Source organism: Macaca thibetana, chromosome 2, assembly GCF_024542745.1.
Source record: "Macaca thibetana thibetana isolate TM-01 chromosome 2, ASM2454274v1, whole genome shotgun sequence".
NCBI lineage: Eukaryota > Metazoa > Chordata > Mammalia > Primates > Cercopithecidae > Macaca > Macaca thibetana.
This window is the reverse complement of record NC_065579.1, coordinates 98,485,100-98,629,278: the sequence shown is the minus strand read 5'-3', so window position 1 is coordinate 98,629,278 and position 144,179 is coordinate 98,485,100. Positions and strand designations below refer to the sequence as shown.

The following is a 144,179-nucleotide window of genomic DNA, read 5'->3' as shown; positions in this document are numbered from 1 at the left end:
GGACAAGTTCCCCTGGGTCAGAGCTCCATGCAATGCAGTTGCAGAGTTTGTGTGCGTGGCTCTGAGGGCTGAGGTGGGGCACAGGAGGAGCCACTGGGTCCTGAGGCATGGGGAGGGCATTCTGGAGGGCAGGAACAGCTTGAGCAAAGCTATGGAGGCCAGAAGCTGAAATGGAGCAGGTCAGGGTGCTGGCTGGCCGAGCAGGTCCAGCTGCAGATATGGGCAGGAAGAGGTGAGGTGGGAGTGGGAGGTTTTTAAGAGACCCATTGAGGAGCTGCAACTGTTTCTTCCATCCTGGGGAGCCACACAGTGTGTTTGAGCAGGGTGTGCTGAAAGTGTGAAGGGTGGGCAGGGGAGCGCTCACGGGCTGAGATGGTGTAGATATCTGCAGGGACAGGCCATCTGCACAGGTAGATAGAGTGGGGGAGAGAGGGTGGGAAGCTGGGGCAGAGCCTGGAGTGATGGGCAGGGAGCAGGATGGAGAGGGGTGGGGACAGTCTCCTTGGCTTCTGTCGCTACACTCTTCTTGAACAGGCCCTCCAGCAGCTCCTTTGACACCGAGGCTCTGGTGGAGGAAAATATTGGTGTGGCTGGAACCTGATCTGGTCCTTGTCCTCCAAACACCTGTGGCCTATGGTGGGCAGACCTCAGAGTGTTCTTTGCTGTGGGTGAGGGCTTTGCTGGGAAGCTGGTGTTCAGGTGCCTGGTGGTGGCCAGGGAGGGGCACCGGGACAGTGGGCCAGGAGCCCCTAAGGGGCTAACCCTAAGGACTATCAGCACCCTCAGCATGGAACTGGGTCTTGCCCCCCGAAAATGAACTCAGCAAGGCAGGGACACTCACTTCCGGGCTCTCTGCTAGAAATTGAAGGTGCCCGTGACCCTCCCATGACCATTCCCCAGTGAGGCTTCCAATGCCTGCTGGGCCAAGCCAAGAGAAGACATTCAGAGGGTCCTCAACAAAGGATGTTAAGGCCCTCCAGAGGGCATGACTCCCCTTTGATCCCCAGGGCCCCTGTTCCTACCCTGTGCCAGGTCCCTGTGGGCTGGAGTTGGCTTCAGTGATGGCCTGACGCTGAGCCATGCTCCCTGGACCTGCATGTCCCCATCGGTGACCTATATGGATGGGGGGTTGAGGGGTGGGGAGGGGGGACCCATGAACTCGGGTCACTTGGATACCAACCTCAGGGACAAGGGCAAGTGGCCCTCGGGAGCCTGTCACAGCCATCAGGCACACTGATTGTGTGAACCTGTCTCACATGTTTACTGACAACCTACTACGTGTTGGAGAAATAAGGCCAGAGACATCCACATGTGTCCAGCTGGGTGGCCATCAAGGCCCTGAGATGCTCTATGGTGACTGATTTGCCTCCCAAGTGATGGGATTACCACATTCTGACTCTGATGAGGCCTCTGGTAGCCAGAAAATTCTTCTTTCTGTCTTACCACTGCCTTGCCTGCTTGGGCTTAAGCCAACATTAGGGAAGCTGGTCAACCATTCAGGATGAAAGACATTCTAACCTCAGGCTGTTGGGGGAAGATGGCTTCATGAACATCCAAGTTCTCTGCTGTCCCACTGCTGAGCTCACCTTTCCCCAAGGAAGTGGTTCTGGTCAGACCAGAGAGTTCCAGCCATCCCAGGTGATGGCCTGGGACAGAGGCCCCCAGTGAGCCCCAGGCCCGGATGGGCTGGCCCTACAGATCAGCCAATGGGGAGGGCCCTGGGTTGGGACACATTAGATGGCCCTGGCTGGCTCCCCTTGCAGTGATCCCTGGCCCTGGGTTTGAGGGATGTGGGAAGTCCAGCCCAGTCCCTGTCATACGTGCGATGTCGCCTTGCCGGTCTGGTACACGGGGCCCTCTGCGTGGTTTCCTTGAACATGTGGCCTCCATCCTGTGGTGACCTCTCTGCCTGGGGCCATGCTGGGTGTACAGTCATTAGTGAGCAGAGCATCGAGTTCTGGAGCCAGTAGGCCTTGATTTGGGGCCCGGCTTCTTCACTTCCTGGCCAGCTAAGCTGAAGATGGGGATGGGTGGGTGGTCCCTGCTCTGTGCCCACCCTGGAGGCTGCAGCAACGACTCCATGGAATGAGGTGTACAAAAGGGGAGCCCAGCCCTGGCTGAGGAGGGAAACAGATTCCTAGAGCTGGGGGCTTGCTGTATGCAGCCCTGCGGTGCTGAGGCCACCTGCCCAAGAGGGCCATTGCTCCTCCCTCCCTCTGCTGCTGAGAGTCTCTCTGGGCTCAGCATGGGGAGGCAAGATGTCTGGAGCCCAGCCCTCAAAGACTCCTGCCTGGCCCTCTGGCTAAGAGACATCTGGAGAGAGTGAGTGGGTCTTGCCCTGACCCTCATAAATGGGGGGCTACCTGCTGCTCTGACCCAAGGAGACTACTCTGTGGGGGCAGCTCCTCCCTGTGCCCAGTGCCTGTGCCATCTCCTGTTCCAGGCCCACATGGGGGATGCGCTAGGACACCTCCCTGGACTCACTTTGGACTTTGGCTGGTGGGAGACAAGGGGGCCTGGTGAGGCAGTCTTGGGATGGGACATGGGCCCTGCCCTGAGGTTGCACAATGGGAGAGGAGGGGTTAGCCAGATAAGCTGTACCTCGAACCATGTGGAGCCAGACGTCACCCCGTGGGCTGGAGAATGTGACTGTGCATTGTTTCTGACTGAGAAGGGACTGGGAGACATACCCAGAACAGAGCACTCGACGGTCACTCTAGGGACTGTGGACCACTGGAGTGAGAATGGCAGGGCCCAGTTAATAACGGCTGCTGGCTCCATTCCACACGTATGCCCATCACCTCCCTCGACTTCACGGCAGAGCTCACACGCCACAGACACCCTCCTTTCAGCAGCCAGGCCATAAGTGTTTCCCACCTGCCAGTTTATAGCTGGGCTGGACACAGTGAGGCCCCAGCCATCCACACCACACGACTGTACAACTCTTCCTTCTGGAACACATTGGGGTTACCCCGACTGGGGAGAAACATCAGCTGCAGAGCCTGTGCACCTTACTTTGAGGAAGAGGTGGGCTGCTAAGGCCAAGGTCATGAGGAGCAAGGCTGCTATCTCTCAGCACCGAGGATGACAGTAGTCACTACATTTTGCATTTTAAATGATCAAGCAACATGCGAGCAGGAATTCAAAGGCTGAGGGCACATAGGCCTCTAGCTGGGGAGTGCCCAGGAAGGAGCCAAGCCTGGCCTCCCACTCATGGCAGGGGGCATTGCTGAACCAGTGTATCAGTCTGGGTCCAATCAGAAAACAGAAACACACAGTGATTTATTTATTTATTTATTTTTGGGGGGCACGGACTTTCACTCTTGTTGCCCAGGCTGGAGTGTACTGGTGCGATCTCGGCTCACCACAACCTCCATCTCCCAGGTTCAAGCAATTATCCTGCCTCAGCCTCCTGAGTAGCTGGGATTACAGGCGTGTGCCACCATGCCCGACTAATTTTTGTATTTTTAGTAGAGACGGGGTTTCTCCATGTTGGTCAGGCTGGTCTCAAACTCCTGACCTCAGGTGATTCACCCGCCTTGGCCTCTCAAAGTGCTGGGATTACAGGCGTGAGCCAACATGCCCGGCCAACACACAGTGATTTAAACAGAAGTTTAAGGCCGGGCATGGTGGTTTATGCCTGTAATCCCAGTACTTTGGGAGGCTGAGGTGTGTGGATCGCTTGATTCCAGGAATTTGAGACCAGCGTGGGCAACATGGTGAAACTCCATCCCCACAAAAAATACAAAAATTAGCCGGGCGTAGTGGCGTGCACCTGTAGTCCCAGCTACTTGGGAGGCTGAGGTGAGCGGATGGCATGAGGCCAGGAGGTCAAGGCTGCAGTGAGTTGTGACGGTGCCACCACACTCCTGCTTGAGTGACAGAGTCAGAACCTGTCTCAAAAAATTAAAAAAATACAAACATGAGAAGTCTAATATAAATATTGTTAAATTATGTTAAATAATTGTTAAAGGATGTAGACAATCTCAATATTGCACACAGGGCTGCTGGAGAGCCCCCAGGAAAGGAAGGTAAGGCCAGACATGTGGCTCACGCCTGCAATCCCAGCACTTTGAGAGGCCGAGGCAGGTGGATCACCTGAGGTCGGGAGTTCGAAACCAGACTGGCCAACATGGTGAAACCTGTCTCTACTAAAAATACAAAAATTAGCCAGGTGTGGTGGCATGTGCCTGTAATCCCAGCTACTCGGGAGGCTGAGGCAGGAGAATCGCTTGAACCCAGGAGGTGGAAGTTGCAGTGAGCGGAGATTGTACCACTGCACTCCTGCCTGGATGACAGAGCAAGACTTTGCCTCAAAAAAAAAAAAAAAAAAAAAAAAAAAAGGAAGGTTAGAAGGGAGTCCCCTCTCCAGGGCCCCTCTTGAGGCCAAGCCACCAAGTGTAGAGGGTTGAGAGTGGTGGCTCTCAAAATCATCCATTCATTTGCTAACCCCCAGAACCTTGATATCACCTCATGTGGCAAAGTATATGATCCAGTTAAGACTCTTGGGAGTTAAGCTCCAGTGAAGCTTGTCATGGGTGATCTGGTGGGCCACAGGCAGCCACACGTGTTCTCATAAGAACCGGCAGAGACACAGGGAGGACACTGGGAAGAGGAGGTGGCTATGTCACCAGAGACAGAGCTGGGGGAAATGCAGCTGCAAGTAAGGGAGTGCCAACAGCTACTAGGAACTGGTGGCAACAAGCAAAGGAAGGGATCTCACCCAGAGCCCGAGGAGGGTCAGCAGCCCCACTGACACCTTGAGGTCAGATGCGTGGCCCCCAGAGCTGTGAGGGAATCCATTTCTATTGTGTTAAACCACCGAGTTGATAACTTAAGTCAGCCACAGGAAACCAGTGCACTGAGGGAACCCTGCATGACAGTCAGCGTCTGCGGCTGTTATGTCACTGTGTATTGCTTGTTACCTGAATTCCACGCTAGGCTGGGATCAAGGGTTGAATCTTTCACAATTTGCTCCATAACCTGTGAGCTTCTTTTCCCACACCAAACTAAGCTTTTTTCTAGAGTTCTACAATTTACAGTTAGTAGACAAGAGTGGTTCTCAAAAATGTAGTCTCTGGACTAGCAGCATCAGCAGAACCTGAGAACTTTTTATAAGTGCAAATTCTCAGGCCCCACCCTGGACCTGGTGAATCAGAAATTCTGGATTAGGGCTCAGCAATCTGTGCTGCAGTAATCCCTCCAGATGTTCAAGAACCTCTGGCATACAGTAGGTAGAAAAATGTGTTTCCTTCTGTAGGTCCAAAGCCAGGGATACCATATGTTCTGTCTTGATATGAAACCATGACATGCAATTAAAACACATAAGTCTCCTTCCTACTCCCACCCTCCATCCGAAGTGTTCTATTTTTATGAGTTAATAAGAAAACAAGTGGCAATCAGAGATTCACTCTAAAAAGTATATTTACAAGTGTCAGTGCTCATCCAGCTTGATCTCATACAATACCATTTATACCCTCTTACCTATCACGTTTTAAAAACTTATCTTCACAATGTAAGTCTCAGGCACACTAGCAGTTCTACAATAAAACGCCAAGTAGATTGGAATGTCCAAACTTACTCAGAAGAAAAGGGGAATGATTGGCTGTATTTTCAAATTGCATTCAACCAGAAATGTAAGTTTTGAATTCTTTTCACCTTCACACTTCCAAGTTAATAGAATTAAATCAAAATACTCCATTCTTTCAAAGCCTGTAAGCCAGGCAAAGTTTGACTGTATTACTTCTTGCTTTCAATGGATAGAAAGCAGAATCCTGGTAGGCACGTTTTGTATGCCTGCAAAGATACAGAACTACACACTTCCATCTGTTCACTATTAAAAACAAAAGTCCTGTAAACCTCAGATGGTGAGCGTAATACTTCAGCACTAGCACCAAAGCCTCAAACATAAAAGATACCAAGAACTCCACTAGCAAACAAAATGAGCTCTCGGCCGGGAGCAGTAGTTCACGCCTGTAATCCCAGCACGTTGGCAAACCAAGGTGGGAGGATCACTTTATGTCAGGAGTTCAAGACCAGCCTGGGCAGCACAGTGAATTCACATCTCTACAAAAATTTTTAAGAATTAGCTGGGCATCGTGGCACACACCTGTAGTCCTAGCTACTTGGGAGGATGAGGTAGGAAAATTGCTTCAGCTCAATAGTACAAGGCTGTGGTAGCTATGATCATGCCATTGCACTCCAGTCTGGGTGACAGAGCAAGATCTACATAATTACAGTCTGTCCTGCTCCTGTTTATGTTAAAATGCTTTCAATCAGCAGGATAAAATTTAAGTGAAATGTGACTTTGGAGGTTGGCCAGAAAATAGGCAATGGAGAAACAGGCACTTCCCATAAGGAAAAAAATGACCAATAAGCATATAAAAAAGATTCAAGGCTGGGTCCCATGGCTCACGCTTGTAATCCCAGCACTTTAGGAGGCCAAGGCGGGTGGAACACCTGAGGTCAGGAGTTCGAGACCGGCCTGATCAACATGGTGAAACCCCATCTCTACTAAAAAATACAAAAATTAGCCAGGTATGGTGGTGGGTACCTATAATCCCAGCTGCTTGGGAAGCTGAGGCAGAAGAATGGCTTGAACCCAGGAGACAGAGGTTGCAGTGAGCCGAGATTGCACTGTTGCATTCCAGCCTGGGTGATAGAGCAAGACTCCATCTAAAAAAAAAAAAAAAAAAAAAAAAAGTTCCAAAGCACTAGACACCAAAGAAATGTAATGAAAACAATGAGATCTTCTCCTTAAATACCAGTAAAGTGGACAAATGAAAGGGGGACACTGGAGCTCTGCCACTTTGGGAGTATAAACTCTGAACCAATTTTTCTGCAGGATAATTTGAAAATTTCTATGAAAAATCTTAAAAGTGTTTTATGTGATTTTCCTCCAGAAATTCTACTTCTATGAATTCAGCCCAAAAATGCTTGCTTGCATCCATTAAAATATATATATATATAAGAAAATTTACTTCTGGGGTGGCAATGATTAACTTAATATACATCAAGCTTTTAAAAAGGATGATGCCAAGGATATATTTACTGCCATAGAAATATGCCCAAAACATAGTGACAAAAGACTATATATTATGATTCTACTTTTTAAAATGTTCAAATGCATAAAGGAGTATAAAAAACAACAAACCAGAATGTTTTGAGTGGCAACATTAAAGACTTTTCTTCATATTTTGTCTTCCAAATTATTACAAAAAGAATGTGATTTTCTTTATAATCAGGGAGAAGTATTATTTTCATTTATTTACATTTAAATTTCTTTCCTTATTTTTTCTCATGTATGTATCACATGTACTCTAGAGTGCTTGAATCCCTACCTCTTGAGGTAAAACAGACCATTTTGGTCTCCATCCACTTGCCTTTTCTGGACATTTCAAATCAATGGAATTATACAATATGTGTTCTCCTGTCTGGTTTTTCTTTACTTTGCTAATGTTTTTGAGGTTGGTCCATGACATATGACAGGTTTTGGTAGTTTGTTCCTTTCATTACTGAGTAGAAGTCCACCAATGGATATAGCACATTTGGTCAGCAGAGAACCTTTTAAACTTCGATTTCAACTTCCTGTGGTCTAAATGAAACCCCCAGAACACAGGACTTCTAGGGAAAGCTGCTGTGCATGTCAAAATAACTACTTAGCAGAACCAGCTTTGTCATCAGGAGCCTGAACTGCAGACATTTTTATAATTTTGCAACTTCTTTTTTCACAAGCAAATTTTGTTCTACTACTACACATCAGGACTTTTGAAGCATCTGATACATCCACTGAATAAGTATGAGCATGTGTCTGAGTGGACAAGTGAAACCATCTATGCTACACTGCGTATTTTTTCCTCCCCTAGACTGGACCCGGAAATCTCTCAGCTTTCCAGAGTACGCTTTCCCCACTGACAAAGCCGAACAGTATTAAAGACCCTGCTGCCTTCCTTAGGCAGATTTGGAGGGGAGGCCCAGCAGCAAGGGTGGAGAGGAAAAAGAGAGGGGAGCTTGTGGAACAAGAAGCCCCCGGGGTCCGTGCATGGCTCCCCACCATTGAGGATGTTGTGGATGGGGAAGTGCTGAGGGTGTCCTGAGGCGGCCTAGCACCTCCACTGGGCCCAGAAGGTCTTGACTTTGGAAGCTTACCCACGTTCCAGAAGTGTTTGAAAGCTGTTTTTGCTTTTGTTCTTTTCCTAAATAATCATTAGTTGGTAGTTACTTATTAGTCTTCCTTTGGGAGAGGGATGGAGCTTTAAAACTGAAGAACATAATTTTCATTAAAATATCAAAAATGGAAAAAAGTTATTTTGTAAACAATTTGCTCTACAAACCAAATGGTAGCTGTTGAGAATCTCAATAAAAGGTTAAATGCATTTGCTGCTGTTAGAAGAAATAAAGAAAAAAAATTAGAATAAAGAAAAAGTGCATTTGCTGGCAGTGGTACCATTAGCCTCAGGTTGGGTCACTGTGTCATCATACTGTGGTGGGGGGTATGTGTGGTGTGTATGTGTGAAACTTTTCATCTCAGGATGGATCATAATCTTAGCTGCAGTTTTCCTTCCAAACAGGGTTAAAAAGTAGGAAAACATGGGCTTGGAAGTGACAGACCTGAGTGAACCAGCCCAGCTTAAAGAAAAATCCAATAAAACTAACTTTTAATAATCCTGAGGTTGGTTTTTGAAACAATAGATACAATGATTTACTTTAAGCATCTGGTTATGATTTTGAATTAGTAATACATACTGTCTCAACCCCCTTTTTTTCTTATGGAAACAGAGGTTTCACCCAGAAAACCACAAAACACTGATTTTTTTTTTTTTTAAAACAGGGTGTCACTCTGTCATGCAAGCTGCAGTGGAGTGGTGGATCTCAGCTCACTGCAGCCTCAACCTCCCACCTTAGCCTCCCAAGTAGCTGGGACCACAGGCGCCACTGTGCCTGGCTAATTTATTTTATTTTGTGTACAGATGGAGTTTTGCCATGTTGCCCAGGGTGGTCTCAAACTTCTAGGCTCAAGTGGTTCACCCACTTCAGCCTCCCAAAGTGCTCTGTCTACAGGCATCAGCCACTGTGCTCAACCTGCAGTGACTTTTTAAAACATAAGTTCAAGCATCTGGTCTTAACTCCTTTCATTGGAGGTATCTCTTCTCTGATTTTTCTCATCTTTGGTGTTCCCCCAGAGTTCACTGCTGACTGGATGTACAACATATATTTCAAAGTCAAGGCTGGACTGGGTGCAGTGACTCATGCCTATAATCGCAGGACTTTGGGAGTCCAAGGCAGGCAGATCGCTTGGGTCCAGGAGTCCTACACCAGCCTGACCAACAGGGAGAAACCCTGTCTCTATAAAAAATATAAAAATTAGCCAGGTGTAGTGGTGCATGCCTGTAATCTCAACTACTCAGGAGGCTAAGGCAGGAGAATCGCTTGAATCCAGGAGGTAGAGGTTGCGGTGAGTCGAGATCATGCCATCGCACTCCAGCCTGGGCAACAGGAGTGAAACTCCATCTCAGAAACGAAACCAAACACAAAAACTAGAACAACTTTCTTCTGGAGTAGTCTATGTGTGCCACCTACCTAACCAACTGAATGAAACCCAGATCCTTTCCTATTTCTCCCAGTTACAAGGCACTGTTACAAGGTTCAGACTATCTAGAAATAAAAGGCCGGGAAATAGCAAATGCTATGCATTTGTGGAGTTTAAGTCTGAGGATTTTGCCAAGATAGGTGCTGAAAAAATGAACAACTACCTGTTTGGTGAAAGATTCTTGGAGAGTCATTTTATGCCACCTGAAAAAGTGTAGAAAGAACTCTTTCAAGACTGGAATATTCCATTTAAGCAGCCATCATATCCATCAGTGAAATGTATAATTAGAATCAGCACTTACACAAAAGCTATGGAAGGAGGAGCGATTTAAAAAGAAAGAAGGATTACTCAGGAAGAAATTAGCTTAAAAAGGAATTGATTATGATTTTCCTTCTTTGATTTTACAGAAAATGGAAAGTATTTCAAAAATGAATTGTCAGATGTCTACAATAGCCCAGGTTTTATGTAAGAAGAAGAAAAAGGTTTTAGGCACTTCTGACACTCCTGAGAAGACAGTGGATATCTACGGCCCCACATTGGTTTGTACATCAATATTTTTAAGAAACGAAAATCTGAAGTGGCTGAAATGAATGAGGATGATGAAGATAATGAAATAGTTTTCAAACAGCCCATATCCTGTGTAATAGAAGAAATACAAGAGACTCAAACACCTACACATTCACAGAAGACAAAGAAAAAGCAGTCAGTGATATTCAATGTATATAGATTTCTTCTGAAAAATATTTTCATGAGAAAAATACAAAAAATTAACTGGGCAAGTTGGCTCACACCTGTAGTCCCAGCTACTCGGGAGACAGAAGTGGATCACCTGAGCCCAGGAAGTTGAGGCTACAGTGAGCCGTGATCACACCACTGCACTCCAGCCAAGTCAAGTCATTACATTTATCTTGACCTATTCTAGGCTGGCTTAAGTGGGATTTGTATTAAGAATACAACAGGCAACCTCACAGACATCTAAGTACAAAACTCTAAATATGACCACACCATGGAAGGCCTGCCTGGGCTGGGAGGTGGTTTTCCTCTCCTGCATGCCTTCACTCTGGACTTCTGCTCCATGCTTGTGCTCTGCTCTGCAGATGAACATTCGGCACGTGCTCCAGGCTCCTCCAGCCTCTGAGGCTTTGGCTTGCCCTGACAGTACCCCTGGTCCCAGTGTTACTGGACCTTTCCATACAGATGCTCCTCTGCAAAAAATCTATTGAAAACTCTCTGTGTCATTTCCAATGAGCAGGAGAGAGAATCTGATCTGCCTAGCAGTGAGGGTGGGAGTTCCCTAGTTGTCCCTGGATTTGTAGTGCTGCCCTTTCCAGAGACTCGAGGAGGGGCCAGATATTCAAAAAGAGGGTGCGGGTGGGGAATCAGTAATACAGTCTACTTCAACAAGAAAGTAGAAAGTAGAGGTGGTGGCTCATGTCTATAATCCCAGCACTTTAGGAGGCTGAAGCAGGCAGATCACTTGAGCTCAGGAGTTTGAGACCAGACTGGGCAACAGGGCAAAACCCCATCTCTACTAAAAATACAAAAAGTTAGCTGGGCATGGTGGCACATACCTGTAGTCCCAGGTACTTAGGAGGCCGGGATGGGAGCATTGCTTGAGCCCAGGAAGTAGAGGCCGCAGTGAGCTGAGATCATGATGCCACTGTACTCCAGCCTGGTCGACAGAGTGAAACCCTGTCTCAAAAGTAATCAAACAAACAAAAAGGATAAAGTGGAAGCATTTGTATGCAAGACTGAAGTCATGCTTTCCATCTATTTTTTTTCACCTTTCCTTTTTTCTAAAACACTGTATCTTAAGCTTTTCCCGATGTTATCAAGTACTCATGAGCATTATTTGAATGGTTGTATCAGAATCCATTATCTGGACTCATTGTCATTTATCCATCTGCAGTTGCTGGACATACTGCCCTTTCTGCCACACTCAGTCACCCTTCTGACTTTACACTGTGTCCAGTTATCTACTAATACACATACTGGTCATTTAGGACTTAAAGTTAAGAATAGTTATTATGGTTTCTAACACTTCAAAAAGAATGTATCTTCCTAAAAATGGTTTGGTGGTTATACTTTTAAAGCAAAATAGACAAATTGATGTTGAAATTAATGTTTTGCTTTCTTCTTGTATCTATTTTCACTTCTCTGTCATTTTGATGGAGAAAGTTTCATGTGGAAGGATTTTTATTTTAAAACAGAAATAGCATATGACATGAGAATGGGAACACTGAAAGGTTCAACTTTCTAGTTTACTAAGTTTGTCACAAAAGCTACTGACAGTTAATCATGATTGACCTGTATTGAAAGTGAATTAACATCATGTACAACTTAAGCACTATACTTTCTATCGGATATAGAAAAATAGGTGACGTGTTTGTAAAAGTATCGGGCTAGGAGTCAGGAAGCATGACTGTTAGTCCCAATTGTGCTTCTTCAACTGAGCACCCCTAGGCAATAATTCCGCAGCTATTTCTTAAATACCGAATGAATTTCAGGCTTTGTAGTTGGGCTGGGAATATAGACATAGATACTGCATTCATGATTCTCCAAGGCTCCCTTCCTCACCCAGCTCACAGTGAGCTTTCTTATGCATTGTGTAAATCTGTCTCCTAACAGGCCCCTACTCTGTCTCCAACCTGCTTCCCAGAGCAGTTGTGAGGATCAAGTGAGGGAGAATATGTGTGAAAGCAAATTCTAAATGATTTTAAAATGTAATAAAACTATGATCCATGGAAAATTATTTAAAGATCCTTAGAATTTTAAATAAACAGTACATTAGGCCAGGCTCTGTGGCTCACACCTGTAATCCCAGCACTTTGGGAGGCTGAGGCGGGCAGATCAGGAGGTCAGGAGATCGAGACCATCCTGGCAAGTACGGTGAAACCCGTCTCTACTAAACATACAAATTATTCACTGGGGTTGGTGGCATGTGCCTGTAATTCCAGCTACTCAGCAGGCTGAAGCAGGAGAATCACTTGAACTAAGGATTCAGAGGTTGCGGTGAGCCGAGATCAAGCCACTGCACTTCAGCCTGGTGACAGAGCGAGACTCTGTCTCAAAGAACAACAACAACAAGAAGTACATTAACCTGAATTCTCTCTGGTTTTGATTTTAAATAGATATGAAAATTTTTCAATGGACCACTGAGATGGTTGAAAATCTTGGCTTGATTATTCTCCAAGAGAATGATACAGTGGTTTGCATGATTAATTTTCTAAAACTGCTAGGAAAAGAAATCAAAACCTTTTTTGAGTTGCTGTATAATGGAGAAACGTTTTATGTGTTCACTAACAGCTTGCCTTTGTTTGATTCCAGCTGCAGCATATCGTGAGTGATGAGATCTGTGTGGAGGTGACTGACCTTTACCTGGCAGAAAATAATAATGGGGCCACCGGAGGCCAGCTGAACACACAGAACTCAAGGAGTCTCCTGGATTCAACGTATCAGCGGAAAGCTGAGCAGTTAATGTCAGGTAAGAATTGATTTAAGGTGAGATTTGCTCAGGTAGTCAAAGAACTTGCTGGTGACAATGTAAGTTGTTAGGATTCTCTGAACCAGAAGTTAAAGCCGGGGTACTCTGACCCCGTGATTCTACTCCTACTTTTTTGGTTCCTAATGAGTTCACCAGAGAAATACAAAGTGGAAGTAACTATCTTCCTGGACAATCTACTTTGTTTCTTTCTTCCTTTAAAAAAAAAAAAAACAAACTAGTTATATATGAGTTTTACAATTTTATATTCTTTTTCTCTGAATATTTTTCATAGTATGCTTTGTAAATATTATTGTTAGAAAAATATTGGCACATGAAATCCATGCTCATGGTCATTATAGAAAATAGGCCTGGCACACACGGCTCACACTTGTAACCCCAGCACTCTGGGAGGCTGAGGTGGGTGAATCACTTAAGACCAGCTTGAGCAACATGGCAAAACCCCATCTCTGCAAAAAGTACAAGAATCCAAAAACTAGCCAGGTGTGGTGGCATGTGCCTGTAATCCCAGCTACTCAGGAGACTGAGGTGGGAGGATGGCTTAAGCCTGTGAGGTCAAGGCTACAGTGATCCCTGATCGGGTCACTGCACTCCAGCCTGGGTGACAGAGTAAGACCCTGTGTCCAAAAAATACAAGAAAAAAAAATTGCAGATAACCAAAACAAGTCACCTTAGAATTCTTTCCTGAAATTACCATTGGTGACATTTCTAGACTTCTCTATGTTTGAGTATATATTTTGAAAAATGTTATATTGGACAAATGGGTTTTAACTTTATTTTTGAGACAGGGTCACGCTCTGTTGCACAGGCTGGAGTGCCGTGGTGAGATCATGGCTCATGCAAACTCTGCCTCCTGGGTTCAAGTAATTACTGTGCCTCAGCCTCCCTAGTAGCTGGAATTACAGGCCTGTGCCACTGCACCAGCTAATTTCTGTGTTTTTAGTAGGGCTGTGATCCCTGTGTGTCTCTGGGCCATCAGGCTCTTCCCCTCCCTAAACCTCGGTGTTCCCCTTCTAGAGAATGGGCAGAATTTTCTTCAGACAATACTTGCTCATGTGTTGGGGCCACAGAGAGGAACGGGGCATAGAGTTTCAGCAAGGAGCTGGACACAGGCGAGAAGCAGTCAAGATCAGAGAGACAAGAGGGTCCCGTCACCTCCCCGATTGCCCAGGACCTCACTGAGTCCTCACATGCATGACAAGATCTGTCCCACCAAGTCACAGGCAAAACCCCTCAGCTCTGCCCCAGTGCAGGGCTGCAAGTAACCCATATCTCCTCTTGAGGCCTCCTGATAGGATGACTTCTGCAAGCTCATGCCATCCTAACACGGAGAGCTGTTCCACACCCCGGTTGGGAGAGCGCTGGGTGAAATCAGTCCCCTCCACGTACGCACAGCCCGGAGCTGCTCTCCAAGGACCCCTCAGCCACAGAAGGCACTGGTCCTCCTACAGTGCTGCCCCACCCCCACCACCGCAGCCTCCTGGGAGTGTGGTTGGGGTGCCCTCCTTCAGGCTCTGCCCTCGCACCCACTCCTACACAGCTACTGTCCCTGCCAGCCGCCCCAGACACCAGATTGGTTTGGGCCTCTGCCTCCACAGGCCCAAACTACCATCTCTTCTGCTCCCCAGAAAGCCGGTTCCCAGCAGACAGGCCATGTTCCCTCTTCATTCATCAACACAGAGGGCCCATCACAACACCCTCAGCAGATGGTAGAGCTCCCCACGCATCCTCTTAAAGAGGCTTCACCATTGATGGCCACAAGCCCCACCATGACCTCCTCCCAGGGGGTGAATTTTCTTACATGTCTCCCACCACAGCAGTGACAAAATAAATCATAAAAGCAGCATCTGTTAAATTGTCAGCAACATTTCCTACTAGGATCAACTCTCGGAGTCTGCAGCGTTAGTCCATTAGATGGATCAGTGTAGGGGTTAGCAAGCGTTTTCTGTAAAGGGCCAGATGGAAACTCTTTAAGGCTCTGCAGGCCACTGAGTCTCCATCACCACATACTCAAACCCTCCCCTGTAGCAAGAAAGCAGCCCTAGACAACATGTCAGCAAATGAGCATGGCCACGTTCCCAGAAACCTTTCTTTATGGATGTGGAAGTTTGCATGTCATGTACTTCTCATGTGTCACAAGATAAGATTCTACTTTCCATGTTTTCAACCATTTAAACATGTAAAAGCCATTCTTAGCTCATGGGTCACACAAAAACAGGCAGCAAGAAATCTCGTTTTTAGACCAGCAGCAGCTGACCCCTGGATGGAGCATTAGAGCTTGGGTGCGCGTCCCACCCCACGGCTTCCAGGAGAGGGAGTGCAGGCTGATGCCACCTCTATCCCCATCTCTCTAGGGGAGAAGGCGGAGCTGGTGCTGTATGAAGTTTGGCTGCAGATCCCGGGCCAGCACTACAACACGGCCTTGGAGGACAAAACCAGCCCTGACTTCTGGGCACTTCAGGGGCAGCTGACGAGATGGGTGAAGTGGCAGGATGAAGTGGGGGGTCAGGCAAGAGGCCTCGGGAAGATGGGGGATGACTGGACAAGACTTTGTTAGAGTTGTGACCCTCTTCATCCTCTCCTGATCCCCCAGCTGACCCTTGTCCTCAGACCTCTACAAAACTTTGACCAAGAGGTGGTGGAGGAATTCTGGTGGGTCCAGGGTAGCCCTGGGTGGCCCAGGGCTCAGACCTGGGGTCTGGGGTTGAGGGCAGAAGTCTGGGAGGCAGAGCCCCCGCCTGGCCATAGCCTTCTTGGTCTGCTCTAGGCACTCCTAGCCCCGAAGCTGGTATTTTAAAAAGTGATTTCTGGATATTTAGAAAGTCATCTGGTGTGAGAAGCTGGGAGGGTCCAAGGATAGAACCCACAAGAGGAGGAAGATTGAAAAGGGGTCAGAGTGGGAGTGGGAGCTGCTGAGGGCAAGGCCCACCCCCAACCCTGACCCTCAAACCCAGCCACAATGCCAGTCAGCCTCAGGCCAGAGGGTGTGAGCAACGGGGGCCCTGGCTGCTCTACAGTGGATCAGAGCCACTGGGTGTGGGGGGTCTTCCAGGGGAGGTGTGGGGATGCCCGGGCAAGGTAAGGCAGGCTCCCAGGGCAGAGACTGAGGCTGACCCCTGCAGCCCCCCTACTGCAGGGGGGGAATGCTGGGATAGGCAAGGGTCTTAACCTAGAAAGCCCCAGCAGCTCCTGTGCCCATCAGGACACCGTTGAGGCTTGGTGGTGGTGGAACCCAGGAATGGTCTTTGAACCCACAACCTGCAAGGGAAAGCCAAGGACAGTCCTGGCCTGTAGGCTCCCCTACCTGCAGTCAGTGGACAGGCCCAGTGAGGGGACCCCAGGAGCACAGACCATGAGCTTACCTGGCCAAAGACAGCAGCCAGCACAAAGACATCAAAGAGGGTGGGTAGAAAGGTCATCACATCAGGGTTGACTGCAGCCAGCACCAGGTTCCTCTGTACTTCTGGAACACACAGGCCTCTCCTTCCTATCCCTGAAGTGCCCCTGCCCCCACCCCAGCACCCTGAAGACCAGCCTAGTAGATGCATTTGTCCTGGATCAGCCCAGCTGTCCAAGCAACTACAATTTCTGACTAGAGAGCCAGGGCGGGGCAGGGTGTAGGAGGGGTCCCTGGAAGATGCTCCCCGGAATGCCCTGATGCCTAAAACGTTCCCCATTGGGCCTTCTCAGGGAGGGAGGGTTATGGCAGCCTGTTCTCTCCAGCCACCTCCATCACCACAGGAGCACTTACAGATGTTACGGGAGAGAATTGACCCACTGAAGCCAGAAACAGCATGGATGCAGCACTGAGGCTGAGGCTAAGTGGACTCTGGGAGACCGTCACTCTGTCTTCAAGCTTTGGTCTCCTGGCCCTCTACAAGCCAGGCTGTTTCAGGCTTTCCATGAGGCCTTGCACAGAGACAGAGTTCAAATACAGCTGGTGAACACAGTGGGCTTTAGGGAGGGGGCACATACCTAGTGGTGGGGGCTGGGTGCCAGGGAAAGGAGGCCCTGTGGCTAGCGTGGCCTGTCTGCAGGTGACAAAATGACACATGAACCATGTGAGGAGAGAGGGTCCACCTGGAAGTGTGGACCAGCCAGATGGCCACCAAGCTGGATGGCCACTGCCAGAGCCTGCAGGACAGCAGAGGGGCCTGGGAAGGGACAGAGGACAGCTGAGGGGTGGGGAACCTGGTTTCCTTCATACAGACACATCAGTCTTCCCGAAGTGGTTCTTCCTCAAGGGGGTGAGGGGAGATTCAAGACACACCTCTAGTCCACCTCAAACCATCTCAGGAGGCCACCACCAACGCACACAGGCCAGCTGCATTGTCACAGTGACCCCAGAACAGCACAGCCCTATCCTTCAGATGAATAAACAGAGGGAGAGACACATCTCACAGCCAGGAGCTGGGACTCAGACCAGGTCCAGCTACAGTGCTGCCTCGATGGCTCCGCCTGCACCTCCTCCAGGACTCAGTTCCTGCTAACAAGTGAGCACCTGAGTACGGGTGAAATAGGTGCTATTATCCCTGTCCAGCTGCTGGGGAAAGGGAAGCAAGGCACAGGTGACTTGCCCAAGGCCAACATGACAGGGCTGGTTCAACCCCATCTGTCTCGGCCAGCACATCCCCATGGCAGAGGCTTTACTGTGATCCAAACCTGGAAGGTGGAACTCCTTCCAATGTCCCACCCAGGGCGCAGAGCATGCACCCCCGTGTTTGGGGGGGTGACAGTGTGGGAAACAATCTGGCTAGGCCATGGACTCTTGGAGCCCAGGGTTTCCTAGGGCCAGGAGAGCTCTGGAGCCCACTCCAACACCTACTGTAAACCTGGAATCTGCACCTGCAGGAGATCAGGAGAGGGGTTCAGCCTCTGCTGCACCTACAGCAAGGTGAGACAGGCACAGGTGGGCGCCCTGCTTCCAACCAGTCTCAGGTGGGCAGGAAGCAGATCTCCTGCTTGACCTTCCTCTCCTGCCTCCCCAAAGCAGATGAGAAGGGGCAGCCGCCCATCAGGCCATTGCCCAGATTGAAGCCGCTGAAGCTAGGTCCCAACCGGCGAGTGTGACCCCTGACTATCATAGGCCCGGCCCAAGGCAGTCCAGTCTCTGGTGAGGACCTGGTAGACAGGAGATGTGATGTCCCCAAGTGGCTCTATAAACCTCTGATTGAGGATAATCAAGGAAATGGACAAGACCATCATGCTCAGCCAAGAACCTGGCAGGCAGAAGGGGAACCAGGGGCAGGCAAAAGTCAGTTTGGCCCCAGGCCTAGCCCCTGGAAGGATGGTGGATGAGGGGCCAGCCACAGTGAAGGGGAATGGATGGCCACGGGCTGCGTGGCCTAGGCTCTCAGCTCCTGCAGCCCCTGCAGAACATCTGCCCAGGCCTGGCTCTGCACTCAGACTTCTGCCTGGAGCCACAGGTGCCTGGACACCGGCCTGCAGTAGGGATGGTGGTAGGAAAGGCACTGTGGCCACATGTGGGCGCCTAAGCATGGGACAGAGGAGTATCTTGCCCCCAAAGAAACCACAGACGCCAAGAGCTTAAGCAGATGTGACACTGTCAATAAACACCCTTGTCCTGGGTCACATCAATTAAGTGAGCACCTACCCTGACCCTGAAGCTGCAGCTCAGTCTGGCTGAGACTCACAAAGAGATGTTAGTGCTGGGCAGGGGGCCTGGCCCAGCCTGCGATGTCCAGCAAAGCTGTGGGCTGAACAAGAATCTCTGAAGATTAGTCCAGGACAAGGAGAGCTGTGCCTGTGCAGGGAGTGGGGGCAATGCCCAAGGTGCAGGAGGCCTAAGGACATTTAACTAAGTAGGGTGCCAGGTTAGGATGTGCAGAAGAGAAGGTGGCATGGCGGCATCCTGCCCGAGGCCGGGCTATAAACCTAGGGGCCGCCTTGTCGAGCCTAAACCATGCTCCCACCCAGATGCCATCCTTCAAATGTGAGGCAGGGCTGGGAGAGCCCCCAGAACCCTCATCCCTCCCACCCCAAGCTGGTTTCCATCCCTCACCAGAAGGAAAGGGAACTCTTCTATGGGGCACAGCCTGCCAGGTCCTCTATCACCTGGGGGAAGGGGCCAGGGGGAGGGGGAGCTGCGGCTGGATGAGAAAGAACCCAGATCCCTCTCTGTCCCTACCTGACAGGTGACCTCGGGCAAGCTGCTTTCATTGCCTGGGGCCAAGGAGAGTCACAGGGAAGGGAGCAGGTTAAAAGAGCTCCACCCTGGAGCCCAGAGCTACCCACAGAGAAAACCCCCCATCCTCCTGATTCTGCTCCCAGCTTTCGCTGCTGGGATAACATCCTCACCATCAGAGAGGCTGTGGGAGGCAGAGGCTGACCCTGCTCCTTCAGGCACCACAGTGGGTTTGGGTCTGCATTCTTCATGATCAGGGAGGGGGTCCCTGGGATCACAAAGGTGATCCAAAGTAGACCCTGCAGGGCACCAGAGCTAGAAGGGTGTTAGGGAGGCTGGGCGCAGTGGCTCAAGCCTGTAATCTCAACACTTTGAAAGGCTGAGGTGGGTGGATCACGAGGTCAGGAGATCAAGACCATCCTGGTTAACACGGTGAAACCCCATCTCTACTAAAACTACAAAAAATTAGCTGGGCATGGTGGCATGCACCTGTACTCCCAGCTACTCAGAAGGCTGAGGCAGGAGAATCACTTGAACTCAGCAGGCAGAAGGTGAACAGGGCCAGGACCTGAGCTCTGCCTGGCCATGGTGACTCTGAGCCAGGTAAGCAATCTGTCACTGTGTCTCACGGGGGATGTCAGCATTACCTCTGGAGTCAAAGTAGGTAAGCCAGGGTAACCAGAGTTCCCAGTAGGGACCAAGACCAAAGGATGCAGGGGTCGGGCCTGTCCCGGAAGGTCAGGTTGGATGAGGGGCTCTGTGAAGCTGGGGAAACTGAGAGCCTGCTCTTCAGGTTACAGGCATCTGGGTCCTGGTCTAGACCCTCATATGCCATCCAGAGACCCAACCCTAGGGACAATTCCTCTGAGGCTGGTAGCAGAGAGTCGATCCTTATACTCACCTTACCAAAAGTTCTGAAATGAAGGGGCCTATGGGTGGGGGAAAGACTCGTCAGGACAAGGTTCTCAGGGGCAGGTATGGTTGTAGCTGGGCCTTAGGGCAGCCAGAGAGGTAGGTGACAGGCCCGCTCACAAAGTCTGCCAGAGCATGCAGGAGGGACACAGGTGTAGTGGTGAGAATGTTCTGGAAGACAGCAGGCAGCCTCTTACTCACCGATGGGGCCAAGTACGGTCAGGTCCACACAGCAGGAGAAGCTGGTATCCACACACTGGTGCACTTTGTTTCTTGTTTTAGAGACAGGGTCTTGCTCTGTTGCCCAGGCTGGAGTGCGGTGGTGCAATGATAGCTCACTGCAACCTTGACCTCCTGGGTTCATGCGATCTTCCCACCTCAGCCTCCTGAGTAGCTGGGACCACAGGTGCATGCCACCATGCCTAATTTTATTTTTTGTAGAGACAGGGTCTGGCTATGTTGCCCAGGCTGGTCTCAAGAGCTTTCTACCTCAGGCTCCCAAAACACTGGGATTACAGGGACAAGCCAGCACTCCTGGCCATGCTGGTGCATTTTGGCTGCCATGGTGCACAGGAGGTATGACCTCCGGGGGTGCAGAGTCTGCTTCTGGACCTCTACCCAGGCCTGCACCCAGACTGACCCCTGGGCTGCAGGGAACAGGTGTGGAGAGAACGCAGCAAGCAGAGTGGGCTAGCCAGTGATGGAGACCCAGGCTGGGACTAGGAGAGACAGGGCTCCAACCCTCAGCCTAGTGGCCCTGCCCTACCCCTTGGGGCCAAGATGATTCCCTAGGAAGCCAGGCATGGAGGCCAGCATGCACCTGAACTGAGGACAGAAGACTCTGATGAGAGGGAGGGGGAGGCCTCTGACATAGTTTGGATACTTGTCCCATCCATACCTCGTGTTGAAATGTGATCCCCAATGCTGGAGGTGGGGCCTACAGTGTGAGGTGTTTGGGTCATGGTGGGGGACCCCTCTTGAATGGCTTAGAGCCCTCCCCATGGTAATGAGTGAGTTTTCTTCTTTTGTTCTTTTTTTTTTTTTTTGAGACAGAGTTCACTCACAGCCCAGGCTGGAGTGCAGTGGTGCGATCTCAGCTCACTGCACCCTCCATCTCCCAGGTTCAAGTGATTCAATGACTGAGTTTTTTTTATCAGTTCACAGGAGAGCTGTTTGTTAAAAAGAGCCTGATGCCTCCTCTCTCTTTCTTCCTCTTTCACCATGCGACAGGCCTGCTCCCTCTCCGCCTCCCGCCAGGAGTAAAAGCTTCCTGGGACTGTTTGCACCAGGGTCTGCACACCCATCATCCCAGACCTCAGTCAGTACCTCCTTCCCTCTGCAGGCCCTCTCCCTCTATCCATCTGCCTACTCCACATGCCCTGATCTGAAGCCTGCCTCCCCCCCCATGGAGCCCTCCAAGATGCTCCTAGCCCCAGATCTCTGGTCCCACAGCACCTTCTGGGCCCAGATTCTGCCTTCTCAGAAGTCTGGGAGGCAGGGCCCCGCCTGGTCATAGCCTTCTTGCTCTGCTCTAGGCACTCCTGGCCCCAAAGCCTCTAGCCCGCTGGACATCTTCATCTCCAGCTATGCCGTGGCTCTCCTCATCCTGGGCCTCCTGCTCGTCAGAGTTGCCCTTATCCTGGTGAGTGTCTGGCTGGGCCCGGGCTGCTTCTTGAGGGGCAGGCTCAACCATTGATGCCTTGAGCCTTTGAGCCAAGCTGAGGGGCGAGCAGGTCCCTTTCCACCCCTGACTCCCCCATCCAAGCCCAGCATGTCCTCATCCTCCAGCTGGGGCCACGGGGTTTAAGGCCAGGGGGGTGGGCCTGATCCCAGTGTCCCCGCCTTTCTTGTCAAGGTGCTAAGCTTGAGGGCATGCCTTGGGTGCTGACATTCCCAGGAACTCAGAGCCAGAGAGAGCCAGGCACCAGCCTGAAGTCACACAGCCAGGGGCTTCTTCCCTCCTGGACCCCCAATGACTGGACTTGCAGGGCTGGGAAAGAGGTGGAGTGGGGGAAAGCAATGAATTGTCAACCCACGCAGGGAGCCCCACTCCCATTCCCAAGGTGCATAAGGTCAAGGAACACCCGTTTCCAAGTCCATGCTCACTCAGGGCCCTGCTCCAAGTGCTTGGCACTCACACCGGCCTCCCGCCCTCCATGCCACAGGTATCGGTCTTATTTACAGAGGGGGAAATGGTGGCCAAAAGCCTCCCCCAGCACACATAGCTAGACCACACAGAGGTCTTAGGTGCAGCTGAGGGGTCCACAGTCTCTGCTGCCCCTTCTGCCACTGGTGCTCCCAGGGACCACACTTCAGAGAGGTAGGAATAAGAGAGAGCTGGGTGCTCACACACGGGGCACAGGGGACTAGGGAAGGGTCAGCCAGGAGGAAAGGGCAAGGTCTGATCCTGTAGGTACACATCACACAGTCCGCAGAGTCAGGAGAGCCAGGGCCAGGTCCCAGCTCTGCAGCTGCTTGGTATGTGACCATGGTTAAGTTGTCTCCCTGGACTCTCCATGCACTTTGCATGCTGCGTGCACCTTCTAGAAGGAGCCTGGACCCTGGCTGGCCTCATGCTTGCTGCATAGGCTGCAGACCCGCAAGTGCTTCTGCAAGGGGCTTTGTTTCTCCTCATAACCTGGGGATAGAATGGAGTAGCTCTGGAGGTAGCAGGTGGGGGCTTGGCTTGGGTTCCTGGCCCAGACGAGGCAGAGTACACCTCAGGGTCACAGGGCTTTGGCAGCAGCCCTTAGCCCACACAGGCTGCCCAGCAGCCCACCCACAACCCATACCTTAGGGCAGCCCCAGCTGCTGCAGTTCACTGGCCAAGGATTCGCCCTCGACACTGTGCTTGGCCGCACTGGAGAGGATGAAACTCAGCACTGCTACTGTGGCCTTCATATCGCTTGACTCTGATGGACACGTGAGTGGGACAGGGGGTGTCACTGTGTCCCCAGCCACCTCCCAGTTGCCCTATTAACTTCAGCACAAAGCTCCCAGGCCTCCTGAAGCCACAGGCACTGCTCCTGCTCCACCAGGAGCTGGCAGAGGACAGGAAGGTGGGACTGCGAACGTCTTTCTTTCCCTCATGCTCCTCCACTATGGAAGGTAAGTTAAGGATGCTGCAGGGAGGGGTGGGGGGCCCCTCTGTTCCAGGCACCATGTCGAAGTCCCAGGGTTGCCTGGGGCCTGTGAACTCAGCGGGGTACTCACCAAACTTGGCATCAGCCGTGAGCTTCAGGATCTTCTCATATTGTGGGGAAAGGAGACCTTCGGGGGTGCCAGTACCCTATTCACCAGCCCCTCACCCTTAGCCTGGATCCTGCAATAAGAACAGACAGGCTGGAAAGAAGTATGAGAGGTGCCCAGAGAGATTTCGAGGCTGGGTCACCCATCTCCCCGGGCCTAGTGCAGAGCTTCAGGGCACTGGGGGTCATAAGGTCATGGGACAATGGGGTGCTGGGTCTTGTACTCACATCATTCCCCTGTCCCAGCAGCTCTTTAGTACCTGGCTGCAGAGCAGCTGCAACTTCACAGAGGACTGGAAGGGAAGTCCTTACATCAGCCAGGCTGGCAAACCTCACCCCTCCTTCCTGGGGACTGGCTCAGAGCAGGCCAGCCGCTGATCAAGGTCACAAAGCATGGTAGCACAGGCTGAGACCACTGAGGTCCTAACCCCAGAAAAACCTCACCATCATCTACACCCACAATCCCCAGCCCCAGCACCCCTCCTCCACCCAGACTAGACCCTGTGCACTCAACCATCTTGGCCAGCGTGCCAATCTCTGCCAGGACCCACTTGGGACAGTCCAGATCACCACAGAACCAAAACCTCTGCAAGGGAGGGAGGCAGGTAATCAGGCTGGAGGGAAGGCTGAGGTGTGGCCAGGATCCGTGTCTCCCACACTTCTGTCCAGCAGGGACCCCTGGTCCCCATCACAGATGGACACCCTCTGGCCACTTGTTCTCCCCTATCACCAGGGTGTGGAGTGAACTCTCTCCCTGACCCACCCTGCCACCAAACCCTGCTCTGAGGTCTACTCCAGGCATTCGTCTGCTCAGCAAACATCAATCAAGCGACTTCTCTGTGCTAGCTCCCACTTTAAGCGCTGGGGGTACAGCAGGGGATAAAACAACGTCCTGGGCCTCACACAGATGGGTGATCTCTCTCCCCTCTTCCCCATACCCACACAAGTCTAGTCACTCCGGCTTCCCTACTGCTGCTCGGGGACACCAGCCTTGCTCCCGCCGCCATGCCTGCTGCATTCTCTGTGTGGCTTGCTATCCTTTATTTCATTCCACTCTCGGCTCAAGTGACCCCTCATTAGACCAGCCCCCCTCTTTTTTTTTTTTTTTAAAGACGGAGTCTCGCTCTGTTGCCCAGGCTGGAGTGCAATGGCACAATCTTGACTCACTGTAACATCCGTCTCCCGGGTTCAAGCAATTCTGCCTCAGCCTCCCAAGTAGTTGGGACTACAGGCATGCACCATCTCACCCGGCTTTTTTCTATTTTTAGTAGAGACAGGGTTTCACCATGTTGGCCATGCTGATCTCGAACTCCTGACTTCAGGTCATCCACACACCTCAGCCTCCCAAAGTGCTGGGATTACAGGCTCGAGCCACTGCACCCGGCCAGGCCGGCCCTTCTTGATCATACTTCCTAAAATAGCCCCTCACACAAGGAAATTTTGGGGGTGGGTGGGTATGTTCATTATCTTGATTGTGGTGATCCAAGAGCCAGGAAGATTTGATCTTTACTTATGCCACCTCATCTTTCCCTAACCTCCAGATGATACTCTCCCAGCTATGGGAAATGCATTCATTCCTGGGGAGCCATGCTCTCTCTAACCTGGTCTCTGCACATGCTGTTCCCTGTCTGAAGACATACACCTCCCACCCTTGCCTCCCAACCCCTGGTACAAAAACTCTACTTTAGCCAGCCAGTTCTTGCCATCGGCCTTTAAAGTTGATGGCATCCTCAGGGAGGCCCCTTAGCACTACACACAAGGCGTGGTTAGGTCTCTGCCCCTGGAGCCTTAACTATGACTGCCAATTCAAGCCTCCAATTTCCCCTTCCCTCGCAGCTCAAGTCATCCCAGTGCCTAGCACACTTCATGGTATGGACTAGATGCTTAGAACGCACGGATGGATGGATTGGGTGGATGGATGGATGGGTGGATTAGATGGATGTACAGATAAGTCTCAACCCCAAAACTACTACTTTAAGGATCTGGAGAGAGTGGAGGGGCTTCCTAACACTGTGGAAGAGTGAGACTGATTCTAAGCAAGCGTCCAAGTCCCACAGGAGGGCTGGGGAAGACGGTGTCCTTGGGAGGTCCTCTTGGGGCTGGGGAAGACCTGAAAGGACTCCCAGCTCCAGACAAGCCCCACTTCCTGCCCCCGGAGACAGGGGCCCTTCCTCCCGCCAGGGAAGCGCGGGGACTCTGAGCTGGCCGGCCTGCTCTGTCTTACCCGCCCCTCACCCCCGCCCCCCTCTGGGGAGCGGGATGGCGGTGGACTTTTCTCTACCAGACCAGCAGCCCTCACGCTCGCACACACTGTATTTGCGGAGAGGCCAGGGCAGACAACCTCCCCCCGTTTCCGGAGCCACTGGCGCCCCCGAATTCCCGCTCCAGCAGCCCATGCCTTGCTTCACCCCTGGCGCCTCATCATCGCGCCACGAAGGCAGGGCCCGGGAATTTTTTTTTTCCAGTCGCGTGGGGTCAGCTGATTCCACGATCACGTGACTTGGACTAACGGACTCTGGGAGGGCGGGGGCTGTTGGAGTGCGGTTGAGAGCGGACCGCAGCCCACTGGAGGTGCCGGGCGAAAAGCTGGCGTCTACTCCTCGTCTCCCAGAATCCGTCCCTGGAAAAAACCAGCGCCCACCGCCAGTTTAACTGAAGGTGGGAGTTATTTCATTTGTTTAACTTAAGCGGGCAGGATCCCGGGAGCCAGGGGGATTCAGGTCATTGCCATGTTTTCCACTGTTAAGCGATTAACATTATACACAGCTGCGGGCTGTGGCAAAAGACATTTTAAAAACTATTTAAAATAATCTACTACACATACAGAACATTGTACCTATTATAAATATAAAGCTTAATAAGTTTTCATCAACTGTAGACCTCACATAACCAGCACCCAGATAAGGAAATAACCAGATGACTTCTTCAAGTGCATGGGTATTTTATTTCATTTTGATGAGTCGTCTAGGTGCCTAGCAAAAAGACTGTCATAATTAACATGCTCAGGAAAACTCCTTACAGCTTCAACATCAATAGATTCTTAATTATTGCCAATCTGATGGGGAAAAAAATCGGTTGCTTAGATTGCAGTGGTAGTCAGCTTACTGGTAGCTTTGAGCTAATGGGTAATCTAGAACAACTAAGTTTCTGACATTGACCTCAAGAGGCAAAAACAACAAGACAAAACAACAACAAAAATACATTAGAGAATAGACTAATAACCAGAGAAGAAATTGAATAGAGTCATCCCTTAGTAACTTCAGGATATTGGTTCCAAGACCCCAGAGATACCAAAATTCACCAATGCTCAAGTCCCTGAGATAATATGGCATAGCATTTGCAAATAACCTATACACATCCGTCTGTAGATTTTAAATCGTCTCTAGATTACTATAATACCTAATGCAACATAAATGCTTTGTAAATACCTGTTATGAAGTATTTATAAATGTTTGTTTTTTATTATTTTACTTTTTCCAAATATTTTTGATGCACAGTTGGTAAAACCCAGGGATCCCGAACCCGAGGATACAGAAGGCTGACTGTAGTTTGAGCTCTCTCCTCAATTCCATGCCCATCCCATGCACCAGGTGCAGCTGGTTTGATTGTTGCAGGCTTTCAGGTTTTCAAAAGACAGAGCTCATGACAAGTAAACTGCTCTATAGAATAGAAAGAAATGGAAAGTGTCCCAATTCATGGTAAAATTGAGCTCATTTCTGAAGAGTTCTTTTACAAATCATAAGCACTAGCCCCTTGAAAACAACAGTTTGTTAAGTTTCAAACCATCCTATACCACATAGAGGAAAAATTTTAAGAATATAAGACCTGTAATCACAGCACTTTGGGAGGCCAAGGCTGGTGGATCACTTGAGCCCAGGAGTTCTGGACCTGGTTTGGCAACATTAGGAGACCCCAGTCACTATAAAAAATTAGCCACTTGTGCTGGTGCACACGTGTCGTCGCAGCTACCTAAGAGGCTGAGGTCAGAGGATCTCTTGAGCCTGGGAGGTGGAGGCTGCAGTGAGCCACGTGATGGCACCGTTGTACTCCATCCAGCCTGAGCAACAGAGTAAGACCATCTCAAAAAAAAAAAAAAAGCTGGCCGCAGTGGCTCATGCCTGTAATCCTAGCACTTTGGAAGGCCAAGGCAGGCAGATCACCTGAGGTCAGGAACTGGAGACCAGCCTGGCCAAAATGGCAAAATCTCTCTCTACTAAAAAAAAAAAAAAAAAAAAAAAAAGCAGGGCATACTGCCGGGTGCCTGTAAATCCCAGCTGCTCGGGGGACTGCGGCACAAAAATCACTTGAACTTGGGAGGTGGAGGTTGCAGTGAGCCAAGATCTTACCACTACATTCCAGCCTGGGCGACAGAGTGAGACTCCATATGAAAAAAAAAAAAAAAAAAAAAACAAAAAAAGACAGAAGAATGGCTCAACTTTAGTTTCATCCTATCAATAGCTTAAAGAAGAGAAAAATGGATAGATTTGGAAAACCACTTTTTATTTAAAAAGAGAAAATTAGGAACAGATGAAAACTGTCTTAAGAGTATTTGAGAAACAAAACAGCAAATTTAACATCAGACAGACAAAATATTTAAATTCAAAAATAAAGTTAATGGTGGGTGGTGTGCCCTTTTAATATCATACTGTAGCATTTTTCATAGATACTTATTTTATAATTAAAGATTATTTGACTATTTAGAGCAGTGATCCTGACACATTAGAGTGCATCATAATCACTTGCAGGGCTTGTGAAACTGGCTGCTGGGTCCCACACCAGAGTTTCTAACTCAGTAGGACTGAGGTGGGGCCTGAGCATTGCTCAGGTGATGCTGATGCTTCCCAGGTGTTGCTGATGCTTCCAATTTGAGACCATGCTTTGAAAACCACTAGTGTAGGGAATTATACTAGAGAATATGTTATGAATATACTGGAGAATATGTATATAAGTTAACTTACAGATTTCTGTCCAGTAGGAAAGATAACTCCCAAAGAGGACAGTTTTTTTCCCCAATATGATTTTTTTTTTTTTTTTTTTGAGACAGAATCTTGTTCTGTCACCCAGGCTGCAATGCAGTGGCATGATCTCGGCTCACTGCAGCCTCTGCCTTCCATGTTCAAGCGATTCTACTGCCTCAGCCTCTTCAGTAGCTGGGACTACAGGCACCCACTACCGCACCTGGCTAATTTTTGTATTTTTAGTAGACACAGGGTTTCACCATGTTGGCCAGGCTGGTCTTGAACTTCTGACCTCAGGTGATCCTTCCACCTCGGCCTCCCAAAGTACTGGGATTACAGGCATGAGCCACCACGCTCAACCTCCCTTTAGGATATTAACAAGTTTTGTCTCTATTTCAGAGTGCATTTCGGAATGCCCTTCCTGGAGCATTGCAGACACTGTCTCTCAAAATACTCCTCGAACTAGCTTCACCGTGTGGCTGACTCCCTTGTAAATTAAAGAAAATATCTTATACATATTTCTTCATTATTTGTGTGAAAGTCAAGCTTTTCATATTGTGAAAATTATACTTCAGGCTGGGTGCAGTGGCTCATGCATGTAATCCCAGCACTTCGGGAGGCCGAAGCGGAAGAATCACTTGAGGCCAGGAGTTTGACACCAGCCTGGCCAACATGTTGAACCCCATATGTACTCAAAAAAAAAAAAAAAAAATCAAAATTAGCTGGGTGTGGTGGCACACACCTGTAGTTCCAGCTACTTGGGAGGCTGAGGCACAAGAATTGCTTGAACCCAGGAGGCAGAGGTTACCATGAGCTGAGATCATGCTACTGCACTGCAGCCAGAGCCAGAGCGAGGCTCTGTCTCAAAGAAAAAAAAATGAAGAAAGAAAATTATATTTTGATACAGTATGCTAATATAAAGGATATGATGTGTTTGACTCTGTGTTCCCATCCATATCTCACCTTAAATTGCAATAATTCCCACAGGTCAAGGGTGGGACCAGGTGGAGATAATTGAATCATGGGGGCGGTTTCTCCCATGCTGTTCTCGAGATAGTGAGTGAGTTCTCATGAAATTTGATGGTTTTATAACAGGCTTTCCCCTTTGCTCGGCTCTCCTCTCTCCTGCTGCTCTGTGAAGAGCTGTCTTCTGCCATAATTGTAAGTTTCCTGAGGCCTCCCCATCCACGCAGAACTTGAGTCAACTTAAACATCTTTTCATTATAAATTACCCAGTTTTGGGTATTTCTTCATAGCAGCATGAGAATGGACTACTACAGTGTACCAATAACAGCCCAGACAGTAGTATACAGGTGCTACTATACTTTGATGCTAGAGGTATTCCCATTAAGGTCATGAGCAGTATGTGCTATCATTACCATGATCTAACATTGTTCCAGAAGTTTTTAGGTCAGCAGTTGTCAACTGGAGGCGATTTTGCCTCCCTGGGGATATTTGACAATATGTGAAATCATTTTGGCTGTCACACTGAGGAGTGCTACTGGCATGTGGCAGGCGGAGGCTGGGGATGTTGCTAAACATCCTGTGAGGCACAAACAGCTCCAAACAAAGAATTATCCAGCCCAAAACGTCAATAGTGCTGCTGCTGAGAAACCCTAGTCTAGACAAATAAAACATGGGAAATCCTTTAACATAAATGTGGGAAAATAATAAACTAGTATTTGCCAATGACAGTCTAGCTAGGAGGTCCAAAAGAAGCACCTGAAGAACAGATAGATTTTGCAGGGGCTGCATGGTGGCTCATGCCTGTAACCCCAGGGCATTGCGAGGTCACATTGGGAGGATCTCTTGAGGCCAGGAATTCAAGACCAGCCTGGGCAACATAGTGAGACTGCACCTCTACCAAAAATTAAAACATCAGCCAGATGTGGTGGTGTGCTCTGAGAGTCCCAGCTGCTGAGGTGGGAGTATCGCTTGAGTCCGGGAGCTGGAGGCTATGGTGAGCTGTGATCATGCCATTGTACTCAAAAAAATATTTTTGAGACAGGGTTTTTCTGTTACATATGGGGTCTTGCTATGTTGCCCAGGCTGGTCTCGAACTCCTAGCCTCAAGAAGCCTTCCTGCCTCAGCCTCTGAAAGTGTTGAGATTACAGGTGTGAGCCACTCCCCCTGGCCTTAAAAAAGAAAAAGAAAAAAATAAATTACATAGTGTTATGTGGCCAGTTGAAAGATGTTGGAAAACAGTTGTGCTTGTGATCCCGCTGTAACCAGCTATAAAAGTATCAGGATTAAGAAATGTACTGGGTCTGGCTTTCCCAAGTGTAGGTTCCTGCTAAAAGAATGAGATGGATTTTTTCTTCCTCTGCTCCTCACCTTCCTGCAAGAACCGGGATTGTGCATTTTGACGGGCAGGCTCTTACCTCTGGCAGGCCACGGGGACATGCAGAGCCTTTCTGCTTGTGTTTTTGGGCAATTAAGTAAAGACCCCCTGTCCAGGCCTTTGTTTAGGATATTTGGCCCATGGAGGAATGAGGCTGGAATCACCTGGGAGGGATAGAGGCTTCAACTGGAAGGAGGAATGACCTGAACTCCAGGTTCTGGGCCTATACTTTGTTCCCATGCAGTACCCTGTTAGTGGTGACTGGGGCCTGGAAGTCAGGGACATTGGTGACCAAGTGTTGGGTGGACAGGAGGAGTTGAGGGAGGTGAGGGGCATTTCTCCAGGACTGCCGCCTCCCCGGTCCCCAAATCAATGCCCTCTGTCAGCTCAGACACAACCCCAGCCAGCAGCAGTGCGGGTCAGGAAGGGCGAATGCAGTCAGCACAGATCTGCTCCACAGTCTCCGCCTCACTTCATCTCGGGTTGTGGGGAGTGAGTCCCCATAGCACTGATGATATGCTGTCAGCTGAGAACATTCAGCTTGATTTAGAAAGATAAGATGGGACATCTCTTGGACATGGTGTGTGGAGCAGTGCCATCCCTCTGTGGCAGCGAGCCAAGGAATAAACCAGAATGTGCAAAACCTGCGTCCCAGAATCACCGTTTCCACCACCTGAGTGGCACAGTGTCGTCATTCCAGGCTCTGTCGGGTCTCAGATCCCCTGATCATCAGGCCTTTTCTGCCCAAGCTCTGCCTCATTATGGCCTCAACTGACCACAGCCTCTTCCACCTTCCCAAAGGGACCCCTGCTCATGCTCCCCAGCCCACAGGAGCGCCTGTGTCTCCAGGAAGCCCACCCTGCTGGCTCTGGGCTCTAAGTAGGAGAGCTGGGCGGGCTGGATCCCACCACTGAGTTCAGTCTTGGGGGTCTCCATCCACGCTAGGCTTCCACTGATGGGACATAAGTGGCCTGAGGGTCCTTTACATCCACACAAGAGCCCCATGGTGACCAGGAGTGGGGTTCTGAGAGTTTAAATGACTTGCCCAGGGCCCCAGAGCTGGCTAGAATTCCTGCACTGCCACATCCAAGGCCTCATCTGGGCCTTCCACTTGGGGGCCTGGACACCCCTCTGCATCTACCAGGCTGGGAAACACATGTCTGCTGCAGCTTCCTCCCAGTGACTTACAGCAGCTGCAGATCTTTGGAGTGCCTTCTACGGGGCCCACCGCAGCAGGGAGCCGAGAACTCTTACAGGGCCCTGTGTTCTCTCTCCGCCCCCTTCAGCTCTGAACTCATGTACTAGCTGCTCTGATGTAAGAACAGGCCTTGGTGAAGGTGTTGGGGCTCTCTCTGGTCAGTAGCCCAGGACTTCAGGAATCAGGTGATGTCAATCTGGAGAGGAGGTGCCTGCTGCAGGGAGCAAGCATGGGCCAGTGTCCTGGCCCCCTGCAGGGGCAGCTCCTCTTCCTTCCCAGGGTCCCCTAAAGATCTGAAGGCATCCAGGGTGAAGCGCAGTGTTCGGCTGTGTCCTGGGGTCCAGGAAAGCCAAGGAGAAGTTGCTCCACCTGCTGTCCACCAGGCACCCCGGCAGAGAACAGCCTCAGCCCACCCCAGCCCAACACCAGATCCCAGGGACTGATCCACCTGTAAGAGGGCAGTATGAGACTACCCCCATTGTCCCCAGAGAGTCCCCTCAGTCATGGGCTCTGACCAGGGTGCAGTGGGCCCAGCAGGCTGGTCCAGCATGGGTGTGGCTGCCCATTTGTCCTCTGAAGAGCCTCAGGTGCTTGTGGCAGCTGGTGTGTGTCTGGGCTTGGAAGTAGAGGATGTCCCCCAGCCAGAGGGCAGGGGACACTTGTTTTGTTTTCCAGTCCTCTGCAAGGACAGGGACCCCAGGCTCTGGGCACCCCAGCTCTGCCTGCCTTACCCACAGCCTACCACCGTTTGGCCCAGGCAAGTCGCCCCAGCTCCCACAGAGGGAGCCACCCTTCCCACCTCCTGATGTTTGACCGCACCGGTCAAGTTCCATTCTGGAAAAAATAACCCTCCACATTATTGGGAAGGCACGCCCTCCTTGACTCCTTTCCAGAGCTATCGTCCCCACTTCCATTTTCTACCTATCCTTCGATGCAGAGACCAGCTTCTTCCTTGGGCCAGGGCTGCTCTGGAGGCAGGGAGGTTGTGACCAGGCTGTGGGGTGCAGCAGAGCACTGGGTATAGACCAGGCTCTCCAGGCACATCTGGGCAGAAAGCCAGAGGTCGGAGCTGGGAGTTGTCGAGAGCCCTGGCCCAGCCCTGATTTTACTGATGAGGCTCTGTGAGGGGCTGGGTCAGCCCGAGTCACTGAGTCTATAAGGGAGGGCCCTTACCATAATCCAGGACCCTAGAGCTAGCTTAGGTCCCATCTCTTTCCTACGTAGACCAAGGTAGGGGCATGAACTGGCTTCTGGATTCTAAGACCAAGGCCCAGCACACCTCTCCCTCCCCTTGCCTGCAGCTGTTGTCACACATCAAAAGTGAGTTTTGCCCTGAGGGGCTGGAGGTGCAGCTCCCTGGACTGGACCCAGTGGCCAATCCAAACAAGTCCCTGTGCGTCCCCACCAGCCAGGCCTTCTCACACCACACAGCAGCTGGGGGCACCAGGATACCCTGGGGAATTCCAGGGATGAGCCCTCCCCGAGGCTTCCACAGCAGCACTGCCATCCCCAGACCCGCCACAAGCCCTGCGTCCATCCAGCCTTCGAGAACCTGGCCCCTCACACATACCTGCCCCACTCCTCACACCTGGCTTTCCTGTGAAAAGTGGAACTGGTTCTTCCTAGGCCAACTGGAGAAGGGCCTCAGGAAATCACCATTTTGGGGACTCATTCCAATCATTCGTTCATTTATTCACCAAATACCCACTGTCCACCTTTCTGTACCAGGCCAGGGGTGATGGTCAAGCGGAACACATATCCCAAGGAGCTTTCCTCTCTTTAGAGACAGACAGGCGGACTCTCACACCATGAGATGCCCTCTGGGTTAGAGGGTGCCCAGGGCTGGATGCAGAGGAGGGTCTTGCCCACAGGTGGTGCTGGTGGATATGGACGTGGAGGCCACTATGTGGTGAGGGTGTCCAGACATAGGTCCTAGCATGTGCCCAGGCACAGGGTGTGACCTGGGGCTGGTGCGGGGCTGCTCTATCTGGAAGGTTTCATGACTCTGCCAATGATAGGCTGTGGCTGGATCAGGCTTCATGTTGATTTTTATTATTATATTTAATACATTTTGATTATGTAACTAAATACGATTATTATGATAAAAGTTATGAAATACAGAAAAGTTAAAAACACAAACCAGCAAACCCCTTCTCTTCCTAAATAACTGCTTCAACAGTATTCTTGGACTTTTTTCCCCATGTATCTGCAGCTATAAACATAAGCTGCCCAAGATAGTATCCTTCCCCATATTCTGTTTTGGAGCTGGAGTTTTCACTCAGCAGTGAATAGAGGCAGGCTTTAAACAGGCCAGGCATTGTGATGGCCCTGGGAAAGGAGACTGACCATGTTGCTGGGTGACCTTGGGCAAGTCTCGCCCTCCTCAGAGCCTGGATTTTTTCAGTCCAGTGAAGGGCAGGGAGGGCTGTGGTAGGACTGCATCAGCGCTTCCCAAACTCAGAAGCACCATGTGGAGCTGTGTGAGCTGTCACTGCACAGCCCCAGGGGCAGGAGCATTCTTGTCATAGCCTCTGTGGGTGGGACTCCTGCCTGAAAGTGTGATGTGCGAGCCTGCAGCCCACAAGAGGGTTTCAGGTGATACGCAGATGCATTTATTTTTACCATTACCTTCTATTTGTAGTAAATGAGACCGATTCTCACTGGGAGGGCTTGTTAAACCACAGATCACTGAACCCACTCCTCAGAGGTTCTGATTCAGGAGGTCTGGGGTGGTGCCTGAGAATCTGCATTTCTAACGTTCTCAGGTGATGGTGATGCTGATGCTGCTGGCTCAGGGACCACACTTTGAGAACCACTAATCACAAATTTCCTTTTATTCATTTATTTAAGGCAGGGCTTTTCTCTGTCACCCAGGGTGGAGTATAATGGTACAATCATGGCTCATAGCAGCCTCGACCTCCCAGGCTAAAGCAATCCTCCTACCTCACTTCCTAAGTAGCTGAAACCATAGGTGCATGCCACCATGCCAGATATTTTTTGTTTTGTTTTTTGTACAGATGGAGTTTCACCATGTGCTCAGGCTGGTCTTGAACTCTTGGCCTCAACTGATCCACCCGTGTCAGCCTCCCAAAGTGCTGGGATTATAGGTGTGAGCCACCATGCCAGGCCTTCATTCATTCATTCATTCATTCATTGAGACAGAGTCTCACCCTGTCTCTCAGGCTGGACTGCAGTGGCAGGATCAATGTAGCCTCCACCTCCCAGGTTCAAGCAATTCTCTTGCCTCAGCCTCCATGTAGCTGGAACTACAAGCTTGTGCCACCATGCCTGCCTAATTTTTGCATTACGTAATGTTCTTGAAGTGACAAGATTATAAAGACAGAAAGCAGATTAGTGGTTGCCAGGAGTAGGAATAATGGAGGGGAAGAGCCAGGAATGAGTGCAGAGGAATAGCAGGAGGGGGATTTTCGTGGTGGTGGAACAGTTGTGTATCTTGATTGCAGTGGTGGTTAAGGGAGCTTACATATGTGATAAAATGGCATAGACCTAGACATGTGACATTGTTAGATATTGTTCTACACTAATACAAAATAGAACCTTTGGAGGAAACTGAGTGAGGAGTCCATGAAACCTCTGTACCATCTTTGAAATTTCCTCTGAATCTATATTTCCAAATAAAAGGTCAAAATTTTTAAAGTTTCTTTAGACAAAAATATTAAATAAAAATAATATTGATTGTATGCAGGTCTGGCAAACCTTTGACACATTGAATGACTGGCATCTCGAACCCATCCAATGCACAATTGCCCCTGGCCAGGCCCTGTCCTTGGCTAGGTCACCTGCTGGAAGATAGGACTCTGGACTCTCTCCTGCTTGGCTTTGGGGTAGAGCTGCCAGATAAAATATAGAATGCCCAGTTAAATTTAGATTTCTGATAGCAAATAATTATTTAGTAAGTACGTACCATGCATATTTGGGACATACTTATACTAAAAATTAATTCTCTAAATTCTCTTTTAACCATCTTCACCAAGTAATGATATTTCTCTAAATTCTTTAAAGTATGTGTATAGTTACTTTAAAGCTCTTGCCTGCTAATTCCAATGTGTGAGCCATTTATGGGTCTGCTTTTTTTTTTCTTCTTTTTTTTTAATGAAGTTTTGCTCTTGCAGAGGCTGGAGTACAATGGCACCATCTGGGCTCATTACAACCTCAGCCTCCCAGGTTCAAGCAATTCTCCTACCTCAGCCTCCCGAGCAGACGGAACTATTGGTGCACATTACCATGCCCAGCTAATTTTTGTATTTTTAGTAGAGATAGGGTTTTACCATGTTGGCAAGAATGATCTTGAACCCCTGACCTCGGGAGATCCACCCACCTCAGCCTCCTAAAGTGCTGGAATTACAGATATGAGCCACGGTGCCTGGCCCTGTTTTTTCTGTTGTCGTTGTTGTTTTTGTGTTCTTCTTGAGACAAGGTCTCACTCTGTTGTCCAGGCTGGAGTGAAGTGGCATGATCTCAGCTCACTGCAACCTCCACCTCCCAGGCTCAAGCCATCCTTCCACCTCAGCCTTCCAAGTAGCTGAGACCACAGGCACGTGTTACCAGCAGTCCTTACTGGTTTCATGGAAGACAATTTTTCCACAGATGGGGTCAGGGGCAGTGGTTACGGTATGAAACTGTTCCACTTCAGAGCATCAGGCATCAGATTCTCATAAAGAGTGTGAAGCCTAGATCCCTCGCATGTGCAGTTCACGTTAGGGTTCACACTGCTATGAGAATCTAACGCCTTCTGATCTGATGGGGGGCGGAGCTCACACAGTAACGCTCGCTGCCCACCACTCACCTCCTGCTGCACAGCCTGGTTCCTAACAGGTCACCGACTGGTACAGTCCACAGCCCGGGGGTTATGGACCCCTGCACACCACCACACCCGACTCATTTTTGAATTTTTAGTAGAGATGGGGTTTTGCCATGTTGCTCAGGCTGGTCTCAAAGTCTTGAGCTCAAGTGACCTAAATGCCTTGGCCTCCCAAAGTGCTGGGATTACAGGCGTGAGCCACCATGCACGGTGGGTCTGTTCGTATTGACTGGTTTTCTCTTAATTTTAGGATATATTTTCTCACTTTTTCACACATTTAGTAAGTATTACTTGATCTGTGGGACATTGTGAACCTTCATTGTAAAGATGTGGATTATGTTATCCTACTCTAGTGTTGAGTTTTGTTTTGGCAGGGAATTAAATTACTGATGGGTTAACTTGATCATGTGTGTCAAGGCTCCATTTTAGGTTTTGTTAGGGTGAGCTGTTTTTCAGTTTTGCCCTTATTCCTAGGGAATCTTCCTTAATCCCAAGGCATGGCCTTCTAGGCCCTCCTGTGAATGTCTGGGATATTCATCAAGACCTGAGATTCCAAGAGTGGAGACTCTGTCTGAGCCAGAATTCAGATGTGTCTCCAGTAGTCTGTGACCACTGAAATCGCTGGTTAGCTTTCAGCTCCCCATCGGCTGTTCTGTGCTGGGCCTTGCAGAGTCTCAACCCACACATTCATCATTTGGGATTTGGCCAAGGACCTGCAGCAAACTCTGCAAGATTTCTGGGGCTCCTTGTCTGCAACTCCATCCTTTCTGATACTCTGCCACACACATTTTAGCAGCCCTGAGTGGCAGTCTCTTTTTCCTCCACCAAACAAGCCTGATCCTCAGACTTCTGTTCCCTCCCTGACAGAGAGCCCCTTGTTTAACAACAGCACACCACTGCCGCATCCCTGAGCAGAGCACTGTATGTTGTAGCCGAGTGGGGGTGGGTGTCTTCTCCCTTGGGCTACAGAACGCATATTTTTTTCCTCAGCACATGGATCCTTCTCAAAGATAGACTATATCTTAATCACGTGACACATCTTAAAACATTAGAAAAAATGAAATAATATCAAACATCTTCTCTGATCACAGTGGAATAAAACTAGAAGTTAGTAACAAGAGAAATGTTGGAAACTATACAAACACATGGAGATCAAATAATATGCTCTGGAATGACCAGTGGGTCAGTGAAGAAATTAAGAAGGAAGTTGAAACATTTCTTAAATTATAATGGAAACACAACATACCAGAACCTATGGCATACGACAAAAGCAGTACTAAGAGGAACTTTATGGCTATAAATACCTACTTTTAAAAAGTAGAAAAGCATCAAATAAGCAACCTAACAATGCATCTTAAAGAAATAGAAAAGCAAGAGCAAAGCAAATCCAAAATTAGTAGAAGAAGAGAAATAATAAAGATCAGAGAAGAAATAAATGGAATTGAAATGAAGAAAACAATCAAAAGCATCAATGAAATGAAAAGTTGGTTTTTGGAAAAGATAAACAACATTGACAAACTTTTAGCCTAACTAAGACTAAGACAAAAAGAAGACCCAAGTGAATAAAATCAAAGAGGAAAAAGGAAACATTACAACTGATACCCCAAAAATTCACAGGAACACTAGCGGCTATTATAAGCAACTGTATGCAAAGAAATAGGAAAACCTACTAAAAATGGATACATTTCTAGACACATCCAGCCTTCCAAGATTGAACTATGATGAAATTCAAAACCTGAACAGACCAATAAGAAATAATGAGGTCGAGCAGTAATAAACAGTTTCCCAGCAAAGAAAAGTCTGGGACCTGATGCTTCACTGCTCAATTCTACCAAACATTTAAAGAAGAACTCCTACCAACCTTACCCAAACTATTCCAAAACTAGAGACCTTACCCAACTCTTCCAAACTCATTCTATAAGGCCAGCATTACCCTGATACCAAAACCAAAGATACATCCAAAACAGAGAACTACAGGCCAATATCACTGATGAATATTGATGCAAAAATCCTCCACAAAATATTAGCAAATTGAATTCATCAACATATTAGAGTTGGGGTGCAGTGTCCCAGGTTCACTCAACCCTTCCCCTTTTCCTGTGAGTGTGTCTACTTTGGCTGTGCTCCCAGGTGGCAGCGGTGGTGGCAATGTTGGTGCGTGGGCCTCCCAGGACAAGGGGAAAGTGAGTATGCCCTTCTCACCTCCTGCCAGGTGTCTGCAGCCTGGCACCAGCTCTGGCCAGGTCTTCAAGCAAGGGACCTGGAGATGTTCTTTTCTAATTTCTGGATTGGGAAATGGAGGCAAATTCTGGGTACTAGAGTCAGAACTAAGACAAGGCTGAATAGAAGGGGGCCTGGGGTCCTGAGAGGCAGAGACGTGAAACCGTTTAGAGTGTGTGGGGAGCTGGGTGTGTGTTCTGGCCAGTTGCTTCTCCCTGTGCCTCAATGTTCCAGGTACCCTCGGAGGGGCTGAGATCCTGGGGATGCCTGGAGCCTGGCTGCATGACGTGGCCACCCTGATGCCCTTGTGTTCTCCATGGCAGGCCAGCAAGGCGGAGGAGAATGGCTCTGACAGCTTCATGCACTCCATGGACCCACAGCTGGAGCAGCAAATGGAGACCACCCAGAGCCTGGTGGACTCCTATGTGGCCATTGTCAACAAGACTGTGTGGGACCTCATGGTTGGTCTCATGCCCAAGACCACCATGCACCTCAGGATCAACAACGTGCATGCACCGCCTCATGGGGGCAGGGGGCTCCTGTGGCACTGGGGATGCAGGTGGCCATGTTGGCCTAGCAGAGAAGCCAACCAGCCCTATGGGACAAGGTCCAGGGAGAGGGGCATTGTCAAGACCAGAGCTGTCCCGTAGAACTATAACGTGGGACTGAGCACAGTGGCCCATGCCTGTAATCCCAGCACTTTGGAAGGCCAAGGCAGAAGGATCACTTGAGCCCCGGAGTTTGAGACCAGCCTGGGCAACATAGTGAGACCTGGTCTCTACAAAAACATTTAAAAAATAGCTGAGCCTGGTGGTGGCATGTGCCTGTAGTCCTAGCTACTCAACAGGCTAACATTGGAGGATCACTTTGAGCCCAGGAGGTTGAGGCTGCAGGAGCAGTGATCTCCCCTACTGTACTCCAGCCTGGTGACAGAGCGAGATCCTATCTCCAAAAATAAAAAACTGAGTATACAGGTGTCCTGGTGTCATGATAGGTCCTGACTCCCCTCCCAGATCTGTGACCCTGGACAGGTGACTTTTCTTCTTGGCCTCAGTGTCCCCATCTGAGTGAAAAAAGGCAGTGTGGAGGTGGGTCTTCGAGTGTAAGTGGTGTAGAAGCTGCATATGAAAAGCCACACTTGGAGCTCCAAGTCCAGTGCACAGTCCCAGCAGGGACTGGCCGGGTGGCCGGGGTGACACAGACATCAGGTCCCAACCTCCTTCCCTCTTTGCCCACTCTAAGATCAAGGAGTTCATCTTCTCAGATCTGCTGGCCAACCTGCACTCACGTGGAGACAAGAACATGCTGATGGAGGAGTCGGCAGAGCAGGCACAGTGGTGCAACGAGATGCTGTGCATGCACCACGTGCTGAGGGAGGTGCCCAGCATCATCAGCGACATCAACACAACCAACAACAACATGCCCACGGGGACCCATGGATGACTCCTGGCTGCAGGTGCAGAGCATCCCAGCTGGATACAGGTACCAGGGCTGGCCCCCACAGCCCCAAAGGACCTCAGCCTCCATGGCTGAGCCTGTGGGCTCTTGGAACAGGCTCCATTCCCAAGCTGGCAGGTGTAGGTGCTCTCTGGAGTCGTCAGAGAGGACAGAGAGCTCATGGTTTATGGTGTAGGGGCCGGGAGCTGGGAGGGGGTTGTGTGTGGGGCTGGATTGTGAGGTGGCCAGAGGCCTAGGAACATCATCTTGGGCACACCATACCTGTCATGCAGTCTGAGTCATGCTGCCAGGGCAGGGCATCCAGCTCCCAGCCTGGGAGTGCCGAGAGCCGAATCCACTGCAGAGCAGCGGTGATAGTCAGGGTCCCACCTCCTCTATCTGTTGGCAATCCAGTGGTGATCTAGGATAAAATCTTGAGAGTCCCATACACGTGGTCATCCCACAACACACCTCACAGGCCAGGCAGGAACACACAGGCCCCGTCCCTTCCTCCCAGGTACCATCATAGCTGCTAGCATGTGACTGAAGGCAGGGTCCCTGGCCCCCACTGATGCAGTACCACCAGCCAGCGGGCTAAGGCACTTTGGCCTGTTGCTCCTAGGGGTCAACTGTGCTATTCAACCAAGGGGACCACAGTACCTGCTGGCCCAGCTGAACTCCGCCTAGCAAGCCCACCCACCTCCCCTGTCACAGACTCTCCCTCTTCTGCTTTTCCCAGCAGGAAGGGCCCAGCCTCACCTATGTGACCTGCAGACCCCGCAACAAGCTGAGGCTCCCCTCTTAGATTTATAAGTCTATGGCCAGTGGCATATGCCCTTCCTGCCTCCCCCAGGGTCCTTTCAGAGGGTTCTGGGCTTTCTGACCACCCAGAGGGGCGTATGGCACTCACTCCAGCCATCCATCCCTTTAAGGTTCACCATCCTGGGTCAAGCAGTGTTCTTTCTCTGTCAGGCCTGTTGGCTGTTGGGTGGAGCTCCCCAAGGTGAGAGGTGGCCCTGGGCCAGTGGGTTGGAAGAGAGGGTGACCAGAGAAGAGGAAGCCCCAGGGGGCTTAGCATTGGTCTGAATTGTGGGTGCACTGCCTGGGTGTCATGGGAGAGGCCAGCGTGTGTGGGCTGGGGAGGGCCACCACAATCCCCAGGCACTAACTGCGAAACTCTGGCTCCTCCCTCCATCTTCATCCCCTTTCCCTTCGAGCCCCTCTTTTCCAGGAATCTTGCCACACCTGCACCTGTGTCCTCCCCTCCCCAGCCCTTCCACAGCTGCTGCAGCACACCCCTGCTCTGCGCTTGCCTCACCAGCTCTCTGCTCACTTTTCTCTCTCCCATTTTCTCTCTGCTTTCTCTCCAACTGCCAGCCGATTGGGTCAGACAAATCCATCCTGTCCTGAGAGCCCCAGGCCCCACTTTGACCTCTAAACAGATAGTCCTCTTCTCTGAGGCCTCCCCTTCCAAGCCTGCCTGGGCGGGTATCCTGTGACTTGACAGTGGCTCCCCAGCCCAAAGCCAGCCCCCTTCATCTGTGACTTAGTCTGTTGTAGTGGTGAGCTGACACATCCAGGTGTGACCGTTGCTGAACACTTGTGCCCCTTCTGTGGTACGCCCTGCCCTGTTCTATACATATCTATAAATACTCTGTGGTACACCCTGCCCTGTTCTATACATATCTATAAATACTCTGTGGTATGCCCTGCCCTGTTCTATACATATCTATAAATACTCTGTGGTACACCCTGCCCTGTTCTATAAATATCTATAAATACATACATACATACACACACACACACACACACACACACACCCCCCCCTACACATGGCTGACCGCCTCACCTCTAGCGCTGGGAATCAGTCACCGTGCTGTCCTTGTGGAATCTTGTGGCCAAACAAGAGAAAGCTCTCCCCTGACATTCCCCTCCAAATTGCACCACCTCCAGTGAGCCTCCCTGTCATGCGCAGCCTGTGGACAGCCAGCCTCCGCCATCCCTCCCAGCCCCCACCAAACACGGGGCTGCTGTGCAGGCAGCCGTGTGGACTGAAAGTCTCCACCAGTCCTGTTGTCCCTCAGCTGAGAATCAAACCCATTTCTGGATGACAGGGAATGTGTCCTCTGCTGGCTGTGTTCTCTGTGGAGCTCAGGGGAGGGAAAAGGCCAAGCCATTTCTAGGGTGCTGTTGGGAGTGGTGAAAAGGCCACACCCTTTCCAAGGGACACTTTTCTTGGAAAGCCCCTGGAGCTCAGGTGGCACTTGTGCTGTGAAGCCTGCTCTGGTCACTAGGGTGCAGGGCGATGAACTCAGCCTGGAGGGAGCCCGCAGGGCAGCCGGCACTCTGGAGGGACAGATAGAACTGGTCATGAGGTGCACTGAGGGACAGACAGAACAAGGCACCTGGCGCAGACAGGAGAGGGAGGCAGGGGGACAAAATAGAAGATGCCTGGGGTGGATGGAAGTCAGTGCCCTTGAATGCTGGTATCTGCCTTCCTGGCCACCAGTAGAACAGGCTTCTGAGCCTGTTGGCTGTCAGGGCCTCACTATGCCCCATAGGCACCATGGCAGTCCCAATGAAATCCACCAGGTGTCACCAGGCAGCATACAGGTAACAGGCCTGGAAGGTCCCCAACAGCTGAGCTGGACATGCTCAGACACTCTGGGGCTCCTCATTCAGTGGCACAAACTCTAGGACCCAGTGAGGGAAACGGGAACCCACCAGGCTGAGCAGTATGGCTAAATCCATTTATTCCAAAATGAAAAGCAAAATAAACAGGAGTCATATCACCAGGGAGCCACAACCCCATCCCCACCTCCTTCCTCTGTCCTATGCTATCAATAAATAAGTCTCCCAGCCATAAGTAATGACTAGAACCTCCTCCCCATATGCCAGCTCCAACCTTCATGAGGTACAATACAGGGGGTGGCCCTAACCCCTGGAATATACAAAATGTTACACAGATACTATATGTACACTGGGGAAGGGAGGTCACCCCAGCAGCCCGTGCCCTCATCTGCTCTACACTTAGCCCCACTGTCCTGCCTCAGCTGCCTCTCCAAATAAGAAGACGGGAGCTCCCCTGAGGGAAAAGTTGCTTTGGTGAGAGTAGGGAGGCCATCCCAGGCCTCCTCCAAACAAACCAACTCCACCAGCCTCTGGCTCTTCAATAACAAACATCACCATCCAGGAATGTAAGGACTCAGCCCTGGTCAAGGTGGCAAAGGGTCTGGTTGTCTGCCCCGCATTAGACAGGGATCTTGTCTTGCTACCCTAATGGTAAAGGGGTGACTGGGAAGGGGTGATAGGGACACGGTGGGGGTGAAGACTCCAGCCCCGCTTCTCCAGGCTTATGCTGACAGGGGCCTGCTTTTATTTATTTTTATCCTATGACTTTTTTTAATCCCATAACTTCTTTTTCATAATACTTTTTAAAAAACTTGTCATAAAACGTTATCCTACTTTTTTTCTACAACACTTTTTTTTTGCCACAACTTTTCCACAACATTGTTTATCCCATAATTTTTTCATCCACAACTTTTTTATCCCATAACTTTGGTTTGTGTTCTTCTAATAAACACACTTGCATAGTTACAATTTTGTAAAAATAAAATCCGATGATCTCATGCCAAGCATGCCCAGCATTTGCACAGTCTCAATACCTTTAACACCATAGTTTCCAAGACACACAAAATTTTATGGCAAAAACAGCACTCTGCAACAATTTCCTAACTTATTGCATTACAGTAGCAGTCAATAATGGCACTTTAGACAACAGTCTTTCAGTATTTCCATTATACATTCTGTTGACAGAAATTCACAAATTGGTAAAAGTCATTCTAAGAAAACTCGGCAAATAAAGCTTGGCATTGGAATTGGCATTTCTTTCTCTACTTTTCCTTCCCCCAGGTTCTTTCTATTAAACTGCAGTATTCACGTTTTAACATACTTTAACTTATTTCAAAACATTAAGATAGCAGTTATATTTTTGAATAGTTATATTATTTTAAAGTGACTCTGTAAGATAAAGTTTTAGAGAAACTATATTATGGATAGGGCTGATGTACCTTTTCACATTTTCTAAATATCAGCTTTGGTTTTAGAACTGATTTTTTTTTCATTTCTGGAAAACCTATCAGGTTTAATCAAAAACTTTAAAAATAATGACCATATATTGTAATCTTTAAATAGGTACTTTGATTCTTCTAAAAGAAATTCAAATTCATTCAGTTGAACTCACATTTTCAAATTTTATATTTCTGATGATCTCTAACCTTCTAATGTTGCCTTCTAAGCAAATAGAAAGCTGCCTCATATTGAATGAGGAAGAGAACAAATACTTGACTGAATGAGGTATTGCAAAGACTGCATGCTTTGAAGAAACACTTAAGTTATTGTCATAGGATTTCCATTCTTTTAGCTTTTTCTGAAACATAGGAAAAAATCCCTACACAAAGAGCGGTATTTAGAAACTGTGCCACTGTTAATTAGCCACACTATTTGGTCTAACAGTTTTTCTTTATCATTCTGAAACTGGGTTTATCCAATACCTTGATAAATTCATACAATTTGGAAGAGTCAGTTGAAGGACCAATATTTGTACTCTTTCAGTGAATGCAGGCAAATCTGTTATTTCATCTGTAAAATCATATTATTGCTCTCCTATTAATGTCATATTTATAAAAGTATCATGAGGATGTCAAATGCTAAAAATGGAGATGGTCTAGTAACTAGAATTGCACACCCCAGGGAGCGCACATACATCTCTCCCTACATCCTAATACTGTGACGTATTTTGGAATACAGACGTTAGAACTTCATGAAGTTTTAACTGTTGATTCTTTCCCAAGCATCATGAAGTTATGATTTAGGCAACGTATGACTGAAATAATTCATTCATCCTGTATAGGCACGTAACATAAATATGGCACAAAATATGCCTCTAACTGAAACCGAGAGGTATAAAAACATATTTCACTCTTCGTAAAGAACTTTGTGAGGAAATATAACTCTGTGATTGTATAGATACTTTTACTCATAATACTTTGACATCACAAACAGTAGATTGCATTGCAGTTTGTAAATATTTTAAGTTGCATAAACTTCTCAATGTAGTTTACAATTGATTTTCAAATGTAGTATAACACTGTCCACTAAAACTGCTTTTTGTTTCAACGAATACTCTCACATGTATTAGTTTATTAAAATGGTTGTTATTATTTTTAAAGTGTTTTCCATTCAAGGAAAAGAAGTAAATTCCTATGTCAGATTAACCAATGTGGCTGAAGAATAGGTATTAGCCAGAGAGGTCTAGATGGTAAAATCAGTCTTCTAGCCTCAAAGAAGCTCCGTGAACATAGAGGAATGCCAGGTGTCACACAGCTTTCCTTCACTCGAATTCATTCTTGACTAGAGCCTGTATGCCTGTTCCAGGGACATTTAAACTCTGAAAGGGTTTCTTATGATCTTCACTAAATACACTAAGAAGAATGCCAAGCAGTGCCCTTTTGTGTACTGGGACATGTAGTCATGTGATTAAAACAGGTAACATGAACTCTGACTTTAAAATGTATTGTAGATATAAATGCTCTAAGCTAGAAAAGGTTTTCCGCATCCACAGTCAATGATGGGAGCCTTTCATTCCTCAGAAAGAATCCCTTTTTAGGTCATTGAGAAAGAGTCCAACCGCTGCAGCTCATGCTGCGATATCTTCATGAGCCCAGAGCACATACAAATCCTGAGGGAACTACCATAGTACCGCGCTCATTCCTGGCACCAGAACAAATGAAACACACTCTATCGTGCCCACACCGGCCAGAGCAGGCCACTTTCCTCTTCTGTGAGATTTAAAAAGCTTCCCAAAATGTTACTACTCCCATCCCCAATACACAGAAAATAGGGGAAAAGCTGTTTCCAGTTCTCGGCCTTTAAACAACTCTAAATGTCGGTACTCACAGTGGCGTATTACAAAGTAATCAACAGTGCGCATTTGAGGGCAAACCACATATTGAGCTAATGAAGAGCTCACTGTGATTAGGAATCGATCAAACATAACAGCAGAACATAAGCAGATTTTATCTGAATCCTGTAATGAATATACATGCTGCAATAACATTTAAAAAGCAGGGCAGCCTATTCCGAACCAGTAAGAATAGTTTTGTGCAAATAGTGGGTCTTTGTGTGTTTGAATTCCCACCATGTAAGGGCAAACTCGATATGCGAGCTAATGACCTACAATTATCAATTAAAAACAAAAATGCTAATGGATGCCAGAGTGAACATCAGGGAAAGACCCACTCTCCCTTAACTTTTCAGAAAGAAATTTAAACTGTAAATTAGAAACACAAACATGAGGGGCTCTAACATTCCAATGAAGTAGATGAATTGTGTAGGGGATTAACCCGATAACTTTTTGTTGTTGTTTTTTTTAAATTTCTTGACCAGCTCTCAGATAATGATGATGTTTATCTCTCTGTTCTCGGCAGCCCGGTAAAAGAATGGCACGCAGGGTTTGGTGGCCAAGCCTGGGTGCTCCTGGGTGTCCTGCGTTACAGGAAGCAGCTGCAGGATCTTCTGTGCAGTAGGGTTGTCACGGGGAGAACCCTCCCTGGCCTGTCCCGGTGCAGGCTCCACGCTGTCCTGAAAATCTTAGGAGAGAGGGAGGCGGGGCTCTGAGTACACTGCGAGCCTCCCCTGCTGCGGCCTGCCCACCCCGCCTGAGGGCTCTACTCACCACTCTGCTCCTCTGCAGCTGCAAGTTCCTGGGGGGCTGGGGTCCCTGGAGCAGGCGCATCAAGAGGGTTCTGGGCAGCAGGGAGGAATCTGTCATGCCCCTCGTGGTCACCCACAACCGGCAACACCATATCTTGCAGCTCCAGCAGCTTCACCTGAAGGGAGGGGTGCTCAATTGCCACGCCTGAGCCGGCGACAGCACCCACCCTCACCCCCACCCCCGCAGAGATGTTGCACACCCTCTACCTTCATCTCCTCCTCCTTCTGGGCCAGCCTGCTGGCTTCCTCCTCCTTGCGCTGCGTGTTTGGCCCTGCCCCCTGGCTCTCATATACCGTGATGTGCTCTCCTGTGAGAGGACACGGCTCAGACACTGGGGCCCCTCTGAAGGCCCTGCAGCTCCCCATGCCCGTGCCCTGGCCTCCTGCTTACTCATGCCATCTGTCACTCCAGAGAGCTGGATGAATCCAAGCTCTCGTTTCTCCACCTGCTGCTTCCCGTCCACCTTCTCCCTCGGGAGGTCCATAAAGCCACTCTGGAGCCAAAATAATAGGGTCACATCACGGGAGTGACCTGTCCTGCCCCGCCCCCACTTTTCTTGGCCCATGCCAGGACTCACTCACCTTCACCTTCTCCATGGCCTCCTACAGGGCCCGGTAGCTCTCCCCACACACAAACTCACCCCCAGTCCCTGGGGCCGGGGCCTCTGCCTCTGGCTGCTTCCAGGCCGAGGCCACCAGGTGAGCCAGGTGCAGGCAGCACAGCCTTCACACCTTCCGCTGCCCACATAGCCGTGCCTGCTCCTCCTGGGCACTGGCTCCAGCGGAGGTGAAAAATGCCACTTGAAGGCAAGAGGTGAGTATTCTTGTAGGGGCATACACACAACAAATGGGGCAGGGAGGTGGAGCACAGCCCCTTCCCTTGGGGCCTCAGAGAGTGCACCTGTTGGTCACGGGTGAAGTGGTGGCTGACCACTGGCTCCCGGAAGGGGTGAAGGTCCAGAGAAATCAGAAGGCGGGGAAAGCAAGAGCATAAGGGGGTCTGGGAGGGACCACAGAGGAAGGTGGCAAAGCGGGGGCAGGGAAAGTCAGACTCACCGTGGCTTCCCGGCTCTCCAGGTCCTCTGGGATGCTCGGCATAGGCCGAGGCACCCCCTCCTCCTCAGTGTCTAGATGTCCTCCTCCATCTCCTGTGGGGAGGTGGCCAGAGGGGTCCTCAGAAAACCCAACAAGGGAAGTACTGTGGGCCCACCTCTGTCCTCACCCTCACTGTGTAACCCTGAGCCAGCCCCTCCCCAGAGGGGAATGAGCTGCTGTTCTTTATTTTTCCTATAAGATCCAAGATCTTCTATATTGCCCAGGCACAGTCACACTACCAGTTGGTGCAGGAGTTCTGACCTGCTCCCTTTCTGATCTGGGCCAGTTCACTCATCCTTAGGCAACCTGGTGGCCCCCTGCTCCCAGGAGGTCATCATACTGATGCCGAACTTAGTGCAGACACCCGGTTGGCATAACAACCAGCTGTTCTAAAGGTCTCTTCCAACCCCTCAATCCTATGCTGCTAACAGTCCCCCCTTCCTCCTGGGGCTCTCTCCTCTTCCTCTGAGTGGTCTCCTGTACCTTGTCCAGGGAGAGCCATGAGACTCGACTGGGTCTCTAGCTGTTGGTTCTGCTGGCTGGCAGCTTCTAGGCACTCCTAAGGGAATGGAAAACAGACTGAGAAGGCACAGAGGTTGCCAGGTCGTCCCCCTCGGGACCCTGTCCTCAGCGACTCCCTCTCCTGGGTCTCCTGCAACTTTTGGCAGGCCATCTCAGCCACCGCTTTGCCCTGAGCTTCCTGCTGCTGCAGCTGGTCCACGAGCTGGGTCTGCAGCAGTAACTGCCTGTGCGGCGCCTCCTTCTCAGAGGTCAGCTGCTAATGGGTGACCACGTACTGTTGCAGGTGACCCCGGTACTAGTCTCACTGCTGCTGCTGCAGACTCTGAGACTCTTGGCTCTTCAGCTGTATCTGCAGGAAGACCCTGGGTGTGAGGGCATGTGGTGGTTGGCTTCCAGATTCTGGGCCTGTTAACAGGGTAGCGAGGGCACGGTGGGGCTCTGTCACCTGCCTGGGACCCTGGCCCCTTGCTCCAGGCCTAAGAGACTTCCCCTCTTGCCTAGAACCCCATGCCTCCTTCCCCAGCCTCAAATCTCCTGTCCTTCTTCCCACCATTTAAACTGTAGACCACGGACTGCTGGAAAAGCAGAAGGAGCCAATCACCATCTGCTAAGTGTGCTCCACGCCTAATGCTTTCCATGTGTTCTCTCATTTAATCCCCAGCACCTCCATAAGAAAAATGCTAACTTCCTTTTGAAGCTAAAGAAACAGAGACTTAGAGATGAAAAGTAGTTGAATGGTGACCAGTGGAACCGAGGCCGGAATCCAGTTTGAATCTAAGGAGGCTTTTTTCTTTTGTTTTGAGACAGTGTCACCATGTGGCCCATACTGGAGTGCAGTGGTGCAATCTCAGCTCACTGCAACCTCCACCTCCCAGGCTCAAGAGATTCTCCTGCCTCAGTCTCCTGAGTAGCTGGGATTACAGGCATGTGCCACCATGCCGGGCTAATTTTTTGTTGTTGTTATAATTTTAGTAGAGATGAGGTTTCGCCATGTTGGTCAGGCTGGTCTCAAACTCCTGACTTCAAGTGATTCTCCTGCCTCAGCATCCCAAAGTGCTGGGATTACAGGCAGGAGCCACTGTGCCTGGCATAAGGACCCTCTTATACCACTGTTTCCACCCCTCTGATTGGGGGAATCCATGCCTCTAGCTGGGAAGATGATGTCCAGACCTGGGAGGAGCCCAGGGCTACCCACCTCTAAAAGTCAGAGGGTAGGAAGCAAGAAACAGTCATGGAGCTGCCCTGGAAGGTGCTAGGGTCACCTGCCCCCCAGCTGGAGCTGCCTTTGGCCTGGCACCTCCCCTCCCCAGAGGCTGGTGCCTGCCTCCCAGCCCTTCTTGGATGGGGGCAGAGGTTACCATCTCCCTCACCTTGCTCAGCTTCTCCTGCAGCTCCTTTACTTGCTGCTCCAACTGCAGTGCGCTTTTGTTCTTGTTGTTCTGGACAGAGAGAAGCAATCAGTGGCCATCCACTGCAGCTGGAGACCCCAGAACTTGGTGTCTGCCTCCCATGTCACCGGAAAGGGTGGAAGTAGGTTAGAAAAATCATCCCCTCTCCCCTACAGCCATCAGAGCAGGGCCTGATGAGCTCTGGCTCACAGATGCCTTTAGAAGTACCATGTCATGTGAGGGCTACACTGCCTCATTTTACAGATGGGGAAACAAAGACCTGGAGGGCTAGGGATGAGGGCAAGCTCCCCAGGTGGGGCAACCCACCAGATCCTCAAAGCTGCACTGTGGCTCGGCCAGCTGCTTGTTGAACTTGTGGTTCTGGGAGAGCGCGAGCCTCTCCTGCATTTGCAGCCTCTTCTCCTGTTTTCGTAGCCTCTCCTCCTTCTCCCACAGCCTCTCTTCCTGCTTTTGTAGCCTCTCCTCCTCCTTTCGCAGCCTCTCCTCCTGCTTCTGTAGCCTCTCACCCTGCTCCCCCAGCCTCTTCTGCTTCTCCCGAAGCCTCTCCTTTTGCTCACATAGTCTCTCCTCCTCCCGCAACCTCCTCTCCTCCTGCTTTTGAAGCCTCTCCTGCTGCTCTCGGAGCCTCTCCTCCTGCTCCTGGAGCCTCTCCTTTTGTTGCTTGCTCAGGAGACTCAAGGCCTGATTGTTTTCCATCTGGAATTGGAGCTTTCCCTCCAGACTTTCCACCTCCTTCCTCAGGTGTTTGGCCTCATCTTGTAGCTGTTCCACCTCAGATGTCCCTGCTGGGTCCACCGGGGACGGGGGCTCAGCTGAGAAATGAAGCAGACAATAAGGGACTCTGGATTCCCCACCCACCATCCCCCTCAAAGAAAAAGCCCTCCTTTTGATACAGCTCCTCTCAGGCTTCCCAAACTTGGCCTCACTGCTAATGATTCCTCGCACCCGATGGTAGCCAATTTCCAAGCCATGTCAGCTAGAGAGCACTGTGGGTGGCTGACAATGGGCACTCCTCGCTCTTAGCTGACGGGGACCCTGAGGCTCATGGAGATGACAAGACTTGCCAGCTGCTGGCACAGACCTCTTTCCCTCTGCCTCAAAGCCTTTCCATCCACCCACCTCCCTGGGGCACTCTGAGCCACCCCACAGCCCTCTGATGCCAGTCCTGCTCTCAGGTCACACCAGCCCCATCTTACCTATCTGGTGTTTGAGTTCGGAGAAGCTCCTCTCCAGCTCCTGTATCCGATGTATGTCACGCTTCTTCTCCTCCTTCAATGCGTGAGCCTGCCCAAAGCACAGGGGGAAAGGGCCCTGGAGAGAGGGGCTGGTGGCTGGACAGGCTACCATCTCCCTCTCTGCCCCCACCTCCACAAAGCCCAGTCCCATGACCACCTCTAGCTATACTCTTCCCATTTTACAGATGCCCAGAAAGATCCAGTGACCTATCTAAGGTGGGGGCTGAAGGGTCAGGTCTCACCTCCATTAACATTTTCCGAATCCTCTCCTGCCACCGGGCCCTCTCTCCTTTTATATGTTGAGCATATTCATCTCTCTCTAGCTGGACTTGTTTAAGTGACTCTGTCACCTGCAAGAATGGCCACAGAAGTGAGGAAGGGCTGTCACTGGTCCTCACCTGCTCCTGGTCAGCTGGGATCATCTTCCCTCCACATCCCTCCCTCTGCAAAGCCTCACCCGTGTCACGTGTGCGTTCAGCATCGCCCGCTCCTTTCTGGTCTGCCGTAACTGCCGCTGGAGGACTGCTTCACTGCGGCTCGAGGACTGGATGGTGAAGAGTGAGAAGTTTTGATCTGGGGAGCCCGGGCAGTGCCCCTTAAAGGGCTAGGGCTAGGCTCAATGTACAACTCGATCAGTAAAGATCAAGGCATTTCCAAGCCCGTGGCCTGGTTTTTAAAAGAACTCAGTAAAGTTGGAAGGGACAGGGAAAGAGATCAAACTTACAGCTGGCTAACAGAGGTCCAGAGAGATCAGATAACATCGCTGGTGTTATTACTGTTATTAATACCGCTGTTTCAACCTTTATGGAGTGCTTCACCAGGTTCCATACTAGCAATCCCATGTAATCCTCACAACCACCATATAAGACAGTTACCAGGATTACCTCTATTGTGTAGATGAAAAACATGGAGTGTTCGAGGTTAAGTGCTTGCCTAAGATCACTGAGACAGAGCTGGGATTTGAACACCCAGGTCTATCCGATTCTCTAAGCCCATTTTCCTTGCTGGGCGTGGGGGCACAGAAAGGAAGGGGAAATTAATCTTTTGTTCACTTTTTGAAAGGATGATACATTCGCATAGTCCAAAACTCAGAAGGTACACCATGGAAGTGTCTCCCAGCCACCCTGTGGAATTTTTTGCGAACCCTTGAAGACATGTTTCATGTATATTATCATAGTATGTACACACACACACACACAGACACACACACACACACACACACACCTTTCCTCTCTCTACAGAAATGGTAACGTACTAAAGGTACTCTTCTGTACCTTCACAGTTCAAGTACCGAATATCCCACCTAGGATTTGGCCAAGGCCACAGCCAGGTAAGGGCAGGGCAGGCACTTGGCCTTCAAGCTGTGTGTGCAGCGCTCACTCCCCATAGTGCCCCTCAACTCACCCATAGCAGCTGACTCAGCCCCAGCCTGTCTCTAACAACCACACACAATAGCAGCTAGAAATGAGAATGCTGCCTTCTGGGCAGGACACTGCATCCTCCAGAAGGGACCTTTACACTCTCTCCTCCATCTGGGAAGCCAGGCTGCCAGGGGATGGGGCAGTTGGTTGGACTCACCCTGTCCTCTTCCTGCTGCTGTGTAGACACAGCAGAGAGAGCCCGCCCCAATTCTTGAATACGCTGTAAAGAGTATTGCAGGCGGCCGGTCAGATCCTTGGACTCTTCTGTAATGACAGAGGTTGAGATGGGGCCCAAAGGACTCCCCCTAAAGACCTGTCAAAGTGCCAGGTTGAAGGATGACAGGGTGCCCAGATTCCCACCTTCGAAGTGTCTGGCGGCACATTTAGTATGGTAAAGGGTGGTCTTCAAGTCTGCCTTTTCCAGCGTGAGGATGTTGATTGTCTGAAATGGAATGTTTGGGAGAAAAGCCAAGCAAGTGCTGAAAGGAAAGAAACATTCTCCGGAGGACAGGAGAAAACTCCCCACCCTCCACTCACCTCTAACTGCTCCGATTGTGCTTCGTGTATTTCATTGTTTGCTTTCTTTTCCTATAGGAAGAGGAAGACAGAGCTCTTACCATGGGAAGGCAGAGATGGCACAGCAAGAGATATGCCGCCAGAATGCCACCAATGCCCCAGCACAGGGCCCCCCATGGGACCAGGTTATCAGGGACCCTGTGGAGATGTGGTGGAATCTGAGGGATGTGCCTTCTTCCCCAGGCTGGGAGTGGGCGAGACTAGACTGGTGCCTCTACATCCGAGTGCCCCCCAAACCCAGCAGTCATGTTGTGAGTAAACAAAGAAATCACATTACTTCTTCCAGCTGATGTTCCACTTGTTTCTTCTGTTGTTTCTGTGGGGACAGTCAAATTCAGGTGACTGAGGTGGCCCCCTCAACTCTATCCCCCAGGAAGCGGTAGGCAGGGGCCAGGAATGAATTTTAAAGACAACATTCTCAGACCCAATGGCAACATGAACTGGTCAACTGTCCTCAAACTCGCAAGGACAGAGGATTTGGGTCTTTGTTGGTTTTTGCCCACAGCCACAGAACTCAAAGTCTGAATCTGGATTCTCTCCAAAGGACAGTAACATAAACCTCTAGAGACGGAGTCTGAGAAAGGCCCACCCTTCTGCCAGCTTGTGATTGAGGAAGGTGCGTTCATTCAACAAACATTTACTGAGCACGTACGAGCCAGGTACAGTTCTTCACAGCAGATATAGAATGGAAAAGGACAGACAGGAGCCCTTGGCCCTCAGGTTTCCATTCTAGGAGCCTTTAAATCTCAGACTCTCAGAGCTATCCGAGACCTTTGATGCTCTACCTCCTTCGGAAACACCAGCGCAAGGAGGAGAGGTGGCTTGTCCAGACTCAAAGAGCAAATTAGGGACTGAGTCACGGCAGAAATACAGGGCCCCTGACAAACCATCAGGCTAGTGCTTCCCTGAGAGGTGACAACCCCAGGGCATGTGTGGCAAGGACCAGAGCAGGGGTGTCTGGAGAAGAGAGAGTCGGCAAACAGGGCAGTGACAGAAGAGCCATGCTGCATGCTCCTTGCTCTGGGGTCCCTCCAGGTGAGGCCTGGGTGCTCCAGCTCCCCATTTGCCCTTGGCCCCAGGGGACTCAGCCCCTTTCTTCAGAGCCCCAAGGGGAAACTAAAGCCCAGGATTGGCAGTGTGGAATCACAGGACCCCACTGGACTCTTACCAGTGATTCTATGTTTTCATAGAGTTGATTGATTGTTGTGGAGCTTGAGTCCAGAGCTACTTCCAGTTCTTGGTTCCGGCTCTGAGGCGCATGCAGAGAGGAGGAGTTGGAGGAGGATTGTGGGAAGAGGTAGAGAGAACAATCATTAGGGCTGGGGTGTGTGTGGGCTGTCTCAGCTGGCAGAGGGGCACCCAGCCCCCACTGTGAGAGGAGGTTGGAGGGCTGGCCTGCAGGGTCACTGCACCTTGGCTCAGGGCCTCTTACCTCCAGATCCTTCAAGGTAGCAGATAATGCAGGAGTAATAAAAAAGAGAAATTAAAAAAGAAAAACTTACAGGGAAACAGTTATGGATATAGAGAAAGTATAAAAACAGCAAAGGGGCTGGGCACAGTGGCTCACGAACGTAGTCCCAGCACTTTGGGAGGCTGAGGCAGGTGGATCACTGGAGGTCAGGAGTTCAAGACCAGCATGGCTGACATGGTTAAATCGCGTCTCTAATAAAAATACAAAGATTAGCCGGGCGTGGTGACAGGTGCCTGTAATCCCGGTTACTAAGGAGGCTAAGGCAAGAGAATCACTTGAACCTGGGAGGCAGATGTTGTAGTGAGCTGAGATCGCACCACTGCACTCCAGTCTGGGGGACACAGTGAGACTCTGTCTCAAAAAAAAAAAAAAAAAAAAAAAAAAAAAAAAAAAAAAAAAAATCCCCAAATCGCACATGCCTGCTCTGTATGTTATTCCCAAGTTACTTTTAAACTGTAAGGTCTCAACATTTCAAGATGATAAAAGATGCGGGGAAGGAAAAAACCCAATCGATCAAGCAGGTGAAGAAGCAGACATAAACAGGATGAAGGTTAACGGCAGCAACATAAAACAAGGCAGAGGCAAAGTATTCCCGAAACCAGAGAAGCCTCAGGGGCATGCACAGCTGGAGAAAGCAAGCCAGAGAGGGGTCTCGGCACTGCCTCACCTTCCACTTGTGCAATGGGGGAGCGCTACCCCACTGGAATGGTTAAGGTTGGACACCATCACCTTCAGAATGTCCTGAATCTATAGGAGGGGACAAGGGAAAAACAAGGGCAGGGGGAGAAAGACAGAAGTGGCTTAGAGAGAAACAAAAAAGTCAGGGTAGGAGGAAGACGTGGTTTCAGGAAAATAAAACGCTGAGGAAGAGCAGAGGAGATTGAAACCATGGCCTGTGCCATTCTTCCAAACGGCCACCTGCTGCCTTGCCAGGGGCAGGAACAAATAGATGGAAATGTTCCCTGAGCGATGCAGTCACAGGGTGGAGTCACCTGACCAACGCAGCTCTTAATATGCTCACTGGACCCCTCTCCTCAGGCCCAGGATGTGGACGATGAATCTGGTAGAGCTCCAGACCTCCACCTCTATTAAAAAACCAGACTCCTGACTAAGGGTTCACTTGAACTAAGGGGGCTCCAGCTAAAAAACAAGTTTGAAAGACACTGATCTTATCCAGTGTCATCTTACAATGGAGAAAACTGAGGCCCAGGGTAAGAAGTGATTTTTCTGTGGTCACCCAGCAAGCTGGTGGCAAGTTAGATCTTCTCTTATGCCTAGTGCCTGGGGCTCTCCTCACCACACCCTGAGCCCCCTTCTGTGACTCCTAAAGGGACAGCTTGATAGCAAGTGGCTGTACTCATTGGCCCAGCTCCCCCTTGAGACTGGGGATCAGGAAAATCAAACAGCAATGACCATTTCCGGGGTATCCTGGGTGTTCACAGCAGGACATGTACTAGGGATTAACATAAAAACAACTACAATATAGAATATCATTTGAACTTCAGAAATGAAAATCAAACAACACTACCCCTATTTTATAGATGTGAAAAGAGGCCCAAAGAACTCACGCAACTTGCCATAAATCAGATCCCTAGCCAATGGAGAGGCAGGATTCAAACCCAGAATTCTTAACCAGTACCCAGCAATCTTAACAATTACCCTCTACCACCCCCTTGGGCCCCCTGTCCCCAGGAGCCTGGCCAGCCAAGACTCACAGCCCCAGGTGAGTGGCAACCACCAGAAGTGGCTGTCTCAGGGCTACTGCCAGTTTTTTTCTTTTTTGTCTTCGCTCCTGGTGGAACACCAGGGCTGTTCCTCTGCTGATATTCTTTTAGCTGTGGGAAAGAAGAGCAGTAATACTCATGAGAACTACCAGTCCCTACAGCCACATCCCCCTTTACAGTTTTTCAAAATACTCTTATACACCATCTGACTTAATGCCACCAACAACTGTACAAGGTGTTTTCACAATCACTTACTGATTGAGAGGGATGGATATTATGGCTAAAAAAAAGGGAAGGTGGGCAATAATGGAACTTAAACTCAGTCTTCTGACTCCAAGCTCTGGGTTTTGCCACGAATCAGCAGCTGCCAGAGACCAAAATCAGAGCCAGAGGTAGAAAACTAAACATTAAGTAGGCAGGAACTGCACACTGTGTGGTTTGGAGTCATATATCCTCACACGTCTGTAAGTGTGAAGAAGTGCACCAGGACCTCTCAAACTTTTATATCCATGTGTCCTCATGGCAGAAGGCAGCTTTTTTGTTAAATCTGGGACTTTATCAGAAAAAGGACAACCCAAGTCTCATTTCAGAGAGAAGTCTGGTATACTCTTAGAAACGTATGTGACTGTTCCCTAAGTACATTAATGTTTTTTCTCTCTCAAGATAATCAAGGGAAACTGATGCTTCAGAAAGATCTCCCACATTTATCCTGTGGCACTCAAAGTACCCCAAGTTGAGATGATATGAGGAAGATTCAAGCTGTCAAGTTCAGTTTCCCAAGATCTATTCCACAGAAGATAAGCAAATCTCACTTCAGAGACCACTGACTGAAGGGCAGTCTGGTCCCAGAACTGTGGAGAATTAGAATATGAGGTGGAGAAACTCAGAAAAATATGTTAAAGTCTCTCTGGAGAGTAGAAGGCTGGGAGAAAACCAAACCAAACCCATTCTCCCATTGCCACCCAGAGATACTGTCAACGTTTGAGCTCACAGGGGAAGTGTAGGCTTTTCACAAAGTCAATGTCTATGCGAAGGGAGTAAGGCGACCTGAAACCTGTTGCTCCTAAGTCCCATAGTCCCCATTCCCCTTCCAGCTGGAAATTTGTGCTGTGGCCAGAGGAACCAGAAATGGGGCGAGAATGCTTAGGGGACTGGGTTGTAAGATCCTAGGCCAGTCTTGAAGCAGTAATGACAGTTCCTAGGGGAATTGTGACATCACTACATTCCACTCCTCCTGGGGGTGGGGGGAACCACATCAGTACAATGGCTGAGTTGCTGATCCATGATGGGGGAGTGGGACGTAGGGCTGGTGCCCAGGTCCTTGGAGATGCCAGTCCAAAGAGCCCAGGGAGGTCAGGCTTGGGTCAGCAGGAGGGGAGAGTACAGTCTGTAGCAGGAAAACCCAGGAGTCAGCAGCCCAAAATCACCCGAGGATGACTGGCGGTGCTGGGGGACTGGGGCTGGGGACCCAGGTCCTCGGACAGCTGAGCCCAAAGAACCCAGGGAGGTTGGGCTTGGGGCAGCAGGATGTGAGGGGCGAGTATGGAGCAGGGAGCCCCAGGAGTCACCTACCAAAAGTCACCATGGGGCGACTGGCCAGGGCAGAGGCTGGGCTGCTTGCTGAGGGGGCAGGGCTGACTGATAAGACTTTGGTGGGGGGAAACCAGAGGTGCCAGGGTTAGGGGGCCCAGCCCAGTGTGCCTCAGGAGTGGTATGTTCTCTGGCAGTGGTCTTGTCATCGGAGGGGATCTCTGGCTAGGTTGGGGGGCCATGACCTGTTGTGTCTTACCTTTTTCTTGGCTGCTGCCAATTGACTCCGTTGAGTCTCTTCTAACATCATGGGGTGGGGAGGGAGGCAGGGTTGGGGCCACATCAGCGAACACCTCCAGTTACCTACCAGGCGGCTGTGTGACTGAGCCAGAGGAGGCGTAACCAGGGCCCCACTAGAATGCAGAATGGGGGCGTGGCCTTAATTCTCCAAGCCCATTGGTCAATGAGAAAGATGAAAGGGAAAGGAGGCGTGGCCAAGCAGCAGTGAGGCCAGAGGAACCTGTGGCATCACAAGGAAAGCTGCCCATGCAACTGCTGTCCCCGCCCACTTGGGGAGAGGGGCGGGGCCTGCCTACTCCGGGAGGAGGGGGGGTGGCTGGCTTTTGCTTTAAAACGTTCGAAATAAACTTTAAAAAGTATATGTGTTTATACTCTAAATATATGTGTGTCAGTGTGTGTGTGTGTGTGTACATGTTCCTCCACAGCTCTCTTCATTATCCAGCTTCTATGCATGGTCTATGATTTTGGCCTACATTTTTCATCTTCAGATGGAGTACAAGAATTACCAGTATTACCTCAATTGAGACAAATCCTATAAAAATGGAAAATCCATAGCATGTTTGATGATTAATGAAGTGGGCTATATTATCCAATATTCCAATAAGGTAAAATAATCACAATGATTTCTCTTTTTTGGAAAAACATTTCTTTTATTCTCCTACATTATTAAGATTTTTTCAAAAAACAAGAAACATGTCTAATATCTTTAAAAACACAAAGCTTTTGGGCTGGGTGCGGTGGCTCACACCTGTCATCCCAACATTTTGGGAGGCCTAGGCGGGTGGATCACCTTAGGTCAGGAGTTCAAGATCAGCCTGGCCAACATGGTGAAACCCCATCTCTACTAAAAATACAAAAGCTAGCCAGGTGTGGTGGTGGGTACCTGTAATCCCAGCTACTCAGGAGGCTGAGGCAGGAGAATAACTTGAACCCAGGAGGTGGAAGTTGCAGTGAGCCAAGCTCATGCCACTGCACTCCAGCCTGGGCGACAGAGTAAGACTCAATCTCAAAAAAAAAAAAAATAAATAAAATAAAAGAGTCAAAAGTAAAAAAAACACAAAGCTTTCAACTTAATCAGCACTCAAAATTCTTTCTGGTTTAAAGTATATACAAGGTCTATTTTTCTACAATCACCTGACCTCTCTAAGCCTTGCAAATGAAACTGAATTTCTCACTTGATACTTGGCTGTGACTTGCAATCATGAAAACCAAGAACTGTGTTATGTCACTGTGTATTGCTTGTTACCTGAATTCCACACTAGGCTGAGATCAAGGGTTGAATCTTTCACGATTTGCTCCATAACCTGTGAGCTTCTTTTCCCACACCAAACTAAGCTTTTTTCTAGAGTTCTACAATTTACAGTTAGTGGACAAGAGTGGTTCTCAAAAATGTAGTCTCTGGACTAGCAGCACCAGCAGAACCTGAGAACTTTTTATGAGTGCAAATTCTCAGGCCCACCCTGGACCTGGTGAATCAGAAACTCTGGAGTAGGGCTCAGCAATCTATGCTGTAGTAGTCCCTCCAGATGTTCAAGAACCTCTGGCATACAGTAGGTAGAAAAATGTGTTTCCTTCTGTAGGTCCAAAGCCAGGGACACCATATGTTCTGTCTTGATATGAAACCATGACATGCAATTAAAACACATAAGTCTCCTTCCTACTCCCACCCTCCATCCGAAGTGTTCTATTTTTATGAGTTAATAAGAAAACAAGTGGCAATCAGAGATTCACTCTAAAAAGCATATTTACAAGTGTCAGTACTCATCCAGCCTGATCTCATACAATACCATTTATACCCTCTTACCTATCACGTTTTAAAAACTTATCTTCACAATGTAAGTCTCAGGCACACTAGCAGTTCTACAATAAAACGCCAAGTAGATTGGAATGTCCAAATTTACTTAGAAGAAAAGGGGAATGATTGGCTGTATTTTCAAATTGCATTCAACCAGAAATGTAAGTTTTGAATTCTTTTCACCTTCACACTTCCAAGTTAATAGAATTAAATCAAAATACGCCATTCTTTCAAAGCCTGTAAGCCAGGCAAAGTTTGACTGTATTACTTCTTGCTTTCAATGGATAGAAAGCAGAATCCTGGTAGGCACGTCTTGTATGCCTGCAAAGATACAGAACTACACAGTTCCATCTGTTCAATATTAAAAACAAAAGTCCTGCAAACCTCAGATGGTGAGTGTAATACTTCAGCACTAGCACCAAAGCCTCAAACATAAAAGATACCAAGAACTCCACTAGCAAACAAAATGAGCTCTTGGCCGGGAGCAGTAGTTCACACCTGTAATCCCAGCACGTTGGCAAACCAAGGTGGGAGGATCACTTTATGTCAGGAGTTCAAGACCAGCCTGGGCAGCACAGTGAATTCACATCTCTACAAAAATTTTTAAGAATTAGCTGGGCATCGTGGCACACACCTGTAGTCCTAGCTACTTGGGAGGATGAGGTAGGAAAATTGCTTCAGCTCAGCAGTACAAGGCTGTGATAGCTATGATCATGCCACTGCACTCCAGTCTGGGTGACAGAGCAAGATCTACATAATTACATTCTGTCCTGCTCCTGTTTATGTTAAAATGCTTTCAATCAGCAGGATAAAATTTAAGTGAAATGTGACTTTGGAGGTTGGCCAGAAAATAGGCAATGGAGAAACAGGCACTTCCCACAAGAAAAAAAATGACCAATAAGCATATAAAAAAGATTCAAGGCTGGGTGCCGTGGCTCACGCCTGTAATCCCAGCACTTTAGGAGGCCAAGGCGGGTGGAACACCTGAGGTCAGGAGTTCGAGACCGGCCTGATCAACATGGTGAAACCCCATCTCTACTAAAAAATACAAAAATTAGCCAGGTATGGTGGCGGGTACCTGTAATCCCAGCTGCTTGGGAAGCTGAGGCAGGAGAATGGCTTGAACCCAGGAGACAGAGGTTGCAGTGAGCCGAGATTGCACTGTTGCATTCCAGCCTGTGCGATAGAGCAAGACTCCATCTGAAAAAAAAAAAAAAAGTTCCAAAGCACTAGAAACCAAAGAAATGTAATGAAAACAATGAGATTTTCTCCTTGAATACCAGTGAAGTGGACAAATGAAAGGGGGACACTGGAGCTCTGCCACTTTGGGAGTATAAACTCTGAACCAATTTTTCTGCAGGATAATTTGAAAATTTCTATGAAAAATCTTAAAAGTGTTTTATGTGATTTTCCTCCAGAAATTCTACTTCTATGAATTCAGCCCAAAAATGCTTGCTTGCATCCATTAAAATATATATATATAAGAAAATTTACTTCTGGGGTGGCAATGATTAACTTAATATACATCAAGCTTTTAAAAAGGATGATGCCAAGGATATATTTACTGCCATAGAAATATGCCCAAAACATAGTGACAAAAGACTATATATTATGATTCTACTTTTTAAAATGTTCAAATGCATAAAGAAGTATAAAAAACAACAAACCAGAATGTTTTGAGTGGCAACATTAAAGACTTTTCTTCATATTTTGTCTTCCAAATTATTACAAAAAGAATGTGATTTTCTTTATAATCAGGGAGAAGTATTATTTTCATTTATTTACACTTAAATTTCTTTCCTTATTTTTTCTCATATATGTATCACATGTACTCTAGAGTGCTTGAATCCCTGCCTCTTGAGGCAAATAAATCAGACCATTTCGGTCTCCATTAACTTGCCTTTTCTGGACATTTCAAATCAATGGAATTATACAATATGTGTTCTCCTGTCTGTTTTTTTTTACTTAGCTAATGTTTTTGTGGTTGGTCCATGACATATGATAGGTTTTGGTAGTTTGTTCCTTTCATTACTGAGTAGAAGTCCACCAATGGATATAGCACATTTGTCAGCAGAGAACCTTTTAAATTTCGATTTCAACTTCTTGTGGTCTAAATGAAACCCCCAGAACACAGGACTTCTAGGGAAAGCTGCTGTGCATGTCAAAATAACTACTTAGCAGAACCAGCTTTGTCATCAGGAGCCTGAAATGCTGCAGACATTTTCACCATTTTGCAACTTCCTTTTTACAAGCAACTTGTGTGCTACTACACATCAGGACTTTTGAAGCATCTGATACATCCATCGAATAAGTATGAGCATGTGTCTGAGTGGACAAGTGAAACCATCTATGCTACACTGCGTATTTTTTCCTCCCCTAGACTGGACCAGGCAATCTCTCAGCTTTCCAGAGTACGCTTTCCCCACTGACAAAGCCGAACAGTATTAAAGACCCTGCTGCCTTCCTTAGGCAGATTTGGAGGGGAGGCCCAGCAGCAAGGGTGGAGAGGAAAAGGAGAGGGGAGCTTGTGGAACAAGAAGCCCCCGGGGTCCCCGCATGGCTCCCCACCGTTGAGGATGTTGTGGATGGGGAAGTGCTGAGGGTGTCCTGAGGCAGCCTAGCATCTCCACTGGGCCCAGAAGGTCTTGACTTTGGAAGCTTACCCACGTTCCAGAAGTGTTTGAAAGCTGTTTTTGCTTTTGTTCTTTTCCTAAATAATCATTATTTGGTAGTTAGTTATTAGTCTTCCTTTGGGAGAGGGATGGAGCTTTAAAACTGAAGAACATAATTTTCATTAAAATATCAAAAATGGAAAAAAGTTACTTTGTAAACAATTTGCTCTACAAACCAAATGGTAGCTGTTGAGAATCTCAATAAAAGGTTAAATGCATTTGCTGCTGTTAGAAGAAATAAAGAAAAAAAATCAGAATAAAGAAAAAGTGCATTTGCTGGCAGTGGTACCATTAGCCTCAGGTTGGGTCACTGTGTCATCATACTGTGGTGGGGGGTATGTGTGGTGAGTATGTGTGAAACTTTTCATCTCAGGATGGATCATAATCTTAGCTGCAGTTTTCCTTCCAAACAGGGTTAAAAAGTAGGAAAACATGGGCTTGGAAGTGACAGACCTGAGTGAACCAGCCCAGCTTAAAGAAAAATCCAATAAAACTAACTTTTAATAATCCTGAGGTTGGTTTTTGAAACAATAGATACAATGATTTACTTTAAGCATCTGGTTATGATTTTGAATTAGTAATACATACTGTCTCAACCCCCTTTTTTTTTTCTTATGGAAACAGAGGTTTCACCCAGAAAACCACAAAACACTGATTTTTTTTTTTTTTAAAACAGGGTGTCACTCTGTCATGCAAGCTGCAGTGGAGTGGTGGATCTCAGCTCACTGCAGCCTCAACCTCCCACCTTAGCCTCCCAAGTAGCTGGGACCACAGGCGCCACTGCGCCCGGGTAATTTATTTTATTTTGTGTACAGATGAGGTTTTACCATGTTGCCCAGGGTGGTCTCAAACTTCTAGGCTCAAGTGGTTCACCCACTTCAGCCTCCCAAAGTGCTCTGTCTACAGGCATCAGCCACTGTGCTCAACCTGCAGTGACTTTTTAAAACATAAGTTCAAGCATCTGGTCTTAACTCCTTTAATTGGAGGTATCTCTTCTCTCATTTTTCTCATCTTTGGTGTTCCCCCAGAGTTCACTGCTGACTGGATATACAACATATATTTCAAAGTCAAGGCTGGACTGGGTGCAGTGACTCATGCCTATAATCGCAGGACTTTGGGAGTCCAAGGCAGGCAGATCGCTTGGGTCCAGGAGTCCTAGACCAGCCTGACCAACAGGGAGAAACCCTGTCTCTACAAAAAATATAAAAATTAGCCAGGTGTAGTGGTGCATGCCTGTAATCTCAGCTACTCAGGAGGCTAAGGCAGGAGAATCGCTTGAATCCAGGAGGTAGAGGTTGCGGTGAGTCGAGATCATGCCATCGCACTCCAGCCTGGGCAACAGGAGTGAAACTCCATCTCAGAAATGAAACCAAACACAAAAACTAGAACAACTTTCTTCTGGAGTAGTCTATGTGTGCCACCTACCTAACCAACTGAATGAAACCCAGATCCTTTCCTATTTCTCCCAGTTACAAGGCACTGTTACAAGGTTCAGACTATCTAGAAATAAAAGGCCGGGAAATAGCAAACGCTATGCGTTTGTGGAGTTTAAGTCTGCGGATTTTGCCAAGATAGGTGCTGAAACAATGAACAACTACCTGTTTGGTGAAAGACTCTTGGAGAGTCATTTTATGCCACCTGAAAATGTATAGAAAGAACTCTTTCAAGACTGGAATATTCCATTTAAGCAGCCATCATATCCATCAGTGAAATGTATAATTAGAATCAGCACTTACACAAAAGCTACGGAAGGAGGAGCGATTTAAAAAGAAAGAAGGATTACTCAGGAAGAAATTAGCTTAAAAAGGAATTGGTTATGATTTTCCTTCTTTGATTTTACAGAAAATGGAAAATATTTCAAAAATGAATTGTCAGATGTCTACAATAGCCCAGGTTTTATGTAAGAAGAAGAAAAAGGTTTTAGGCACTTCTGACACTCCTGAGAAGACAGTGGATATCTACGGCCCCACATTGGTTTGTACATCAACATTTTTAAAGAAACGAAAATCTGAAGTGGCTGAAATGAATGATGATGATGAAGATAATGAAATAGTTTTCAAACAGCCAATATCCTGTGTAAAAGAAGAAATACAAGAGACTCAAACACCTACACATTCACAGAAGACAAAGAAAAAGCAATCAGTGATATTCAATGTATACAGATTTCTTCTGAAAAATATTTTCATGAGAAAAATACAAAAAATTAACTGGGCAAGTTGGCTCACACCTGTAGTCCCAGCTACTCGGGAGGCAGAAGTGGATCACCTGAGCCCAGGAAGTTGAGGCTACAGTGAGCCGTGATCACGCCACTGCACTCCAGCCAAGTCAAGCCATTACATTTATCTTGACCTATTCTAGGCTGGCTTAAGTGGGATTTGTATTAAGAATACAACAGGCAACCTCACAGACATCTAAGTACAAAACTCTAAATATGACCACACCATGGAAGGCCTGCCTGGGCTGGGAGGTGATTTTCCTCTCCTGCATGCCTTCACTCTGGACTTCTGCTCCATGCTTGTGCTCTGCTCTGCAGATGAACATTCGGCACGTGCTCCAGGCTCCTCCAGCCTCTGAGGCTTTGGCTTGCCCTGACAGTACCCCTGGTCCCAGTGTTACTGGACCTTTCCATACAGATGCTCCTCTGCAAAAAATCTATTGAAAACTCTTGTGTCATTTCCAATGAGCAGGAGAGAGAATCTGATCTGCCTAGCAGTGAGGGTGGGAGTTCCCTAGTTGTCCCTGGATTTGTAGTGCTGCCCTTTCCAGAGACTCGAGGAGGGGCCAGATATCCAAAAAGAGGGTGCGGGTGGGGAATCAGTAATACAGTCTACTTCAATAAGAAAGTAGAAAGTAGAGGTGGTGGCTCATGCCTATAATCCCAGCACTTTAGGAGGCTGAAGCAGGCAGATCACTTGAGCTCAGGAGTTTGAGACCAGACTGGGCAACAGGGCAAAACCCCATCTCTACTAATAATACAAAAAGTTAGCTGGGCATGGTGGCACATACCTGTAGTCCCAGGTACTTAGGAGGCCGGGGTGGGAGCATTGCTTGAGCCCAGGAAGTAGAGGCCGCAGTGAGCTGAGATCATGATGCCACTGTACTCCAGCCTGGTCGACAGAGTGAAACCCTGTCTCAAAAGTAATCAAACAAACAAAAAGGACAAAGTGGAAGCATTTGTATGCAAGACTGAAGTCATGCTTTCCATCTATTTTTTTTCACCTTTCCTTTTTTCTAAAACACTGTATCTTAAGCTTTTCCCGATGTTATCAAGTACTCATGAGCATTATTTGAATGGTTGTATCAGAATCCATTATCTGGACTCATTGTCATTTATCCATCTGCAGTTGCTGGACATACTGCCCTTTCTGCCACACTCAGTCACCCTTCTGACTTTACACTGTGTCCAGTTATCTACTAATACACATACTGGTCATTTAGGACTTAAAGTTAAGAATAGTTATTATGGTTTCTAACACTTCAAAAAGAATGTATCTTCCTAAAAATGGTTTGGTGGTTATACTTTTAAAGCAAAATAGACAAATCGATGTTGAAATTAATGTTTTGCTTTCTTCTTGTATCTATTTTCACTTCTCTGTCATTTTGATGGAGAAAGTTTCATGTGGAAGGATTTTTATTTTAAAACAGAAATAGCATATGACATGAGAATGGGAACACTGAAAGGTTCAACTTTCTAGTTTACTAAGTTTGTCACAAAAGCTACTGACAGTTAATTATGATTGACCTGTATTGAAAGTGAATTAACATCATGTACAACTTAAGCACTATACTTTCTATCGGATATAGAAAAATAGGTGACGTGTTTGTAAAAGTATTGGGCTAGGAGTCAGGAAGCATGACTGTTAGTCCCAATTGTGCTTCTTCAACTGAGCACCCCTAGGCAATAATTCCACAGCTATTTCTTAAATACCGAATGAATTTCAGGCTTTGTAGTTGGGCTGGGAATATAGACATAGATACTGCATTCATGATTCTCCAAGGCTCCCTTCCTCACCCAGCTCACAGTGAGCTTTCTTATGCATTGTGTAAATCTGTCTCCTAACAGGCCCCTACTCTGTCTCCAACCTGCTTCCCAGAGCAGTTGTGAGGATCAAGTGAGGGAGAATATGTGTGAAAGCAAATTCTAAATGATTTTAAAATGTAATAAAACTATGATCCATGGAAAATTATTTAAAGATCCTTAGAATTTTAAATAAACAGTACATTAGGCCAGGCTCTGTGGCTCACACCTGTAATCCCAGCACTTTGGGAGGCTGAGGCGGGCAGATCAGGAGGTCAGGAGATCGAGACCATCCTGGCAAGTACGGTGAAACCCGTCTCTACTAAAAATACAAATTATTCACTGGGGGTGGTGGCGTGTGCCTGTAATTCCAGCTACTCAGCAGGCTGAAGCAGGAGAATCGCTTGAACCAAGGATTCAGAGGTTGCGGTGAGCCGAGATCAAGCCACTGCACTTCAGCCTGGTGACAGAGCGAGACTCTGTCTCAAAAAACAACAACAACAAGAACAAGAAGTACATTAACCTGAATTCTCTCTGGTTTTGATTTTAAATAGATATGAAAATTTTTCAATGGACCACTGAGATGGTTGAAAATCTTGGCTTGATTATTCTCTAAGAGAATGATACAGTGGTTTGCATGATTAATTTTCCAAAACTGCTAGCAAAAGAAATCAAAACCTTTTTTGAGTTGCTGTATAATGGAGAAACGTTTTATGTGTTCACTAACAGCTTGCCTTTGTTTGATTCCAGCTGCAGCATATCGTGAGTGATGAGATCTGTGTGGAGGTGACTGACCTTTACCTGGCAGAAAATAATAATGGGGCCACCGGAGGCCAGCTGAACACACAGAACTCAAGGAGCCTCCTGGAATCAACGTATCAGCGGAAAGCTGAGCAGTTAATGTCAGGTGAGAATTGATTTAAGGTGAGATTTGCTCAGGTAGTCAAAGAACTTGCTGGTGACAATGTAAGTTGTTAGGATTCTCTGAACCAGAAGTTAAAGCCGGGGTACTCTGACCTCGTGATTTTACTCCTGGAACTTTTTTGGGTTCCTAATGAGTTCACCAGAGAAATACAAAGTGGAAGTAACTATCTTCCTGGACAATCTACTTTGTTTCTTTCTTCCTTTAAAAAAGAAAAACAAACTAGTTATATATGAGTTTTACAATTTTGTATTCTTCTTTTTCTCTGAATATTTTTCATAGTATGCTTTGTAAATATTATTGTTAGAAAAACACTGGCACATGAAATCCATGGTCATGGTCATTATAGAAAATAGGCCTGGCACACACGGCTCACACTGGTAACCCCAGCACTCTGGGAGGCTGAGGTGGGTGAATCACTTAAGACCAGATTGAGCAACATGGCAAAACCCATCTCTGCAAAAAATGCAAGAATCCAAAAATTAGCCAGGTGTGGTGGCATGTGCCTGTAATCCCAGCTACTCAGGAGACTGAGGTGGGAGGATGGCTTAAGCCTGTGAGGTCAAGGCTACAGTGATCCCCGATCGGGTCACTGCACTCCAGCCTGGGTGACAGAGCAAGACCCTGTGTCCAAAAAATAAAAGACAAAAAAATGCAGATAACTAAAACAAGTCACCTTAGAATTCTTTCCTGAAATTACCATTGGTGACATTTCTAGACTTCTCTCTATTTTAGTATATATTTTGAAAAATGTTATACTGGACAAATGGGTTTTAACTTTTTTTTTTGAGACAGGGTCATGCTCTGTTGCACAGGCTGGAGTGCAGTGGTGAGATCATGGCTCATGCAAACTCTGCCTCCTGGGTTCAAGTAATTACTGTGCCTCAGCCCCCCTAGTAGCTGGAATTACAGGCCTGTGCCACTGCACCAGCTAATTTCTGTGTTTTTAGTAGGGCTGTGATCCCTGTGTGTCTCTGGGCCATCAGGCTCTTCCCCTCTCTAAACCTCGGTGTTCCCCTTCTAGAGAATGGGCAGAATTTTCTTCAGACAATACTTGCTCATGTGTTGGGGCCACAGAGAGGAACGGGGCATAGAGTTTCAGCAAGGAGCTGGACTTAGGCGAGAAGCAGTCAAGATCAGAGGGACAAGAGGGTCCCGTCACCTCCCCGATTTCCCAGGACCTCACTGAGTCCTCACATGCATGACAAGATCTGTCCCACCAAGTCACAGGCAAAACCCCTCAGCTCTGCCCCAGTGCAGGGCTGCAAGTAACCCATATCTCCTCTTGAGGCCTCCTGATAGGATGACTTCTGCAAGCTCATGCCATCCTAACAGGGAGAGCTGTTCCACACCCAAGTTGAGAGAGCGCTGGGTGAAATCAGTCCCAGGTACGCACAGCCTGGAGCTGCTCTCCAAGGACCCCTCAGCCACAGAAGGCACTGGTCCTCCTACAGTGCTGCCCCACCCCCACCACCGCAGCCTCCTGGGAGTGTGGTCGGGGTGCCCTCCTTCGGGCTCTGCCCTCGCACCCACTCCTACACAGCTACTCTCCCTGCCGGCTGCCCCAGACACCAGATTGGTTTGGGCCTCTGCCTCCACAGGCCCAAACTACCATCTCTTCTGCTCCCCAGAAGCTGTTCCCAGCAGACAGGCCATGTTCCCTCTTCATTCCTCAACACAGAGGGCCCATCACAACACCCTCAGCAGACAGTAGAGCTCCCCACGCATCCTCTTAAAGAGGCTTCACCATTGATGGCCACAAGCCCCACCATGACCTCCTCCCAGGGGGTGAATTTTCTTACATGTCTCCCACCACAGCAGTGACAAAATAAATCATAAAAGCAGCATCTGTTAAATTGTCAGCAACATTTCCTACTAGGATCAACTCTCGGAGTCTGCAGCGTTAGTCCATTAGATGGATCAGTGTAGGGGTTAGCAAGCGTTTTCTGTAAAGGGCCAGATGGAAACTCTTTAAGGCTCTGCAGGCCACTGAGTCTCCATCACCACATACTCAAACCCTCCCCTGTAGCAAGAAAGCAGCCCTAGACAACATGTCAGCAAATGAGCATGGCCACGTTCCCAGAAACCTTTCTTTATGGATGTGGAAGTTTGCATGTCATGTACTTCTCATGTGTCACAAGATAAGATTCTACTTTCCATGTTTTCAAACCATTTAAACATGTAAAAGCCATTCTTAGCTCATGGGTCACACAAAAACAGGCAGCAAGAAATCTCGTTTTTAGACCAGCAGCAGCTGACCCCTGGATAGAGCATTAGAGTTTGGGTGCGCGTCCCACCCCACGGCTTCCAGGAGAGGGAGTGCAGGCTGATGCCACCTCCATCCCCATCTCTCTAGGGGAGAAGGCGGAGCTGGTGCTGTATGAAGTTTGGCTGCAGATCCTGGGCCAGCACTACACCATGGCCTTGGAGGACAAAACCAGCCCTGACTTCTGGGCACTTCAGGGGCAGCTGACGAGATGGTTGAAGTGGCGGGATGAAGTGGGGAGGTCAGGGAAGAGGCCTTGGAAAGATGGGGGATGACTGGACAAGACTTTGTTAGAGCTGTGACCCTCTTCATCCTCTCCTGATCCCCCAGCTGACCCTTGTCCTCAGACCTCTACAAAACTTTGACCAAGTGGTGGTGGAGGAATCTGGTGGGTTCAGGGTGGCCCTGGGTGGCCCAGGGCTCAGACCTGGGTTCTGGGGTTGAGGGCAGGAGGCTGGAAGAGATGACCTCCCTTAGTCCCCTCAGGCTGTCCAGCCCCCTGAAGTGGGATGATCCTCCCACCAGGCTGGATCCACTGACCACGAGAGTGGGTGCCACCTTCTTCAGGGCGGTGCCAGCCCAGGTTCTCATGTGGGACTGTGTGTGCCAGGGTCTGCACATCCTGGGGGATGCAGAGGGCCTCTTGGTAGAGATGGTCATCCCAGACCTCAGTCAGTACCTCCTTCCCTCTGTAGGCCCCCTCCATCTGTCCACCTGCCTCCTCCCTTGGGCTCACTGCCTCTGCATGCCCTGATCTGAAACCTGCCTCCCCTCCTCATGGAGCCCGTGCAGATGCTCCTAGCCCCAGCTCTCTGGTCCCACAGCAACTTCTGGGCCCAGATTCTGCCTTTTCAGAAGTCTGGGAGGCAGGGCCCCCGCCTGGCCATAGCCTTCTTGGTCTGCTCTAGGCACTCCTAGCCCCAAGCTGGTATTTTAAAAAGTGATTTCTGGATATTTAGAAAGTCATCCGGTGTGAGGAGCTGGGAGGGTCCAAGGATAGAGCCCACAAGAGGAGGAAGATTGAAAAGGGGTCAGAGTGGGAGTGGGGGCTGTTGAGGGCAAGGCCCACCCCCAACCCTGACCCCCAAACCCAGCCACAATGCCAGTCAGCCTCAGGCCAGAGGGTGTGAGCAACGGGGGCCCTGGCTGCTCTACAGTGGATCAGAGCCACTGGGTGTGGGGGGTCTTCCAGGGCAGGTGTGGGGATGCCCGGGCAAGGTAAGGCAGGCTCCCAGGGCAGAGACTGAGGCTGACCCCTGCAGCCCCTGTACTGCAGCGGGGGAACACAGGGATAGGCAAGGGTCTTAACCTAGAAAGCCCCAGCAGCTCCTGTGCCCATCAGGACACCGTTGAGGCTTGGTGGTGATGGAACCCAGGAATGGTGTTTTGAACCCACGATCTGGAAGGGGAAGCCAAGGACAGTCCTGGCCCATAGGCTCCCCTATCTGCAGGCAGTGGGCAGGCCCAGTGAGGGGACCCCAAGAGCCTAGACCATGAGCTTACCTGGCCAAAGACAGCAGCCAGCACCAAGACATCAAAGAGGGTGGGTAGAAAGGTCATCACATCGGGGTTGACTGCGGCCGGCACCAGGTTCCTCTGTACTTCTGGAACACACAGGCCTCTCCTTCCTATCCCTGAAGTGCTCCTGCCCCCACCCCAGCACCCCGAAGACCAGCCTAATAGATGCACTTGTCCTGGGTCAGCCCTGCTGTCCAAGCAACTGCACATGTTTTAATTAAACTGGTTATCAGACTGCTTATGACAGGTATGAGGGTGGTCTTGGAACAGGGTGGGCACTTCATGGTTAGCCAGTTGCCAGGCCTCCCTGGATGCCTCTGTGGCTCCTGTACCTTGGCCTGTGGGTGGGAGGTTGCCAGGACCATGGTCCCCTACAGAGGAGCCTGCGGCCTTGGGGCCCATCAGTCTCCATGGGACTGATTTGATCTGCTTGGTTTGTTGCAGGGAAGCCTGGGCAGAATTCTCCAGGGCAGCAGGGGTCGGGGCGGCAGGCTCCATGAAAGAGGTCAAGTTAGCATGGGGGACACAGGGGCATCAGGTTGCTGCGACAGTGACCTAAGCTGGAGGGGGTTAACTCTGGGGACCTCTATCTGTGATATACACTTACTCCCTAGAGATGCCAAAGGTGAGCTTGCCCTTGAGATAGCCCTGGTCCCTTTTGTCCCACCTGGCCACTTCTGAAAGCCCACCACCCTCTTATTAGCTCAGGAAGGCTGCCTGGAGGTGGAGTCCTTTAAGAGAAAGGAGGAAGTAGGGCCTGGTAAGAACCTGTCCTAGGGACGCACATATGCCTTCCTGCCGTGACAGCCTGGGCAGGGGAGTGCAGGCCTGTTTCTCCCATGGGACAGGCCTGAGCTAGAGCTCAGGTCCCTTTGGAGACCACTTCTCACCCGAGACTTTGTAGAAACAGTGAGAGGGGTCTGCTCCTGTGCCAGCTTTCAGTGGTGGGACAGAATTTTCTCTTTCATGTTAGAGTGGGAGAGGAAGTCAAACAGGCATATACAAGTACCAATTTCTTCTAATTTCCTATTATACTGCAATAGTTCTAAAACTACTAACAGTTGGGTAACAAGAAAAAGAACAGTTATCTGGTTGATGTATTCTTTATTATGTAACAATTATTTCTGAGACAAAATCCAATTCAAACATATTACTGAGGATTCTATATTAGTATATTTTGGAAATGGTATAATCCAAACCTGATTTTCTAATATATTTTCTTATATAACACTTAAGGAATTTTTCACTCCCATTATTTGGCTCTGGAAAATCTTTACAGGAAACATTTGTTACACTAGAAATCAAAATTTAAGTAGAGTTGTTAGGCACAGTTAAAAGGGATGATATACACAAACTATAATAATTACAAATCAGTACTTCTTTTGAATACACATTTGAATGTAAAAGCTTTTAAAATAATCAGTGTCTTAGATAAATCTGCAAGAACTGATTTTAACATCTCCTTTACTTTCTAATGCTTTTCAGAAAAAATTCCTTTCTGATTCATTCAGCAGCAAGAGCCCAAAAATGGTGTTCCAAGCCAGGATTCACCTTGTCCTCTTCAGAAATGACCTGAAGAGCTTTTGGATTGGTTAAAAATATTGCCTGATGGAATCTTAGGGTAAACCCGAAGAGCTAAAAGCACTGAATCCAGAGATCAGGTCTCTCGGCCGTGCTGGGGACACCATCAACCACTTGGGGTTAAATTGTATTGCTATGAATGAGAGGTGACTCTGAGGGGCTTTAACCAGGCCGGGGCTAATGAAAGGGTTTCAAACATCAGTAAGAACAGGAAGATCAGGGTTGAGAAGAGTGACAAGAAATCTGGAATGGTCTGAACCATTTTACACTTGATTCTATTTCTTAGAGCTCTTTGGGAAACAGGCAAGGATTTTCCTGGATAGTGTTTGCCCATGAAACAAATGAGTCATCTCGCTAAATGATTCAAAAACATTTCCTGTTGGTTTCATACTACTAATAATTATAATATTTTAATGGATAGGAGAAATTATGGGTTTAAAATTAAATTCTCCGTTAATGCACATTTTAATAAACTGGTTATCAGACTGCTTATGACAATGTCAGTACCACATATTCAACTGCTTTTAGTCCTTCCAGTCTTTCTCTTGGGCATAACTGGTGGTTATCTAATTTTTGCTACCTATCAATCACCTGTTTTGGACATTAACTGTCAATTACTGGCTGCAAAATATGTGTGTGCATATTTACATGAGATGTAACTATACAGATGCATGTTGAATTGCAGACAAGAGTTCCATTATTTCAGAGCTATACTCTGAATGTGAGACCTTTGTATTTATACACACATACCTCTCCAGCCCAACCCAACATTCATTCATATAAAAATATATGACTATTGTAGAAGCCTTCATTTACATATCACTAAAAATATGTTCTTTCATTCTAACATCTTTTTATCTACCTTTGTCAACCAACATCATAAGACTGGGATATAAAATCTTTTTATTAGTTACTTATTTATTTCAAATTATTATTATTTTTTGAGACAGGGTCTTGTTCCGTTGCTCAGGCTGGAGGGCAATGGTGCCATCTGGGCTCACTGCAACCTTGGCCTCCTGGGCTCAAGTGATCCTATCTTAACCTCCCTAAGTAGTTGGGACCGCGAGAATAAGTCACCACGCCTGGCCTATAAAATCTTTTTAAAACACATTTCCTAGCAGAAATTAACTTTTTTTTTTTTAAAGTCTACTTTTAAAGCAGCAGTTAGAAACTTTGTTCTTATGATATGTAAATAATACTGTTATATCAAACTGTGGATTTAAATATTTTTAATTTAAGTTCCTTTCTTATCTCTTAAAAAAATAAAACAGATTTCTGTGTTACTTAATGGCTTCTCCATTCTTCCAATTCCAAGGAATACAAAGGTCTCCATCTTGCATAACAGAGTAAAAATGTGAAATGCAGAGGTGCATCCCATGTAGGTAAGGCAGTGATTGTTCTAGAAGTCTCTTACAACAATCCACCATTTGTGTACTAGAAATGCTGGGCTCTTTATATAACTTCTCCAAAGAAAATTTCTTTGTTGATGCCTGTATCAATTCATTTTCAATAACCTTTAACCTATTATATAGAAAATAAAAATATTGTCATAAGCTATAACCAAATAAAAGAACACATAATGTAAATATATTCTTACATATTGGGGCCATAACTCACAACACCGAAAATGCCACCCACAAAGGCCAAATTATACGTTTGGAAGACATGCCAATAGCCATCATGTGTTAAATCTTTTGAGTTTCTGTCACATGGATCTCTGAAAGTATTTGGTAACGTTTTTAGCAGTAAAGGGCTAAAAATAACATAAAATTTTAAAAGCTCTTATATTGCCTTACCTAGCAGCTGTTAGTGACTGAAGGAAGCAGAAAACGAAGACTATAAAACCCCTAGTTTTAGGACCCACCTAAAGTTTAACCCTTGGGCAGTAATGCTGTCTAAAGATTTCCCAGATAAAAGCAGACTCACGGAAAACCAGGACCCTGAGGAGGACAGGTTCTCTTCACTCTTCCTCTCCTACCTCACCAGTCCTCTGTCTGTTCCCTCCCCTCTGCCTGGGGTTACAACTCTCTTATTCCATCAGGAGCTTCAGTTCAGGTCTACAAAGTATACAACTCTAGGCAGAACTCAGTGTCTCAAATACTTTCTCCCACAGGTGGCAAGTGCTTAGGGATATGGTGTTTTGATAAGTGGATTCAATGCGCTACATCTAGACCAACACATGAGTTACTCAGCAAGCCCATTTAACAACATGAATAAAGGAAAACTGCCATGGTCGTGTCCCTGAGCCAGTCTATTTAAAATACTTCATTGGTTTAAAATGTCTAAATATCTTACATTTAATTACCCTTAAACTCTGCATAGAAAAGTAGGTACTATAAAATTTCCATAAACTAGACAGTAAAAAACAGAAATGGTCATAGCAGTTAGTTATCCTGGCCTATAATACTGATCACTTTCTCAAGTGCTGTTTGCTTTTTCTGTAAGATTACTCTCCTACACAGTGCTGCTTAGAGATTCAAGCAGACAGACAGCAGTCAGGGCTGATGGTGCTGAAAATGTTTCACAGCTGGGCCTGCTTCTAATCTCTCCAGGATTAGACAGAAAGAACCCTTAAACTTCTATCAATAGGAGGGGATGAGTAACTTTTTCTGTAAAGGTATTTTTCACTTGTCAAGAAAAGATACTAACAACGATGCTTAGAAATGAGAAGCCTTGCAGTGTGACCATGTTACTGCATAGTTCTCCAACAATATATCTTTAAAATCTGGGCAAGACTCTCATTCTCATTCCTTTTAGAAGCTTACAGTCTCATCCTAGGGTTTCCCAGACCCATGGGTCACAAGCTTTATACAGGAGAACCCATCAGTTCTTCTGAGGTGCAATCTTAGAAAAGCATTGAGAAGGCAGCCCTTGTTAAGGTTCCCCAAGGCTGTCCCCTCAACAGGAAAATAACATGTACAAGCCTTTCCTCATCCTTGGGTGCCTCTACAGTCAGCAGGAAATTTTTTTTTTTTTTTTTCCTGAGATGGAGTCTTACTCTGTTGCCCAGGCTGGAGTGCAGTGGCGTGATCCTGGCTCACTGTAACCTCTGCTTCCCAGGTTCAAGCGATTATCCTGTCTCAGCCTCCCAAGTAGCTGGGATTACATGCATGCACCACCACGCCCGGCTATTTTTTGTATTTTTAGTAGAGGCAGGGTTTTGCCATGTTGGCCAGGCTGGTCTTGAACTCCTGACCTTAGGTGATCCACCCCGCTCAGCCTCCCAAAGTGCTGGAATTACAGGTGTGAGCCACCGTGCCTGGCCTTGAGATAGGGTCTCGCTGTTGCCCAGGCTGGAGTATCAGTGTCGTGACCATGGTTCACTGCAGCCTTGACCACCCAGGCTTAGGCAAACCTCCTGCCTCAGCTTCCCAAGTAGCTGAGACTACAGGTGCACACCACCATACCCAGCTAATTTTTAAATTTTTTGTAGAGATGAGGTCTCACCATGTAGCCCAGGCTGGTCTTGAACTCCTGGGCTCAAGTGATCCTCCTGCCTTAGCCTGCCAAAGTGCTGGGATTATAAGTGTGAGCCACCATGCCCAGCCTTTAGTCACTGTTTCTACTACATGCATCAGAACTACTTAAACATTCCTCTATTACTGTACATTTTGATTGTTTCCAACTTATCTAAGTGATTTTAAAATTTGAAATATGGCCGGGCGCGGTGGCTCAAGCCTGTAATCCCAGCACTTTGGGAGGCCGAGGCAGGGCGGATCACGAGGTCAGGAGATCGAGACCATCCTGGCTAACACGGTGAAACCCCGTCTCTACTAAAAATACAAAAAACTAGCCGGGCGCGGTGGCGGGCGCCTGTAGTCCCAGCTACTCGGGAGGCTGAGGCAGGAGAATGGCGTAAACCCGGGAGGCGGAGCTTGCAGTGAGCTGAGATCCGGCCACTGCACTCCAGCCTGGGAGCTTGCAGTGAGCTGAGATCCGGCCACTGCACTCCAGCCTGGGTGACAGAGCAAGACTCCGTCTCAAAAAAAAAAAAAAATTTGAAATATATGATACAGAGTAAAAGGAAACATCTGAGTGGGTTACTACAAAAACATAAGTGGGGAATGCCCCTGCTAGGGAGAGCTGGCTGATCCTCAGGCGCAGTTTACTCTGGGTTGTTACCACCCTACAGAAGAACTGCGAACTAGGCTATCACCAGCCTCTAAAGGACTGGGGGCTCCACAGGCAGCAAACACTGTCTACATGCCAGCCAGGCAGTGCCAAGAGACAGGACCAACCAGTCATACAGTTTTGGGTTGTACATACCAGCTTAGAAGAGTGTGCGCTTCCCCCCCCTCTTTTTTTTTTTAACTGTTCAGCAAGCTGAGGGTCCTGCACAGCTGCTACTCTGAGGACCCTGTGAGCATGGGTGGCCTCTGGCTCCTTTTCTTTTGAACTAGAACAACTGAGAGCTTTAACTCTTTTTTATTAGGTTGGTGTAAAAGGAATTGCAGTTTTTGCCATTTTTTTTTAATGGCAAAAAACTGCAATTCCTTTTGCATGAACCTAATAAAATAAACTATGTTTCCACTTAAGAATCTACCTTATAAGTTAAAAAGTATCTGAAAACCACTCTCTAGGAACATGCTTCATGGAAGGAAAGAAGTTAGTCTGCATCACTGCTCTGCGAATATAATGAAGGTGTCTTACTAGGGCAGGGACAGCAGAGCAAAGGAAGGAAAGACAGCAAAGGCGAGGAGAGGCTCCTGGGCCCAGAGTCAGGGGCACAAGGATGATGACTGAGCAGGAAGGAAGGCTGGGACTAGCAGCAAGTGCTTCCTCTCCTTGGGGGCTAAGTATAGGGATGAGAACTCTGGGGCCCAGAGCCAGAAAAAGGCTAAGGAAGCAGGTGAAAGGTCAACGGGTATTTCCTGAAGGCCCCCTGTGTGCCAGGCACCCATCCCAGTTGGTACTGGAGGGAGCAAAATAGACTGAAGTCTGCCCTCAGCGAGCTTACCTTCTTTTGGGAAGGAGAGAGAGAGAAAACACATTAATAAGGAAACAGCAAATTTGTTGAGGTGGATGGAGAAAGGCAGGCCGGCTGAGGTGGAGAGGAGAGTGCAGCAGAGGGTGGGGGCTCCATGCTGCAAGTTGTGTGGCCAGAGAAGGTGGAATGTGAGCAGGGCCTGAGGAAGCTGCAATTTCTGAGGAAGGAGGACCTCAGGCTGGGGGAAAGCACACAGGCCCAGGAGCGGACACATGTCAAGAGTGCTCGAGGAGGATAAAAAGGCTGGAGCAGAACGAGTGAGAGGAGAGTCCCAGGAGCTGAGCTGAGACAAGCAAGGGAGTGGGCAGAGGGTCTGTGGGCACTGGGCAGAGGAGTGACAGCTCTGACTAGGTTCCCACTGCTGCTCTGATGAGAGTCCACCGCGGGTTGGGGAGGTGCTGAGTGTGGAAGCCTGAAGACCAGACAAGAGGCCATCACAAAATGATGGAGGCTCAGACCAGGTGCAGCAGGAAAGGAAAAGAGAAGAGGTGAGTTTCTTTCCGGGTCTGCTCTGAAGGTGGACTGGGGTAGGGAGTGAGACAGGGGAGAGGAATCAAGATGACTCGCTGGTTTTTATTCGCCTGAGCAACTGGTAGGACGGAACATTCACAAATTGACCTATTTGAATGTTTTTCTTTTTACTTTGCTTTCTCACAATGTAATAGCATTACTCGAAAGCTATAAAATGGTCATAGAGAAAAAGAGAAAAAGCAGCTGATAGGTTATAGCAAACAAAATCATCAGTCCTAATGATTAACAGTTGGCTAGAATTGCTCTTGAGGGTTAAAGCAGACGTAAAATTGAGAAAAGAAATAGCACTAACAAATACTTAACAGCCAATCAAGAGGTAGGGTGTGATAGGATCTGGCCTACTGAGTTGTCATCAGTTCTATAAGGAAAACAAAAGAGATGCTGCTCCTTCATTTATTTTATACATAAAATGATCTCGTTGTCTCTTGCTAAAAGAATGGCTTCCATGGTTAGTTGCCATCCCTTCTATTTATTTATTTTTCTGAGACAGAGTCTCGCTCTGTCCCCCAGGCTGGAGTGCAATGGTGTGATCTTGGCTCACTGCAACCTCTGCCTCCCGGGTTCAAGTGATTCTCCTGCTTCAGCCTCCTGAGTAGCTGGGATTACAGGTGTGCACCACCACGCCTGGCTAATTTTCATATTTTTAGTAGAGATAGGGTTTCACCTCAAGTGATCTGCCCACCTCGGCCTCCCAAAGTTCTGAGATTACAGGTGTGAGCCACCAAACCTAGCCTCTCTCTATATTTAAAATTCCTGGCTTTTAAAATGAGCACTTTGTGGAAACTGAACCTCAAATGAACAGTGAGGCAGGAGAACTGCTTCCACTGGCACCCTGCTAAACAACCAGGTCCCATTACCCTGTCCTCCTCTCTTCTTGAAACTTCCCTCCATGGACATGTGGAATGGCATTCTCTCCAGCTTCCATCCTGTTCCCTGCCGTTGCCTTCCCTTGTCTGCTATGCTCCCAGGTGTCAGCTTTGGCTTTTCCCACTGGATTGTGCTGCAGCTACCACTGGCAAATTTATAGCACTCACATCTCCTACTAGAAACAATTCCAGGAGGCAGAGATCATGTCTAAGTCTTTCTATCAATGGCATTGATCTCAGCTTTGGGCACATAACAGTCATAGTAAATGATGGCTAAGTAAATGACCTCATTTCTTCATAGGTGATACATAAAACAATATCAAGCAATATCTTACCACCTACAAAACAGGAAACTGTTGGCTATAATAGGACTCCTTCAAAGATACAAACAACATAAAAACAACACTGCTTAGGAACTAAAATGATACATTGTTTTTTTTTTTGAGAAAGGATTTCATTATGTCACCCAGGCTGGAGTGCAGGGGTGCGATCACAGCTCACTGCAGCCTTGGCCACCGAGGCTCAATCAATCCTCCCACCTCAGCCTCCTGAGTAGCTGGGACACAAGCAAGTACCACCATGCCTGGCTAATTTTTTTTTTCCCCACCATATTGCCCAGGGTTTCACCATGTTGCCTAGCCTGGTCTTGAACTCCTGGGCTCAAGTGATCTCCTTGCCTTGGCCTCCTAAAGTGCTGGGATTACAGGCTTGAGCCACTGTGCCCGGCCTAAAATGATTTTTTAAGGTTTCTTCTCAACTTAATTAAAATGCAGATAAAGTTTTCTTTATATCAACAGTTAAAAGGTTTATTATTTTTCTTTCTCTCTCTCTGTCATCTAGGCTGGAGTGCAGTGGCGTGATCTCGGCTCACTGCAAACTCCGCCTCCTGGGTTCAAGCTATTCTCCTGTCTTGGCCTCCTGAGTAGCTGGGACTAGAGGTGACCGCCACAACACCTGGATAGTTTTTGTATTTTTAGTAGAGACGGGGTTTCACCATGTTGGCCAGGCTGGTCTCAAACTCCTGACCTCACAAGTGATCTGCCTGCCTCAGCCTCCCAAAGTGCTGGGATTACAGGCGTGAGCCACTGTGCCCGGCTTAAGATGTTTTTTTTAAGGTTTCTTCTCAACTTAATTAAGATACAGATGAAGTTCTTTTTATATTAACAGTTTGAAATCTTTTAAGCAATATTCTTGTTAATCAAGAAATAATCAATATTTTTGCTTGTTGTCAGTCTTTTCCATCTGGAAAATTCCTTGCTGATATTCTTATTTTTCATTCTGCTCCTGAATTGACTTTTATATTAAGAAGCTGAACTTCTCAAACTGAGGTCCATGGTGGTAACATAATTTAGGTAGGGAATAAATAAATATGGAATATCTACAAATTAGTCAATTTCCTAAGCTTCATACTGTTTCCAGGTCCCATATTTATGAGTTCCAAATATCTGAAGTTTTCAGTTAGACTGAATGATCTGACTTTACAGAGGACTGGCAGTACTTACTCTTCCTTTCTTTTCATGTTCTCTCTTGCCTGCTGAGCTTTGGTGAGAATAAACCACTGGAGATTTGCTGGATCACAGAGTGTTGGAATATTAAAATGCCCGAGTTCATGCAAGCTTGGAGCATATCTGTCACTGCAATAAAATATACATTAAAGGAAAAACCACTGACCCTCTCCTCTCCCCGACCAGAGAAAATGTTTGATTAGTCCTCAGGAAAATAATAAAAAAAAAATCATCAAGAAAAGCCACCTCAAAAGTGCAGCAACTTAAAGCTTTGCTGCCCCCAAAGACACACTTCTTCAGGATCACGACCTACTTGCAAGCCCTCTGACCTTCCTTATCTGTTACATGCAAGGGGTGACCTGCTGCACAGTGAGGTTGTCAGAGCTAAAGACAGAATGCATATAAGTACCCAACACAGTGCTCGGCAAACAGTGTATACACCACAAATGTTGGCTACTGATTTACTATTAGTTTAATCTTATAATGTTTTCCATTGGATTGACTTTGCCCAGTAAATCTGCTCAGCAATATATTCAAAGAATGTTCTAGACATTAAATTCTTCAATCCTCCCATGCTGGCTTTTCTAGAGTGTAGAAGAGAGTTGCTAACACAAGTAGTGGCATTTTCTTCTTTAATTCTTAAGAACTACCCATTGAAATACAAAACAATTTAATGCATTTACACACACAACCCACCTAGACGAACGAAGTAATCCTTCTATCTTAGATATTTACCTGTTAAGGATCATTTGTAAACCACGCAAACTTCGAGGGTGAAATGGTATCCTACTTTTCAACAGTCTATTATAAAACACATCAAGAAGAGAGTAATATTCTTCAAGTGTCAATACTGGCTGTAATTCTTCAATATAAACAACTTGTATGCCACCTAAAAGATAGCTTATTTGGTCTTCTAAAATCATCAGCCTCCTCTGAAGGTCAAAATAACTCGGCAATCTTTCAAAAAGCTACAGTGTTAACAAAGGGAAAGAAACAATTAGCTTTATGTTACTATAATTTAATTTTAGAATTCCAATAAATGGCATTAAGACATTTTTAACAAGAAAATGATTTTCATTGAAGGAAAGTTCAAGTAAGAGATAAAAAAAAAAAACCTTAATTGAATTCTGGAAATATTAATATTCAAAACAAGCCACTGTAAATCTTTGGGATTTTTAGATGGGAATTTGTAAAGTTCCAAAAAAAAATATGCTCCAAATAAAAGTAAGTCCTAATCCTAAGCACTATTATTTAAATATTTAGGTAAGAATCTTTAATTAGTTTAGAATTATTAAATGGTACAATAAAGGTTTTAGAAATAAAGTGTATGTATTTCAACTCAGTCTATTCCTTCAAAATTTACTTTAAAGTAACTAAACTCAATTAAGTGCAATAAATATGATTGTGCACCTACCATATACGTAAGCACTGAGTTGGGCACTTGAAGGGTACAGATTGTAAGAGTTTGTCTCTGTTTGGTTGGCACTCACAGTTGGGGTACAAGGAAACAAAAATCCGAATTTAGCATACTAAATGCCAAATCAGGGTGAGTGGATACAGAGGAGGTTCAGGCAAAGGTTTCTAAGGGAGTCTAATTCGATCAATCTTAAACATGAAGTAAGATTTAGAAATGGCACATGAATGTAAGGGCTGTTTTGGGGGAAGGAAAAAGAGCATGTGCAAATATGGAACCATGAAAAGGAGCAACATGTTTGGAAACAATAAGGAGTTTGGTATGGCTGGCATGTGACCTGCTGCGAGGGAAAGGAAAGAGCAAGGCTCAAGGGGGATGTAGGGGCTGGGTCAGGGAAGGACCACTAAGGACTTAAGATTTTCTATTAAAAGCCAGGGTCTTTTAGAAGAGTTGGAAGGCATTAAAAACTCTGCTATAATAAAAGCAATAGCTGCACAAAAATTCTACAAATTATTTATAATCTACTTTTAACATCTTGTGGAAAATAATTTTACTCCCTATTTTTCAATTTTTCTATGGGTTACTCATGTATATATGGTAACTACATTTTAAAAACTTTTTGTTTTGACATAATTCTAGATTCATATACCTTTAACTTAACAGTACATCTTATACAATTATTGGTATAATATTACAACCAGGAAATTGACATTGATACAATTCATTAATCTTACTCAGAGGTCATTAGTTTTACTTGCATGCATTTGTGTATTTTTCATATGTGTATTTACTTTATTATATGTGTATGGAGCCATGTGACACTGCTACAGTCAAAACACACAGGAATTCCATCATAGGGATCCCGTTTATAGCACTGACACCTCTGCTCCCCTCTCTCTACTTCCTGGCAACCACGAATCTTTTCTTCCTTTCTATCATTTTATTATTCCAAGGATGTTATATAAATAGAATCAAACAGTTTGTAACCTTTTGAGACTGACTTTTTCACTCAGCACAATGCCCTTAAGATCCATCCAATTGCTGCATGTATCAATAGCTCACTCCTTTTCATTGCTGAGTAAAATCCTATGGTAGGGATGTACAAGTTTGTTTAGCTATTCACACACTGAAGAACATTCATTTTTTTCCTAGTTTTTGGCTATTATAAACATTCATGTACAGGTATTTGTGTGAACATAATTTTTCATTTCTCTGCTGTAAATACCTGAGGGTGACTGCTGGGTCATGTTTAGTTTTGTAAGAAACCATTATAGTCTTTTTCCAGAATGCCTGTACCATTTTACATTCCCATCAGCAATGCATGAATGACCTATTTTTTCTGCATTCTCACCAGCATGTAACTATTTTTCATTTTAGCCACCCTGGTAAGTGTGTAGTGATAATGCACTGTGGTTCGTTCTATCTATCTATCTATCTATCTATCTATCTATCTATCTATCTATCTCCCTCCCTCCCTCCCTCCCTCCCTCCCTACCTATCTAATCTATCTTTCTATCTTTCTATTTATTTTGAGACAGAGTCTCGCTGTGTTGCCCAGGCTGGAGTGCAGTGGCACAATCTCGGCTCACTGCAACTTCCGCCTCCCGGGTTCAAGTGATTCTCCTGCCTCAGCCTCCCAAGTAGCTGGGACTATAGGCGCCTGCCACCATGCCCAGCTAATTTTTTTTTTTTTTTAAATTTTTAGTAGAGACGGGGTTTCACTGTGTTTACCAGGTTGGTCTTGAACTCCTGACCTCGTGATCTACCTGTCTTGGCCTCCCAAAGCACTGGGATTACAGGCGTGAGCCACAGTGCCCGGCCAATGAATATGTTTTTATGTGCTTACATGTCATCTGTACATTCTCTTTGGTGACATGTCATTTCATGTCACCGTTTTTGGTTGCATTGGTTTTTTTAGTAGCCCTTTTTAGTGGGTTTTTTTATTTTTTTTTTTTTTACTGCTGAAGTTTGAGAGTTTTAGATTGCCCTTTTTTAGTTGGTTTTTTCTTTTCCTGCTGAAATTTGAGAGTTTTGAAATATATTCTAGATATAATGTCTTTGTCAGATATGTGGTTTGCAAGTATTTTCTACCAAATAAATATTTGATTTGAACAGACGCTTCACTAAAGAAGATATGTGGATGACAAATAAGCACATGAAAAGATGCTCACCATTATTTATTATTAGAGAAATGCAAATTAAACATTGAATGAGATTGTACCACAGAGCTATTAGACTGACTAAAATTAAAAAGATGACCATAGTTAAGTGTTGGCAGTTTTTTAAAAAGTTAAAATACTCTACCATATGATCCAGCCATTCTATTTTAGGTATTTACCCAAGAGAAAGGAAATATATGTCCATATATTTGTACACAAATGTTCATAGCAGTTTTATTTGTAATAGTCACAAAGTGATACGACCCTATGTCCATCAACAGGTGAATGAATAAACAAACTGTGGTATATTTATACAATGAAATAGTACATAGTAATAAAAAGGAATAAACTTTCAATACATGCAACAGCATGGATGAATCTCAAAATGAGACAGTGAAAGAAACCAGACACAAAAGTTTGCAAGCCCTATGATTCCACTTACATAAAACTCCAAAACTAAGCTATAGTGACAGAAAGCAGACCAGTGGTTGCTTGGAGAGGGGGTGGTGGGATAGGAGGGAGTGTTTACAAAGGGCCATATGCTCACATATATGCCCAGGTGTTGGATACATTTGCTATCTTGACTGTGATAATGGCTTCATGGGCATACATACATGTCAAAATACCAAACAACACACAAGAAACATGTGCAGTTTATTAAATGTCAGTTATACCTCAATAAATCTGTTAAGAACAGGTAAAACTAAACAACAGAATATAGGCTTTCAGGCTGTGCTTCAGAAAAGAATGCAGTATTACCAGACAAAAACTGCCTTAAAAATCAGTCTTCCTTCTTAAGTATGTTAAGTATATGATATTTCAGCATGTGATATGAAAACAGCTGACACTATGATTAAGAACATTAAAAAACAAAAACAAAAACAGAACAAAATTTTTTTTTGGTTCATTAACATTATAGCATTGTTGGAAATGAAAGTATATGAATGACAAGAAGTTTTTAATTTTAAGGCTCTTTCTTACTTTTGTCCAGTGATGATGGACATCCATTGTTCCTAGCATCACATGGCCCACTGCACTCATGCCAGAACGGTCTGTAAATATGATTGTACACCCTGATGATAAAACACAAAACCTTTGGTCATGGTCGAGGTGCTTCATTCTTTCTGCATTGTGCCAATAGTGTATAAACTCAGGATTAAATTCAGTAGAAGCTTAAAGGCTAATTTTATGCCACTGCTTTATTCAAAGAAGAGATTTAAAAGTTCAGCTATGATGAAGTTACTTGGTTTTTCCATTAAAATTTATAGATGTACATAGCAGCTAGGTGATTTTTTAAAAGAAAATGGAAAATGTTTACCTTTTGCTTTTTTAAGTGTTTCCAAATTCTGCTGTGCTAAGCGGCTTAAACTATGCAGCTGGCTACAGCGGTGGGCGATGCCCCAGCTCCTCTGCCACCTAGGCCAACAGAGCACACAAGCATGTTAATAAGTGGCACCCCGAAGAAGGAGCAAGCACTCACCACAACTACTGGAGTCCTTGGGAAGCCAATGAGTCTCTTTCTGAAGCAGGCACATCACATGTTTTGATTGATCATATGTTTCTAAGCTAGCTAATTTTTAAAGAAGCAACCACATGGAAAATGAATTGTTTACCAGAGGGCAGAAATATTACTACTATGCTCAGGTATCCACAGATTTAAAATAAGCAAATACATGATGTTTCTATTTAAAAATAAGATGATGAAATGGGAAAACTTTGAAAAAAGTATTTTTCTTTTTCACATTATTATAATGATGATGGTTTTGTTTTAGATTCAAGTTCCAACTAGGAATTCCAGTTAGGCTTATCAGGTTCTCTTTTCTGTTTTGAGATAGGGTCTCACTCGGTTGCCCAGGCGGGAGTGCAGTGGTGCAGTCATGGCTCACTGCAGCCTTGACCTCCTCTGCTCAAGAGATCCTCCTACCTCAGCCTCATGAGTAGCTGGGACTAAAGGCATGTGCCACCACGGCTGGCTACTTCAAAAATTTTTTTTGTAGAGACAGGGTTTCACCATGTTGCTCAGGCTGGTCTTGAACACTTGGGCTCAAGTGATCCACCAGCCTCGGCCTCCCAGAGTGTTGGGATTACAGGCGTGAGCCACCGTACCTGACCTCAGGTTCTTTTTATCTCATTCTAGAGAAAGTGATTTTGATGAAATCATGTATATCTGCTCATTTCATAAATTTCATCAATTAATATTAAACCCCAGTGACACATGGAACCTGACATTGACACGATGTCAGAGGCCCTGCTGTGTAACTGTGAAGAGCACTGGTCTTCAGAAAACCCACCTTGGAGTTCTAATTCTGTGGTTTACTAGCTCTGTGACCTTGAACAAGCTGCTTTTAGCCTTCCTAAGGTTTTCACTTGCATGCATGCAAAGTGAGGATGTTTCCTGCTATACAGGTAGTAGACATCAAATGAGGTAATGTGTGTGAAGGAGTCCAGGCATTCAAAACAGGCTCTTAAGAAACACAGGTTCTTCTTTTATCCTAATACTGATTCTGATGAATGTCATTTCTGATAAAATGAAAACTTGTTTAAAAAATTGTTTTTTTCTTTAAACTACAATTTAAAAAGTAAAATATAATTTCAAAGAATATTAATTTTTGATTATTTGACATTAAAAAATTTAAGTGACAAAGGTAGTAAATGCTGTTTTCGTTAAAAATGGTGTTCTATATAGGCTGTTTAGAATGAAAAACAATGTCATTAGTTAATGTTTCTGTTTGCTGGAGTTTTGGCTAACTTTTTTTAGCAAGTAAAGAAGCCCTCATGCCCATAGTCCTCAAATGTTATGGTCTCAGGGACCCTTTTATACTCTTAAAAATTGAAAACTCCAAAGAGCTTTAGCTTATGTGGGGGATATATATATATATATATATATATATATATATATATTTTTTTTTTTTTTTTTTTTTTTTTTTTTTTTTTTGAGACAGAGTCTTGCTGTGTCGCCCAGGCTGCAGTACAGTGGTGTGCTCTTGGTTCACCGCAACCTTCATCTTCCGGGTTCAAGCAATTCTCCTGCCTCAGCCGCCTGAGTAGCTGGGATTACAGGCATGCACCACCAGGCCTGGCTAATTTTTGTATTTTTAGTAGAGACGGGGTTTCACCATGTTGGTCAGGCTGGTCTCGAACTCCTGACCTTGTCATCTGCCTGCCTTGGCCTCCCAAAGTGCTGGGATTACAGGCGTGAGCCACCGTACCCGGCCAGGTTATATCTATTGACATTTACCATAATATAAATTAAAGCTGAGAAATTTCTCCATAATACTGTAAAATAATATTTATTTCTTTTTTTTTGTTTAAGAAATCCTTTCATTTTCCTCAGTCTGCTTTGACAGATCTTTTAAAATTTCTATTAGAAAAAGTTATTTGCATGCACATTAATTTATTTACCTTATAAACTTTTAAAAATGATCTTACTATTTTTAGTTAGAAAAGTTTATGCTAATAGACTATGGAATGGGAAGAACCCCCTATAATAAAGTTTAATCTGAAAATGATTAGTGTGATGATAAAATAACAGATATATGCATACATTCAAACATTTCACACATGGAAGTCTAAAAGAATGCTTTTGAAATTCTGAATTATCTTATGATGATTTGATTATACAAGAACAGAACATGTAAATACTATCTGTACTCTGTAAACACAGGAAAAAAGGTGTTTTTATGGTACCCAAATAGTCATTTGTTTTAATATAAGAAAAAAAAGTCCTAATAATGAGAATTGAAAACAACAAAACAGGCTATAGCAAAAAGTAACAAAGATGTTTAAACATGAAGACTAGATGACAATTTTTCTGAGTTCTAGTGATGGGAAGTCCAATGACTGAATGACCTGACTCCTCCTTTCCCCTTCCTTAGAGTTTTAAGAACTGTTAAATCTATTCCGCAATAAATTTCAGCATGGATCTTTATATAACTGCAATTTTCAAGTTTATGAAAACTTACTTAAAAAGTTCCGCGATATAATATAGAACCAAGAATACAACATCCATTTTCTCCCTCCCCTCCTCTTTTTAAACTCAAATACTAATCTTTTAAAACACTTATTATTATTTAGAGATGGGGTCTCGCTATGTTGCCCAGGTTGGTCTCAAACTCCTGGCCTCAAGTGATTCTCCTGCCTTGACCTCCCAAAGTGCTGGAAGTATGAGTCACTGTGCCTGGCCTTAAATATCTTATAAGATGGGGGCATAATTATTTTTTATATATTTTGTGTATATGGAATAGGGTATTTTTCCTACAAACTTATTATGTAAAAAAGTTTATTATGCCAAAAATGTCAGTACTTAAGCCTTACTTCTTTATCTATATATAGAAGAAAGAAGTAACATATATATAAATTGAGACGAAGTCTTGCTCTATCACCTAGGCTGCAGTGCAGTGATGCAATTATAGCTCACTGCAGCCTCAAGCTCCTGGGCTTAAGTGATCCTCTTGCCTCATCCTTCCAAGTAGCTGAGACTACAGGTGCAGGCCGCCGTGCCTAGCTAAATTTTTTTTTTAAGTTTTGTAGAGATAGGGTCTACTAGCCTGTTGCCCAGGCTAGTCTTGAACTCCTGGGCTCAAGTGATCCTCCCACCTTGGCCTCCCAAAGTGCTCGGATTACAGGCAAGAGCCACTGTGCACAGCCTTACTTCAATATTTAAAATAAGAAATTACTAAGAGTTTTCTTACACAGATGAACATTTCATGATGTTCATAAAGATAATTGAAGAGTACTCAGTTATCAGAGCAAAAGTTAAAGATGCAAATATTTAGCTGCTGAAAAGCTTATCAGTTGGTAATTCATATTCATTTTAATTTCTAAATTAGGTTCTCTCTTCTTTATTACCTGATATCTGACAGTTGCAATTGATGAGACAGTTCATCTTTTAAACGATCTAGTTCTTTTCTAAGTGGCAAACTGTTCTTTAGCTTTTTAACAGCACTTTTCCCATTGTTATCTAACCAGGATCTAGAAGGAAAAGAGAGAGAGGGAGATATATATATGTATATATATATATATATACACACAGACTCTTTATAATACTAACCATAATATAAGTATTTCTACTATTAAAAGACACATGTATGCACTTGCATATTCACAATAGCAAAGACTTGGAATCAACCTAATCAATAGATTGGATAAAGAAAATGTGGTATATATATACGATGGAATACTATGCAGCCATAAAAAAGAATGAGTTCTTGTATTTCATGGGAACATGGATGAAGCCGGAGGCTATCATCCTTAGCAAACTAACACAGGAACAGAAAACCAAATACTGCATGTTCTCACTTATAAACAGGAGCTAAATGATGAGACCACATGGACACAAAGACGGGAACAACAGACACTGGGGCCCACTTGAAGGTAGAGGATAGAAGAGAGGATCAGTAAAAACAACTATAGGGTACTAGGCTTAGTACCTAGGTAACAAAATGAACTGTACAACAAACCCCTGTGATGAGAGTTTATTTATATAACAAACCTACACATTAAAAAAAAGAACCTAAAAGTTAAAAAAAAATTGTACTAAAAAAAAAAAGGACACATACATTATCTTAAAGCAGCCCCAGTGTTAAACCGAGTTTTCAATCAAACCTTTACTTCTACCTATTCTTTTTCAGAAATACCTACTTTTAAAATAAGTTGCTTGGAGAACTGCCAACACCTGTCAAATCATATTCTATGCAACTTCCTTTGCATATTAAAAAATTAAATTTTAATTATATCAAACCTGTCACTAGATTTCTAGATATAATTTTTTTTAATTAAAAATACTTCAAAGTGTGTTTATTACAACCTTCAGTAAGCTATACTAGATCTTCACTGATGTCAGTCATACACATATGGGAGGGTAGAACTAATTATGGAATAAGTGACCAAATATTATAATAGAGCTAAAAAGGTATAAAAGTCAAACTCAACAGACATATCTGATGAGACTAGTGACAATTAAGAGGCAATGGGTCCTGATGAAGGAATATGAAAAGATTACTTTGTGGATTCTAGCTGGGTGGACTCCAGTTTCTGCCTTTTTAGTCTTGGATACTACTACCCTGAGCTCCCAATGCTTATTCCCTCATCCCTGTAAACTAGTCCCTCTGACTGGTCAGACCTTACCAATCTAGTCATTTTGCCACACCCTCCTTCCAGGAGGGCCTCTTCACTACCCTGGTGCTCAGTGACACCTCCATTCCTTTCCACCCAACCAAAGGTCCAGTTTCAGTCTCGTCTCAACTATATCAACTCTATAATAAGCTCAGCAGAAAGATGTTCTCTAAACCTGTATTTCTTAGAATGTTTACCTCAATAGTCTTACAAGAACTAAATATCAAAAATGCTTTGGCCGGGTATGGTGGCTCAAGTCTGTGATCCCAGAACTTTGGGAGGCTGAGGTGGGCGGATCATGAGGTCAGGAGTTCGAGACCAGCCTGGCCAACGTGCTGAAACCCCGTATCTACTAAAAAATACAAAAAATTAGCCGGGCGTGTTGGCGTGCACCTGCAATCCCAGCTACTTAGGAGGCTGAGGCAGAAGAATCGCTTGAACCGGGAGGCGGAGGTTGCAGTGAGCTGAGATCACGCCACTGCACTCCAGAGCTTGGGTGACAGAGTGAGACTCCGTCCAAAAATTTAAAAAAAAAAAAAAAAAAAAAAAAATCTTTAAGGATTAGAAGATAGCTTTCAGCAAACAGCTGAAAGCCTGTGTGGCCTTCTAGAGAGCAGCACCACCTCTGTAGAAACTGTCTCTCACTTGGTGCTATAATCATGACACAAGGGTGCTTGTTAGTGCTCAGGGTCACTGGCTACCCAAGGGAAGTCCAGAGAAATGAGTGACCTGGATGGAGTCCTGGGAGGCTGACGAGCTGCTGCAGGAGTGGGTGGTGAGGGGGCAGGGACAGAATGGTAGTGACTCTGGGCTGAGGGGAACATTTCAGATTCCAAAACAAAGTGGTGGGGAGTGGGCCCTAGGCATTACTATGCAAGAGAAAACTCCAGGAAAACCAGAGGTTCCCTTTCTTCTTCTTATTTTTTTGTACAGACTAGGTCTCACTTTGGTGCCCAGGCTGGCCCCAAACTTCTGTGCTCAAGGGATTCTCCTGCCTCGGCCCGCCAAAATGCTAGGATTATAGGCATGAGCCACCATTTTTTCTTAAAAAAATTTTTTTTTAATTGGCTATGCTAATCTTCTCTGTATTGTTCCAATTTTTTTGAGATGGGGTCTAACTATGTTGCCCAGGCTGGAATAGATTGGTGTGATCATGGCTCACCGCAGTCTCGACCTCCTGGGCTCAAGTGATCCTCTAGCCTTAGCCTCTCTAGTAGCTGGGACTATAAGCATGTGCTACCATGCCCACCTAATTTTTAAAAATTATTATTTGTAGAGATGAGGTCTTGCTATGTTGCCCAAACTGGTCTTGAACTCCTGGACTCAAGTGATCTTCCCGCATTGGCATCCCAAAGTGCTGGCATTAAAGGCATGAGCCACTATACCTGGCCTCATTCCATTTTTAGTATATGTACTGCTGAAGGGAGAACTAGGTTCCTTAATAGTCACTTTATATGTTTTAGATGTTGTGATCTAAAGCATTTAAAAAATTATCAAGTTTAGAATATTGAAAATGACAAATCATTATGCATCTATTAAACATTTATCCTGAATGCCTGACATTGTGCTGTGTTGGAATTACAAGGAAGATAAAGTCCTTGTTTTAAAGGAAGACACATTTAATAAGGAATATAGAGATAAGCAATTAGAATAGAAGAAATTATTCCTGGAAGATTCTGTAGAACAGGTAGTATGTGATCTGGAACCCAAAAGATGTATCAGATCTTTCCAGGTAGGTGAGAGAGAATGGCATGTCAATCATAATAGTGCACAAAGATGTATGAGATGAGCCAGTATGCCCAGATGACAGGATGCTTAGAGGGAGAGAAGGGCATAAGAGACTGGAGAGGGACTACGGGTAAAGTGGGGTCAGACCATGAAGGGTCTTACACACTGAGAAAGGGAATTGTAAGTTTATCCTCTAGGTGAAAGCGTTCAATGTTTTTTTTTTTTTTTTTTTTTTTTTTTTTTTTTTAAATTCACTGACTTTGCATAGCAATTAATAATCCTTCCTATACCCTCTTTAAGAATACTGGTAAACATTTTGTCACTTCTGCATGGCATGTGATTAAGCAGGTAAATATATCTTAATTTATATCACTACTATTGGATATGGCATTACAATTTTCCAACTTTTCCACACTTATTAAGTAATAAATATTGTTCAACTTACTTTAAATCATGTAAGAGAAAGCATGATTTATTGACATATGAATTATCAAATGACACACTATGTTTGGTTTGGGGCCCAAATGTTTTGCAACATAGATTAAAATATGATCTTATAGATTCATGAATTGATTTTTGGAATTCTTACATTTAATGTATAAAAATCAACTGGTCTAGCTTAACAATATTTGTGTTTTGTTTCTAAAAACTGAAGTAAAAACAAAGACTCTCAACATGGTTTTTGTTTTTATTATTATTTTTTGAGACGGAGTCTCACTGTGTCACCCAGGCTGGAGTGCAGTGGCATGATCTCAGCTCACTGCAACCTCCGCCTCCCAGGTTGGAGTGATTCTTCTGCCTCAGCCTCCTGAGTAGCTGGGACTACAGGTGGGCACCACCACGCCCGGCTAATTTTTGTATTATTAGTAGAGACGGGGCTTCACCATATTGGCCAGACTGGTCTTGAACTCCTGACCTCGTAATCCACTCACCTTGGCCTCCCAAAGTGTTGGGATTACAGGCGTGAGCCATCGCGCCTGGCCATGGTTTTTAATATATACAGATATAAAGATACATGTTTCCTGGCTCTGGCCACTGAGAGGATTAGTAGTAACTGAGCACATGTAGCACTGAGATGTTGGTGTCTATAAACCAATCCCTACTAGAAAGAGCCAGAGCTTCCTGGCAAAACTCCTGAATCAAACTTTGGAGCAGGAACAGTACAGATGAACCTGGAACAACTTGGTGAACCAGAAAGTAAGGGAATAATAGGAAAGATGGGAACATAGGCACTTCATATAGTCCCCATATGAAGAGATGATGAAATGAAGAAATCAATATGTGGCAACCAGCAGAGTAATATGTGATTCAAGCAAGAATCATCAATGAATATTAGAGCAAGTGAGGTAGTAAAAATCTAAGGAGTAAAAGGATATTTATATAGCCCTAAATATCTCCTTAACAGAAGCTAATTAAAGGAAAAAAAATCATAACTTCCTGGAAGAAATTAGTATCATTAGTAATGGGTTACATAAACATCCCATACCTCCTACATAATCCACTGAAAACACCACAACATCATTTCTGGGGTAGGCCTGTGAAAAACTCTGACTGTAATTATGAGGAAACATCAGATAAACAAATGGTAAGATATTCTACAAAATAATTGGCTTGTATTCATCAAGGTAATGAAAGACAAGAACACACTGAGGAACTGTTCCAGATTAAAAAAGACTAAAGAGATTTGACAACCAAATGTGGCTCATGATTTGGGATTTTCTTTTCCTAATAAAGGGCAGCGCTCAGAAAATGAGTGACATTTGAATAACATCTTGGGGTTAGCTAACAGTATTGTCATAAGTGTTAACTTTTTAATTTTTATTATTTTCCAAGATAATGTTTTTATATTTAAAAAATGTACAACCTAGGTATTCAAGGGTAAAGGGACATTGTGGCTGCAACTTACTCAAATGGGTCAGAGAAAAAATGTATATAAATATACATATATAATTTCAATATTTAAATATATATATAATGATAAAGCAAATGTACATTTGAGGAATTTGGGTGGAAGTTACATGGGACTTCTTTATATTATTTCTGCAAATTTTCTTTTTTTTTTAATTTTAGTCTCTACCTTTTTTATTTTAGAGACAGGGACTTGCTCTGTTGCCCAGGCTGGAGTACAACAGCACAATCATAGTGTCACGGGATCCTTGGGGTGTCGCTTTTCCAGCTGGAAACCTCTGTGGTTGGTAGTGTCCTTGCCTGAGTTTGGCTCAGGCCCACTGGGCTCATTCTGCCCGCTTGGCCTGGCAGGCTGCACTTAGCTCACACTACTGGCCTAGATCCCACGTCTGCCAAGGGCCAGCCAGGCACACAGTGGCAAGGGGTGTGTGAGTGAACGCAGGGTCCAGCCACTGTGCACAGCCAGGTGTGCTGACTGCAGTGGGGCAGGCAAACCCATGCACCAGCACAGGCGTTGGCTCCATGCAAGGCTGCAGATGACCAGGTGTACCACTGTGGGAACCGAGGAACGTGGTGGTTCCTGGAAGCTTGGAGACACCAGGAACCACAGGGCCCCAAAGAGGGTGTCACAGCCCTGGCTTGGGGAGCCCCTAGGTCTGGCCTCCCCGAAGGGCTGCAGCTTTTCTCTCCTTGTCACTTGTAATGTAGTGAGCAGGGGGCGTGTTTCAGCTCTGTTTGTGTTACAGCTCTTTAAGTCCCACCATTAGGTGTTCACAAGTTCTTGTCCCATGTCCAGGAAGAATGAGGTATGTGGCCAACCGGAGGATGAGCAAGTCAGAGAGGAGCTTCACTGAGTGATAGAACAGCTCTCAGGAGACCTGGGGTAGCTCCTTTCTGCAGGCAGGTCATCCCCATGAGTGTCCAGCTCTCAGCAGAGAAGAGACGCACAGTGGGTAGCTCCTTTTCACAGGCAGGCTGTCTCAACATTGAGGAGACCTGAAGTGGGTAACTCCTTCCTGCAGCTGGTAGTCCCAATGTTGGCATGAGTCTGGCTGAGTTCAGGGTTTTTATGTGCTCAGAAAGGTTTTTCCCGGTGGGCCTGGAAAAAGCACCATCCAATTGGCCAAACCGTCATCAACGAAGTCTTCACTCTGGGCCATGGACTTCACCTGGAACTGGCAGCCCAGTCCCCACACTTCAGGCTGTTCCTGGCTTGAAGGTGGGATTTCATCAGGGCCCTGGCCCTTTCTGCCCAGAAACCTGCCTCTTGCCATCAACATGCCATCCATGGTGCCCAGGCTCTTTGTGCTGAGGGGCACCTGCAGGCTTGGGCCAAGCTGCCCTCAGCCACCCTCACCATGCCTCCCTCCCATGCTCATCAGCACCCAAAGTCTGGAGGGGACAGAGACAGCAGGGGGCTGGTGTGTCAGCACCACCCTGGTCAGGTTGTGACAGCGCCCAGGCTCTGCCACAACTTTGCTCTGCACTTGAGCGGGCACTGGGAGTGGGGAGAGGTCAGGGAGTGGGAGCAGGTACTTCTGGGCTGGCAGGGGTGGGGGTTCCCAGGCCCCTGAAAGCCCAGAGACGTCCCAGTCCACAGTGGGTGGCTGGGCAGCTGCAGCTGCGCCAGGGAGCATGTGGCTCCCATCCTACCAATTCAGTAGGAGGCAGGGCTCCTGCCTGTTCCCAGCCCACACCAGCTCTGTAGAGCATGCAGCCCTGGCCACGTCTCTCCTGCTGCAGCGAGCGTCTTAGCAGTGGCTGCTCCAGATGGGGCTGCTGCCGCCATCAATAGCTCACTGTAACTTTGAACTCCTGGGCTCAAGCAATCCTCCTACTTGGCCTCAGGAATCGAAAGAACTACAGGTGTGGCTAATTTTAAAGTTTTTTTTTTTTTTTCCCCAGCTTCTAGCTCTGTTGCCCAGGCTGATGGACAGTGGTGCAATCTCAGCTCACTGCAACCTTCGCCTCCCGGGCTCAAGTGATTCTCCTGTCTCAGCCTCTTGAGTAGCTGGGATTATAGGTGCGAGCCAGTCTGCCTGGCCCTATTCCTGCACATTTTCTTTGGGTCTGAAATTATGTCAAAATTAAAATTAAAAAATAGCTTAAAAAAAAGAAAGTGTAAGTTGCTGGCTACTGTTTGTAAGCATTTCTCTAGAGAAAAAAAAATAATTGTAGAGAATGTCTTTATTCTTGAATATGTGAAACACAAAACTGAAAATAAAATCAACAAAAGCATTTTTTTTTAGTTTTGGTGCTTATGTACAAGAGACACCAACTTGTGTTTCTGAATTTTAATCAAATCAATGCAACTATCAGTGCAACTGTCAGGTGAAGGTAATCAGAGACAAATTTTCAGATTTTTTTTTTTTTTTTTTTTTGAGACGGAGTCTTGCTCTGTTGCCCAGGCTGGAGTGCAGCGGTGTGATCTCGGCTCACTGCAAGCTCTGCCCCCTGGATTCATGCCATTCTCCTGCCTTAGCCTCCTGTGTAGCTGGGACTACAGGCACCCACCACCATGCCCAGCTAGTGTTTTTTGTATTTTTAGTAGAGACGGGGTTTCACTGTGTTCGCCCGGATGGTCTCGATCTCCTGACCTCATGATCTGCCCGCCTCGGCCTCCCAAAGTGCTGGGATTACAGGTGTGAGCCACCGCACCCAGCCTTTCAGAATTATTTTTTATGCTCCTTAACTTTTTCAGGATCAGCAGTCCCTGTATTTTTCTTTAAAACAATTTAAATAAGTATATGGATCTATTTCTTAGGGTAAAACACTCTGCACAAAACCATCTACAGTAAAGTGAGAGTCTCTCTTCTCAGCTCATACCCATCAGGACATTTTCTCAACCATGTCCTCCAATATTCTGTAAATATGACAAGAGACTTCATATCCTTATAATTTATTTTCTATTTACATTAGATAGAGCTGGTTTCTTTTGTTGGCAATCAAAAACTTTTGACTAATAAAATTCCATTTGATTTTCTTAGTGACAATCCTAAGTAGTGCAAGTGTATCTCTGCCTTTCCAATATTTACATGTCCCATTTCTGTTTCTTATTATACATTGGCTGGACTCTCCAGGACAAATACATTGTAGAGGTGATAGCAGGCATTCTGGCTGGCTTGTTTCTCCACAGTTCTGAGCTCATCTGCTTTCTATCTTCCAAAAATTCCTAAAAATGTGTCTATTAGTATTTTCTTATTTATCAAGCTCCATGAAATTTAATAAATGCCTGTATTTGCAGGCTACCAACTGGGATCTCCTCTAAATAATGCATGAGCTATTAAGGGGAATGATGTGATCAAAGCCTTTGGTAAAGTTGGGAATATAGAAGGAATGTAGAATCTAGGTTGCTGTGAAGAGAAACTGGCGGTAGAAAGATCCTTAGGAAGTTATTCCAATAGTCTAGAGAAAAATGAATGTAGCAATGAGGATTCCCATTAAACAACTTTGAATGATCTGTTCCCACATCAAGCAAAAACTACGAAAACTGGAAGTAAGCCAAGAGCTAGATTTACTTGAAAATCTTTCTGAGCTCCCTAATGTATGTCCTGTGATTGGCTGTAATACTTATTCAGTATTCCTTTTTGGACCAATCACAGCCTATTTGTATAATAATTTATCTCTACATGTCTTATGTCCCCCATTATCCTATTACCCCCAGGAGGGAAAGATGAGTCTTTTATTATCTAATGTGTACTTAATCTGAATGTCATCACAGTGAGATCACTAGACAGCATGAAATTTGACTATAAATTAAACCATAAGGCAAATAGAAAAGAATACCTTCCTGATCAATGTGGAAACACATGGTTACCTTGTCTAACCATACTTTAGGTCAGAAATAAAGTTCTAAATTACTCTCTAAATGAGAATACTTTATTGGATTTTTAAAGGATCATTACTGCCTGAAGTTGTCACACAAATCATTTTAATTCTTAGCTTAATTTTATAATCACAGACATTTAAAACATTCAGAGCCTTTGTTTTCAATGGTGAGTCCAATTAATTACTATTGAGATAAAAGAGAAATCTCATATTTATTCCATAGTAAAATACCAAGTAAGCCAGAATGTTTAACCTCTACTAAGCAAGAACTTTTTTAAAAAATGCTGATTTTATAAAAAATGAAATTACCTATAAACAAGTAAATACTAATTAGTAATCACTAATATATTTTTCCTAATTATTTTTTTCTTTTTTTAAAGACAGAGTCTTACTCTGCTGCCCAGGTTAGAGTGCAGTGGTGTGATCATGCCTAGCTAATTAGCTTGGCTAATTAAATTTTTTTTTTTTTTTAAGAGACAGGGTCTTGCCATGTTGCCCATGCTGATCTTGAACTCCTAAGATCAAGTGATCCTCCTGCCTCAGCCTTCCAAAGTGCTGGGATTATAGGCATAAGCCACTGCACCCAGCCCCTTAACCATTTTTAAGTGTACAGTTCAGTGGTATTAAGTACATTAACACTGTTGTGCAACTATCACCACCATCAGTCTTCAGAACTCTTTTCATCTTGCACAACTCAAACTCTGTACCCATTAAACACTAATGCCCCCTTTCCCTCCCTCCAGCCCCTGGCAACCACTGTTCTATTTTCTGTCTCTATGAATCTGACTACTCCTTGTACTTCACATAAGTAGAATCATACACCATTTGTCTTTTTATGACTGGTTTATTTCATGTAGCACAATGTCCTCAAGGTTCTTATGTTGTAGACGGTGTCAGAATTCCTTCCTTTTTAGGGCTAACATTCCACTGTACGAGTATATCAAATTTTGCTTATCCATTCATCCACTGATGGACACTTGGGTTGCTTCCACCTTTTGGCTACTGTGAATAATGCTGCTATGAACATGGGTATACAAATATCTACTTGAGACACTGCTCTCAATTTTGTGGTAAATCTATAGTTAAGTTTTTGAGGAATCACCATATCATTTTCCATAGCAGCTGCACCATTTCACATTTTCACCAACAGTGCACAAGGGTTCCAGTTTCTCCACACCCTCATCAACCCTTGCTATTTTGTTTTTTTTGGACAGTAGCCATTCTAATGGGTGTGAGTAGGTACTTCACTGTAGTTTTAATTTGCATTTCCGTAGTGATTAATGATGTTGAGTATCTTTTCATGTGCTTATTGGCCATTTATATACCTTCTTTGGAGAAATGTCTATTCAAGTCCTTTGCCCATTGTTGAAATGGGTTTTTTGCTGGTTGTTGAGTTTTAGGAGTTCTCTATCTATTCTGGATATCAATTCCTTTATCAGATATATGAGTTGCAAACATTTTCTCTCATTTTGTGGGTTGCCATTTTACTGATAGTGTCTTTTAGTGCACAAACTTTAAAAATGTTCATGAAATCCAATTTGTCTATTTTTCTTTTGCTGCCTGTGTTTTAGGTGTTATATCCAAGAAATCACTGGCAAATCCAATGTCATGAATCTTCTGCCCTATGTTTTCTTCTAAGAGTTTTATAGCTTATGTCTTATATTTTGGTCAAAGATCCATTTTGAGTTAATTTTAGTGTAAGTCGGTGTCCAACTTCATTCCTTTGCATGTGGCCAGTTTTCCCAGTACCATTTGTTGAAAAGATTATGTTTTCCCCATTCAGTGGTCTTGGCATTCTTGTTGAAAACCAGTTGACCATATATGCAAGGATTTAATGCTGTATTCCCTATTCTACTCCATTAGTCTATATGTTTGTGTATTTTTCTTTTTATAGAGATGGGGGTCTCACTATAGTGCCTGGGCTGGTTGGCTCAAGTAATCCTTCTGCTTCAGCCTCCCGAAGTGCTGGGATTACAGAAGTGAGTCACCACACCTGGCCTATATGTCTTTTTTAATGCCAGTATCACAATGCTTTGTTTACTATAGCTTTGTAGTAAGTTTTGAAGTGAGGAAATGTGAGTCCTCCAGCTTTGCTCTTCTTTTTCAAGATTGTTTTGGCTATTTGAGGTCCCCTGAAATTCTAATTTTAGGATGGGTTTTTCTATTTGTGTGAAAAATGTCATTGGGATTTTGATAGGGATTGCATTAAATCTGTACATTGCTTTGGGTATTGACATCTTAATATTATCTTCTGATCCATGATCATAGAATGCCTTTCCATTTATTTATATCTTCTCTAATTTCTTTCAGAAATGTTTTATAGTTTTCATTGTACTACAAGTCTTTCATCTCTTCAGTCAATTTCTAAGCATTTTATCCTTTCTGATGCTATTGTAAATGGAACTGTTTTTGTAATTCCCTTTTTGGATTCATTGCTAGTATACAGAAATGCAATTAATTTTTGTGTATTGTATCCTGCTAAGTTGCTGAATTTGCTTATTAGTTCTAATAGATTCTCAGTGGAATCTTCAGAGTTTTCTATGTATAAGACCACTATCATCTGTGAACAGATAATTTTACCTCTTCCTTTCCAAGTAGATGACTTTAATTTCTTTTTCTTGCCTAATTGCTCTAAGACTTCCAGTAGTATGATGAATAAAAGTGGTGAAAGTAGGCATCCTTGCCTACTTCCTTATGTTACATGAAAAACTTCAGTCTTTTACTATTGAGAATGATGTTTGATGTGGGTTTTCACATATAGCTTTTATTATGTTGATGTAGTTTCCTTTATTTCTGGTTTATTGTTTTTAGGACGAAAGGATGTTCAATTTTGTCAAACGCTTTTTTTCTGCATAATGATCATTCTAGATGATTTAAATGACCATGTGGGGTTTCTCCTTCATTCTGTTAGTGTGTATCACACTGATTGATTTTGTATGTTGAACCATCCTTGTACTCTAGGAATATATCCCACTTGGTCATGGTATAGAATCCTTTTAATATGCTGCTGAATTAATTTTTCTAGGATCTTTTGAAGCTTTTTGCATTAATATTCATAAAGCATATTGATCTGTGGTTTTCTTTCCTTGTAGTGTCTTTGTCTGTCTTTGGTATCAGGGTAATGCTGGTCTCACAGAATGAGTTAGGGAGTGTTCCTTCTTCAGTTTCTTTTTGAAAAGTTTGAGAAGTATTGCTGTTAAATGTTTGGTAGAATTTGCCAGTGAAGCCATCCAGTTCAGGGCTTTTCTTTGTTGGGAAATTTAAAATTACTGTCTCAGTCTCATTTTCTTATTTCTTTGTGGTTTAGTCGTGGTAGATTTTGTGTTTCTAGAAATCTGTCCATTTGATCTAGGTTATCCAATTTGTTGGTGTACAAATGCCCATGGTACTCTCTTATAATCTTTATTTCTGTGGAATTGGTAGTAATGTCCCTACTTTCATTTCTGATTTTAGTAATTTGAGTCTTCTTTCTTAGTCCATCTAGCTAAAGGTTTGTCAATTTTGCTGATCTTTTCAAAGAACCATTTTCTGACAACTCTGGATCTAAAGTGAGTCTCCTGTAGACAGTATATAGTTGAATCATTTATTTATTTATTTATTTATGAGACGGAGTCTCGCCCTGTCGCCCAGACTGGAGTGCAGTTGTGCGATCTTGGCTCACTGAAAACTCTGCCTCCCAGGTTCTTGCCATTCTCCTGCCTCAGCCTCCCGAGTAGCTGGGACTACAGGTGCCCGCCACCACGCCTAGCTAATTTTTTTGTATTTTTTTTAGTAGACATGGGGTTTCACGGTGTTAGCCAGGATGGTCTCGATTTCCTGACTTCATGATCCACCCACCTCAGCCTCCCAAAGTGCTGGAATTACAGGTGTGAGCCACCTCGCCCAGCCAAATCATGTTTTTTAAATCCACTCTGCCAATATTTGTCTTTTGGAAAGTTTAATCCATTTACATTTAATTACTTATAAGACAGGACTTAATTCTGTCATGTTGCTATTTGTTTTCAATGTGTCTTATCGCTTTTTTGTCCCTTATTTCTTGCATTACTATCTTCTTTTGTGTTTAGTTTTTTTTTTTTTTTGTGGCGAAACATTTAAATTCCTTTCTCGTTTCCTTTTGTGTATGTCCTTTAGGTATTTTCTTATGGTTACCGTGGGGGATTACATTTAGCAACCTAAAGTTATAACACCCTAATTTGAATTTATACTAGCTTAACTTCAATAACAAAAGCTCTGTTCCTTTACTAGCTCTCCCCAACCTTTTCAGTTGTTATCACAAATTTACACATTGTCCAAAAACTTTTAATACTTTATTAAAAGTATTATTAGTTTTAGAAAGAGTAGTGATAGTTCTTTTTAAAAATGGCTTTGTTGGAATATAACTCATATACCACACAACTCACCCATTCATCCATTTTTAGTATTAATCATTAAATTTATGTCATTTTGTCCATATTAGTCTCTTTTGGTTACCATTGCACAATAATTTTCCACACATTGTCCCCAAAAACTTTTTGAATCACCATTTTAAAAGTATGTAGTGCATTAGCAAACTCTGAGTATGCCTCCCGAGTAGCTGGGACTACAGGTGCCCGCCATAGTTGGGGTTTCACAGCCAGGATTCGATCTCCTGACTTCAAAAAAAGTGGCATTTGTTGGTCTTTTGGAAATCCATATAACTCATATACCACACAACTCACCCATTCATCCATTTTTAGTATGTTCACAGAATTGTACAACCACCACCACAGTCAATTTTAATATACTTTCATCACCTGAATAAGAAAACATGTACGCATTAATAGTCCTGCTCTCCAGCCCTACAACCACTAATCTACTTTCTGTCTCTCTAGATTTGCCTATTCTAGGTATTTTACATAAAATGGAATCATACAGTATGTGATTGACTGCAATCAGCTTCTGTGACTTAGCATGTTTTCAAGATTCATCCATGTTGTAGTAAGTATCAGTACTTCATTCCTTTTTGTGGTTAAATAATATTCCATTATATGGATATACCACTTTAAAAAAATCCATTTATCAGTTGGTAGACATTGGGTTATTTCCACTTTTGGCTACTATGAATAATGTTGCCATAAGCATATTTTTGTGTGAATGTCTGTTTTCATTTCTCTTGGGTATATACCTAGGAGTGGAATTCTTGGGTCACATAACTCTGTTTAATATTTTGTAGTATTGCCAAACTGTGTTCCAGAGCAGCTGCACCATTTTATACGGAGGACAGTTCCAGTTTCCCTACCTGCTCACCAACACTTGTTATTCTCTTTTAGAATATAGCCATCATAGGGTATTGAAGTGGTAACTGGTTGTGGTTGTTTATTTGACCTCGGCCTGTGCTATAGTTTAAATATTTGTCCCCTCCAAATCTCATGTTGAAATTTAATCCCCAGTGTTGGAGGCAGGGCCTGGTGGGAGGTTTTGGGTCATGGAGGCAGACATCTCATGAATGGCTTCATGTCATCCTCATGGTAATGACTGACTTCTCACTATTAGTTTCCATAAGATCTGATTGTTAAAAATAGCCTGGTGCTTCCTCCTCTCTTTTTTTCCTCCTTTCTTGTCACATGATGCTTCTTCTTCTTTCCCTTCTACCATGAGGGGAAGCTTTCTGAAGTCCTTACCAGAAGCAGATGCTGATGCGATACTTCTTGTACAGCCTGCAGAACCATGAGCCAAACAAACCTCTTTTCTTTATAAATTACCCAGCCTCTAGTATTCCTTTATATTACAGCAATGCAAAATGGACTAAGACAGCTTGATTAAAAATGATTTCATTATAATTGCAGCAACATATATCATACATATATTACATGTATTGTTAAAAGATCCAAATAAAAAGAAAAAACTGATAATAAAATGAAGCCAAAAGAACATTAAAAGATATATAAAAATGAATGCCAGAACACCATGTACAAGGACTAATGCTGGACTGTGAAATCATTTGGTTTAGTTCCTAGGGTCATGATGCTTTTGAAATAAAAATACTTTAGTAACTCAAGTGAAGCTCAGTTTTCCATGGATTTAAGAGATGAAAAGGAGAGCCATGATCCAAATTACAATAAAGTTAAAATTGCATAAATTTTATACTCCTAGGCCTCAAACTGTATAAAACGAAGGAGTTTAGGCCAATAACAGCCTTTATTTTATTTTCACTGCCTGAAGTTCATAGAGCAATAGTTTTTAAATTTTATTTTTAATTTTTTTGGAGAGACAGGGTCTCACTCTGTCACCCAGGCTGGGGTGCAGTGGTGTGATCATGGATCACTTCAGCCTTGACCTCCTGGGCTCAGGTGATCCTCCTGCCACAGCCTCCTGAGTAGCTGGGAGTACAGGCACATGTCGTCACACCTGGCTAATTTTTTAATTTTTATTTTTCTAGAGACAAGGTCTTACTATATTGCCCAAGCTGGTCTTAAACTCCGGGCTTCAAGCAGTCCTCCCACCTTGGCCTCCCAAAGTGCTGGGATTATAGTCAGGAGCCACTTCTTCTGACATCAAAAGCTTTTTATACTTCTCTGATGGCAACACATGGTGAGAAATATTTCACATAGTGAACCAGCATATACACACACACTTGTATTTATGTGTATGTAACTAAACCAAGTATTTTGAGAAATAAACTTACTACTAGAAATGCATTCATAATATATAGTTAAAATTAAAAAAAAAAAAAAAAAAGCAAAGCAAAACAACTTTCCTGGTCCTGAGTCACTAAATTGTGCATTATCACTTGTAATTTTAAAAACAGTGACTTAGCCTATAAACAAGGGGAAGAGTAAATAAATGCATGATATGAGTTAAATCATGACTATCAAATCCCAAACATTCTATAGAATAGTTCCAATGTTGTAGGTGTCCAATGCGGTATTTCATGAACACAAAAATTGATTCAAAGTGTAGACACTCAAAGTGAAATGTAAATATATTCGAGCTAAGGTCAAATAGAGAAAATGGAACTCTGACATTCACTGGTATCTTAGCAGCTGTAAGAATAGTATTTCAATGGTCTTTTTATAGTTCAATGACATGTTTGTTCAGTGGGATAGACATTTCATATGGAATTGTTTTGTTTATATAAAATGGATCTGGTTAGCTCCTCTCAAACACAAGCTATATAATTAAAGTACATTTTTGTTTTAATATAATTTGATAATCAAAGAATATACCCAAAATATACTCCAGCCCAGGCGACAGAGTGAGACTCCGTCTCAAAAAAAAAAAAAAAAAAAAAAAAAAAAGAAATATAAAAACTGACAACACAGAACAGCATTTCCTAATTTTTTTTAGACTGGAACATTCCTTTTATAATTTTATATAATTTTCAAAAACTACTTAGGTATTAAATTTTTCTTTTCTTTTCAGACAGAGTCTCACTCTGTCACACAGGCTAGAGTGCACTGGCACGATCTTGGTTCACTGTAATCTTTGCCTGCTGGGTTCAAGCAGTTCTCCTGCCTCAGTTACCCAAGTAGCTGGGACTACAGGCGTGCGCCATCACGCCTGGCTAATTTTTGTATTTTTTTTTTTTTTGTAGAGATGGGGTTTCACTATGTTGGCCAGGCTGGTCTTGAACTCTTGACCTCAAGTGATCTGCCCACCTCAGCTTCCCAAAGTGCTGAGATTATAGGCGTGAGCCACCACACCTGGCCTAAAACTTTCATTTTATCATTTTTATATGGTATATAACAAAGGAATGTTGAAGTAAGATAAAACACAATTTGCTGAGAAATTCAAAATTACAAACCATGCCCTAAAATATACATTAAAATGTAATCAATGGATATAGTATAAAAGTGGGTTAAATAGAGTTTTTATGACCTGATAAATCTCCCACTTTGTGTTTTTAAAAAACTCCTCCAGCCTCAGCAACCAAACAAGACCCTGTCTCAAAAAATATTAAACAATAAAAATAAAAAACTCAACTGATTTATTTTTATTTCTTATTCTAATTTAAAAATGCTAAGACACAATTTTACCCTACACTTCTTAGCAAAACCAAAAACAGATAAAATTATTTTGAAAGCTAAAGTCTATACTAAATAATACTGTAATTATATTTTCTCATTTAACATAGTGCTCAGAAACATTAAAACCATCTTAACTTGCTTTCAAGATTTAATTAAAAAGAAAATTTTGGGCCAGGCACAGTGGCTCACGCCTGTAATCCCAGCACTTTGGGAGGCCGAGGTGGGTGGATCACGAGGTCAGGAGATTGAGACCATCCTTACTAACACGGTGAAACCCTATCTCCACTAAAAATACAAAAAAATTAGCTGGGCGCGGTGGCATGCGCCTGTAGCCCCAGCTACTCTGGAGGCTGAGGCAGGAGAATGGTGTGAACGCGGGAGGCAGAGCTTGCAGTGAGCTCAGATCGTGCCACTGCACTCCAGCCTGGGCAACTGCACGAGACTCCGTCTCAAAAAAAAAAAAATAAAATAAAATAAATTTTTGATTCAATGAATGTAATTTGTAAATCAGGAGATCAGATGGATATAAATGTGCAGAATTGTCATTTTTCTGCTCCTTCTGAACTATATAATTCAGCATGTGTTTCTTATGATTCCTCTCTATAATCTATATATGTAACGAAGATGAATTAAACAATACATGAATAAAAATTTAAACTGCATATGGCCAAAATGACCATGGTGGCTAAGAGGCTTTAGTAGACTTATAGGCACCCTGAATCTCCCTACTAGGCAGTCACTTGATTCACATGATTTGAAAGCTCTGAAGTGGTTCAACAGTTTTACAATTATTTGTAAAATAATTACAGATATAAAAAAATCAGTACAGTTATCTCTTGCTATACATGAGGCATTAGTTCCAAGCCCACCTACAGGTACCAAAATCTGTGCATACTCAGGTCCTATAGTTGGCCCCGCCAAACTTGCATATACCAACAGTCGGCCTTCCCTATACATAGGTTTCACATCTTGCTAATACTGTACTTCCTCCCTTCCTACCTCCCTTCCTCCCTTCCTCCCTTTCCTCCTTCCCTCTTTTCTTTCTTTCTCTCTTTCTCTCTCTCTCTTTCTATTATTATTTCAATAGTTTTGGGGGAGAAAATATGGTACGTTCAATCTGCTTTTGGTTGAAAAAAAAATCCATGTAAGAGTGGATCTGCACAGTTCAAACACACATTCTTCAAGGGTCAACTGTAATTGAAATGAGAAATTGATAGAGATAGCATTCTGGCTTTTATGATATAAGCTCCTGGAACCCTTACTAGGAAAAACTACCATATATTAAAACGTTGAACAAACCCTCAGCAGAGGTTCCTTCAAACTGGGCAATGCCCAAGCTTGGGTAAAGGTCAAGGGGGCTCTGGGCCTATGTGAACATGCTAGAATTGGGAAACCAGGTTACAAAAGGGAGATAAGAGATATGAAACCTTTCAGATGAGTACAGGTATTATAATGCTACATCTGCACTGTAAGACATGCTGGTGAAGGGATTTAGCCTACACTGCATTTGGCTCTAATGGCCCAATGAGCAGTATTCCTTATCTTGTCTTGGTTCTGTGTAGTGCTGTCCTCTCTCTCCTACCCAGCCTGGATTTTTTGCTCTAAATTTACACACTCTTAAGCTAAACTCAAACTCCATGAGGTGATGATCTGGTTCAGGTAAATCAATAAGATGTCAATGCTTAAGAAATATAATCTAGGCGTGGTGACTCATGCCTGTAATCCCAGCACTTTGGGAGGCTGAGGTGGGCAGATCACCTGAGGTCAGGAGTTCGAGACCAGCCTGATCAACATGGAGAAACTCTGTCTCTACTAAAAATACAAAATTAGCTGGGCATAGTGGCGCATGCCTGGAATCCCAGCTACTCGGGAGGCTGAGGCAGGAGAATTGCTTGAATCTGGGAGGCGGAGGTTGCGGTGAGCAGAGGTCGCACCATTGCACTCCAGCCTGGGCAACAAGAGCGAAACTCCATCTCAAAAAAAAGAAAAAAAAAAAAGATATAATCTACCTGGGCATGGTGGCTCATGTCTGTAATCCCAGCACTTTGGGAAGCTGAGGCAGGAGGATCACTTGAGCTCAGGAGTTTGAGACCAGCCTGGGCAACATAGTAAGACCTTGTCTCTACTAAAAATTAAAAAATTAGCCAGGTATGGGCCAGGCACAGTGGCTCATGCCTGTAATCTCAACATTTTGGGAGGCCGAGGCGGGCGGATCACCTGAGGTCAAGAGTTCGAGACCAGCCTAGCCAACATGGTGAAACCCCATCTCTACTAAAAATACAAAAATTAGCCAGGGGTGTGGTGGTGTGTGCCTGTAATCCCAGCTACTCGGGAGGCTGAGGCAGGAGAATGCTTAACCCGGGAGGCGGAGGTTGCAGTGAGCTGAGATAGTGCCCTTGCACTCCAGCCTGGGCAACAGAGTGAGACTATCTTAAAAAAAGAAATTAGCCAGGTATGGTGGCACAGGCCTGTAGTCCCAGCTACTCCAAAGGCCGAGGCAGGAGCATCACTTAAGCCCAGGAGTTTGAGGCTGCAGTGAGCTGTGATCACACCACTGCACTCCAGCCTGAAAGAGTAAGACCCAGCCTCAAAAAAAAAAAAAAAAAAAAAAAAAGAAAGAAAAAAGAAATACAATCTAAGGCCCTTCAATATAAGTATTAAAAACTAAGAAAAAAAAACCCTATCTACTGTAATGCTATGTCACTATACATTTCACTTTATGAAGCTAAAAAAAGAAAGGCTGTAACTGCTTAATAATGGGTTTACTTTAACTTCTGTAAAGACAAAATAGCTATTGACAACAAGATGGATAATAATAATCAGTGATTTAGAAAGCTAAATTTCCACTGACTTCAACTTCTAAAACAGTGGTCTATTTTTTTTTTTGAGACAGAGTCTTACTCTGTCGCCCAGGCTGGAGTGCCGTGGCGCGATCTCGGCTCACTTGCAACCTCCACCTCCCTGGTTCAAGCGATTCTCCTGCTTCAGCCTCTTCAGTAGCTGGGACTACAGGCACCTGCCACCACGCCCAGCTAATTTTTTGTATTTTTAGTAGAGACGGGGTTTCACCATGTTAGCCAGGATGGTCTCGATCTCCTGACCTCATGATCCGCCTGCCTTGGCCTCCCAAATAGTGGTCTATTTTTTTTTGCTATCCTCTTAAAGGGTAGACAATAAGTCAGAGTGACTTGTTTTTTGAGCTTGTCCTCGTAACTGTCAAAATGAGAGCTTGAATTTAAAACAAAGCTGACTTTCCAGGAAATCAAGAATTCACAGCAACATAACTTATCTACACATAGAAATTTTCCTTAAGACAATGTATCTGTCACTAAAAATAGCAGATATTTTTATTTAACATTAATAAAATTAACAGAGGCACTTTAAGAAAAAATGGCCCTCTACATTCATTGCTAAGTGACTTCTATTGCTACACTATGTATTATGTTACTTTGCATTCCCATATTAAAGCCTGAGTTCTTTATACTGAGCCTTTAGCACATCACATTTAGTTATTCAACAATTCTTTAGTTCAGTTTAATTAAAATACTGGATGGATTCTATGAATCTATGAAGTAGATTAGTAGACACAGAGATTATCAAGACATATTCCCTACCCTTAAGAACTCATATAGTATAATGTAATATAAGAAAGTCTCCTTTACTAAAAACTAAGGAATTTTATTGGATGAATGACATACAAATAAAAAAATTATAAATACTGAGCTTAGATAAGGAACCCGTTGAATACCACTTATCTCGTTGAGTTGGCTTTCTATAGTTTCAATGTGTTTTCATTACTTTGCCAGGGGTCTAAGTCCAGTTCTAGGTCCTTGGGGCACTCTTTTCATGATGGCTGCACATCCAACTCCAGATAGAAACTGTGTTCTACAAAATACTCAACTGAACCACAGACCATGTGCTTCTCTGAAACCCTTTAATACATTATTCTTAAGCCCTTTTAACTTGAGTAAAGTCCAACAACTGTTATTTTTGCTGTTTTGGCTTGACTTACTCTATCTCACTGTTTTCTATACCCATAGGCCAGTAATTCCCAACTTTTTGTTCATCTAGACACAGCGCAAGATAAGTACAGCAATATCCTCCTGTGGGTGTAAGCAGAAGTTGTATGTGCTGTGTATCCCACATAAAACTTGAAGGCAAGGCTGAGAACCTCTCTTCCAGTTTGTGCTCAGAGAAATCTACTTCAACTCCCACCATAGCCTCTGTGTGCAATTAACCTTAAATTATCTCGTTTTTCTATACCAAAATTTTCAATTCAGCAACCTCTATGCCACCATGACTCTGCTTTTTTTTTTATTTATTATTTTTTGGAGACAGGGTCTCACTTTGTCACCCAGGCTGGAGTGCAGTCACACGATCATAGTTCACTGCAGCCTCAAACTCCTGCACTCAAGGGATCTTCCTGCCTCAGCCTTCCAATTAGCTAGAACTACAAATGTATACCACCATGCCCGGCTAAATTTTTGTATTTTTTGTAGAGATGGGGTCTTGCTATGTTGCTCAGGCTGGTCTCGAACTCCTGACCTCAGGAAATCCTCCCACCTCGGCCTCCCCAAATGCTGGGATTATCAGCATTAAGCCACAGTGCCGGGCTCTTCTTCATTTTTTACCCGACTTCTTACTGTGTCATTACTTCTGGTCCATCATTAAATTATTATTCCCAAATGCACATTTCCATCTCAGAAGAGAATCTGAACAATTAAAGTCATCATATTTAGGGAAGTGATTTATCCATCAGTTATGCATATAGATAAATATCATAGACTATCACACGTAGGTACATACATATACATCTTCAGACACATACTTCTGTCCTTTTCTGTACTAGACTCTGCTACCTTCCTACCTCTTCAGCCTTATTTGGAATCTAGCTAGGTAACAAGGAGGAATCCCTTAGTACAGATAATCCACAAAGCAGCTATTATGCCAGTGGATAATGAAGGATCATTTACTATGCCATAATGAGAGAATCCTCTGATAAGCCACTGGACTTTTTAGATACAATCATAGGAAGAGAATGTGATGGGTCTTTATGAAATCCAAAAATGACTTAAAAAACATAAAGTAACTTTACAAATAAGGCATGCCAAATAATAGAAAACATTTTATATATGGTTTTTATAATTTAAAAAGTAACTCTTTAAAGCAGCTATTCTAGATGATATTGAATAATTCTGTCACCATGTATTTTTCTCATGTATGGATTATTACACTGAAGTACATCACTACTGAACTATCCATTAGAAATGCCTAACACATGAAGAAGAGTAAAAAATATTTGTATAGTCTTAGGTATAGCCTTTCTCCATGTACCGGGGGTAACTTGGATAGAATTTTTAAAAATTTAAACAAAACAATCTCCTGCATGTGTTTGGTATCAAAAGACCACAACTTTAAATACAGCTAGAAGTATTTTGGCAACTTTAAGTAAGAAACATGAAATATATTTTTCATAATGATTACTGGATTAACTAGATTGATAGCATTACTTTTCCTGGAAGACTAGGCTTTAATTTTAAATGTGAACTACACTTTTTATTTATAAAAAAAGTTTTTGCCATTCCAATACATCAGTGTCATAAACACAAACTACAAATACAGTCTAGTTAAATAAAAACTTTTACATACGTGAGAGTTGTTTCCATTCTCGAGACTTGTTCAAGGTCTTCATCAGGGTCCTTGAATCCAGTAAAGGAGTAATAAGACTTGTCCCATTTGATGGGCCTGTCAGGCATCCTTTTAGCTTCTTTGAGAGGCTGGGTATGCACATTAGTATTCAAGCTTTGGATATGTTCAATAGATAAACTGCAGGAGTTGAGAATATATAATACTGTGCTTAGCAGATCTCTGGTGTGCAAAGTAAATTTGACTGCTCGAAATCCTAGAGAATATAATTCCCCCAAACAATTAATACAGATGATTATTTGCTTTATTTCAACATGTATAAAATCAAAATCTTTGAAAACATTCTATTACTGATTTAAATTTGTCCTATTAGCAAATCACCTGTAAATAGAAAAATGACTTCCCTTCTCTAAAACTATACCACACAATGTTTTACCTTCGTGAACTCCTTCAATCATCAGCTCCATTTTCTAGTTTGGTTCCAGTGACCAAACCCATCCCAGCCCAACAAGGGGATTCAGAATATTCTCAATTCTGTCGATAAATCTGGTCTCTTAAGAGAGAGAAAAGCTCTCCTATAAGCAGGTGTACACCAAAGATAGTTTCTAGTGGAGACAGGAGAATACAGGTGTACACTGTGACAGCGGTTCAGGTAAGAGGGGCCATATAATCTAGTCTCAGTGGTCACAGAAACCCATCTTGAATTTTCTCTATGATTGAAGGAGATGGTCCTCATACTTGCTCACTTGACTAGGTAGTAACCCAATATTTTCAGGAATGATTTAAAATTCTCTAGTTGTTTAAAAGTTACTCCTGTAATCCCAGTACTTTGGGAGGCCGAGGTGGGTGGATTATGAAGTCAGGAGCTCGAGACCAGCCTGACCAAGATGGTGAAACCCCATCTCTACTAAAAATACAAAAATCAGCTGGGTGCAGTGGTGGGCGCCTGTAATCCCAGGTACTTGGGAGGCTGAGGCAAGAGAATTGCTTGAACCCGGGAGGCGGGAGTTGCAGTGAGCCGAGATTGTGCCACTGAACTTTAGCCTGGGTGACAGAGCAAGACTGTTTCAAAAAAAAAAAAAAAGTCACTGATTTTGATGTTGGGTAATCATTGGACTAAGGTAAGTAATCTAAATTGTTAAGTCATCAATAAAAAATCCACTGGTTTTTTTTTTTTTCTTTTCTGGGTGTTAGGCATGGTTCCAGCTTAATTTACATATCTTTTCAACCAACACTACCACCAACTATGCCATTATCATTTCTCCTGTCAAATGTGAAGGAACATAGATTAAGAATGAAGCCAGGGCTTAAATCTGAGTTGATACCAAGCCAAAAATTTTCTCCATACAACATGCTGACTCTTTGCTTTTAAAAAAAATTTTTAATTAGTTTTGAAAATTAAAAGCAAAAGTCTCCTGTTAGCAGGCATACAACTTTACCATCTTTACTTGAGGTAATCACTATTAATAGGTACATATTCTTCCAGACCTGCTCTATCCAAGATGGTAGCTACTAGGACAGTGGCAATTTAAAATTAAATTGATGGAAATGAAATAAAAATTTAAAATTAAGTTCTTTGGCCACATTGGCCACATTTCAAGTGCTCAATAAGAACAAAGGGCTAGGGCCTGCCATATTAGATGATGCAGATATGGAACATTTCCCTCATTACAGAAAGTTCTCTTGGGCAGCACTGTTCTTTGACCTTTTCCATCTATGTGCTTGTATGTGTGTACCACATATGAGGCCAGGGCAGTGGTTCATGCCTGTAATCCCACCACTTTGGGAGGCTGAGACAGGTGGAGCACTTGAGGCCAGGAGTTTGAGACCAGCCTGGCCAACATGGTGAAACCGTGTCTTTACTAAAAATACAAAAATTAGCTGGGTGTGGTGGTGTACTCCTGTAATTCCAGCTACTCAGGCGGCTGAGGCAGGAGAATTGCTTGAACCCAGGAGGTGGAGATTGCAGTGAGCGAAGACTGTGCCACTGTGCTTAAGCCTGGCAACAGAGCAAGACTCTGCCTCAGAAAAAAAAAAAGTATTTGCAACTTTTGTGATGACAGACACCACAATTCAAATAATTCTCACAGATACACGTTCTGCTTGCCACACCAACTTATGAGATCCAGAACATGCCAACTAAGAAATACTTTTTTTTAGTTCAATAATTTGGGGAAACTTAGAACTACTGGCAAGGGAATTATTCTAGTCAGTGAAGGAGGAAAGGAAAACCCAAACTGCTGCATTGGAGGTTAAGAAAAAATAGCTCATCCTCAGAAGTGCACAATCAAGGAGTAAATCTGTTTCTATCTCAATTTATCAGCTTCATTATTTAATCCAACGTAAGAGTTACTATATAGTAAGGACAGCCTGTACCACACTGCAAATATCCTTTATGGTTCCTCAGGATACATTCCGAGAAGAATTTTGTGGCTTTGGGGAGAGAATGCCAAGTTGCAGAGTTTGTAGAGTTTGCACTAATTTATATACCCATCAATAATGTGGGAAAATGTATTTTTACCATTCATGGGTATTACCAGCAAAAAAAGAAAAAAAATAATGGGCAAAATATACTGCTTAATTATTTCAGTTTGCGTTCGAATACTGAGGCTAAAGATTTTTTTTTTTTTTTGAGACAAGGTCCCACTCTGTCACCCACGCTGGAGTGCAGTGGTGCCTACCACCTTGCCTCACTGTAACCTCTGCCCCCTGGGCTCAGGTGATTCTCCTACCTTAGGCTCTCGAGTAGCTAGGACTACAGGCATGTGCCACCACACCTGGTTAATTTCTTGTATTTTTAGTACAGACAGGGTTTCACTATGTTGCCCAGGCTAGTCTGGAACTCCTGGACTCAAGCAATTTGCCTGCCTCAGCCTCTCAGAGTGCTGGGATTATAGGTGTGAGCCACCATGCATGGCCTAAAGATTTTTATATACTTAACTGACATTTATATGTGTTATTTCTTGAACTGTCTATTCATTGTCTTTGTCCATTTTTGGAATGGATCTACTCTGGTTCATTTTTAATTTGTAAAAACTCTTTATGTATAGCATCATCTTTTTGTCATATATGCTATATCTTTTCTCCCATTTCTAGTTTAATTTTTTCTGTACCTTTTCCTTTTTTTTTTTTTTTAATGACAGTCTCGGCCAGGTGCGGTGGCTCATGCCTGTAACACTAGCACTTTGGGAGGCCGAGGTGGGCGGATCACGAGATTAAGAGATCAAGACCATCCTAGCCAATATGGTGAAACCCTGTCTCTACTAAAAATACAAAAATTAGCTGGGCGTGGTGCCGCGTGCCTGTAGTCCCAGCTACTCAGGAGGCTGAGGCAGAAGAATTGTTTGAGCCCGGGAGGCAGAGGTTGCAGTGAGCCAAGATTGCTACACTGGACTCCAGCCTGGCGACAGAGCAAGACTCCGTCTCAAAAAAAAAAAAAAAAAAAAAACAAAAACCAAAAAAAAACAGTCTTGCTGTCTTGTCCAGTTGTCCAGGCTAGCCTCAAACTCCTGGGTTCAAGGGATTCTCCCACTTCAGTGTTCTGTGTAGCTGAGAGTACAGGCTTGTGTCACCATGCCCAGCTTTAAGCTATTTTTGTTTAAGAAATCATTCAAAGTTAACCATTAACTGAAAGTAAAGGATTCTGTTTTTACTCAGCCAGAGCTGGCTACAGCTATTTGTCTTCGCATTAATCCACAGAAAGCTCTTAGTAAATCTCTAACTTGTTTTAAAATTTATTCTAATAACAACATTTACTTCCTCATGAACCACCAAAAAGATATGGAGCTGAAGAAATAATTTCAGCCTTTAAGGATTTCAATGTATTAATAATGCTAAAGGCTCATAAAATTTCAGTAATGAAAATCACTAGTAAACATTTTACCTTATTACCATCTTAATTATCCAAAGCTGATTAATGATTTCTAGTGTTCTAGAAATAAAAATTTTTTAAAAACCTACTTGATTTTAATTTCATAATCAGGTAAACATGTTACAGAAGTAAAAATGTTTTAAATCTTTGTCAGAGGGCCAATCTTTGTTATAAAGGCAAAAGGAAAAATGATTAATTACAATATTTTAAAAGAAGAATTAATAGATAATGTCGTATACAAATCAAAACACTGGACTAGGAATAAGGAGACATTAGTTCTAGTACCAGCTCTGTCCCTAATTTGCTGTGTGAAACTTTCTAAGATTTCCACTAAGCTTTTAAATTCAATTTACTCTTTAACTCCATGTATATTCAATATTTAAGACAAATCCAGCTGATGGTGGTAGCAGAAGTAGTAGTTGTAGCTGTAGGAATGAGCTTGACTCTCTCAACCACATACAAATAAAAACAGATTGATGATAATATTTTTATTTTAACAACTATAAAGGATATAATCTGCCTCTAAAAATTCCATCTGTCCTCCTGGAGAAATCATGAAACCTAAGTAGACCACTATATATTAAGTAAGACGTTATTTAATTCCTAGCCTAATCTTGACCCTAACAGGAGCATATATCTATTAAAAATATTTATGAGTATTTGATTTTACACTAGTAACAATATATCTCAGTTGCTTGAGACTCTCATGGCTAAGAACAGCACATTCACAATGTATTTAAACTTTCAAATAGAATTGTGTCACTTAGAGTGATCAACATGCTTATTATTCATTATTTACAGCATTCTTCAGTATAGCTGTTCCTTCACAAATGGGCTATGAGTTGACTTTCTGTCTTTAAATATTGAAGAATAGGGCTATTTTTAATAAAACTCTACATCAGAGGTAAATGGAGAAACTGCCAAGAAAAGGAATTTGTGACTCCTGATCTCCCATACTCAATTATGAGAAAATAAAAGGTAAGAGATCGTATACTATCAAATACTAGTCCCTGGAGAGACTGGGTGAGGCGTTGTCTTCAACATACTTCAGCATTCTTCAGATCAAGCTCTTCCTCCTTCCATTTGAGGTCCTGAGAGCCATGGGAAGGTGAGGTGTAAATTAGGGATCTTCCATGTGAGTGGCCTCTACACAGTTCTCCAGCTCTTTCATTTTAATAAATGAACACCCAAAAGTTAAAGGTCACACAGCTAGGTCACTGGCAAGGCTAGAAACAGATTTTAGATCTCAAAGACCTATCAAATTCTGAGTTTTATAGCAGTTTGTTTCAAAAAAAAATTACAGTGTATCCTGTTTTAGCCTTAACTCACAGAAAGCACTGACTCTTTAAATTGTCTTAAGTTCATACTAAAAATATATTTATTTCCTCAAGGATCATCAAAAGCATGTATAATTAGATAAATGATAGGCCTTTAGTGACCTTAACCTAAATATTTGTCCTTAATTTTAAATATGGAAAAGCAGTGACAAAAGGCAGTGAAAAGGTGGCTGTCTACTAAGATCAATTGGATTTTAGAAGCAGCATAATGTTGGAGTTAAAAGACCTGGGTTCAAGACTTATATTCTTTCTCTCTGGTCTTGGGAAAGGCACTGAACATCACTAAGTTACAATTGGGTAAATACTTCCAGCTTCAGAGTATTCGGAGGACTAAATAAGAGAATGCAAGCTGTAGTTTTTAGAAATACATATTGTTTGGACATGTTTAACACTTAAAATAACACTGAACTGGGAAGAGGACAAATAGGAACACTTTAGTTTTAGAAACAAAAAAGTTTAAACATGTAAAAAAATCACTTGTTCAAACATATGCAGCTAGGAATAGAATCTAATTCTAGGAAAACAATCAATTAAATGCTATTATTTTTTTATCACCAAAGTTTTGATCCAAAGGTATTCTGACAATGTCAAAATTAATGAACACATTTAACATGAAGCTTGCAAGGGGCACACCAGAAATAAAAAACGTACCGGAAGTACTAAAAGGTTCCTGGCCATCAGAGGAACTCTGGTCTGTTTCTCTTACATAAAATGTAAGCTGAGTTGGTTTCAAAGACTTGAAGCCTGGTTTCTGGAGGTTTTCTAAGTAGACACTTAACCTTTTAAGAGAATTTTCATTGATTTCCTGGAAAAAAACATTAAGGGCATTTACATACAAAATAGAACAAGGAAATATCAGAAATGATATCTATCTAACCTTTTAAACACATTGAGAGTATTAAATAATTTAGTTTTAAATACTAAGAGTATTAAATAATTTAGTATTTAAAAATGTTGGGATTTCATAGCTCTTTGGATCTACATCTCACAACATGTAACAGAATGAACTCCATATGGATAAGATGTAAAAAGATGTAACCATATAAGTAATAGAAGAAAACATGAATTCTTTTATAACCTAAATGTGGAAAATGCCAATGACTAAATATCCCAAAGTAATAAATGATAGTTTAATTTATTCTAATATATGTTCTTAGCCACATGAGTCCTGTACGCAAGTGTGGGATATTTATTGCCAGTGTAAGACTAAATCTTCATTATTTTTTGATAAATATTTCTATTTTTGCTGAAAAGTAACACAAGAAGGCTGGATGTGGTGGCTCATGTCTATAATCCCAGCACTTTTTGGGAGGCTGAGGTGGGCAGATTGCCTGAACTCAGGAGTTTGAGAACAGCCCGGGCAACATGGTGAAACCCCGACTCTACAAAAAATACAAAAATTAGTTGGGCATGGTGGCACATGCTTGTGGTCCCAGCTACTCAGGAGGTTGAGGTAGGAGGATCACCTGAGACCAGGAGTTTGAGGCTGCAGTGAGCCCCTTGATGGTGCCACCACACTCCCCGCCTGGGAGACAGAGCAAGACACTGTCTCCAAAATCTTAAAAAAAAAAAAGATTATGTATAGGAAGTGAATAAGAATTGGGTAAAGGAAACAGGAATATAAGAATGAGACTTCTCATTAAACTTTAAATTTAGTTTTGATTTTTTTTTTGAAAACTACAAATGTTTTGCAGATTTTTAAATTAAATTAAAGAGGATTTAAAAAAACCCCAAAAATCCGGTGCATCACTGTGAAACTCTGGACTTTGAGTTCGATGCTATGAATAGATGGGACTTTAAGCCAGTCTTCCTAAGAAAAGGGGCAAGGGTCTTCTCTAATAGTGGGAAGAAGACTGAACTGAACATGTGGTGGCAAAAAGAGTGACAAGAAGAGTGAACAGCCTTCATGGAGCTTGCATTTTAGTGAGGGGAGAAAAATAAACAACAAACCTAATAAATAAGGAAATAGGGTACATGGAAAGGAAAAAAAAACCAAGAAGTACTGCAGGGTGAAAGGGGGAGGGAATGCTAGGAAGTAAAGCAGAGATAGCAATTTAAAATAGGGTAGTTTTAAAAACAAAACAAAACAAACACAAGTAATAGCATAATCTGGGAGAGCCTCACTGAAAGGTGACACTTCAAGTGAGAAAGTAAAGGACAAGCCATATCTGGGATATTTAGGAAAAGGATACTCTAAGCACAGGCTAGGGCAAGGGCTTGATACAAAGGAGGAGTCAATAAATACAAGTTTAAAGATAACATGAAAATGTAAACTTATCAGAACCATTAAACTCTAGGCACATTGTGTCAGGGGTCCCCAAGACCACTCTCAGGTTCAATGATTTACTAGAAGGATTCACATAACTCAGACAAGCTGTTTTATTCACCATTATGGTTTATTACAACAAAAGAATGGAAATTAAAACCAGCAAAGGGAAAAGCTGCATAGAGCAGAATCAGGAGAGACCAGGTGCAAGCTTCCAGTTGTCATTTCACAGTGGAGTTTTATAGACAGTGCTTAATTCCCCCAGCAATGGTGTGTGACAATACGTGAAAAGTGTTGCCAACCAGGGAAGCTCATCCAAGTCTGGATGTCCAGAGTTTTACTGGTGGTCAGACAGGTAAGCATTTAGTGCTTATGTGACTTACTTTAGCTATCCAGTCTCAGCTCCCTAAATCCCCCAGGTCAAATGAATACAGTGCAGTCCAGGGTCTTAGACACAGGAAAACAGGTATTCACTATAAATCATATTGTTAGCATAAACTGTCTATCTGGTATGGTCTAACGCCTCAGGCAAACAGAAACATTCCTATCAGGTGGGATATTCCAGGGGCTCAGAGCTCATTTTCCAGGAGCCAAAGTTCAGCACTGAGGTCAGACCTTTCTTTGGAATGTGCAAGGTTTAAGCAACCCAAGCTTGCTGAGTTAACACTTTACCACACGTAGAATTTTCTGTTGTTTGTTTTTTAAATTTACGAGATGAGGTCTCACTATGTTGCCCAGGCTTGAACTCCTGGGCTCAAGTAATCCTCCTGGCTCAGCCTCCCTAGTAGCTGGGACTACAGGTTTGCCACCACGCCCTGCTGCATACAGAAGTCTTAATTTAAAAAAATACATTGGTACAATAACATTAAAGTATTACTAAGCTTGATTTTTCTATACATGTTGAATTTAAAAACTTTAAATTATTAATGCATCCCCAAGGTAATGAATATTTTTCTGTTGATTCAATTTACTGATTACTTTGAAAAGTTCTGACTTTGAGTAGCCAACATATGTATCAAATATCACAACAGAATATTTTCCTAGAAGCAAAAAAGCAAAATAGATTTTGCATTGCAAGTAGAAAAAAATAACAATGTTCTAATTTTCAAGATTTCAAGTTCCTTTTCATATTAAACTAGATATCAGTGTTAATGAAAATAGAAGGAACCAATGAAGTAATTCCAAAGCACGTGGCTTTGTAATATATAGTAGTCCCTTGGTATCCACAGGGGATTGGTTCCAGGACCTCCTGTGGATACCGAAATCCACGAATGCTCAAGTCTCTCATATAAAATAGTGTAGTATTTGCAAATAACCTATATATATCCTCCCATATACTTTAAATCATTTCTAGATTACTTATAATACCTAATATAATGTATGTGCTATGTAAGTAGTTGTTATCCTGTGTTGTTCAGGGAATAATGACAAGAAAGAGAAGTCTGTTCATGTGTAGTACAGATGTATTTTTTTCCCCTAATATTTTCAGTCTGAGGTTGGTTGAATCCATGGGTGTAAAACCCATGGATATGAAGGATTGACTGAATTTTCTAATGTTAAAATATATTGACTGTCTTAACTACATCTACCATAAGCCATTTTTCATATCAGTTTGTATTCCTGGAGCACACATTAACTGATGTTGTAGGGGAGTGGTCCAGCAGCATGCATCATAAGGAAAAATCACTAGGGCGTTGAAAACTCTTCCATGTATCATCCTTAAAAAAAAAGAGAGAGAGCCTGCTATTGGTCTATTCAGGGATTCAACTTTTTTCTGGTTTAGTCTTGGGAGAGTGCATGTGTCCAGGAATTTATCCATTTCTTCTAGGTTTTCTAGTTTATTTGCGTAGAGGTGTTTATAGTATTCTCTGATGGTAGTTTGTATTTCTGTGGGGTCAGTGGTGATATCCCCTTTATCATTTTTTATTGTGTCTCTGAAATTGAGGCAATAATTAATAGCCTACCAACCAAAAAAAGTCCAGGACCAGATGGATTCACAGCCGAATTCCACCAGAGGTATGAGGAGGAGCTGGTACCATTCCTTCTGAAACTATTCCAATCAATAGAAAAAGAGGGAATCCTCCCTAACTCATTTTATGAGGCCAACATCATCCTGATACCAAAGCCTGGCAGAGACACAACAAAAAAAGAGAATTTTAGAACAATATCCCTGATGAACATCGATGCAAAAATCCTCAATAAAATACTGGCAAACTGAATCCAGCAGCACATCAAAAAGCTTATCCACCATGATCAAGTGGGCTTCATCCCTGGGATGCAAGGCTGGTTCAACATATGCAAATCAATAAATGTAATCCAGCATATAAACAGAACCAAAGACAAAAACCACATGATTATCTCAATAGATGCAGAAAAGGCCTTTGACAAAATGCAACAGCCCTTCATGCTAAAAACTCTCAATAAATTCGATATTGATGGAACGTAGCTCAAAATAATAAGAGCTATTTATGACAAACCCACAGCCAATATCAAACTTTTAGCCTTTTTTTTTTGTCTTTTCCCACAGCCAATATCATACTCAATGGGCAAAAACTGGAAGCATTCCCTTTGAAAACTGGCACATGACAGAGATGCCCTCTCTCACCACTCCTATTCAACATAGTGTTGGAAGTTCTGGCTAGGGCAATCAGGCAAGAGAAAGAAATCAAGGGTATTCAATTAGGAAAAGAAGAAGTCAAATTGTCCCTGTTTGCAGATGACATGATTGTATATTTAGAAAACCCCATCGTCTCAGGCCAAAATCTCCTTAAGCTGATAAGAAACTTCAGCAAAGTCTCAGGATAAAAAATCAATGTGCAAAAATCACGAGCATTCTTATACACCAATAACAGACAAACAGAGTGCCAAATCATGAATGAATTCCCATTCACAATTGCTTCAAAGAGAATAAAATACCTAAGAATCCAACTTACAAGGGATGTGAAGGACCTCTTCAAGGAGAAATACAAACCACTGCTCAATGAAATAAAAGAGGACACAAACAAATGAAAGAACAATCCATGCTCATGGATAGGAAGAATCAATATTGTGAAAATGGCCATATTGTCCAAGATAATTTATAGATTCAATGCCATCCCCATTAAGCTACCAATGACTTTCTTCACAGAATTGGAAAAAACTGCTTTAAAGTTCATATGGAATCAAAAAAGAGCCCACATTGCCAAGACAATCCTAAGCAAAAAGAGCAAAGCTGGAGGCATCACGCTACCTGATTTCAAACTATACAACAAGGCTACAGTAACCAAAACAGCATGATGCTGGTACCAAAACAGATATAGACCAATGGAACAGAACAGAGCCCTCAGAAATAATACCACACACCTACAGCCATCTGATCTTTGACAAACCTGACAAAAACAAGAAATGGGGAAAGGATTCCCTATTTAATAAATGGTGCTGGGAAAATTGGCTAGCCATAAGTAGAAAGCTGAAACTGGATCCTTTTCTTACTCCTTATATGAAAATTAATTCAAGATGGATTAGAGACTTAAATGTTAGACCTAAAACCATAAAAACCCTAGAAGAATACTTAGGTAATACCATTCAGGACATAGGCATGGGCAAGGACTTCATGTCTAAAACACCAAAAGCAACGGCAACAAAAGCCAAAATTGACAAATGGGATCTAATTAAACTAAAGAGCTTCTGCACAGCAAAAGAAACTACCATCAGAGTGAACAGGCAACCTACAAAATGGGAGAAAATGTTTGCAATCTACTCATCTGACAAACGGCTATATGCAGAACCTACAAAAAACTCAAACAAATTTACAAGAAAAAAGCAACCAACCCCATCAAAAAGTGGGCAAAGGAAATGAACAGACACTTCTCAAAACAAGACATTTATACAGCCAACAGACACATGAAAAAATGCTCATCATCACTCGCCATCAGAGAAATGCAAATCAAAACCACAATGAGATACCATCTCACACCAGTTAGAATGGCAATCATTAAAAAGTCAGGAAACAACAGGTGCTGGAGAGGATGTGGAGAAATAGGAATACTTATACACTGTTGGTGGGCCTGTAAACTAGTTCAACCATTGTGGAAAACAGTGTGGCAATTCCTCAAGGATCTAGAACTAGAAATACCATTTGACCCAGCCATCCCATTACTGGGTACATATCCAAAGGATTATAAATCATGCTGCTATAAAGACACATGTACACATACGTTTATTGCAGCACTATTCACAGTAGCAAAGACTTGGAATCAACCCAAATGTCCATCAGTGATAGACTAAGAAAATGTGGCACATATACACCATGGAATACTATGCAGTCATAAAAAAGGATGAGTTTGTGTCCTTTGTAGGGACATGGATGCAGCTGGAAACCATCATTCTCAGCAAACTATCACAAGAACAGAAAACCAAACACCGCACGTTCTCACTCATAGGTGGTAATTGAACAATGAGATCACTTGGACACAGGAAGGGAACATCACATACCGGGGCCTATTGTGGGGAGGGGCGATGGGGAAGGGATAGCATTAGCAGATATACCTAATGTAAATGACGAGTTAATGGGTGCAGCACACCAACATGGCACATGTATACATATGTAACAAACCTGCATGCTGTGCACATGTACCATAGAACTTAAAGAATAATTTAAAAAAAATAAAAAAGAGAGATTGATCATGATAATAGAGGTCTCAAGTTTTCTTTCAAACCCTCAACTGTACTTCAAAACTTGGTGCCAAAAACATGATTACTAGTACTCTAAAGAGTTTAAATGACAGCTTTATTGCCTGCACAAAACAATGACAGCTTTGATAAAAAAAGCTCTATTTTCAATTTTTGGTCTCTACATTTCACATTAGTTCAAAGCATTGATTATATCACTACAACAGAATAATCCACGTTTATAGAACTCTATGTATTATATTGTATCAAAGGTAAATAAGCAGAAATGTACACTACTGGTTTAAAAATAAATAAATGTTTACCCTTTCTACGGGGTGCTGTCCAAAGAAATCTGGATGTACTGCAAAATAGAAAGGCCTCAAGGCATTGACTGCTTCAGCTCCTGATAAAGCTCTTGAATAGGGAAACCAGTGTGGAAATATCTTCTCTAGACATAACCTTTTAAAAAGATGTGGGCTGGTTATTCATTGAGGCACTCACACACACACAAATCCTCAATGTATAAGGTGACAATAAAATTAAACGTACTATGCACAGCAGAAACAAGATAGATACTTCACGGTTTTCTGAAATCTATTAGTTTTACAAGCAATGAGTACCACATGATTTCTAAAACAGTGGTTATAGTTTTTTCTTGTGCAAAATGAGAAATATTAAATAATATTATAATTTCCCCTCAATACTCCACTTTGAAATTCAGCTGACTTCACTGCAAATGGTAACAATTTCCTTTCTAATTTTCTTATTCAGATCAAAAAATCTTAATATCCAATAGTGTAATTCTCTCTATATATCTATATCTCTCTCTTTACATCTATCTCTTTCTCTTTCTTTCTTTCTTTCAGACAGAGTCTTGCTTTGTTGCCCAGGCTGCAGTGCAGGGGTGCGATCTCTGGGGGTCAAGTGATCCTCCCACCTCACCTTCCCAAGTAGCTGGGACTACAGGCGCCTGTCACTACACCCAACTAGTTATTTTGCTGATCTCAAACTGCTGGCCTCAAGCAATCCTCCCGCCTTACCTTCCCAAAGCAATGGGATTACAGTCATGAGCTACCATGCCTGGTTCAATTTTTTCCTTATAGTAGCAAACATTTTGATAATTATTATACTTAAAAAGAGATACAGATGTCTTTTAGCTCATTCCCTCATTATTAGCATGCTAAAATTATACTAGTTGGATAATTTGATATTCTCATTCTTTTTTTTTTGAGACGGAGTCTTGTTCTGTTGCCCAGGCTGGAGTGCAGTAGCATGATCTCAGCTCACTGCATGCAATCTTCTGCCTCTTGGGTTCAAGTGATTCTCCTGCCTCAGCCTCCCAAGTAGCTGGGACTACAGGCGTGTGCCACCACTGCCAGTGAATTTTTTTTTTTTTTTTTTTGTATTTTTAGTAGAGACAGGGTCTCACCATGTTGGTCAGGCTGGTCTCAAACTCCTGACCTCAGGTAATCCACCCGCCTCAGCCTCCCAAAGTGCTGGGATTACAGGCATGAGCCACCACACACGGCCGTGATATTCTTAAGTTTTGTAACCCACTTGAGAGTGTTTTTTAAAAGTACAGTGTTTAAATCCAAATGAAATTACTTGCGGTTTTTTGAAAGCACTTCCACGACACCTATTTTTAAATGTTATCATTTACCTTTTCCATCCTAAGCTTTTATTTTATTTATTTATTTTTGAGACAGAGTATCACTCTGTTGCCCAGGCTGGAGTGCAGTGGTGCGATCTTGGCTCAACCTCTGCCCCCTGGGTTCAAGAAATTCTCCTGCCTCAGCCTTGCAAGTAGCTGGGATTACAGGTGCATGCCACCATGCCCAGTTAATTTTTGCATTTTTAGTAGAGACGGGGTTTTGCCATGTTGGCCTGGCTGGTCTTGAACTCCTGACTTCAAAGGATCTCCCTGCCTCAGCCTCCCAAAGTGCTGGGATTACAGGCGTGAGCCACTGTGCCTGGCCCAACCTAAGCTTTTTATAATGAAGTCTCTAAACATTGCACATGCCTCTGTTCTCATACATTAGGTGTGCCAAGTCTTTAGAAAAGTTTTATGTTTTTAAAATGGTAGAGATTGTGGAATCATTTCTGGTGATTTTTAAACAATCTGGAGACCACCAGCCTATTTGCAGATTATCTTTTATTCCTCCCATATATTTGAACCTTTTATAAAGTCAATATATGGATTTGTACCTCAAGGATTAGAACAGGAGTTTAAAGCAAAGGAAACAATCAGCCAGGATTAAATATGAGCTAGTCTAAGTACACCACAGTTGCAACTCCACTTATCCCTCTGAGCTTCCGTTCTCATTTCCCAACGTCTGACATACACTTAGCTCTCCTGCCAGCTGCTCAAATTTTGCGTATCTAAAAAAGGAGTACAAGTCATTATTGTCTTTTTAAATTCAGCCTGGTTACAGAAGGCCAGAGAGCAGCTAACAACTCAATTCACGATTATCTTCCTTATTTTTGTTATTGTGGTACCACCTTTCTCAATGTTGTAAAGCACAAAACCCAAATTAGTTCACTACCCTCATTCACTTTCAGTTAGTAAAGTCTTCTCACTTTACAATGTTCAATGAAATCATTCCTTCTTCCCACGTTCTCTGCTATCAATTATCATCACTACAAAACTAGACTGTACACTCTCATAATTAGTCTACTCTGCTGTCCCTTTCTCTAACTATATTGGGTATCACCAACAGATTAACTTTCCTAAAATCCCACCATCACTGTATTCCTTACTCAAACAGCTTTGGTGGTGCCCTAATTCCTGCGAATAAATCCACTCCTTAGTCTGGTATTTGAAACCCTCTTTCATTGTTTCCCCATCTGTCTTTCCAACTTGATCTCCAATCACTCCTTATAGAAACCCTTAGTTCCAGCTCCCAATAATCTTCCTCATTTTCCCCTTTTTGTCCTACATAATTTCTAAGTCCTAATGCATCCTCCCTGACCTGCATTTTCACCTATCCAAACTGAACAATTACTGCACACCTGTGATGCTCCAGGAGGCATTGTATCTATTCCCCCAGAACCTTCCCTTCTGTATTCTCATTAGTCTCTCCCTCTTTTAAACTCTAAAGAAAAGAAACTGTGTGCCCTAGATGCTTGAAACGTAATACCATAAAGTGAATTGTGTTAAGAGGAAACTTGATCTGTTTTTCTGTTTAAGCTTTTCACACCTAACTATTCTGAAGGACAGTATTCTTTTCACCTTCTACTCTGAATGTACTCTTGGAGGACCTGTCTTATATAAATTTTCTTCACTTTTTTGTTCCAGCTTTCCACCATAATATAACTTCAGAATTAGAAAAATTGTAACAAACTGAAATAAACCAAATGCATAACAGACCTCCTCCGCCACCCCCACAATACTAATTACAGATTGGACGACGATACTTACCTCCTCATAGGTCTCAGGTGGCAAAACATTTCTGAATATATATGTACGTCAACTTCCAGGCATCCATTAATTGCTTAAAAGTTAAGCAGATATCACAAATGAACAAGTAGAATTTTAAATGTAAAACACATTATGATTTATATTATCACCCAAAATATGAAATACTTAGTTATTAATCTTATAAAATATGTATAAGATCTAGATAAGGAAACCTACAAAACTCAGATGAAGGAAATAGAAAGACTAAATAAATGGAGAGATACTCCATGTTCATGGATAGGAAGACTCAATATTGCCAAGATGTCATTCTTCCCAACTTGATCTATAGATTCAATGAAATTACAATCAAAATCCCAGCAAGTTAGTTTGTGGATACTGACAAACGGATTCTAAAGTTTATAAAGAGAGATAAAAGACCCAGAGAGTAGCCAACTCAATAAGGAAGGAGAACAAAGGTAGAAAAATGACACTACTTTATTTCAAGACTTACCCTAAAGCTACAGTAATAATAAGACAGCACGGTGTTGGTGAAAGAATGAATAGAACCATGGAACAGAATAGAGAGCCCAGAAATAGATTCATATAAATAAAGTCAACTAATCTTTGGCAAAGGAACAAAGGCAATCCATTGGAGCAAAGACAGCTTGTTCAACAAATGACACTAAAACAATCGGACATCCACATGCAAAAAAATTAACCTGGACACAGACCTTACATTTTTCACAAAAATTAACTCAAAATGGGTCATATACCTAAATATAAAATGCTATAAAACTCCTAGAAGATAACAAAAGAGAAAATCTAGATGACCTTGGGGATAGAAATGACTATTTAGTTATAACACCAAAGGCACTATCCGGCTTAACTGGTAAGCTGGACTTTGGTCAAACTGAAAAATTCTGCTCTGTGAAAGAAAGTGTCAAGAGAATGAGAAGAAAAGCCACGAACTTGGAGAAAATATTTGCAAAAGACACGTCTGATAACAAACTATTATCCAAAATATACAAAGAACTCCTGGCCGGGCGCGGTGGCTCACGCCTGTAATCCCAGCACTTTGGGAGGCCGAGATGGGCGGATCACGAGGTCAGGAGATCGAGACCATCCTGGCTAACATGGTGAAACCCCGTCTCTACTAAAAATACATAAAAAAAATTAGCCGGGCGTGGTGGCAGGCACCTGTAGTCCCAGTTACACGGGAGGCTGAGGCAGGAGAATGGTGTGAACCCGGGAAGCGGAGCTTGCAGTGAGTGGAGATCGTGCCACTGCACTCCAGCCTGGGCGACAGAGCGAGACTCCGTCTCAAAAAAAAAAAAAAAAAAAAAAAAGAACTCCTAAAGCTTAACAATGAGAAAACAAGCAACCCAATTAAAAATGGGCAAAAACCCTTAACAGACACCTCACCAAGAAGACATACAGATGGCAAATAAGCACATGAAATGCAGTTCAACATCATGTATCCTCAGACAATTGCAAATTAAAACAAATGAGATGCCACTGCAAATCTATTAGGATGGCCAAAATCCAAAACATTGACAACACCTGCTGGTAAGGATGTGCGGCAACAGCAGTTCTCATTCACTCCTAGTGGGAAGTGAGGATGCAAACAGGTGCAGCCAGTTTGCAAGACAGTGCGGCAATTTCTTACAAAACTAAACATACTCTTACCATACTATACAGCAATAGTAGTCCTTGGTAATTTACAAAACAAACTGAAAACTATGTGCACGCAAAAACCAGTGCACAGGTGTTTATAGAGGCTTTATTTATAACTGCTAAAACTTGGAAGCAAACAAGATGTGCTTCAGTAAGTAAATGGATAAACTGTGGTACATCCAGACAACTGAATATTACTCAGGCTAAAAAAAAGTCAGGGAGGAAACTTAACTGGATACTACTAAGTTAAAGAAGTCGGCCAGGTGCGGTGGCTCACGTCTGTAAGCCCAGCACTTTGGGAGGCCGAGGCAGGTGGATCACGTGAGGTCAGGAGTTTGAGACCAGCCTGGCCAACACGGTAAAACCCTGTCTCTACTAAAAATACAAAAATTAGCCTGCTGTGGTGGAGGGCGCCTGTAATCCCAGCTACTAGTGAGGGGAGGTAGGAGAATTGCTTGAACCCAGGAGTCAGAGGGTTGCAGTGACCCAAGATCGTGCCATTGCACTCCAGTATGGGCAACACCAGCAAAAACTCTTGTCTCAAAAAAAAAAAGTCAATCTGAAAAGGCTATATACCTGTATACTGTATGATTCCAAGCATATGAATTCCAAGCAGTCTGGGAAAGGCAAAAAGTCTGAAGACAGTACAAAAAGATCCATGGTTGCCACGGGTTAATCGATAGGGAGGGATGAACAGGCAGAGCTCAGAGGATTTTTAGGGCAGTGAAACTATTCTGTATGAATGATACTACAACGGTGGAAGCATCATTTGTCAACATTTGTCAAAATTCTTAGAATGGACAACACCAAGTGAACCCTAAGGTAAAGCATGGACTTTGGGTGATAAGGATGTGTCAATGTAGACTGACTGTAATAAATATACCATTTTGGTGTGGATGCTGATAGTGAGGGAGGTTATGTGTAAATAGGGATGGGAGTATATGAAACTCTCTTTACTTTCTGCTAAATTTTGCTGTGAACCTAAAATTGCTCTGAAAATTAAAGTTTATTTTTAAAACAAGCTATGGAGATAAAAGTGGGGGAAAGGATTTGAATCACATGAACTTTTCCAATAATTTAGATCTTTAGCAAGATATTCGAGTATATTATGGTCTCCACATCAACTGACCAAATGATTTTTAAAATCCTATGAGCAGTACCTTATTAAAATTTTGCAAGGCCCTATTATTCACATAATAACCATCAGGTAAAAAATTATTTTCTCCCCTATGTAATTGAGCTCTGAGCTTTTCCTGTTCTCCATTATTCCATTCTAGTGGAGAGCTGCTGAGTAGCACGTTCTCTCAAAACAATCATCACATGGCTAAAGTCCTATTCTGTCACATCTTAAGTACCAAAATGTTTTTAATATATTATATATACATATATATCTTTATATATATAATAGATATATAACTAACATATAATATATACATAACATATATATAAGTGAAGCGGTGAATATATGTGAAGTAATCTAATGAAGCATAACTGTTATTAATAGAATGACAGAAAATTTTAAATGAAAAATCAGGAATTATCTTTTTAAAAAGTACATTCTTAAACAAAAATGGATACTTCAATTTATTTCTAGGTTGACTGACGTGGCAAGAGTTTCTTGGAGACAGAATGCGTTCATAGGTATCCATTTAAATATTAAAACGGTGGGTTGGGCGCGGTGGCTCACGCCTGTAATCCCAGCACTTTGGGAGACTGAGGCGGGAGGATCACCTGAGGTCAGGAGTTCGAGACCAGCCTGGCCAACATGGTGAAACCCTGTCTCTACAAAAAATACAAAAATTAGCCAGGTGTGATAGTGGGACCCTGTAATCCCAGCTACTTGGGAGGCTGAGGCAGCAGAATCACTTGAACCCTGGAGGTGGAGGTTGGAGTCAGCCAGGATCACGCTACTGCACTCCAGCCTGGGCAACAGAGTGACACTCTGTCTCAAAATAATAATAATAATAATAATAATAAATAATAATAAAACAAAATAAAATAAATTTAAAAAGGTGATTTTATTTAACCATGAACATTGATATTTTGAGACAAATACAAAGATACAGAAAATACTTCTACCATTTCAAAGATTTCTGAGATCAAATGGAGACACAATGAGGAAAAAAAAAATTGGGGGCTAGATGCAGTGGCTTTTGCCTGTAATCCCAGCACTTTGGGAGGCCCAGGCAGGCAGATCAACTGAGGTCAGGAGTTCAAGACCAGCCTGGCCAACATGGAGAAACCCTGTCTCTACCCAAAACACAAAAATTAGCCATCCATGGTAATGTGTGCCTGTAGTCCCAGCTGCTTGGGAGGCTGAGGTAGGTGAATCGCTTTAACCCGGGAGGCAGATGTTGTAGTGAGCCGAAATTGCGCCATTGCACTGCCTGGGCGAGAGAGTGAGACTCCATCTCAAAAACAACAACAACAATAAAAAACACAAAAAAAATTTGAACTATTTGAAGGTTCAGTGTTACCTGTGAGGGACTGAATTCTCACCAAACTTCATCATAAGGTGAACAAAATAACCTAGATTTAGTTAAGACAGCACAAGTGCCAGACCCCAAGCTTGCAAAGAAAAAAAGACTAGAAAAATATGCAATCTGTAACAATGGCTATCTCTAGGTGGTAGGATATTAAATGTTTTAATTTTGCTTCTTATCTCCTATATTATTTACAACAAACATGTGAAATATGTTTTTTAAAAAAAATCATCTGCATATAATGGTTCCCACTTGTAATCCCAGTAATTCAGGAGGCTGCGGCAGGAGTATTGCTTGAGGGAGGCCAGGAGTTCAAGATCAGCCTCTGGGCAACATAGTGAGACCCTGTCTCTAAAAAACAAAAAAGTAGCTGGGTGGTGGTGTCTGTCTGTAGCCTCAGCTACTCAGAAAGCTGAGGTAAGGATGGCTTCACTCTGGGAAGTGGAGACTACAATGAGCTGCAATCGTGCCACTGTATTTCAGCCTGGGAGACAGAGCAAGACTCCTGACTCAAAAAAAATTAAAAAAAAGAGAAAGAAAAAGAAGGAAGTGGGGCCTTTGGGAGGTAACTGTCAGGCCTCTGAGCCCAAGCCTGCACATATACATCCAGATGGCCTGAAGTAACTGAAGAATCACAAAAGAAGTAGAAATGGCTGGTTCTTGCCTTAACTGATGACATTACCTTGTGCAATTTCTTCTCCTGGCTCAGAAGCTCCCCCACTGAGCACCTTGTGACCCCCAGCCCCTGCTCCCAAGAGAACCACCCCCTTTGACTGTAATTTTTCACTACCTACCCAAATCCTATAAAACTGCCCCACCCCAACTCCCTTTGCTGACTCTCTTTTCAGACTCAGCCCACCTGCACACAAAGCCTGTTTGGTGGCCTCTTCACACGGATGCATGTGACATTTGGTGACTCGGACCAGGGGATCTCCCTTGGGAGAGCAATCCTGTGTCCTCCTGCTCTTTGCTCCGTAAGAAAGATCTACCTACGACCTCGGGTCCTCTGACCAATCAGCCCAACGAACATCTCACCAATTTTAAATCGGGTGAGCGGCCTCTTTTTACTCTCTTCTCTAACATCTCTCACTATCCCTCAACTTTTCTCCTTTCAATTTTGGTGCCACCCTTCAATCTCTCCCTTCCCTTAATTTCAGTTCCTTTCCCTTTCTGGTAGAGACAGCGGAGACACGTTTTATCCGTGAACCCAAAACTCCGGCACCAGTCACAAACTTGGGAAGACAGTCTTTCTTTGGTGTTTAATCACCGCAGGGATGCCTGCCTGATTATTCGCCCACATTTCGGAGGTGTGTGATCACCGCGGGGACATCTGCCTGGATCCTTCACCTTGGTGGCAAGCACCACCTCCCTTGGGGGGCCTCTCTTTTTTCTAGGCTTGCCTCCTTCACTATGGGCAACCTTCCACCCTCCATTTCTTCTTCTCCCTTAGCCTGTGTTCTCAAGAACTTAAAACCTCTTCAACTCACACCTAATCTAAAACCTAAATGCCTTATTTTCTTCTATAATACCGCTTGACCCCAATACAAACTCGACAATAGTTCCAAGCAGCCAGAAAATGGCACTTTCAATTTCTCCATCCTGCAAGATCTAGATAATTCTTGTCGTAAAATGGGCAAATGGTCTGAGATGCCTGATTTCCAGGCATTCTTTTACACATCGGTCCCTTCCTAATCTCTGCTCCCAATGCGACTCGTTCCGAATCTTTCTTCTTTCTCTCCTATCTGTTCCTTCAGTCTCCACCCCAAGCTCTGAGTCCTTTAAATCCTCCTTTTCTAAGCACCCATCTGACCTCTCCCCTCCTCCCCAGTCTGCTCCTCGCCAGGCTGAGCCAGGTCCCAATTCTTCTTTAGCCTCCACTCCCCAACCTTATAATTCTTCTATCACCTCCCCTCCTCACCCCGGTCCAGCTTACAGTTTCGTTCCACCACTAGCCCTCTCCCACCTGCCCAACAATTTCCTCTTAAAGAAGTGGCTGGAGCTGAAGGCATAGTCAAGGTTTATGTTCCTTTTTCTCTATCAGACCTTTCCCAAATCAGTTAGCATTTTGGCTCTTTTTCATCAAATATAAAAACCCAGCCCAGTCCATGGCTTGTTTAGTAGCAACCCTTAGACGCTTTACCACCCTAGACCCAGGGGGCCAGAAGGCCGTCTTAGTCTCAATATGCATTTCATTACCCAATCCTCTCCTGACATTAGAAAAAGCTCCAAAAATTAGATTCCGGCCCTCAAACCCCACAACAGGACTTAATTAACCTTGCCTTCAAGGTGTACAATAATAGAGAAGAGTTGCAATTACTTGCCTCTGCTCTGAGAGAAACCCCAGCCACAACTCCAGCACACAAGAACTTCAAAACACCTAAGCCACAGCGGTCAGGCATTCCTTCAGGATCTCCTCCCCCAGGATCTTGCTTCAAGTGCTGGAAATCTGGCCACTGGGCCAAGGAATGCCCACAGCCCGGGATTCCTCCTAAGCCGTGTCCCATCTGTTGTGGGACCCCACTGGAAATTGGACTGTCCAACTTGCCTGGGAGCCACTCCCAGAGCCCCTGGAACTCTGGCCCAAGGCTCTCTGACTCCTTCTCAGATCTTCTTGGCTTAGTAGCTGAAGACTGACGCTGCCTGATTGCCTCAGAAGCCTCCTGGACCATAACAGACACTTTGGGTAACTCTTACAGTGGAGGGTAAGTCCGTCCCCTTCTTAATCAATATGGAGGCTACCACTCCACATTACCTTCTTTTCAAGGGCCTGTTTCCCTTGCCTCCATAACTGTTGTGGGTATTGACGGCCAGGCTTCTAAACCTCTTAAAACTCCCCAACTCTGGTGCCAACTTGGACAACATTCTTTTATGCACTCCTTTTAGTTATCTCCACCTGCCCAGTTCCCTTATTAGGTCGAGGCATTTTAACTAAATTATCTGCTTCCCTGACTATTCCTAGGCTACAGCCACACCTCATTGCCAGCCTTTTCCCCAGTTCAAAGCCTCCTTCACATCCTCCCCTTGTGTCTCCCCACCTTAATCCACAAGTATAGGACACCTCTACTCCCTCCTTGATGACCGATCATGCACCCCCTTACCATCCCATTAAAAACTAATCACTCTTACCCTGCTCAACGCCAATATCCCATCCCACAGCACACTTTAAAAGGATTAAAGCCTGTTATCACTCACCTATTACAGCATGGCCTTTTAAAGCCTATAAACTCTCCTTACAAGTCCATTTTACCTGTCCAAAAACCGGACAAGTCTTACAGGTTAGTTCAGGATCTGCGCCTTATCAGTCAAATTGTTTTGCCTATCCACCCCGTGGTACCAAACCCATATACTCTCCTATCTTCAATACCTCCCACTGGATTTAAAAGATTTAGTACAAAGAATGGAAAGTAGCTCAGTAATAATTTTTCATATCGGTTATGTGTTGAAATTATAATTCATTAAAATTAATTTCACTTTTACTTTTTTAAAAAAGTAAAACATCTAGTTTTTGGAAAATTTTAAACTATATCCAAGGCTTACATTCTATTTTTATTGGACTGTGCTGATCTAAACACAGTTAATGGGACTGTCAAAGTAGGTAGTTTGCACCATGGTTTGGAAAGGAAGGCAGGGAGCTTGAGATCTGTATTCAAATCTTGACATCTTCAGTGACTGTGTGAGCAAGGGCAAGTTACGTTACCTTCTGGAGTCTGTTTCCTCATCTCTTAAATAACACAAATGGTTAAGGAAAGTCTGTCGTAACACCAAAACATTTCTTCTTTTTTTTTTTCTTGAGACAGAGTCTTGCTCTGTTGCCCACGCTGTAGTGCAGTGGCATGATCTTGGCTTACTGTAACCCCTGCCTCCCAGGTTCAAGTGATTCTCGTGCCTCAGCTTCCCGAGTAGCTGGGATTACACTCACTTGCCACCACGTCCACCTAATTTTTATATTTTTAGTAGAGATGGGGTTTCTCCATGTTGGCCACACTGGTCTCAAACTCCTGACCTCAGGTGATCATCCTTCCTCAGCCTCCCAAAGTGCTGAGATGACAAGCCTGAGCCACTGTGTCCAGCCTCAAAACGTTTATTTAATGTGAATCAGCTTATGTGCAATTGGTCAACAGGGGAAAGACATTATATATGCATTTTTCCCCCAACATATTACTGATTTGAAGTGATCAGAGGTAGGCTTTCTACAATTTAGAAGAGAAAAAAAAAAGGCTTTAGTGATATGTAAAGACCTTCAGGAAAAAAAAAAATCTCTTGGTAGTTCTTTTTTTTTGGTTTAAGAAGCAGATGTTTAGTGGGTTCATGTCTGGCTACATTTTCCACTTTATCAAACCATCTGGCAATGTGCTAGGATAAATGAAAAAGCTAGAGATTTCTAAGTCTTTAAAAAAAATGGATAGATAAATAAAGCTACTCCTAGATTAGAACGTTAATCTTGACAAAACTGGTCTAAACTAGATTTAATTGTACTAGTATGTTTATTAGGGTTAGGGTTTTTGTTAGGGCTCTTATAAAAGTTTGTTCAGTTTTGGGTGTTTTTTCCTCCACAAACTGTTACTTTTGCTTATTGTTTGGCAGCATGTCAGGATTTCCAGGAATGCAAGTATGGCATTACAGCAGAAACATGTGGATATATATAAACATTCTGTCCCCACTCCAAACTGCCTTTTAATTCTGAATCTTAAGTTTTCATTAACCGAAAGAATACTCTGAGCTAACACAATGCTAATCTGCTAGACAGGAGTACAAATTAGTCAATGAAATTAGTGAATATTTTATTGAATTTTGTCTTTATTTATAAAAAAGAAAAATTACAATTCTAATACTAGTAATAAAGAATATGAAATGAAATACAAATGAGAAAACGACATCTATATTGCTATTTGGTCTGTATCTGATGCTCATTGGACTGAAGTTACCTGGACAGCACATTTAAGATAAAATGGTGGAAAGACACAGACAAAATGCTAGAAATATTCAATAAGACTTTTCTAAAAGGTGAAATCTAATTTAGAACCTAATAATGATGTTTAAGCGCTCTGGATGTGGAATCCCACATCTGACTTTGTGTACATGTTTTGAGGGATACACCACTTATGAAAGTAGGGGCTATCTTTATCATAGAATTTTTGTGAAGCTTAAGTAAAATAATACGCATAAGGGATTTAGCCACATTTAGCAAGTAAAAAATTCATTAAAGTTGCAACTATTGGCCCGGCGCAGTGGCTCACGGCTGTAATCCCAGCACTTTGGGAGGCCGAGGTGGACGGATCACGAGGTCAGGATCGAGACCATCCTGGCTAACACGGTGAAACCCGTCTCTACTAAAAATACAAAAAAATTAGCCGGGCGTGGTGGCGGGCGCCTGTAGTCCCAGCTACTTGGGAGGCTGAGGCAGGAGAATGGCGAGAACCCAGGAGGTGGAGCTTGCAGTGATTGCAGTGAGCTGAGATTGCGCCACTACACTCAAGCCTGGGTGACAGAGCAAGACTCTGTCTCAAAAAAAAAAAAAAAAAAGTTGCAACTATTATTATGTCAGAGTATATTAAAAAATGGCATAATTCTTTTTTCCACCTAATGTTGGATAACATTTTGCTCAAATATGCAGTTAAATACAACACTTTATTTGAAAACAAATTTTGAAAAACTTTGTTGAAAAACTCAGAATTATCACAATAAGGAGTCGATGTCTGAAGGTCTTAAAAAATACAAGGTAGTAGACAATTTTGCCAAGGCTAGAGTTTAAAAAGTACAAATGTATAATCTAATTTCACAAATTTTTCTCTAGAAAAATACTTTTAATTCATCAGAATTAAAAAGTAGCTAGTTGTTTATTTTTACCATTTGAAGACAAAGTTAGCACTTGCTAACCAATAAAAACACAAGTTTTGATGGAAGTAGCATTTCTCTCTTCAAAATAAAAAACTAAAGTGAGTATAATAAAGTTATATTGTGCTGTGGGAATTGTCTTTTTATGAATTAATACTGACTTTTTGAAGACAGCGTTCTGGGGCATGGAGAAACAATGAGAGAGCAATAGAGGAGAAATGAGAGGGAATGTGACTTTTTCTTTTTCCAGCAACTCTCCTCTCTCCCATAATGGTAGCCAATTCATATTTCTAGAGGAAAATGCCTATATACATAAAAATATATTCAGTTAATAATTCTGCTATCCATTAAACAAAATTATTGCTCTAAGATGATGACTTCTTATACAAATCATTGGAAAAAATTAAAAATATATTTTCTTGTTCTGTTTAAGAATAAGAACGAACAACTGAGTCCTATGAGTCTTTTGAGTATTTCCTATAAGCTCTTATTTAAGAATGGGCTCTGAACACTAAGTGACAGATCAGGATCTAGTTTTGGAAAAGAGGAAAGGGATAGGGTAGGAAGGAGAGAAAGAACTCTTAGGGCAGTGGTTTTCAAAGCAGCAACAACATTCATGAGAAATGCAAATATCAGGTCCCATCCTAGTCCTGCAGAATCAGAAACTGGGTGGGATCCAGGAATCTGTTTTAACATACTCTCAGGGATTCTGACGCACACTCAGGTTTGAGAACCACAGTATTAGGGAATCCTGATTCTATCACCAAAGAGGATTCTGGGGCATCTGTTAATGTTTAAGCTTTAATTCTTTAAAAATAATTATTTAATACAAACTTGGATTTTTAGCTACCCAATTTATGCTAAAAATCAAAGGAGGATTTCAAGTTTTTGCTTGAATTAGTTCTTTGTTTCCTGTATGGTTTACGTACTTTTCAGACTAAAAAAACAAAATTCTAAGTAGAGACAATGTTAAGAGTCCAGCAGGTTGGCAGGCATGGCTGCTTGCCTCTTCCTAACGCCCAGATCTTGGGTTAGTCTTTAACTTTGTAAGAACAGAACCCAATTTTAATCACTTCAAACAGATATATGCGGACTTTGGGAAAGCTAAATTAGAAGGCCTGATAACTAGAATGTCAATCTGTAAATTTACTTTGAGATTATGAATGCTAAGACAACTAGAAGATTCACATATAATGTTCTTACTCTCTCAGGACTAGCTACACAGAAAATCAAATTACTATCAGCTGACTGAAGACACATTGCTTCAGAGTAGAGTTGGGTGCTCTCATTCAGACACTAGCTGCAAAAGCCTAGGGCATCCACATCAACTGCAGGCTTCTCCTCTTCAGACAAATTGTTACATAGGTGGTTCCTGTCCATACTGCACATAGCCCACTATACTTCCACATGGAAAATGCTATAAAATAACTAAAGAGGTTGCACTGTCTTATCAGACTTGGAAGGCATACTGAGTCTTTAACTCACCCATTCATCATCACTTATGGGCCAGGTCCTGCGTAAAGCATTGGGACTAGGAAAATATTAACACAATTCTAACACTCAAAATACTTTTAGAGGGAGGGGGGAGTGTAAAAACAGACACAAGCAGATAACTATAAACGCAGTAAATGCAATAATACAAACATGCACAGAATATGAGAAACTCCCAGACGCTACACTTAGAATGGGACGGGGAGCACTCAGGAAGGTCTTCTCTAAGGAAATGGTGCCTTTCCTGGAAGGGGGCAGAGGACCGGGAAGGATACAATTTATTTACAAACCATGGTAAATGACTACTTTAATCTACTTAATAGTGATATTAGCTTCTGTTTCATAAAATGAAAATTTCAAATTTTACCTAAAATCTGTGCTGAGGCATTAAATCTGTGCAGTTTCAAACCAAATTTGGAGGAAAGATACGTAAATCGGTGAAAAATCCAAATTATGGAAGAGTACACGAAAAACGGTTTTGTTTTGCTTAAATCACTTTCAACTAACACAGAAAGAATAACAGTGTGTGCCAAATAGAGCTCCCAGGATTGAGCTTTGACCATTTGGCACAACTTTTATTTGAAAGTAATTTAACAAAATTAATATCATGCCACTCTCATTTGAACTGTGACTTCCTTTAGTGACTATCCTGTAAGGTTTCTGAAAGCAGTTTGTTACATCAAGGAGGGATAAAAGCTGCAATTTTCATGGCTTTTCAGTTGAATATGTACTTCTTAGAGTAGGGGCAAAAGGCAAAAAGAGTAAAAGCAGGAAAAGCTATCAGATAAATTAGCCTAGATTCTGTAGCTTCCTTTTCTCAATCTCTTGCTATATGAGATTTAGTAGGTAACAATTTCCCGTAAACCAAAGACCTCGGTAAAATATAAGTCGGAAACAATAAAACCTAAATCGTCTTTACGTTCTCATTTCAAAGCGAGTTAAAATGTAGATGCGATGCGGATACTGCGGCCCCCGGCACCGCCTCAGTTCAAAAGTTAGCACGCTGCGCTAAGGTGGCTCTGAGCACTCCCCTCCGACCCCGCTTCCCACCCTGAGAGGGGCATGAATGCACCACCGGAGTCCCTCCCCTCTTGCTCCTTACAGTTCTGGCAAGGGTCCGACGCGAGGGCTTTGTCCGACCAGTTCCACCTCCCACCCAGTACACCAGGAGAGAGGACACTCGCTCCGCCCGCAGGGTTGTTCGGCCGCGCATGCGCACCGGGGCGTCAGCCGGCCAACCAACGCGCGACGCACGGCCAGGCGCTCCCACCTGCCCTGGCCCCACTGGGCGACAGGTTCTGACGGGCTCCTAGCCGCAGTGCTCTCTGATCCCTAACCCCGAATTCTCAGCTGGACCCTCCCGGCTCCACCTGCCCCCAACACCCTCCCCTCTCCGGCGGCGGCAGAGCGCTGGAGGCAAGCCTGGGAAGGGGGACGGGCTGCAGGTGACGCCCTGGTTGGCTGGAGCGTGCCAGGCCTTCCCCCTACAGCGCCTGCGCGCAGCCAGGGCGTGGATTCAACCTTCCGCAGTGCCCTGCCTCTAGCTGACGTCAGCACTCTAGTGACTGCTGCACCTTCCCCGCGAGCTTTGAGGCCCCCACCCCTCCGAGGCCTTCTTACCGGCCGCCCTCAGGGGTCTCGGCGCCCTCCGCTGAAAGCTTTAGGAGGCGCGAGCGAGCACTCCGACTAGGCCGCAGGGACTCGGAAAATGATGGGCCGGCAGGTGGTGGGTCCTGACGCAAGGGTCCGCAGGGAACGGAGAAGGGCAACCGAGCACGCCCTGGATCTTGAGGAAGAAGGGGAAAGGGGCTGCTGGAAGACGCGCATGCGCCCTGCGGTCCCTTGCCCCAGGCGCCCTGGCAGGGGACGAGACTCTGCCGAACTCCCGGAGCTGGCGCCCGGGGACGAGCCTCAGTGGAGAGCCCCGAATTTTAAAAGTCTCATTTAATTATCTCTTTTGGTTTTTCTTGTATAAATATAGCCAGCTTTTAAACATTTCTTTTCCGGCTTGCGTTGTTTGGCTTTGGCCCATTCAACACCTATTTTTAAACGTTAAGCATTCTCCAGTCAGCATGAAAGTTTTACTGTTGGTTTTATTTTGTTCCTGTAACTTTGATTCCCCCCACCCCCGCACCCAGAAACTGCCACAGATGAAATCAAGCAAATAGAATTGCGAGCAAAGATCACCTGGTGGCCATTAAGCAGACCATCCTGAGGCAGAAACTCCTTACCTGAGGAATTTAGAAGTAACTAGACTTCCCTGTTATCTAAAGCCAGCATCTGGTACCAGACTTCTTCCCTTCAAATTTAAAAGTAACTAGAATTTCTATACATCTCCATAATGCACGCATGTCAAAACTCATTGTGTACCCCTTGCCATCTGCTCCATGCCCCAATCAACCCCTGCCCCCTACCATCCAGATACTTTATCACCCTCACATACTCGCACAGGAGTTACATATGCCACCAGTACAGAGTCCTCAGAAAATCCCCCAAATATTTTGCCTCTCCACAAGGTGGAAAACGGAGATTTGGGAACAATTTGAGTTCATGTCCCTTTTCCATTGTCTGATCTTTGGCAAATTCAATCCAAGTTGGGTTCATTTAGCCAGGATCCCTCTAAGTTCATTCAAGAATTTCGGGCTTTATTGCCTTTGAGTTAACCTGGCAAGACACATTTGTGGTATTAACTATTTACTGTTCCCACGAAGAAAAATCATGGTCTTTAGCTCGAGTTTGGGCAGATGAAGCTCATGTTGGCAATCCTAATAATAGAGCCGGGGCAGAAGCTGTCCCCAACACAGAACCCAATTGGCAATACCATGCTGCCAATGCCAGCCCAAACAGAGACAGGGGCAGAGAAGATTATATGATAACATGTTTGTTGGAAGGAATGAAAAAGACTGTAATAAAACCTGTTAATTTTTCTAAATTATGATAGATCACTCAGGACCAAGGACCCAGCCCTTTTCCAGCTAGACTGATGGAGGCTATGCATAAATATACAAATTTAGACCCTGAAAGCCCTGAGGGCCAATCCCTTCTGCCCCATACATTTTATAAGTCAGCCTTCCCCAGACATCAGACAAAAACTCCAAAAATCAGAGCAAGGCCCACAGACTCCCTTTAGTACTTTATTAAAAGCAGCCTTTAAGGTTTTCAATAACCAGGAGGAAACATAAAAAAAAAAAAAAAGGCTCAATTGGAGGAGGAAAAATGCTGTCACCAAGCTAATTATACTGAGACAACATTGGCACATTCTTTTTCATTAGCCAATAACCCCAAGGCTCATCCCTATAACACTAACAGAAGGGGAGCCTGTCATCACTGCAGAAATCAAGGACACTGAAGTTGAGAATGTCCCAAACCTCCAGGTTGCAAGTCATCCCTGGGACCCTGTCCTCACTGCAAATTGGAAGAGTGAGTGTCCCTCCCTCGTGAACGGGGGCCACCTCTTCCTTCTAGGCTATGACAGCCACAATCTCACCAACCTAACAAGGGGATCCTGTAGAACAAGGGTGAGGGTGAGGGCAAGGGCAAGTACCTCTAATTCTATGCCTGGATTATGATCAAGCCTCTGAAATGTCAGTCATCCATCCTGTGGATGGGGCCTTTGAAGCCATCCATGGCCCTGTCTTTTCCATCTCTGTGGATGAGCCCAGGGCAAATCTGACTGTGACTGAACAACAGGTAATATTACTCATGGGTACAATGGACAGTTATTCAGCTTTAAACATTTACTATGGCCCAATGTGTCACTCCTCCATTTTCCTCATGGATATTGATGGAAAACCCCAATGAGGCTGTTTCACACCACCACTCCCTTGTAAAATGAAAGGCTATTCCTCTACTCCTTTTCAGCCAAGCTGCCCTGTTCCATTAGGTTGTGATTTACAAAATTACAATCTAATTTACAGCTAAGGTCCCACCTTCTAGCTATATTAACACTTCACTAAAAGAGCCTCTGCAGCTTCTCCTAGATAGCAATCTACTTCAGTATGTGGATGACTTACTAATCTGTAGTCCTAACAAGGTTATTCCAAACCAAAATACAGTATTAGTACTAAACAAACTTGCTAATTGTGGGTACAAAGTATCTCCTTCTAAAGTACAAATATCCACACAAAGGGTTAAATTTTGGGGTCTTATTTTAATTCCCAGTGAAAAAGCCTTTGTAGTGCTTATAAAGATCTTAAACATGACAACTGTGGTAAACAACAGCTTCAGTCATTTTTGGGTAAGGCTTGGTTTTGCAGAATATGGATTCCTTCCTTCGGGTTAATAGCAAAATCTTTATATGAAGCCCTCAAGGGAACTGAGGAACAGCCTCTATTCTGGACTAATGATACGAAACATGCTCTAAACACTTTCAAACAGGCTTTAATCTCAGCCCTGACCTCAGCCCTACCAGATGTGACTAAGCCTTTTTTGTATGTACATGAACAAAAGGGAATAGCTTTGGGAGTCTTAGCCCCAGATTGGGGGGCCCTCTAAGTGCCCTATAGCACTTTTTTTTTCTTTGAGATGGAGTCTCACTCTATTGTTCAGGCTGGAGTGCAATGGCGTGATCTTGGATCACTGCAACCTCTGCTTCCCAGGTTCACGTGATTCTCCTGCCTCAGCCTCCTGAGTAGCTGGGATTACAGGTGCGCACCACCACGCCCAGTTAATTTTTGTTTTTTAAGTAGAGACAGGGTTTCACCATGTTGGCCAGGCTGGTCTCGAACTCCTGACCTCATGATCTGCCTGCCTTGGCCTCCCAAAGTGTTGGGATTACAGGTGTGAGCCACCATGCCTGCCCCTATGGCATATTTTTAAAAAAAAACTTTAGACCTAGTATCCCAGGGATGGCTTAAGAGCCTTAGCAGTGGTGGCCCTCTTAGTCCAAGAAGCCTCAAAAATGTATTATCTGCCCCTCCTGGATTCTTATGGTTTTGTGGCACTGCTATTAATTATTTAAATCCTTTTCAAGCTTTGGCCCTATCCCACCTTGATAATTCTCTTCATTATGATGACTGTACTCTGGGTACAATAGCTCCTGCCCAAATCACTGTCTTAAACATAACTTCCAATCTAGAATCCCATTCAGGAAGAAAAAGGGTCCTAGGACTTATTGCTGGAGTTGTTGGAATCATCACAACTCTCATCCCTTGGGGAGGTTGTACTTATCATGAAATCACACTGCGGGAACTTACTGCCTCCCTCAAAATAGCTTAGCAAAAACTAGCACAAATCTATCACTACTAGAAAAGTCTTTAACCTCACTAGTAGGAATGGTTTTTGATAACAGAAGAGTGCTAGA

At 44.3% G+C, this 144,179-nt stretch overlaps 2 protein-coding genes and 2 pseudogenes across 5 annotated transcripts; 2 read left to right on the top strand and 2 right to left on the bottom strand.

The window, feature by feature from the left end:
• Positions 1-6,332: 6,332 nt before the first annotated feature.
• Positions 6,333-10,690, top strand: LOC126948965 (MKI67 FHA domain-interacting nucleolar phosphoprotein-like; annotated as a pseudogene).
• A 33,430-nt stretch (positions 10,691-44,120) lies between these two features.
• LOC126947595 (golgin subfamily A member 6C-like) lies at positions 44,121-59,424 on the bottom strand. Of its 2 annotated transcripts, none has more exons than XM_050778380.1 (18): positions 58,390-59,424; positions 56,592-56,711; positions 54,574-54,654; positions 53,683-53,721; positions 53,367-53,417; positions 53,190-53,271; positions 52,987-53,093; positions 51,866-51,952; positions 51,651-51,758; positions 51,370-51,457; positions 50,480-50,985; positions 50,123-50,203; positions 48,726-48,801; positions 48,204-48,295; positions 47,539-47,641; positions 47,355-47,455; positions 47,110-47,263; positions 44,121-47,023 (listed from the first exon to the last, which is right to left on the bottom strand). In XM_050778380.1, exons 1-18 carry the CDS (start codon positions 58,471-58,473, stop codon positions 46,824-46,826), a joined length of 2,160 nt encoding a protein of 719 aa, XP_050634337.1. In that variant the 5' UTR covers positions 58,474-59,424; the 3' UTR covers positions 44,121-46,823. The 2 variants fall into 2 exon arrangements, with proteins under 2 accessions (XP_050634337.1, XP_050634338.1); XM_050778381.1 differs by having other exon boundaries at positions 50,135-50,203.
• A 3,905-nt stretch (positions 59,425-63,329) lies between these two features.
• Positions 63,330-72,121, top strand: LOC126948964 (MKI67 FHA domain-interacting nucleolar phosphoprotein-like; annotated as a pseudogene).
• Positions 72,122-72,708: 587 nt separating this feature from the next.
• Positions 72,709-140,697, bottom strand: TCAIM (T cell activation inhibitor, mitochondrial). Of its 3 annotated transcripts, none has more exons than XM_050778377.1 (11): positions 140,498-140,697; positions 127,416-127,488; positions 124,321-124,456; positions 117,733-117,886; positions 111,877-112,129; positions 89,513-89,635; positions 85,983-86,080; positions 85,646-85,737; positions 81,827-82,059; positions 81,089-81,220; positions 72,709-74,723 (listed from the first exon to the last, which is right to left on the bottom strand). In XM_050778377.1, the coding sequence occupies exons 2-11, from the start codon at positions 127,442-127,444 to the stop codon at positions 74,483-74,485; spliced, it is 1,491 nt and encodes a 496-aa protein (XP_050634334.1). In that variant the 5' UTR covers positions 127,445-127,488; positions 140,498-140,697; the 3' UTR covers positions 72,709-74,482. The 3 variants fall into 3 exon arrangements, with proteins under 3 accessions (XP_050634334.1, XP_050634335.1, XP_050634336.1); XM_050778378.1 differs by lacking the exon at positions 140,498-140,697 and adding an exon at positions 139,980-140,361; XM_050778379.1 differs by lacking the exons at positions 89,513-89,635; positions 140,498-140,697 and adding an exon at positions 139,980-140,136.
• Between the last annotated feature and the right edge of the window lie 3,482 nt (positions 140,698-144,179).

Bases quoted from the DNA above. Each gene is read 5' to 3' on its own strand.
- LOC126947595 (XM_050778380.1), bottom strand. From the start codon at position 58,473: ATGTGGCCCCAACCCTGCCTCCCTCCCCACCCCATGATGTTAGAAGAG. The intron at 53,094-53,189 runs GTGGGAATCTGG...CTGTCATTACAG, and splicing joins TGCCGCCAGACACTTCGAAG to AAGAGTCCAAGGATCTGACC. The intron at 47,456-47,538 runs GTAAGCAGGAGG...GTCCTCTCACAG, and splicing joins TGGAGTGACAGATGGCATGA to GAGAGCACATCACGGTATAT.
- TCAIM (XM_050778377.1), bottom strand. From the start codon at position 127,444: ATGTTTTGCCACCTGAGACCTATGAGGAG. The intron at 117,887-124,320 runs GTAAACATTTAT...GTTTTTTTCCAG, and splicing joins GACAGCACCCCGTAGAAAGG to GAAATCAATGAAAATTCTCT. The intron at 86,081-89,512 runs GTAATAAAGAAG...CTGTTGGCCTAG, and splicing joins TTGCAACTGTCAGATATCAG to GTGGCAGAGGAGCTGGGGCA.